At 39.1% G+C, this 138,445-nt stretch overlaps 3 protein-coding genes across 3 annotated transcripts; 1 reads left to right on the top strand and 2 right to left on the bottom strand.

Annotated features, from left to right (window-relative positions):
• Positions 1-3,390: 3,390 nt before the first annotated feature.
• On the bottom strand, positions 3,391-18,016 carry LOC139713535 (proteasome subunit beta type-7-like). Its single transcript, XM_071625259.1, has 7 exons — positions 17,943-18,016; positions 10,499-10,580; positions 8,577-8,674; positions 7,509-7,649; positions 6,226-6,400; positions 5,333-5,484; positions 3,391-4,063 (listed from the first exon to the last, which is right to left on the bottom strand). Exons 1-7 carry the CDS (start codon positions 18,002-18,004, stop codon positions 3,952-3,954), a joined length of 822 nt encoding a protein of 273 aa, XP_071481360.1. The 5' UTR covers positions 18,005-18,016; the 3' UTR covers positions 3,391-3,951.
• A 101-nt stretch (positions 18,017-18,117) lies between these two features.
• LOC139713536 (kinesin-like protein KIF14) lies at positions 18,118-84,199 on the top strand. The gene is made up of 27 exons (XM_071625260.1): positions 18,118-18,183; positions 21,663-21,909; positions 22,355-22,543; positions 24,084-24,338; positions 25,260-25,467; positions 26,005-26,057; positions 26,855-26,993; positions 27,747-27,863; positions 28,327-28,448; positions 29,020-29,192; positions 35,750-35,967; positions 37,569-37,759; positions 38,418-38,520; positions 40,686-40,828; positions 41,687-41,759; positions 42,484-42,558; positions 43,379-43,468; positions 46,076-46,286; positions 46,564-46,655; positions 48,540-48,692; positions 49,430-49,527; positions 50,607-50,849; positions 51,559-51,784; positions 55,240-55,398; positions 57,071-57,208; positions 79,164-79,401; positions 83,625-84,199. Exons 2-27 carry the CDS (start codon positions 21,680-21,682, stop codon positions 84,020-84,022), a joined length of 4,335 nt encoding a protein of 1,444 aa, XP_071481361.1. The 5' UTR covers positions 18,118-18,183; positions 21,663-21,679; the 3' UTR covers positions 84,023-84,199.
• Positions 84,200-132,601: 48,402 nt separating this feature from the next.
• On the bottom strand, positions 132,602-132,949 carry LOC139713534 (paired mesoderm homeobox protein 1-like; the record flags this gene model as incomplete). Its single annotated transcript, XM_071625258.1, has 1 exon — positions 132,602-132,949. A coding segment is annotated over one exon (348 nt), but the record flags the coding sequence as incomplete, so codon positions are not given.
• Between the last annotated feature and the right edge of the window lie 5,496 nt (positions 132,950-138,445).

Raw genomic sequence — 138,445 nt, forward strand, 5'->3', positions numbered from 1 at the left:
TGCCAACATTTCATAAACCGTGTTCACACCCTGAGGAGTGATACAATATGTTAAGTACACCGTTTTGACCGGCCAACTCACTGTGCTGAATACCAAAATATACAACTCTATATAGCTGAATGTCCTGTGGAATTTACATACCAGCCTCAAGTATGAGAAAACGTCTGCAAAACAATTATGCAAATCAGTTATGACTACACCCAATTAAATTTATAGACAGTGATATAAGAAAAAAAAAACATTACTTCGAATTTATTTGGTTTCTTGTCTCATTCCACAATGTATAGGTCTACCTTTCTCCACATCATGCACTGTGACTACCCTATTTAATGTATTCTTCATGTTTATCTTGTTCATTTTTAACATATTTGATACACACACACAAATCATAGACACAGTACATATATACATACATTATGGCAGGTGTTATTTGTATATTGTTGGTTCCTATTTGAAAGCGTGCTGTGAGCACTGCTGAATGTTTTGACATTTGTGTGTTAAATCTTTAAACAGTACTGTGCAATGTTAAGATCGTTCCAAAGTTGTGATGTTTGTGTGTGTGTTTTTTTTAGAAATCTGAAATAAAATTTGTTTTACGTAAGAGAGTTGACACTGGTGAATCTTGTGTATTCATTTCAGCGACACAACGAGATTGACTTTTTTTCTTTAATGTTTTGTTTTCTTGCTTGCTTGTGCTCATTTGTGTTTTAAAGCAGAATAGAAGTCAGGTATCGTAACCATAAAATATGCAGGACATTCGCTGTATGACAAAACACTGGCATTCAAGTTTGTGTGACATACAATCACTTGAAACAGAAAAGACAATGTACACACAATACTTGCTCTTGATGAGACAATACTAATGTTTTATTGACAGCATTTGTCTTCCAAAATCACAATGAGCAGTTGCTACGCTTTCAATTGACCTAGTAATACACAAAATCTGAACAAAGAATGAGGGTACTTGCAGCAAACAAAATGACATTAAGCTGAAACTGCCTAACAAAACAAATCTGTTGTTCCTTTAAGGGAAATTGTACAGGTAACTGCCCAAGCTAACTAGCTTGCGAATCTTTATACAGTGGACATGATTATTCTTCCCTACTGAAATGTCTGCAATTCTCCACATCACATCAGCATAGGTTTCCATGTGAAGTGCAGTATCTGGAGAGGCACAGCTGATACATGTGTATTCAGCATGTGAATTAAAATGCTGCAGTCGTATTATAATGTGAGGAATATGATTTGAGGCAGTGGACCTATCTATCCCATACAGATATGGAAATTTTTAATTTTTAATTTCTTTTAAAGTGAAAACAAAGTTCTGGTAAGGGCTTGAGAACCCGTCTGGCACCAGTTCATATTTGCTTGCAATATATCGAAAGAGTCTACAAAGAAACTTACCTGGCTGACGCGGTTTGCCGGAATGATGAGTCGTTTTGGAGTGTTTTGAGAAAAATAATAAAAGTTGGAAAACCAACTTTTATTCCAGAAGGCTCCAGACTAACTCGGTCTCAGGGAAACCTCGACCCTATTTCAGACAATTTACACCCAATTCGTGATCACCATATTCTACTGTATACTCAGTAATACCAAATGAGGCCTGCAGACAGGAAAGTGTGCGCTAATCCTGTACAAAACAAATGGACTGCACGCGGTCCTCAAGCCTATACGCACATCACCTCAGTTGCTGAGACGCGCGGGCTTTGAAGTTTTTGTTGTTTATCAATCGTCTTTGTTTTTAGAGGTGCTCGATAGGCGCACGCTAATTTTGCATGCGCGCCAAAGAGGTTTTTGATGCACGCGTTGTAACAACTTGGACCATTACTGCAAGTAGCCAGAACGCGAAGCGCTACAATGTATTTTTATACAGGCCGCTGCCATAGTATGACCAAGCGTTGTGGGACCGGACGTGTACATGGAGTCACTTTGAAGGGGAAAATCCAACGATTTAGAAGGTTAATTCTCATGTCGTTTTCAGAGTATGTTGTCTAGTATATGTCGTTACCCATCAAATATCTTGTTATTACAGCGTTATTCCGCGCATTTCCTAGGCATACGTTCACATCTGGGAGTGAAATTTGACAACTTTTGCAGGCGTACCAGAACTTTCTTTGGGCTTTAAACCCTTGAGGACAAGTCCCGAGCACACTCGGGCAAGTGTCTATGGGAAATGCATGTTGTAGCAAAATCAGCCGGTCCTCAACGGGTTAAGGGAAAACCACCACAACAGGTTGATTCTCACAAGTCCTATCAAGATATGATATAATGTACCGGGAAGGGTGGGGAACAAATCTTACAGCTGTGACTTGTGTCTTCATGAATCTAAAATTCAGTTTACACATGTAATGAGTATTCTAAAATTCTCCATTTGCCAAATGGACAGTTTCTGCAATGTATAGATGAATCCGACTTCAGAGCGCCGTAACTTATGGCGGGGATAATTGGAGGGCTTCCAAAGAAAAACAAAAGCACTTTCAATAAGTTATGCAATAAGCCAGTTGTGTTGCTATGCCTGTGGATACACTATCTTTTGTTAGGCATACTTGAAGCCCCCAGTTAGAAATTAACATAAAAAACAGTACCCAAACCGAATTGGTCTATAACAATTTACAGATGTGTCTTTCTCCCACAGCCTAGTATTAAACGAAGCATTTCATTCACCTGCTCCCTTCCATAATGTTCCATAGGCAGGAATTCACTCAGTTGTTGATGGGTAGAGCAAGCCTCCAACAAGCTTTGTGGTTGTAAAGGGCAACTTCTGTGAACAAAGCTTGCATAAAATCTGAATACATTAGAGAACTGGTCTATGAGAAAGTCATCTTTAGTCAGTCATACATGTACAGCTTTGTGAGCATTTACAACAAAATTAATGCTCATTTTGACCTTATTTGCGATCTGTGGTATCCTTGAATCAAACATTGAAGGATGCAGTCCTTAATTAATCCTGACCTTGGGCACTGCTGAAAAAAAGCAAGAAAGCCAAGTAATCTATCATTACAACCATAATACACATAGAGACTTTCATTACAAGTCCATATTAACAATGCGGCCATTAGAATAGACATTGAGGTGAGAATGCTGGGAATAGTGGAATGAAACATGTCCAAAAAAACAAAAAAAAAAAAAAACAAAATCTTATCGCAGAATATTGGGCTGAGGACTTAACACTTGCAATGCAAACTCGTAGAAATGTTGACGATATAAATTTCACTTCAGTTTTATTAATCCATTTTGAACCTGAATGGTCGCGTCATGAAACGTTATCGCAAAGAGATATTACATTTGACTATTATAACCACACATGACAGAGCCATCTGCTTTTGCTTCGCCTCAAATTACATGTTGTATTAACCCATAAGTAACTGAAACGACCGAAACTGCCACTCATATTACTCCCTAAAATGCCCTAAACCGCCTGTCTGCTTTCTTTTAGTTTTATGCTTTACTATTCTTTATTGTTTTCATATAGAATATGTAATTAATTTATTTGAAAGAGGTCAAAGGTCAACAAAAATATGTCAATTATTTCTGTGACACAAGTCTCTTGGTAAAGTCTTGATAGCCTTCCAATACACATAACTTATAAAAGACAAAAATAAACATGCAGTGATCTATTTTGCATAATTTAGAAACTTGTCAAAATGAGAGTAATATTACTGTACTTTCCAAGGAACAATAGGCCATTATGTACGGAATCTTCAGTTGCTAAAGGGTTAACATCTTCCTACACTGTCGGTAGACATGCAGACGGATTTCACTCTCTGAGGAAGTGAAACTTCATTAATGGTTAAAGTTTTTACACTAAGGTACTTGCATCATTATTTACACCGGAACAATTCTACTCTTGTGACATTAAATGTCGTCATGTCAAGATGTAAAATGATTTTTCAATACAGAAGAAAGTCCTAGAGGAGTGATTGAACTTTACAGGACATTAAGTTAGGGGGATCACGAGGTATCCATTGACTCCACCCGCGTGGTTACAACTTCGTACGGCAGGGGCGTGACGGTTTTCTTCAGTACCCCTGTTGTACCCCTCTTGTAGGTGTAGTTTCCTTGTCTGTAAGAGAGAGAGAAGAACGTGTATTACATGAGGTAGACTGTCAAAATGCATTGCATGCTGTAGATGCACAGATGCTTGTTGAGGCAATGCAGTCCCGGTTTTATGACAAGCATTTTGTACATCAATGTGAAATGCACTGGGCATACCAAGCTATCTAAGCTATGTGTTTGCACCCATGTAAATGTGTGTCTTTCTGGTAGAGTGGACTCCCGTTATAATGAAGTTCTCTTTCATTATTTCAAAATTTCATCATAACCAAGCAAATAAACAATAAAAAATCATAAAGCAGATATCGTTGTGGCCAGAATTTTTACTTTGTTGTAACCAGAATTTTGCTATAGCCATGTTCATTATAACAGGAGTGCACTGTATACTGCCTTCCCTAACTAACACAATTTCAAAGCTGTGTGTTACTAAATATATAAGACGGGTCTACTACATAAGTATTATCACTCGACTTCAAAATGTTATCCACATAGTTTTCATATGCCACATCACATATCATTATCATGTCCTTAAAAAATGGGGACAACGTCAAACAACTGCAGTTAGCTGGCACTGCACATACAAATGTGCACTGCAGCAAACTCGGTTCAACATGGCTTTCTAGAAGTCCTATGATTAATCTGTGTGCTCTAACCCATAAAGCCATGGGATTTCTTTTGTTTTTTTTTTGGTGGAAATTTTGTCATTGGAACACCTGGATTTCACTGCATGTGATATAAACCAATAGGTGAAAGAGTGGAGGAAGCCTTGTTAAAATTTTGAGATCTGCATTTTATAAACAATATAGTACACAAAAAGTTGCTAATTTTAGGGAAAAACACGAACTTAATTCCTCTAGAATGTCTTGTCAATACAAGAGTTATGAATGTAACGATCAAAAGGACTTTGTAAATTTTGCAATCAAAATAATTATATCAACAACAAAAGGTTCAAATAATTTTTTTTCTTTCATTCAATCTGTCTCATGAAACACAACAATAGAAAAATTCTAAAATCAAAGGTAATCATCATGCCACAAATATGTTCCTGAGACTTGATTGGCTAATGTGTAATGGCTAATGATTGGCATGCATTTTTAAACCTAACATTTCTCGCAACAGTTTGAGGAGCACTGCTTGTTTTAAGGCAACCTATCGTGACAAAAGTCCAAAGTTTTTGAACATTCATATGAAGATAATGCACATATTTGTCTTTGCCAATCTAACTTCCTACTGGTGCCGGCATATTCTGTGTGATATTATGACCCTGGTAATGACTTACCTTACACCCTTCTTGTTGGCCTCATCATACGGCCGCAGGAAGTCCACCTTGCCTTTCTTGATGACACAGAGATCGATGTTGGTGCCGGAGCCAAGATCGTTGAAAACTCCAGCTGCGATCGCATCTCTGACAAGTTTCTTAGCCTCTTCCTCCTGTGTCATGAATTACGAAGAGCATGAATACTTCACATTGTTCTTGAACAGCAGTTCATTCATTGCAATCTAAGTTCGTCTACATTACTATCAAAACTGCAGTTTGTACAACTATCAAAACAAAGACTTGAATGCTGTACACAGACTAGGGATGGCGGTAATACATACATGTATTTGCCAGAATACCAACACAACTGCAATGCTGGTTTGAACTTTCAAATTTTAACAAGACTGCTCAACATGACTGCATAAAAGTCATCAAATCTGAGGTCTTGAGAAATGAATGACAGCTACTTGTCATAATTATCAAGTTTTGTGATCCCATCACTTTTCCAACAATGTTTCAGAAGTATGGATTTCTGTGACTGTACACTCTGAAGCAAAGATTTACTTATAATTATGAAAGAATTTCCACTTTTTTTTTCCAACGTCGACATTAACATGACACATCCTTTTGCACTGATTTTGTTTGTTTTTGTTTTTGCTTTGCTGAAATTGTGAAATTTGTCTCTGCTGCCGTATCATCTACAGGATGCTTTCCTACCTCTGTAAATGGACAGCACTCACATTCAGTGACTGGTTACTTACCAAGGACTCCACATCCATGGTAACAACAGACTCGAAGACCTAAATCAGGATCACCACCATAATATAACCATGGACGGATTTGTGGCTGTAGCCAACATACAGTGTAGGATTTGAAAACAGGGCAAAGTTTGACGTGGCAGACTGCTTTCTCACCTCCATGTCTGGACGGTACCGGTCCTCAAAGACCGACATGGCAGCTAGGGATCCCGACCCCATGGTGCAGAAGGGGAGCTTGTTGGTGGAGCCGTGGGGGTAGATGCTGTAGAGGTGCGAGCCCGAGTAGTCCACCCCACCCAGCACCAGGGCAGCTCCAATGTGCCCCTGGTATCTGAGCATTGGAGCAGAAAAAGAAATACAGCTGTACATTGTATCATGAGCATATACCTCTCATCCCTTTCCTTCTGAATCTACAGAGCTGAAAACACAAGCATTGGTGCAAGATGAACAGACATAGGAACCTAAGTATCATATGTGACCGTGCATCACAAAACGAACAAAAAGTCGCATGCACTGATTTTGTGTGAGGACTGAAAATAGGTGAAATGGGTTCACCCAGCCAATATTGAGATTTTTATATTTTCTGAAAGAGTAAGTCTTCTTCTACATTATACTTAAGGTTGGGATCATAAGATGACAAGGAATTGCATTTTAAGCAGTTTTTTCTTGAACACTTTTTGGTAGAATAGTGTGATCAGTTGTGTCTTGTAGAATCCCCTTTTCATTTCTTAAAAACCCTGTCCATACTCTTCACTTCCAATTCTACTAACTTTGGATAGGATAATGCTAATCCCTTTAATCCCTTTATTGTTGTTGCTACAGTGGTTTACATCCTGTTTTTTTGTTCCATTCATCACACAGCTAGCACAGCTTGTTGAAGATTAAGCGCTTGAATAGACTCTGTACTTCAAAGCCTCTTTTCTCAGTTCACACTTTCCAGCATGTGTGCTTTCTTTCCAACATAAGGATAGGTTAGGAGAGTCCCTTTGAATTGAGTTATACATCATTTTAAAGCTTCAGAATCTGCTCTTAACTGAAAATCTATGTCTGGCGACTTTTTGTTGGTTTTGTGATGCAGGGTCACATATATCTCCTCATTTGGGTGTGACAACCACAAAGATAACATGTGTAGGGTTCTCGATTCCATGGTTTCCAAATATTGGTCGGAAACACAAGAACTAACATAGAGTGCACTCCCATCATAACAAACACAGTTATAACGAAATTCTGGTTACAAAGAAGTAAATATTCAGGCCGCAACATTATCCACTCTATGTATTCTATTCTTGATTTTGTTGGGGTTATAACGAACTTTCAATATAACAAAATAAAACTGCCCGTCTCGATGACTTCAATACAGCGGGAGTCCACTGTATATACACATTACTCTGCCTGCACCTTGAGACTACAGGTATTCCTGATAAAAGCTGTGGACTGACCTGAACAGGAACTGCTTGAGCATCCTGTTTGCGGTGACCACACGCCCTTCCCTCCCCGTGGAGAGACGATGAAGCTCCAGGTTGGAGGAAATCATCTGCGTCGTCATCTCTGTGTCGGCTGCAGTTCCAGCTCCACAGCAACTGTGAGGTCATAAGAAGACTCATTATTAACTTTTTGTACTTCAAATTGCTATGACACGTGACAATTGGCAACCTTCCAGAGGTTTAAAAAAAACAACAAACAAAAACAAACAACAAACAAAAAAACACACAAAAAAGGAAAAAGAGACAAAAACAAACAAACATAAAGAAGATGGTATGTGCCAGTGAACTGTTTGATATTATGACCTATTCACCTGTAACATCTATTTTTGAGTCATGGCAACAAACTTTTCTAATAAAAAGAAACAAAATCATTTAGAATACATTGCATTAACAAAATGCCAGTGTTAAATATGCCCTCCAAAGTACAATGTACATGTGGCTCTCTTGGTCATATTACTCTGATGTTGCATGCACAGTCATATGACCAGAAGTGACTCTTTGTAAACATCGCACCACAATCTGAAAATCACTCACATAACTAAAAATTAATATGGACATTAATATAATAGCTATAGGGTGATCACTACTGTGCATGCAGTATATTTGGTGGTGTTTTTGTCATCATGAACTTCTTAAGTTCCACAGATTTTCACAAAATTGACATCTTGATCTAGTGAAACAATGCCTCCTGTCACATACAACAGCTGCACATGCCTTGAATGTTATGTCCAAGGTGGGAATTTATGAATATTTCTCTCGGAGAAGTGATGAACTTTTTTCTCATTCTGTCATTTGGTTCTCAATTGTGAATAAAAACACAGAGTTATCTTACAAGTCCCAATTTGCAAACTATCATACTTACATTGCACATAACATATGATACAGACAGTAAGTCCTAGTTTCTCAAGTAAGACTTATTGATCTGATGCTCTGATTCACCTTCAAACTGTAGTTTAAATAAAGACGCCTTTGACCAAAATCATCTTAAATATTTAAAAGAGTAAGTATACAGTATAGACTTACTAAATGTTAGGGGCAATGAAGTGAATCTTGGTGCAGTTCTTGTCAGCAATAATCGTACCCTCCGTGGCTCTTGTATCTGCTCCAAGAATGACACCATCCTGAGAATAAAGCCACATAGAACACAGATAATCACACATAACTCGTACTTGCTTCGTCTTCACCATGCTGCATATATGTGTGCTAACAAGCTAAGAACCAGTATCAGAAAAAAAGTAAGTTACTTACATATTGTACATTGCAAAAATGAGACAGAACCTTGTGTGCTCAGTCACATCAAAATGATAACTTTTTTATTCACAATCTTTAAGCTTTAGGAGATTACATTGTACCATGAATATGCAGACTATCTAGATTGATATGAATTGGGTAAATGTGCAGCCATATGTACTTTCATGTACACAACATTGATACATTGTATATCAAGCACCTAATTAAAGAAACCACTAATTTCCTTTTTTCCCACTTTTTTAATACATTTTTGGCCTCCTCCCCCCCCCAAACAAAAGAAATGAACATTGGCAGAAAAGTGGCAATAGCTGAAGAAAATATGCGTGTTGATAAAAGCAGTTGCTATGCTTAAAATCTGCGTGCACTGATGATACAATATGGTAGGACTCCATATATTGGTTGAAGTTGTCTTTTCCCGACTGCAGCAACAGGTCCACCTGAAAGGTACAACAGCCTGTATGGTGGTTTTTCTTAGTTATTCTTTCTTTATCTCTCTTGTTGCATTATGTACAAATGTACTGTATGTGTATTGTGTGTGTGTGTGTGTGTGCATGTGTGTGCATGTCAGTATGTAAATACTGTATTTGACAGTGAGGTCACAATCCCTTTTGATGTAAAGAAGGTATAAAGAACTGATATAATAGCTTTCAGAGTGTAAAGAAATCTAAAGAGCTGTCCTCACAAACTACTGAGACAAAAAAAAAAGAACACAGAAATCTAAAAAGTTGATTTCTTATCACTGGCTGCCTTCAAAGTTTACATGTAAGTGAAAAGACTCCATTGAGGAGTATATACATGTCGTGAAAACCAACAAAACCAATTGTGGATGATACATTTATATTAAATACAGAACAGAGACAGAAAAAGATACAAACATCAAGAGCAATACTTCAAGGCTGTAAACTCTCCCTCTATCAATATCACTGTTGATCACATCCTAGTCTATGAAAAGCTAGTCCTACCGTATCCTCTCAGCACTGCACACAGAATGAGCATATTTTCTTTTGTTACCAGAAAGCTGAAAAATGTTACAACAGTATTGAGGTAATGTACATTATATAAGCTGTTATACAGTTGAATCATGGAATATTGAGGGAGTACAAAGGAAAGAGCATTACCACAAAATTTGCTCATATGAACATCCAACATATGTCATTAGACTAAAGATCTCATCTTTACTCTTAGAAACACAGTGTAAATTTTAAAAGTAAAAAAGAAAAAAATCACTTCTCCATCTCATCATCAAATTCAAAGCCGTAAAGGATCAAATAATTTGAAAGATCATGTTGTTATCAATGTTAAAACTGTGAGTAAATATTATCAGTGACAAATCATATGCAAGATGAGGGCCTCCATGTGATGTAATAAGAGCTCATAAATCACATCTGCAAAGTGCAGGCACCTTTATTTTTTAACTATTGTAAAGCAAGCTGCCCGGACGGGTTGGCAAGTCCAAGTCATAAAGTCCAATTGATCCAATTTCCGGGTCGTTTGAGTTTGACATGTCATTGTGATTGTCATTGCATTGCCATTGGTTGAACTTATAGATTTATTACTAGGAGTCGCTAGGACACTATGAATTAGGTTCTACAAGAAGTTTTGGAATTCCTTTCTGTAAAGTTTAACTTAAAGACAAGTCAAAAGTAGAGGGTGTAAGTCAGTGCAACTTTTTGTTAGCACTCTTTAGACTTTACCTTGTATATTAATCCCGCAATGGTAGTTCCTGTTTTCACTGCAGTGGGGGATTTCAGGCCTTTCTTCTCAAGCATCGCGTTCCTGCATGGAAAAGAGAGATGAACAAAATAGAACTATTAACAACCAATTGATAGCTAGGCCTCCCTACTTGCCTACGGCCTACTACCACGGTGTGACGTGTGGCAGACAGCCAGCTACAAGCATCGACGATATTTCCAAGACCTCTCATCCGATGCCAATAGAGATGCTCCACATCCTCCACCTACACCTACACACCACCAAGAGGGCTAAGATACTCAACCACCTTCCTCTTCCCAGCTCACAAAATGCAACATTTCGCAGTAACAACATACAAGGCACAGGGGATGACACTCTCACTTCAAGCCATGTTGACGATGCCATTCTAAAGCTCAAGACTGGAAAAGCTCCAGGCCTCAACAGCATTACCACTGAGCACCTGGTCCACTCAGGTCCGATCCTCCGCAGGCTGCGTCTCCTTCTGCTCCAGAACTCCTAAGGACATCTTCCTGTATCTCTGAAAGAGGCTCTCATCATCCCACTGCACAAAGGAGGAAACAAACCAGTTAATGACCCATCCAGCTACAGAGGAATCTCGCTGACCCCAACGCTGTCTAAGCTACTGGAAACAACTTTGAAGCCGAGGATAGAAGACTCTTTAACAGGAGCCAATATCCCAGATGAACTCCAGTTTGGATTCCAACCTACCAGATTCTGTGTGCTAACATCAATCACCCTCAAGCTGATCTTAGAACTCAACTCTGTCCAAAAAAAGCCAACATACCTAGCACTCCTAGATGCAGCCAAAGTCTTTGACTGTGTGTGGCATTCTGGCTTATTCCAGAAGCTCTCAAACCACACCAATCCCATCTGAAGCCCAAAGCACTCTTGCGGAAATGTACAAAGGAGCAGCTAGTCGGGTCCTGTGGAAAGGTGATGTCAGCTCCACTTTCCCACTACAGAGAGTACATGTAGTTCGGCAATGAGAAATCCTCTCCCCTCTTCTATACAATGTCTTCATAGATGGGCTCATAAAGGTGCAGTTTTAAATTGATATATAACTAGAAATGTCGCTATGGTGACTGGTATGCCTCCGCCATAATGCATGATTCTCCTAATAGGTCTATAGTACATGTGGACAATGTGTGATTACATTTTCACAAAATTGGCAAAATATTAAAATGACATGTTTGTCACAAATGTATCAAATGTTCACCTTCCTTGACCTATGTTTAATTGGATGAATAGGAGAGCATGTATTTGGGGATTTAAGAACTTTAACTTCGACTTTGACCCTTTCATAAGTTTACGCACTTGAGTAATTGTCAAGGTATAAAGAAAAAGTGCAATTTCTGTATTGAACAGTAAATTGTTATCATTTTCATCTGGCCTTTGATTCATAAGAGAATCAATGTCAGGCAGAACATACATAAATATGTACTAAGTTTAAAGATAACTTGAGCCACTTTCGAGATATGGAGAAAGAAGTTCAGCACTTTCACTTGATCTTTGACCTTTGACCTTCTTGGCAAACAAAAAACAAAAAACCAGAGAATCTCTAGTGGGTTATACATGCATACATCAAGTTTAAAAAAAATAATCCAGCTGGCATTGCATAAATATAAGGAAAATAGTAAAATTTTGAAGTATTGCCCTTGACCTTTGACCCCTGACCTTTGACCACATGAACCCCAAATTCCCTAGATAACCACTGCCAGTCAGTACATGCATACATACTTTGTTCCATAAAGATACCTTGAACAATTTCCAAGATACAGAGAAAAAAGTAAAATTTTAACATTTTACTTGACCTTTTGACCTTTGACCTTTTGACCTCATGACCCCAAACTTTCACCAGAGAATCTTAATTGGGTAATACATGTATACACTAAGTTTCAAGAAAATATCTTCAGGTATTGCATAGATATGGAGGAAATAGTGAAATTTTACGCATTTGACCTTGACCTTTTGACCTTTGACCTTGAGCATTTGCACCCAAAAGTTGATAGGCACAACTTCACCCCCTGATACACATACATGCCAAGTTTCATTAGGATACCTCAAAAGGTTTTGATAGTTACCCTGTCCACAAAATTCATTACGGACGGACGGAAGGACGGACGGACGGACGGACGGACGGACGGACGGACGGACAACCCGAAAACATAATGCCTCCGGCACCAATTCGTGGCGGAGGCATAAAAAGCTTACTTTGCTGCAAAGAAAAAAAAATAGAACTGAAAAGATTACAATTACATTGCCCAAGTGTGCTTGGCACACACTTTTGCTATGATCTGCTTTTATATTGGTAACATGATGATTATACTGCATATTATGCTTATTGTTTGCTTGTATGTTAATGTCTGACATTTGCCTCTCATTTTTAGAGGAAAAGCTGACAGTCATACAAAATGTGTGGTCACTATGAATGGCAACGAGGTCACAGTGTCCTCAAGCTATGGCTAGCCGACCTTCTTTTGCTACGACCATTGCTTCTGGTCAGCGAACAAGACCAGTGCCAGCTACACTAGTCAGGAGGCGGTTTAAAAGGCCATTGGATGACCAATGCTGACCAATGCCTTTAAAGGCTACAACACCTGCCTCTTTGCCTATGGACAAACAGGCTCTGGAAAATCATACACGTGAGTTTACTTTGTTGCCAGAACTTTTGATCTATAAAAAAAAAAGAAATAAAGAGCATTCAAAATGAACTAAAAAATATCCATTTTCTGTTGTGTTGGTCTCAAACATTTCAGATGAGCACATTTCATTTTGCATTTTCAACAACACTGTTATCCCTGAACTTTACTTTTAAGCAAATTGTGTATTCCACATTGCTTTTTGAATATCATCTGTTAAATCATTTTCTTATTAATTTTTGTTACTCTTATGAATAGTGCAGTAAAGGACAAGTGTAGAGGATGGAGAAAATGGATATGAACATCATAATTCTAAAGGTGCTGAGAGCTGAAGACCTGGGCTGCCACTTTCAGAATCTGTACGCTGAGGTGGTTGTCTTTAATAGCAGATGACGTTGCCCTGATTGCCTCATTAGCAGAGGAGCTGCAAAGGATGCTCAACACTACTCAAACCTATGTCACCACCTGGAAATACAGGATTAACCCAACGAAGAGTGCCATCTTAGTATTCAGCCACAAATGCAACAATACTCACATCTGGCATCTGAACAATGAACAAATTCAGGGAATCAACCAACACCCCCACCTAGGCATCACCAAGTCAACACAACCTCTAGACCCGGCTCCCAACATCATCACCAAGGGATATAATATATCTCCCATCATTGCAAAGCTCTGGTCCGCATACTGTATCCCCAGGATGTTGTATGGAATTGCCGTTGTGAAGCTCAACAAACGTTCTCGGGAAAAGCTTGACTCCGCATAGGCTCTCCTCTTCAAGAAACTCCTTGGCCTCCCCAAAAGTGTTGTGAATGAAGCTGTGTCCCTTCTGACAGGAATCCTTCCTCTCTCCCTTCATGCTGAGCTCTTCACTATCCTCTCCAGAGGACAACTAGTCACACTGCCTTCAGACAGATTCGAGCACAGGATCCTCCTTCATGCACTGGCAAACAACACCCCCTCCACCTCTACTGGAAGCAGCTTCTTGCCAAGCTCAATTTACCCCCTCTCCTCTCAGACACCTCCAACGTCGACTACCCAAGCTGGAGAAGGCTGTGTCGTCGAGCTGTCCATGATCACCACACTGCACAGATTCGTTTTGTCATGGATACAAGGCACTCCCTTGCTCTATGGAAACAATGTAGAAGCCTGCCAACCCCTACTAGTCTGTTTCCAGCTTCCCTGCCTCCACACCTCCGTAATGCCTCAAGACTCCGCTCCCAGCTCACAACTGGCACCTACACAACACAGTGCCGTCTGATGACCATAGGAAAGTCCTCCACCCCCATCTGTAGACTCTGTCAGTCTGTGGAGCGGAGGAAGAGAACACAACCCACTTTGTTGCCTCCTGTCCAACCCTTCACACCCATAGAGCTGCTTTGATCCAACACATCAGTGCACTCAGCCGTCCAGACGAGGTGACCCAGCTCCAGGATTTCACTGCAAATGACATCTCCACCTTTACCATTAACTATACACAGTCTAGTCGCTGTAAGTAGCGACAGGGCTGTACCGTCATGACCCACAACACGAAGAGAGTTCAGCGATCGCATGCGATCGCTTTGAATTTTGATACTTTAGATCATTTTTTTTGTCACCTCAAACTCATCTAATAGAAATCTTCATTAATGAGACTTCATATCTATGCTATCAATATTGAAATGCACATTTTACAACTTACCGAAAATGATGATTTTATGCAGCACGTGCGAACGGTACATCTGATAATCGGCAGTTCACTCGACTTGCATGCACTTTTAAAGGTCACGCTGTCGACCATGCGTGCTGCTAGCAAAGAGCGCACGCACCCAATAGATTGCTGCACTGCACTTCGAGCCATGCATGCGCACGCATAATTTGCTGAGTTGTCAACTCGCCATTTTGAATTCTGCAATGATGAACCCCAACGGTCGGTGACTAACTGTTCTACTGCGCTAGAAAGTGTCATTTTTTGTTCAATGGACTTATCATGAGCCTGAGGGCTCTCTATGGACTTATGAACCTTCTGTAAGAATGCACTTAACGTGAGTAAAGTATACGTTTTTTAAAAAGAAATGCTTAAATTTTCATAAGTTTTGTAGTTGTGTTGTGGTTCCCCACTTTGAAGGTGCATGCCTAGACTGTCAGACGACGACAGTTGTGTTCGCACAGCAACACTCAGTAACAGCGTCTGGTCGGGCTACTTTACCACTAGCATTTTGTTCCCCTTTCTCTCATTACCTACCTCTCTCTCTGCCGATATTACGATCCACTGCCTCCGATACAATCTTAAAATTCACCTTGTAGTTAGGACGCCTAGACCTTACATAACAGCTTGACGCGGATAACCGTTTATCTCCGAGTAATGCACTTGTCAATTGTAGTCCCGGCCCCTGGGTACCCGGGGATGGCCGGGACTTGCATCGCACTTGCAATTTGGGATGTTACACCACCCGGCCAAGTCCCGGCCAAGTCCCGGCCAAGTCTCTGACCGGTCGGGCAAAATTTTCACGGAAATCCCCCGCCAAGTCCCCGGCAGGCCAGGCAAAATTGAAGTTGAAATCCCCAGCCAATTCCTCGACAGTCCGGGCAATATTTGTGCAGAAATCCCCGGCCAAGTCCCCGACAAGCCGGGTATATTTGCATAGAAATCCCCGGCCAAGTACCGACCCTCAAGGCGCGGTCACACTGCCCAAAAGTCGCGTACTCACTAAGTTTGCATGAATCACGCAAGAAATTTGGTTGTGCGTGCTTGTCCGTTGAGAATTTTCGCTGATTTACGCGATGAAAATCACTGATGAATTGCGCAAGAACTACGGAAATATCACTCCGTGAAAATTTTGCCCGACCGGTCAGAGACTTGGCCGGGACTTGGCCGGGTGGTGTAACATCCCAAAACCACGCACTTTCAGCGCATAGGCATGCAAAGGCCCCATATAGGGCGAATTCGTGGTTGTGTGCAACGACTGAGGTCCACGGAAAATCACGCATCATTAATCTGCGCTTTATCACAATGAACTGCGTATGAATCGCGCATGATTTGCACATAAACGTGATAGTGGCAACATTTTGGCAAACGATCACTGATATTCCACACATATTTCGCGCATTTTTCGCGTAAGAACAACGCAAACTATGCAAAAATTACGTAAAACAGCACAATACTGCCTAAACTTTTACGCGAAGCCGAATTTGGAGCTGCTCAAAAACCTGGCCTTTGAGGACCTGTCACACTGCCCAAAAGTCACGTAAACGCATGAATCACGTAAGAAATTTGAGCCTTATTTACGCGATACATGCGCAATCCAGTGCGCATTTCATGAGTTTGTCTAGGGGTCTACAACATGGAACCTTCGTAGTTGTCAGCCGATGTGCGCCGGATCGGTGCTTTACGCAATTCCGGGTTTTGAGGAGCTCAAAACTCGGCTTCGCGTAAAAGTTTATGCATTATTGCACTGTTTTATGTAATTTTTGCGTAGTTTGCGTGGTTCTTACGCGAACAACGCGTGAACAATGCGTAGAATATCAGCGATTGTTCGCGAAAATGTTGCCGCTATCGCGTTCACCAACGACTCTCCACTGACGATTAGCAGACATAAATAATGATGCATGTTTCGCGCTTGTAACACCTACGTATCACTGAAAAAAAAATATTGGCGTAGGCCTATGTATCTCTAACAGAACACGCAAATAAGCACATGTAATACTTACGAAATACTGATCGATGAATCACTAATGTATCACTAACAGCTCACGTATGATTGTGGCGCTATATTTTTGCGTGATTTTTCCGTAGTTCTTGCGTGATCTTTCTGTAATTCTACTTCTTGCGCAATCCATCGGTGATTTTTCATTGCGTAAATCAGCAAAAATGGTCAAATTCTCGACGGATAAGCACGCAAAACCAAATTTCTTACGTGATTTATGCGATTACGCAACTTTTGGGCAGTGTGACCCAGCCCGCATGGAATCGCGTGAAGCAGCGCACATCCGCGGACAATACGATCGAAGGTTCCACGTCAGAAAAATTCATGAAATGCGCAATCGCGCATGTTTCGCGCTAGGCTCTATTTTCTTACGTGATAATGCATTTACGCGACTTTTGGGCAATGTTACCGAGTCCTCAATAGCCGGGAATTGCTAGTCAAGCAAAATAATTTATGGTCACATACCGTACTGGAAATGGTACAAGTCATGGTCAACTCTCAAGCAAAATCTGGCTCAATCCCGGCCAAAATTCCTGCCCCAAATGCCTGCCATTTGGTTGGAGCGAATTTCCCCCAACAAGCCCCGGTTTATTCCCCACCCACCGGGGCAAAATAAGTGACTCTCCCCCGACAAAGCCCGGCCCATTCCCGACCCACCGGGGCAAAATAAATTTAAATTTAATTGAATTTTCCCCGACAACACCCCGGTACATCCCCGGCCCACCGGGGCAAATTAGTTTTTCTTTCCCCTACAAAGCCCGGTCTATTAATTCCCGACCCATCCGGGCGAAAAAAATGCTGAAATCCCCGCCCAACTTGGTTGCAAGTCCCGGCCATCCCCGGGTACCCATGCCATATGGGCCGGGACTTTTGACAAGTGCATAAATTACCGGAGGAAGAACAACCAAGAAGAAGAAGAAGATAACACATTTTTGAATATGTGGGACTGTGCAGGATCTTTGCAACGAGAGCGAGAATGCACGTAGTGCAGAATGATAGCACCGGTTTATGACTATATGCGTTAATCAATGCAACGAAGTTAGCCGTAATACACTTTTGGAATAAATTCTATTTGCCATCTTAAGTTGACAATTACGAACCTCCGGACATTTTCGAAGACAAATCCACCAGAGTGTGGTTCAGTTATCAAAGGAGTCGACATGATTGCTGCTGTATCATGCAGATTTAGCCGAATAGTAACGTAAGTGGCGCTCTATAGCAACTCTCAGATTTGAACCAATCAAATCCCCGAGTTTTTGTAGCGTTTTCGAAAACATCGTTCTCCCGCGAGCGACGAGCCGTTGTTTGCACTTCTTACGCCAAACGAATGTCCAAGAAAATGTAAGTTATTTAATGTATATTTTGTATTTGGTATAGATGAAGCATTTGTACGTGAAGTGATATTATTCTCCAATTGCTGTGCAGCACGAAAATCTGATAAGTTTAATTTAAAAGTGAAATAGCAGGGCCAGTTGTTGCAATAGCGTTTGCAGCAGATTTACTAGTCCCATATGCTGACATTTGTGTTTGTAAAAGTGCACCCAAGTCAAACTTCAGTTCAGGCAAAGTTCAGCTGGATTTACCTACCTATGGACATGATGGATACCTATCATGCCTGTGCCATTGAAGATTCTGAACGCAGACTAAGCCTCTGTATTCAGATCCAGGTTTGATAGTCCTTGAGATGAGCTGGGTCATGACCAGGTGGCGTGGCGTCGAACTTAAATTTTATGGGTTCATTGTCCCAGAATTTATCCAAACCAACTTCAAAACTAGACTGCGCTGCCACTGGCACTGGCACTGCCACTGCACTGCCTGGGACTGGGTGCATCTATTAAATTTCTTGGTAAACTATTCCATGGCATGGTTTCCTGATATGCATGTAAAATGAGTTTCTTCTTGTAACGTTAGTGGTATGTGATCGAAAAATATATAACTTTTTACTATGTCCTCTTGTACATTTTTTTTATTAACTCTTCATGTGCCATGCACAGTCGACGGCGTGCCAACTTCGCATATTCCGCTCAAACATTTGAAACGCACTAGTCTAATCCGCTTAACCCTTAATTAAACCGATCAATAAATCGCCTTATCCTGCGGTACAATGAAAGCTTTTCTCACGCTTTTGTTCTTTTACATACAGCTTGCATGAATTGCATTCTAGATGTGATGATTGACTATCAAGCGGTGTTCCCAACTAAATTGTGTGTAAATTCGAAGTTTCTCTCATGGTTTCATCTGCTAAAGTCATGCCTTTACAGTAATGTAGTACATGTAACTGGACTGGTCGTTAAAAAAAAATAAATAGAAATAGATTTGTCATACAATTTATATCAAAGCAAAGCTTGGCATTCCTCTTCAATTTTGCTCACTATTATGTCCAGCTAAACAGAAATTTGTAGAAGTTATAGATTGGTAAAACAGAATTCTTTCTCAAAGCATGCACATGACTACCTTCGAACATCGTGTCTCAGAATAACGTATTAATACACAGGGGGTTTCCACCATGGCACATAAAGAGTTAAACCCAGCTTTCATCATATCATGTTCATTGAATTCAAATAAGCATCTCAGTTCGGGAAACCCACTTACAAGGGGGGCCCCTCCTTATAAGTAACCCGTCCCCCTTATAAGTAACCCCGTCCCCCTTATAAGTAACCCCCGGGGCACCCCTTATAAGAAGTCTCCACGCTTTTTTGCAATGCAACGCGAAAATGAAAGGACTGCGGCAATTCGCTTGATTATGTCCATAAAGCTTCACAAGTTTCCTAGTTACTCACGAAATTTGAGCAAAATCGGTTTGAGGCATCATATCTAAAATCATGGATTTAAATGCGATGTCAAACGACCCATGCGAATGCTGAAATGCGAGCGATTACTGGCGCGAGTGTCGCCAGGCGCGGCGGCGCGGCAATGCTTGAGTGCAGACGTGGCGACTGAGTATGAAAGTCTCCGTACTCAGTCGCCACGTCTGCACTCAAGCATTGCCGCGCCGCCGCGCCTGGCGACACTCGCGCCAGTAATCGCTCGCATTTCAGCATTCGCATGGGTCGTTTGACATCGCATTTAAATCCATGATTTTAGATATGATGCCTCAAACCGATTTTGCTCAAATTTCGTGAGTAACTAGGAAACTTGTGAAGCTTTATGGACATAATCAAGCGAATTGCCGCAGTCCTTTCATTTTCGCGTTGCATTGCAAAAAAGCGTGGAGACTCCTTATAAGGGGTGCCCCGGGGGTTACTTATAAGGGGGACGGGGTTACTTATAAGGGGGACGGGTTACTTATAAGGAGGGGCCCCCCTTGTGAGTGGGTTTCCCGAACTGATCTAGGCCTAAATAGATAAGAGTTCTAACGTTAGGGCGGTATACAAACTTAAAGTATAGTTCTAGAACCTCGAGTCTAATCCATACACAGTAGATCTACGTAATTTACACCTTGTTCTACTAAATGCCTGGATTGGCCTTGGAGTCCTCTTCATGACTGGTTGCCCGCGCCCGAAAGTCGGGGGAGAACTTGACTGAAACTTACATGTAGATCGACCTGTAAATTTATCTGGTCGTCAGGGAAATGTTCCACGGATACTGCGTCTGGTTTCACGGATGAGAGTGATAACGTCAAAAAAAAAAAAAATTAAAAGACTCCTCCGGACAGACAAATCTTTCTGTCTAGGAGAGAGTGGTCCTGCTTATCATGGACCCTACCACAAAATTTTGTGCTTTAAAAGGGTCCATGTTCCTAGCAACCTCCGAGATGATGCGATGTTCATTCAAGCTTAGCGCTAACTAATTGCGACCAGCAGCCCCAAACACGTAGCGTAATGGGGCTGAACTCTTCACGTTCAGGCTCTCACAGTCATGACCTTGAACCTTGAAGAAGTAATCCCTGTTGCAGCTTTTCGTGGTAAGCTATACTGGGATGGTACACGGTGACATCAACGGCTGACGGACAGAGTGTATACAGATGGCAAATAATCAATTGTACAAAATAAAAATTTTGCCATGTCTGACACTAGCAATTCTACACTTACTACAGTCTAACTTAACCCGTTACAGTATTAACGTTAGATCTAACTTTGTTTAGGAGTGCCCCCGGCCGGTGTTAGCTTAGCTCCAGCGATCTTTGCATGACCAATCAGTAACCAGGATGCCGCGCACTGACCAATAAGATCACTCCCTCGTTGCTAAAATCATGCTAATGGGCGGATTATAGTTGCGGTGTTAAATCCAAATCTTCTGACACATTTCAGTTCCGTTTGCGTTGAATATCAGAAAGTCATGGCCCAGAAAAACGCTAATTTCTTGCCTTTCCTTTTATCACTTACCTTCAAAATTTCGGCAGATGATAGATGATACATTACAGACTACAAAATTATGCCAAAAATGGAAATCCGATCATTTTGACCAATTTTGATGATCTGACGTCAAACCCAATTTTCTCAGCTCAGCCGTCAGCGACTTTTAGGATCCTTTTGTTGTGGCGGGTCACAAATAGTAGATCAACGCAATGTACTTGTTATAGGTCTAGAAAAAGGTTCTAGTTAAAAGAATCTAGTTAGGGCTGGAGTTCTAGTCTACGCTATGGAAGAGAGCCGTAAGAGAAAAAAAAAAGAATGATAAACTTGTACAACCTCCTAAAATCCTAGTCCTCCGGACAGACAATTTTTTTTTTCTGTCTGTCTGTCAGCTGGTCTTAGCAATATCTTTATCGACTAATAAGAAAAGAATTTAGTTGTGTTTTAGCCCATTAATGCAGGCAAAGACTCTGAGAGAGCTTTGCTTTTACGATCTTGTTCTGTCATATCCTTCACTATGTACAGTCTGTGACCAAATCACCATGCCTGGGCCAGGTAGACCTGCTGGTAAGCGGGTTCTCACAGACCACCAACCGAGCGAGGACCAACCCACCCCAAAACGACATGCCCCAACCTGGACTCCCACGAGGAGCAAAGAGAACAGAAGGCCATCCAGTCACCTGACCAATGCCAGTCCCAGTGTGGGAAGACGCCCCTCTGGCAAACTAGTCAGTTCCAGCCCTTTTCGTCATCAGTTCAAGACTCCAACGAGGTAATTGTTGCTTTAATTGGAAATGTTTTATGCTAGATAGATCAAATCTGCTGAAATGCAGAAGCAGCTTGAAAAGCAAAAAAGCTCGTATCATACTGACCATTGTTTGCGTATCGCAAAATAGCTTACAAAAGTATAAACAATGTCTTATCTGCCACACAACCAAATTCCCTTCATAATGCTTTCCATGTTATGTATTCTTTCAAGCTCTCATCTTTCAGACATTATGACAGTGAATAGCATGTTGGGCCAAAATGATTAGCTATCATACCTACATAAAAGTAGTACATCAATTTAGAACTGTCAGAGCAATGTCAAGAATTATGTCAAAACCTAATTTTATAGTTCTGATCCACCACAACTGCAAAGTATATTCGTGTGTGGCTGTTCTTAGTTCATGAATATCAAAGCTTATAAGATTAATGCCACATCAATATTTTGGCAGGCCTCTTAGAGGAGAAACGGCCCAAAGCACCCCTGAGTGTTTCAGCAAAGTTGAGATCGGAACACCCTTCAAGGCTGGCCGGGAGTCAAGCAGTGCAGCGAACTTCAAGTCAGATGACAGTGACGTGAGCACAGATGGGGATGGATTCAGCGTGACCGTTGGCGTGAGAGTGAGACCGCTAAATGACAGGTGAGGCAGTAGAACCTCATTACAGTGGAAAATATCATTCCTTATCCTTAACTCCGGAGCTATGGCTCATTAGACATGACTTCAGATTCTTTATCTTTATATACAAACAGTCTGTTGGCATCAGTATGTAAGTGCTCTTAGGACTGCACTATACTTACAATATATCCACAATACCCAGTCCTTTGAAGATGATTGGAAGTATGAAAGCGCCTTAGTCCTACTTCCATCATCCAGTTGTTATTTTGATGGCCAGACTTGTTGCCAATAAATGTAACTCAAAATTCAAACTCAGGTAAACTACATGTATTTTAAACCATGTCTGTACAACTGCCATCCCCAATATACAATGTATGTATTGTATAACAGCTGTGGTCCAGTGGTTTCAGCATTTTCTGTGTCGTTTGTTTTACTGTTTAATACACTAGTACAGGAATGTCTACATACAATGTAATGGTATTATATCTGTGACGCATCATCACAAAATGTCAGGAAAATATTTTTGTATAATTTTTTGGCAGCTTTCAATTGTAATTTACCTATTTCACTGGAAGGAAAAAAAGTTAGAAAACTGTTAAGATGGTAACATAAAACAAGGTATTACCAAAGTGTACTTTGCACACGCTTTACTTCCTTTTATGATCTCCTACTTGTTTAACCCTAACTTACCTGGGGGGGGGGGGGGGGGGGGGCATAATGGGCCCCCCCCCTCGACGAATTCCGCGACCATTCTGGCGCGCAAAATTTTTTGACCGCGCTGCTCGCTGACTTTTTACTTTCAAGTCTCACGCAACTTTTGAGACCAAATTTGTTGCACCCGGGCATACCGTTCCGAAGCCACGCCCCTTCAAAAAATTTTCGTCAACCCCAAAATTGCTCAAAAACGTGATTTTGTGTACAAAGTCAATACAAATTGTGTTTTTTCAATTAATTCTTATAAAGATTCATATTTTTAATTTTAATGGCTGAAATCAATTTATTTCAGTATAATTATGCTTCAAAAATGTGTATGACAAATTCTGCCTAAAAAAAAAACAAAAACAAAAGTATGAAAGAACAAAGAAATACATAAAAAATTGATAAAACAATAAAAACCATAAGAAATTAATTTTGATACTGAATTTTTTTTTACGCACAAATGTTCGGAATGTCACTAGGAATATTTACATCAAAAATCAGCATTCCATAAGCTTTTATAAGCCAATTACAGACGTTACAGACGAAAATGAGGTTTCTTGCATATATTTGCATAATTAATTAATTTAAAATAGAAAATGCAAATTTTTTGAAAATTTAACTTAACAGTCTTGTAGATTACATCCAGCTTTATCTTCATGCAAAATTTTGCGGCGATCGCGCGATAAACGGCCAAGATCTGAAGGGGGGGGGGGAGCCATAATGGCCCCCCCCCCCCCCCCCCCCAGGAATTCAAGCTCGCTATATAGCCCAGGTAAGTTAGGGTTAAGGGTAATATGATGATACATGTACATTATGTTATTGTTTGCGTGTATCATAATGTCTGACATTTGCTTCTCTTTTTCAGAGAGAAAGCCGACAGTGATACAAAATGTGTGGTCACAATGAACGGCAATGAAGTCACAGTGTCCTCGCGCTACGGCCAGCCGGCCTTCTTTTGCTATGACCATTGCTTCTGGTCAGCGAACAAGACCAGTGCCAGCTTCGCTAGTCAAGAGGCAGTTTACAAGGCCATCGGACGACCACTGCTGACCAATGCCTTTGAAGGCTACAACACCTGCCTCTTTGCCTATGGGCAAACGGGCTCTGGAAAATCATACACGTGAGTTTAGTTTGTTGCCAGAACTTTTGATATATAAAAACAGAAATAAAGAGTGTTCAAAATGAACTAAAAAATATCAATTTTCTGTTGTGTTGGTCTCAAACATTTCAGATGAGCACATTTTATTTTGCATTTTCAACAACACTGTTATCCCTGAACTTTACTCGTAAGCAGATTGTGTATTCCACATTGCTTTTTGAATATCATTAGTTAAATCAATTTCTTATTCATTTTTGTTATTGTTATGAATATTGCAGTGAAGGACAAGTGTAGAGGATGGAGAAAAATGCAAATGAACATCATGATTTTGAGACAGAACAAACAGTTTTTGTGCTTAGGACAACACTGTCAATTAGGAATAGACATGCACAACAAGGTTTGACATTTAAAACTACAATAAAGTCATACATCCTTGACTCAATCTCGGGTAAGAAAGTAACTTAAAAAACTGACAAGGCTGTAAAAGCTCTATATGCTCATAAGTTACGCTTGTTGTTGTTTATGATGCTGTTGTTTGGTTTGATGTCCTTAATTTGTTGTTGTGAGTTGTATGAAAGTGATTCAGCCCTACAAAAGCGATCCCAATTGAATCTACAGCTTCTTTGTGGGGTTTTTAGTTTAGATCACAGGGGAAAAAATAGCAATGATAGTGTAGCCTTATATACCTTAGACAGCATATTCAGTGCCAGCACTTTTTTGGAAGTTCTGCAATTGCCTTGCCAGCAGAGTCAGGTGTCTCCATTTTACCCCGAGGCCAAGAGGACCATTGTTGGGTGAAACACTTCTCCCAAGAATGCTTGCATGGAACCAAAATCCAACTCAAAATTTCCTGGTGATAGCCTTGGCCACAATACCACCATGCCCCTACAAATACCATCAAAAATTCATCCTACTGTCTGTTTCTGCCTGCTTAACCTACAGCATCATGGGCTCGCCGGAGGAGCGTGGGGTGATTCCCCGGTTCTGTAAGGACCTCTTTCGGCGCGTGGAGGACCCGCAAGAGGCCCACGTCTCCTTCAAGGTGGAGGTCAGCTTCTTTGAGATCTACAACGAGAAGATCCACGACCTGCTGGCCCAGACCACGGAGAAAACTGAAAAGTGGGATCGATCCACCCCCAAGAAAATCACGGTAGGTCCACATTTCATCCTTTAATGACAAATTTGATTTGTTTATATTGTTTAATTATCAAGTGATTAGACAACACATGATTTAATGTAAAGGCCCATTAATTTCTTATTTGGTGCCTAGCACATTCTGGACATGTAGACATCACCTTGAAATTGATGGTAGAAAGGAGAGTTGAGAAGGATAATATTACACAAACTAACCAAACATAAAGAAGAGATGCATCCACTAGGAATACCAGAACTTGAGTTATTATTAACTTGGCACCTGTATGCCTGTTTCTGTGTTGTAGAGTTACTGTACCATGTCATATGACCATATCACAGTAATATGAAGAAAACAGAACAATACTTTGTTGCGATGACAGATGTTACATTTTGTGTGCACTACGCCTGTTTTGTAGTGTCTTTTTTCATTTCATAAAGAGCAATATATCTAGAAATAATCAGGTTTTACGTTGTGAAAAAACATTTACATGACTGTGATATTTCCTTTTTATCCTTTTTTTTTTCCATTTTGTTGTCTTGTTGTCACCAACAGCTCAGAGTAAGAGAGCATCCAACTCAAGGCCCATATGTGGAGGGCCTGTCTACGTAAGTACATTGACATTTTATATGTGGCATCATCAAATCTATGTAACATATCTCCTTAGAACCAATGAAGGGTTGCTATGCACTTTGAGTCCATAGAGTTAAAACTTGAATGCTTTGAACAGTGTTCATTGCTGTACTGTCAATATGTCTTCCCCACAGTTTGACATTACATTAGTGGTGGCCCAGGGCCACTAAGAATTGATGTTGGACCACCAAACTTAAAAAAGAAAGTTAACTTTTAGTGACCTGATCTGGTAATTAAGATTCAAAGTGGACTGCTATGTTTCCATAATCAGCTGGTTGTTATGATTTTTCCTTTTCTTTTAGAGTAAATACATTGTTTGTGGAGAATTACTCTTTGGACAAATTCTGCCAATCACTTAATTACTTGTTTGAACAACAATGATTTAGGAAAACAACTAGTTTGACCAACTCCTAAATTATATAGGAGTGAAAAGGTGACAGATATTGGGGAAGAAAATGGATAGTCATTTATAGCCAAGATTTGTAAGTGTGGCTTGGTACAAAAGACTCATTCTTGTTTATTAAGAACACTAATCTGACAAAATCATGTCTGGAATGAACATAGTTTTATTGGTTAAAACAGTTTGAAATTCTTTGGACATGTGGTACTCATACTCTGTTTTGGCAAACTAGATGTTGATCGAAATTGTTTAACAAACTGTGATTGTGTACTGTGATTGTGTTGACTCCGGGATATTTACTGTAAGATAAGAGCATATTTTCTTGTGTTAATTTCATCCATCAAATAATCTGAACATTGACCTCTTGTCCAGCTTCCAAGCCAGCTCCTTTGCGGACGTCCACTCCTGGATTGAGACGGGAAACAAGCAACGGGCCACGGCAGCCACGGGAATGAACGACAAGTCCAGCCGCTCCCACTCTGTCTTCATCATCATGATGACTAAAACAAAGGTAGAAACAGGTCCAAACAGACAATCACTGTCATTTTAGCCTGCTTGAGATGCTGATGTATGATAATGCTGATGTTCTCTCAGAGTAAACAATGAAATTGCATATTTACTTATGGTTCTAAGCCATGAACATATCTGACAAACTGTTATTTCTCAGAAATATTCCCTTTTTTTTCCACAATAGAAAAAGTGTATCAAATGTGATATCCCCCAATATTCATGATCGTCTGCTTAAAGGCAAAACAAAGTTCTAGCATGCCTGCAAAATTATCAAATTTCGCTCCAAAATGGACACATATGCCTAAATACCGTGTGGAATAATGCTGTAATAACAAGATATTACTTTGGTAACGACGAAAATTTGAAATATTAACCAAAAAGATTCGCATCTCAGAACTTACCAAATAGGGGTCAGGCTAACTCGGACTCGGGGACAACTCGGCCCCGCCGTCAAAGCGAGGATTTCCCCTTTAACTTTGATATTCCCTGAGTAGATAAATCACAATACATAGGCCAGTATCATTACAGAACCAGGGTCCCGTTTCATAAAACTTGTTATCAGTGACAACTGCCACATTTCTGTGACAAATTTGCCCATAGCCAATCAGATGCAAAGATTTCAGAAGCTTATAACAACTATGACATCTTGTCACTGATAACAAGTTTTATGGAATGGGGCCCAGAACTAGATAGATATTGCAATTGTTGTTAAAAGTGAACTTTGACCCCTGTCTCATCCACCTTGACCTCACAGAAAGAGTTCATAGAAGGCGAAGAGCACTCGCACATCGTGACCTCCAAGATCAACATCATTGACCTGGCAGGAAGTGAGCGTTGCTCAGCAACCAACACCACTGGGGACCGTCTGAAGGTAAAATGAGCACTTTTTGATCAGTCTAGAGATGATGTATTGTACATCATTTTTGAGATGTAAAAACTGATGGTGTGTGAATTATTTCACCATGAGAAGTATACAGCAATGCACTACAGAAACACTCTGTGTGAGAAGGAAAAAAAATCACATCCTAAAATTCATTTCTTACAGAGAGTTCAGTAAAAACCATGTTCCTTGGCACACTAGCACATTACACTCCAAAATTTTATGTGAATCTTCAGGAATGCATGTGACGGAATGAACCACAGCAAAATATTGCTGGAATCACCTGCTATTAAAGAAGATATTGCAACAAAGATTTTGGTAGAAAACGTTTTCTTGTGACAATATAAGTTTTAGTGAAAGCAATACCCTATAGTTAGGTTTGTACAGCTGTGCTTGCGCTGAGCTGTTTGATTGATCTAATTTGATAGTGTTATGCTGCCCTCTTTGTTCACAGGAAGGAGCAAACATCAACCGTTCTCTGATGACCCTGGGAAAGGTCATCTCTGGTTTGTCCGAGAAATCCCTGAACCCAAAGAAGAAGGTCTTCATTCCGTACAGAGACAGTGTCTTGACCTGGTCAGTCCTCTTTCTTTACAAAAATCAGTGAAACAAATTACACACCTTCTTGAAAACAAATAATACATTAATCAAGCTAAGCTGTCAGTCAGTTGCAAAAAAATTACATACCTTCTTGGAAACAAATAATACATTAATGAAGCTTTCGCTTTGCTGCAGTAAAGTGTATTTGCACAAGAGTGATCAAAAGTTTGTGTGAACATTCCAAACGTTACTACCTTTTGGTACGTAAATTACTTATACTGTAAAAGTGGATATCTTTGCACGACTAATTTTCACACTCGGCCTGGTAAGAAGAGTTTCACGTGTTTTTAATTCCGCGGAATCAAGACATCAACTACTGGAACATATGGCATGCAAAAATATTTGTGTGCTGTTAGTTTCGCCCTTGTTTCTGGTTGCACGAAATGCGCAAAAAATTTTCCACTTTTACAGTATGCTATTGTGAATTTTTTTTTCTTGTAACTCCTTGTCGAAGTTGTCAAGTGAGTACCAGAAGGGTGTTGCTGTTCTATTGCCTATTGCCCTTCTGACTCTCAGCTGACAGTAACATTTTTGTCTCCTGTCGTAGGTTACTGAGGGAGAGTTTGGGGGGCAACTCCAAGACGGCCATGATCGCCACCATCAGCCCCGCGAGCACTCACAGCGAGGAGACGCTGAGCACGCTCAGATACGCCAAGCAGGCACGCTCTATCATCAATGTGGCAAAGGTCAATGAGGATTCCAACGCCCGCCTCATCAGGGGTGAGATATTCTACCGGTATTTGGTGCCTGGGGGTATCAAATAGAAATAAGTAATCAGATTGACAATTTCATAGTATACAAATAATGAGTGTTTATGAGTGCAATGGACAGAATATTTCATGAGGTGAAAGATGAAATCATCCATTCGAGGTGCAGCCGAGTTGAATGGATCAATCATTTAATCTTTCACCGAATGAATTATTCTGTCCATTGCAAGAATGAGAAACATTTATTATTTGTTTTATATAATGCCTAAAATAGATCCTTGTCATATGATACTTTATTAATCCAGAAACAAGAGAGAATCTGAGAGCACAAAAAGTCTCACTGAGGGCTTTACGTAAGCACGCTGTCACATACACACACTGCAAACGCAAGCGTGTTTAACGGGTCTAGGAACAGTACCCCCTGGAAAACCACCCTCCGGATAACTACCACCCGGATAATTACCCCCCAGGACAATTCCCCCCTAGGGCAACTACCCCCCGGACAACTACCCTCCAAGGGCAATTACCCTCCAGGGTAATTACCCCCTAGGACAACTACCCCTCGGACAACTACCCTCCTAGGGCAATCACCCCCCAGGGCAATTCCCCCTTAGGAAAACTACCCCCTGGATAACTACCCCTCGGATAACTACCCCTGGATAACTACCCCCGCGGATAACTACCCCCTGGATAATTACCCCCCGGAAAACTACCCCCTGGATAACTACCCCCCGGAAAACTACCCCCTGGGTAACTACCCCCAGGAGAACTACCCCCTGGGTAACTACCCCCAGGATAACTACCCCCCGGATAACTACCCCTCGGATAACTACCCCCCCCCCCCGGATAATTACCCCCCGGATAATTACCCTCCGGATAACTAACCCCCCCCCCCCCCCCCCCCGCCCCCCCCGATAATTACCACCAGGATAATTATCCCCAGGTTAATTACCCCCTCCTCCGATAACTAGACCCCAGATAACTTCCACCCGATAACTACCCCCTCCGATAACTCCCCATGGATGATTACCCCGGATAAGTAGGCCTACGACTCGCCCTCCCCTATAACTATCAAGAGGAAAATTACCCCCAGGACAGTGCACCACGTCAATTACTCCCTGGGTAACTACCTCCCGGGTCACTGCCCCCACCCCCCCCCCCCCCCCCACCCCCCGACTCTTACTTTTAATAAAAAGGATATCATTACTACAGAAAACGAAGTTCTTTGTATTATTTGCCAGGAATCACGGAGATGCCATACTGAGACATCATCTTATGAAAACAACATCTTAAGGATTTACGATTTGTATCGTTTGCATTTAGGACGATTTATGTACAAGCTTAATTTCTCCCTCTGTATTTTGACTCTATGTTCATAAAACACGAAGCTGTCCCTTCATATCCTACCCGGTAATCCAGTAAATGTCAATGCCTTTAACCAAAACTATTTTCGCTAAATCTGTATTTTCTTTTACTGTTCCGAAATTTCGGATTTCTCTTGATAGTATAGTATAAAAGAAGTTTTAAAGGGTGTGTACAGTTCTGGTCGAGGTGAGAATTTTGCTTTTAACGTTTTGCGAGATATTCAGAAAGCACTCTGTGAGATGTCAAAGATCATGCAATTCTAAGGGGTATCAAAAGTTTATTTGATGAAAATCGGGTTTGAAATGGCTGAGATATCCAAAAACAAGGTGAAACAAAGAGATCCTAATAAAGGTGGGGCATGTCGCCTTTTAGTATTATCACTTTTTTGGATATCTCAGCCATTTGGACACCAATTTTCATCAAATAAACGTTGAATCCTTTTAAAAATTACATGCTCTTTCATATTTCATGAGATGTTTCTCACTATCTCACCTAAGAATGTTCAAAACATGAATCCCCACCTCAACCAGTACTGTACAGTCCCTTTAAGTTTGAATGCCTTTACCATTGAATTAAAGACATTTTGAAGAAATGTTACACTTCAGAATGAGTTATACTTTTTGCAATATTTTTTTAACCACGATCGTCTATCGTTTACCACAACTCCATGTAACACTTCTTTATTTTGAGGAGCTTATATCTCATGCCTCACGTGCCCTGGTTTTGACCCATTATCTTCCTCCTCCCTCTCGCTTTTCTCTGTCCACCGTGAAGGTAGTCTATTCCTGTCATTCATTACTCACCTTTCCTCTTTCTCTCATTACAAGGGATTTATCTCGTGTGTGTTCATGTGCAATGCACTCCCGTTAAAACGAAATGCTCAGGACCGGCAGTTTTTTGTTTTTTTGTTTTTTTTTCGTTTTAACGAAATTTCATTATAACCGAACAAATATAATATGCAATGTATAAGGAAAAGAAGGAAACCACGCATAAAAAATTCTATTTGTTGAATCCTCATCATACGCTGGAAAGCTATGTGAGATGGGAGAATACCTTTTTAATTTCGTTTAAATATTACATTTTAAAAAGAGCATAAAGTTATTTGTGTTGTCACACATGTGTAGAAAATGACGGTGTAGGATTTGGTTACAGTTCGCTATTCCAAAGGTTCTTTTCTTACTAAAGTACGTTACTCCGAAGCCTCCTTACTCCGAAGTTTCGCCATTCCCGGGATTCCGATGGTTTGTTTATCTGAAGGTTTGCATTTCTGAAGAATCATTATTCCGAAAGTTCATGATTTAGATCAAAATAATATATTGTTCATTTTCCGAAGGTTCGTTGATCTGAAAATGAAATGAGGTTCGTCATTTTGAAGGTTTATAAATCAAAAAGTGAGAAAGGTTCACTATTCAGAAAGTCCGTTGTTCCGAAGGCTTTTTCATCCGAAAATGAAATAAGGTTCGTTATTCCGAAGAAATTTTGTTAATGAAAAAAAAAATGAGAAAGGTTACTTATTTCGAAGATTTATTTATCTTAAGACGATTATAAGGATTGCAGTTATTAAGTTTTGTTAGTGTACTCTCCTTTTTTCACCATGGACGATATTTTTGTAATGTTCCGATTAACGAACGTTTTGAATTCCTATCATGTTCGGACTAACGAACCGTATAAGAATGAGAATAAGGACCATATTTTATTATCGGATTAAAAAAACCTTTGTTATGGAATAACGCCAAAATGTGCTTAATATTTCATTTTCGAACTATTACGGACATTTAGTTGTATCAGAATCTATGTGTTTTGTATTGAAGGACTTCGGAACAATGAAACAAACCTTATCTGAATTCAGATTATTGTATTACAATAATGCAAGTTCCCCTCGGACTGTGCGTGATACGCGGAGTGAACATTCAATGATGTGTTCGCTCATGCAGAGACGCTTTAAAAATGCTTGTTCCGCTACGCATTTTCGAAGCGATCCGCATTTCGTTATAACGGAGCACATTTCCTTTGTTTTTCTTTGTCAGTGGTGCTCAGAAAAGACTTCGTGATAACGAAAATCTTTTTATTACCGTCTTCGTTATAAGCGAATTTTGTACCATAGACTTTAATGGCGATAATTTTGGGACCAGAAGTTTTGCTTCGTTATAACGAAATTTCGTTATAACCGTGTTCGTTGTAACGGGAGTGCACTGTATCTTTATTTGTGTTCTTCGTCTCTGTCTTAATTTGCTTTCTTTGCATTGTTTCATCAATTTTGTAACTATTTTACTGTTATACCGTTAACGCTCATTTCAGGATTGCCCTACTGCATCATTGGGCATTAACAACTAGTATATCAAGAATGTGGGAAGAGATTGTCACCTCCTTGGTATGATCACCGCAGAGCATTACCTCCCTTGACAATTACTCCTTATCAAAATTAGGCTCCAAACAGTCACCCCTCTTACAATAATTCTCCCCCAGAAAATTACGTTTCTCATTGTTATTTTCGAACATCGTTTGCTATTTGAATTGAAAAAGAAAGAAGCATTTTTTCACTACATATCGTCTGGTTTTGGTCGAGACCTAACTTCAGGTTTTAAACATCTTTTGGGTGAGAAAATTAGAAACCCGTTACGAAATGAGCATGTTATTCCAAGAAGGATTCAAGTTTTTGTGAAAAAAAAATACTCTTGAAATGGCCAGGATAAAACAGAGCAGCCCTATAATGTAAAAAGGATTCTGTCAACTACAACTCTCTATAGATCTATTAAAAAAGAGGGTGCAGGACAAAAGACTTCGTTAACAACTAGGGGTGTTTTGTAAAAAAAAAGAAATACCGTTAAACTCGTAATATTTTACTCTTTCTAATCAGACTAACTTAATTTGAACTGGATTTCCCCTTAAAGTGTCGAGGACATTTAATTTGAAAACTAGCACAATTCTACTTGTATGTAAAACAAGCTGTAATCTTACTCTTATGACAGATTAGGGCACCGTTTGATAAAAGTTGCCAGTTATGACATCTTGTTAGTCTCTAATAATTTCAATAAAACCATGGGTTCTGCTTGATTGATAAGCTCGAGTCACCGACTTGTTACCATGGACCTGCTTTGATCGACCTACAACGTCTACGATTGGTAATTGTGTGGAACTGACAGCTTGTCAGGACTGACTTCATAAAACCGTGCCCGGATCCTATCAGAAATTATGGCTTTATATCGAAGGATCCCTCGCTAATGTTAAGGAAATATGAATTGCAGTGAAATCAACTCTCCTTTTCTTATGTTTATCTTCTAATGTGTTATAACGGTAGAAAATGACAAGCCAAAAGAGTAAATGATGACAGTGTAAGTGAAAGGTGCATCTTCTGATATGGTGTTATGAACTTATGGAAAAATTACAAAGGGTGGTACTTCTTTCGGGGCGGGGAGGGAGGGTTGTCCAGTAGGTAAGTATCAGGAGGGGGTGGGGGGGGGGGGGTCGGGGTATGGTTATGGGGGGGGGTAGTAATCCGGGTGGTAGTTATCCGGGGGGTAGTTATCCGGGGGGTAGTTATCGGGGGGGGGGGGGGGGGTAGTTATCCGGGTGGTAGTTATCCTGGGGGTAGTTATCCGGGGGGTAGTTACCCAGGGGGTAGTTCTCCGGGGGGTAGTTATCCAAGGGGTAGTTATCCGGGGGGTAGTTATCCAGGGGGTAGTTATCCGGGTGGTAGTTATCTGGGGGGTAGTTATCCGGGGGTAGTCATCCAGGGGGTAGTTACCCAGGGGGTAATTATCCAGGGGGTAGATGTCCTAAGGGTAATTGCCCTTGGGGGTAGTTGCCCTAGGAGGGTAGATGACCGGGTGGTAGTTGTCCTAGGGGGTAATGGCCCTGGAGGGTGATTGCCCTAGGAGGGTAGTTGTCCGGGGGGTTGTTGCCCTAAGGGGGAATAGACCTGGGGGGTAATTATCCGGGTGGTAGTCATCCGGAGGGTAGTTGCCCAGGGGGTAAGTGCCCGGATACGGTGTTTAACACGCGTAGTGTGTCAGGCTCTTAGCCAGCATGCAATGGAGCAAATTGTATGGATCCAAAATTGCACAGTAAATGGAGCCACTTTTGCACGGATGATGACGTCGCATAATGAAATGGGCCGAATGATCAATGTCAAACAACCAATGAAATGACAGGGATCTCTTCAGGCGTTATATAAACTGAAATGATTTCATTCTGAATGACTGCTAATAGTTGGAGCAGCATGTTTGAACGAATTATAAAAAGTATTGTTTCTATCGTAATTCTACTTTAAAAAAAACAAAAATGTAAGACTGGCTGAATCATCGTTGGGATCATTATCGCTAGCTGCTAAAATTTGGCCACCTTAGTGGCAGTGTGTAACTGTACATTTTATGAACATGATGGCACTACACAATGCCGTTGACCCGGATATGATGTTACCCTAGGACATAGTGTGGTGCACTGTTATCATTTTGTCCTTTATTCATGATACTGCCTCAGAATATTTCTATAAAATCAGTCACTTTGAGAAAGCGGATGATTTTTCTTGACATTTGACTGCAGTCAACAGTGTAAGATTACTGTAAAACATGATATATTCGCGGCATGAATTTTTTGCGAATTGGAGCCGGCGGACCTTTTTGCGGCATGAAATTTTCATGAACTGCCACTGGCATTCAATGCATGTACCATAGACAGAACTTTTGCATGCATTTTAATTTCGCGAATCTTGGCGCTCGCAAAATTAGAATGCATGCGAAAATTCCTCGTTTTACAGTATCATGTTTGCTCATTCTGGCTAAACCTTGTTTAATTCACCCCTTTTGTCTTCATGATTATTATGTGGACCACTATCCATGTACATGTAGTGGATAGATGAGGTTTCCTGCTTATTTGAAATTACAGTCACAAATAATGTGTCACAGAATGATAAGCCACCCTATTTCTTCCTGGACTTTGCAATTAAGATTAATGAAAAAATAGCATGGATAGATTGACGACCATGAAAAATCCGTTAAGGATGTCATGTGAATTTCATCAAAATTTACTGGCTGCATTTGCACAATAGCAAATTAATCAAATCATTGTTCCGTTATTAAGTTTTTAGATACTGTGTTCAAGTGTTCCAGTCTTGGAGTCTAGTGCTAGCGGTGGATGAAATAAGATGGGAATTTAGGGAACTTGCGAATGAGAACAAAGTAAACCACGTGCATTCTTGTATGACAGAACTGCGTGCGGAGATTGAGTCGCTGAAATCCATGGGCATGTCGACAAGAGGAGGGCGTCACCAACAGGCGGAGAGGGCCAGAAGCGAGGACATGGAGCGACTGAAGGAGAAACTGGCGGACTCCCAGCAGAGGATGGTGGAGATGGAGGAGGCGTGGCAGGAGAAGATGAAGGAGGCGGAGAGAAGACGGAGGACCCTGGAGTCCCTGGAGAAGGAGGTGAGAGGATGAGGCTGATGATGGAAGGCTTGATGAAACTCTGCTCCAACCAAGAGCAAGGCTGTATCTGTTCTCATAGAGCACTATGCCTATTCTTTTCGTCAGTTCATTCAGTTCATATTTTTTATATTTTTCTCCATCGCAACATGATCAATAACATATGTGACCCTGCACCACAACACAAACAAAAAGTCGCCAGACATGAATTTTTTGTTAAGACCATATTCTGAAAGAGCAGACTTTAAGCTTGAAAATAATGTATAACTCAAATCAAATGAACTCTCCTAACCTATCTAAATATTGGAAAGAAAGCACAAACTCAGGAAAAGTGTGAACTGAGAAAAGAGGCTCTGAAGTACAGTGTCTTTTCAAGTGCTTAATCTTTACCAAACCGTGCTGGCTGTGCGATGAATGGGACAAAAAACATGAAGTAAACCTCTAGAGTAACACAATGAAGGGATTATCAGATTAAACTGAAATTAAGCATGCCTCATTAACACATTCTGTCCATAATTAATGCCAACTTTCAAAGCAGTAGCACTATCCTTTCAAAAGTTATTAGAGTTGGAAGTGAAGAGTGTGTACAAGGTTTTTCAGAAATGAAAAAGGGACTCTAAAGACACACCTAATCACACTATTCTACCAAACATGTTCGAAATAAATTGCAAAAAAACACACTTTCCCGCCCGTTTTATGATACCAAATTTTAGCATAATGGAAAAGAAGACCTCTTCTTTCAGAAAATATGAAAAAGTCAAGATCGGCTAGGCTGACACATTTCACTTATTTTCAGTCCTCACGCAAAATCAGTGTGTGCGACTTTATGTTCGTTTTTTGGTGCACGGTCACATATATGCACAGTGTACGTGAAAGTCAAGAATTTCAACATTAGTAGTCACTAAAAGGGGGAATATATTATACTTTAGAAGAAGCTCATATAACTGGGCATTATAATGCTGCCTTATACTGTATACAGTGCACTCCAGTTATAGCGAACACGGTTATAACGAAATTCCAGTTACAACAAAGTAAAAATTCAGGCCGCCACATAATCTACTCTATGTACTTCTATTGTTTATTTGTTCGGTTATAATGAAATTTTTGATATAACGAAAGAAAACTGCTGATCTTGAGCACTTCGTTATAATTAGTGTCCACTGTACATGATATATTTTGCAGGGTTCTTAATTTTGCAAATTTTGTGAGTCGGGTGCTATTCATGAAGTTAACAACATGCGACAATATCAAATCTGATCCTGACATAAATGACATAAACAATCTTCACGTAAACATTTCTCAGTTCACTGCCATAATCCAGGATTGCCAATTTGACCTCTTGCGAGATTGCCAGAAAGTCGCGATTTGCTATAAATGAGACTTGCTAAATATGTGGCTTATACAGTAGTTTGTAGAAATACATGGATTATACGGCATACATAAAGACTAGATTTGCATTTGTAAGGTCTTGGAGGAGTATCCACCATACAACTTCCTCCAGGATCTCTGGAAAAAAACAACCCAACAACAACAAGAACAACAAAACATTGTCGAATTTGTTTTAATTCAAAAGTTTCAATTTCAAACCATGACTGTTCCACCAGAAATTTGCTCAGAGTTTCAAGGTGGACAACACCCTGCCCAACCTGGTGAACCTCAACGAGGATCCACAGCTCTCCGAGGTCCTCCTCTACATCCTGAAGGATGGAGAGACTCACATCGGTCGCGGCAAGGAGAGTGCCGCCACCACCCACGACATACAGCTCAATAGCGCCCTCATTGCCGACAACCACTGGTAGGTCTGCGAGTGGCTCATTCCCTTGCTCCACAACTATATTGTTGCAGTTGGCGATAATGACATACAACGCAAAGAAAACATTTTGAGTTTGCTGGTAGGAATATGTCAATCCAAAATGCTTGGGATTGGGTTTAGTGATTTTGGACAAGCCGATTCTGATTAACCTTTGGGTTCCTTTGATGTTAGAATTTTACACATATTTAGGAGATAAACTTGTTCACATTTGATTTTGATCAGAGGTTGAATTTGAGCCCTAGATAAAAGTCACCGATGATGCCTTTGGGTAAGACACAAGACATGCCTCTCATTCTGCAAGGAAGAAAGAGCTAGCTCTGTTCTTCATGTGTGGAGTCGGCACACTGCGACGCTAATTAGAAGGAAAAAATAAAGATCATGTGGTCTTTGTGTTAGTGACAACAAAAGGAGAAAACTACCCGCGATGTGTCATAAGCACAGTAAGATGTCCACAAATCTTATCCTGATGCCACTGAAGTGATGAAATTTGGGGAGCTATTTAATGTTTGACTTGAAATTATCCTCGCATTTGTTTTGCTTCTTTTATCCTCGCATTTGTTTTGCTTCTTTTATCCAGAAGCACACTTTTCTCATTGACATAAAAATTGCTATGTACCGACATGTCTTATCTCATCTGCAGTTTGATCAGTAACAACGGGTCATACGTGACGGTTAGACCAGTCCAGGAGGCAGAGACCTACGTCAATGGAGACAGGATTCATCGGTCCAGAAGACTGCATCATGTAAGTTACCATGACGTTGCCATGGTTTCATCATTGGTTCCTCCTACATTCTTTCTAGGTCCTCTTGCTGAATAATCCAATTTGCTGTCAATTTTGCTTATCTTCACTTACATGTAGTATTGCACAGCACGTGGTTGCTTCTGAATCAATATCTTGACAAACATTCTTGTTTGTTGTGAGATGTCTAATATTTAGAATGGAATTTTTGTGATTCAATAAACTCATTCAGCAGAATCTAGCTATTTCTAACAAATATGGGATAGGATTGGTTGAGGTGGATTTCCCTACCCAGCTATAGAAAGAAAATCAAAATTTTGTGCTACAGTGTTAGTATCTGCAGTGCATATGTTGCTGCATGTGTCTGATAAGTTGTTAGTTTAAGAATGCTGACCACAAATGAGTATACTACATGTACTGGATTGTGTAGACAAAAACTTTTGCGAAACGTGGCTCCTCACAAAATTTGGGAAAATTTCTGGTTTTACAGTAATTCCTAGACAACGCCTCTGGGCATGAGTGTTAATATGGTTTGTGGCCTCCCTCTTTTTCCTTCTCCTTTATATTGTTTTCACTTCTATTTCTCTCTTTTTCTCTCTCTGCCCTGTACTTGTTTTTTTTTTTTCACTGTTTCTCTCCTCTTGACTTCCTCTTTTTTAGCTCACCTGAGCCGAAGGCTCAAGTGAGCTATTGCGATCGCCCTTCGTCCGGCGTGCGTCGTGCGTCGTGCGTCGTCCGTCGTGCGTAAACTTTTTACATTTTCATCTTCTTCTCAAAAACCCCAAGACCGATCTTCACCAAACTTAGCAGGTAGCATCCCTAGGGGGATAGGATCTCAATTTGTTCAAGTGGGCACCATACCCCTCCTGGGGGGCCCCAAGGGGGGCCCAAACCCCCCAAAATGAAGGAATCTTTAAAAATCTTCTTCTCTAGAACCAGAAGTGATAGAGCTAAGTTAATACTATGAATTAGTACATTAATGACTGTAGTTTCAAGTTTGTTCATGGCAGAATCAGGGGTGCCCCCCTTGGGACCCAGGGGAGGGGGGTGGGGAGGGGTCCTAATGGGGCCCAAATTTTATATTTTCATCTTTTTCTTAAAAATGGTGTTATGAATTTTCACCAAAGTTAGCAGGTAGCATCCCTAGGGGGAAAGAATCTCATTCCCATCAAATGGGCACCATGCCCCACCTGGGGGGTCCCCAGGGGGCCTAAATTTGGACCGAAATTGTAAATTTTCATCTTTTTCTTGAAAACCCTATCACAAATTTTCACCAAACTTGGCAGGTAGCATCCCTAGGGGGATAGAGTGTCAATTCCATCAAATGGGCATCATGCCCCACCTGGGGGGCCTCAGGGGGCCTAAATTTGGACCAATATTGTAAATTTTCATCTTTTTCTTGAAAACCCTATCACAAATTTTCACCAAACTTGGCAGGTAACATCCCTAGGGGGATAGAATCTCAATTCCATCAAATGGGCACCATGCCCCACCTGGGGGCCCCAGGGATCCCCCCCCTCCTGTAAGAAATCTTTACAGATTTTCTCTGGAACCAGAAGTGATTGAGCCAAGTTGATACAAAGAGTCAGTATATTGATGACTGTTGTTTCAAGTTTGTTCATGGGAAAATCAGGGGTGCCCTACCCCCACCCCCTTGGGACCCAAGGAAGCTTGATGGGATGGGGGGGGGGGGTCCAAAATCTTCCTTAAAACAACATACAATGTAATGGATTCTCACCAAACTTGGCAAGTAGCATTCCCATGGGGATAAGATTTCAAAGTGTTTGAATGGGCACCATGCTTTCCCTGGGGGCCCCAGGGCGTCCAAACCTCCTAAATTAATGAATATTCAATTATGTTTTTCTCTAGTTCTAATCAAAAGTGATAGGGCTCTAAGTCTTTTTTTTTCCCCTTAAGCTGCATAATCCAACATTCTATAAAGTACAGTGTACTTGGTAGGTATTTTTTACCAGTGTGATGGAATATGTAAATGGACACCATGCCCCCACTCTCAAAGCTACCCCCACCATAAGTTTCCAGTGTCCTCAGGTAAGAGTCTGCAAGAATGCATGGAAGGTGAACTTGGGATACTCAGGTGAGCGCGTGACCCCCGGGTCTCTTGTTTCCCTTAAATTTCTCATTTGATTTTTCTCTCCGTCTCCCCCCAGGGTGATCGTGTGGTAGTTGGTAACTATTACTTCCGCTTCAACCACCCGAGGGAGGTCCAGTCGTCGGGCCCTAGGACTAGGCACAAGGCCAAGTACAACTTTGAGTATGCAAGAAATGAGCTGGCCAGTTCTCAGGGAGCAAGGTGACTATCCATCCCACTCTGGGACACCGTCGTGACCTTGTTTTTATATTCTCGCAGATGTTGTCTTGACTAGGGTTTGTGCAAACATCTGAGAAATGCTTGAATAATCATTCGGCATTGAACAGTGAGAAAGTCATATTTTTCCTCAAAATTTTGGAAAGAATGCTTTGAAAACATTGGAGCTGTGAAATTTTGAGATGTTCCATCTTTTGGCTTCTGATGTAAACCCAAATTTTCTTCTGTTTCAAAGCATATTTCAGTGTTTCGTTTTTTTTGTTTGTTTTTTTTGTTCGATGCTCTTTTTGTATTTGAGACACATCGATGCAGAAGAGTAGAATAAAGTAAGGCCAAAATGAAAGAAAGAAAGACAACAACAATCTTTGAATGACCTATGAGAAATGTTTGATTTTCTAGTCTTGAATCTCATTCAAATTTGGAGAAATCAGTTCAGCTTCAGCTTTCACTTTCTGAAGAAAAGAGACAACAAAACAAACCATACCTTTTGTTTGGTTGAATATTTTGTGCTTCTTCTCAAGTCCACTTGCAAAGATTTTCCAGGATTTTTGAATTTCTGTCTCTCTATGTAGTAGAAGTCAGACTTCTTTGAATTTAACATGTGTTTCAATTCACTAACTGTTGACAACTTTGCAGGCATAACACAAGAAAGTGGAAAAAATGCAGCAAAAAAAGTATGCACTTTTTTTTTTCAAACTGGCATCTCATGGCCCCAAGCATACAAAAATTTGTCGGGATTTTCCATTCTTGAAAGTACACCACCTTTACAATGACGGTTATCTTTGTCAATCAACTGAGTCCTAACATCTATGTCTCTTGACTGCGTGCTCTCCATGCTGACAGGTTGGAGGCGGAGGTGGAAGAAGCCAGACTCCAGACGCAGAAAGAGATGCTGAAAGGCATTGAGGAGGCCAAGGTATGCTTGCCGCTTTCATGTCAACCATCTAATAGCACCGTTACATGTCGTATCTGCCCATGCATCTGACTGTTTCTCTTGACTACGGACTATGATGTGATTGAAGTTTTGGAAGACTAGTCCAAGAATGATGAAATGGCCCTGTATGTTTCTGCATCAAATGGGAAATATGCCTGCATTTATCAGTGTCATTTATTGAAAGTGCATTGTCATCATGAGATATGTGGGTAAATTTGGGTGGGGGGGGGGGGGGGAGTTGGAGGGGATGGTCTGGCTGTGACTCTATTATTGATTGGCAGTTTGAACTCTTCAGTGCAAACAAACTCATGCATATTAACAATATCTCTGCATGAAATCAACAAATGTCATTCCAGAGTAGAAAACGTGCAAGTAGATTTTGCCTGTACTTCAATTCAATACAGGCAGTGTTACCTCTTTTCTTAACGGGGCACCACATATTCTTTCTAGGGTATGTGTTCTCAAGGCGAGAGCATGCTTGCCTGGACTTCGCGACTGGGTAGGCCCTTTTCAGGGCAAAAGCCCTGGTCAAAGCCAAAGCAGGGTTAAGCCTTCTACCACCAAACTCTCTACTGCCATAGAAGCCTTCAAAGATTTCCTCTTTTCTCAAGTTACAAATCAACTGTTTCTGATTTGTGTAAATCTCAGTAATTTTACAGGTGCAGGTAGTCACATTCATTTACCCTTGTGTCTCTGTTGCTTACAGAAAGCTGCCCAGCAAGAGTTGGACACGCAGAGGAGAAACTTTGAGCGGAAGATCAAGGAGTTGGAGAATGAATTGGTGAGATTATGGTTGGACACACTCTGTCATGAGTCATGATAGACTTTCTGACTCTGTGCGTGTGTCTGCATACTTGGACGTAGGGAGGGGATGCTATAGTGTATTGAAAACTTATGCACATGTAGAAATGTTTTGTACGAACACAACAATGCAGTTACTTTCATATATCAATAAAATTCAAGATATGAGCTGATTAGGCAATATTGTAATTACACCTGATTATAGATTGTTATATTTATAACTGCTTGAAAATGCAATCAGCCCATAGTGAGTGATCAAGAAATATTTATGCAGTTACGAAGTCACAGGGAGATAATTGTCTTAGTTTTTAGAACCTTGATATCTTTGTAAACTACTTGCAGTAATACTTTGTCATGTACTGTAATCATGTCAGTGACTGAAGTTTTTTTTCCTTTTCCAGTATACCTATTTTATTGCAAAGCCTAATGCCAGATACGGGTATTTATTTGCAAACTTTTGACATATATCTGCTTTTTTTAGGGGGGGGGGGGGAGGGGGGAGAGGGATAGCACATTAGCAGGGCTCGACACTAACGCTGGCCCGGTGGCCCGGGGCCACCAAAAACGCACGTCGGGCCACCAAAATTTTAGAAATGATGATTTTGGTGGCCTGATCGGGCCACCAAAAAAGGTCGGATGTTTGCCTTTGGGCCACCAAAAATAAAAGTTAGTGTGGAGCCCTGACATTAGTCATGCAAAAATTGGGATTACACAATACAACAAAGATAACAAGCACCAGTCAAAGGCTTATTTGCTTATGTTGATGGCAACTTTTCAACACATCTTAACTACGACCACAGAAAAACCAGTCGATGCTTGGCCACCGGAAGGAGGACAGCTACAAACAGAAGGCTGACAGCAAAGTGGAACAACTGCAGCAAGAAAACAGGGTCAGTTTGTCCAACATTTTGTCTCACTCATTTCACTACTTCCACCAATTTGGGGTATAGCCACAATGCAACATACTATTGTAGAGTCCTGTCACAGATGCACTGTGGGATAGCTCGGTAATGTCGCTTGCTGTTGTCTAGCTCGCGTCACTGTCTGCATACCGATGCAATGCAATCAAAGTGTGCATTTTGTTCATTACTGCTCTTGTCCTATGTTTCAGTCTGGCGTAATTAAGGAATGCAAGTCATGTTTTCAATTTGACTGGTTTTTGGCCATTAACCCAGGGATGCCAGTTTTCCGGCAATAGCCGGAATTCCGGCTTTTTCATATTTTGGTGTCCAATTTCCGGCTTCGTGATATTTCCGTCTGTGGGGGAAAGCTGGAAAACACAAGAAAGAATAAAAGAAAGAAAGAAAGAAAAACGAAAAAATATGATCATCTAAACTTACGGGACATTCACTTTCACGATTTCCGTAGTATGTTTCGCATATACTTGGGCATGAGAATATCACAAAACGACTGTCATGCAAAACTAGCGCGATGTTGCTGCTGCTAGCTGGGCCATGGGACATGCAACACGTGCGATGATAGCGATCGAACAGTGTGTGGTGTTTCTATGCGATGTACTATATGTGAGGTCGCGATGCATGAATCATACTGCGCTCTCACTATAGCTACAGCGCTGAGACGGTGTGGTGAGTCGATTGAGTCAGCTGAACGAAGCAAAACTACGGATTTTACGGCACTAGGACTTCTTTATTTTTGCTACAAATTCTTTTTTTTTCTAGAATACGACCACATTATTGTCTGGAAAACGTTATACCAGCACGTGTGATCGCGATCGAACAACGTGTGGTGTTTCTAGGCGATGTACTATACTGCGGTGCATGGATCATGCTGCGCTCTCGCTGTAGCTACAGCGCTGAGAGAGTATGGTGAGTCGATCGAGTTAGCTGAACGAAGCAAAACTACGGAGTTTACGGCACTAGGACTTCTTTATTTTTGCTACAAACCCATTTCTCTGGATTAGATTTGAGGGAAGAAGAGCCCTCAGAAATGCTCAGATTGCACCAGAGAGCATCTAAGAACCCCAGAGCTTCCAGGGCCCTTGAGCGGGCCCTGGACCCCGGCCGAAGGGACTTCACACTTCGCGCTCATGATGTGCGCTTCGCGCACATCAGTTTCGTTCACAAAAAAAAATTCCGGCCCAAGAGCAATTTGCCACTGGCATCCCTGATTAACCCGTTGAGGATGGTTTGATTTAGCTACAACACGCATTTCCCATAGATACCTGCCCGAGTATACTCGGGACTCGTCCTTGATGGGTTAAAGTCGAGGGTTGTCATTGCGATGCTGCAATTTGCTGGTCACATGATGATAAGCTAAGAAATCTTCGAAAAAAAAAAACCCGTAATGAAAGACGTGACCTGGGTTTGTTGCTTGACAAACTTTAAATCACAGTGCTTCTTCCACCACTTATCCTGGTCATGAATACAAACACTCTTTGTGCGCTGGTTGGGTTTGTAGCAAGATGCAACACAGACCAGATATAACCTTGCTACCGCGACATCCAACAATGCATCTGAAACAGGACGGGCCGGGAAGCATGAGAAGATTTGCGGAAATGGTAATACAGATTAGAATTGAAACACAAAATCAGCTTTAGATGTTTTCGTAGATAAAAGTGTGGGACTTGTTAGAGGATTTATCATCATTGTAAAAATATGATTTGTCATTTGATGATTGTGCCGCAGCAGTGAGGTACCCAATTTTGCTTACAAGCAACTTTGTTCAGTACTCAGACATTGCATTATGCCTTTTTCACTTGCTGATGTTGGTGCCAATATTAGATTATCATTAAAAAATGGGTGGGGCAGAATGTCCGGACCTTCTCATACATTGTAGCTGTGTGCAGTGCAACAAAATTTATTGCATTGTATTGGGGCAACGGGACATGAAACGGTGTTGCAACTGATTGACAAACTGCCCAACAGCAACGTAAATAAATGCTGAATTGATCAGTGTTTTAGTAGTAGCCATGATAAAAAAATCATAGGCGTACTGTACATACTCGAGCAGGATTTGAACCTACGACCCCCTAATCTCCGGACAAGCGTCATCCATTAGACCACCAAGCTTCAGCCCGACAGCAAGTGTTGTTATGTACGCCCACAATTTTTTGTCATGGCTACTACTAAAGCACTGATCAATTCAGTGCTTATTTACATCGATGTAGGGCAGATCATCAATCAGTTGCAATGAAAACATCTCGACGGAAGAATTCCATGAATTTGAATAATAAAAGCAGTACCCGCTGCATGCTGTAAGGATTAGAACCAACACTTGCTGTCGGGCTAAAGCTCGATGGTCTAGTGGAGATGACGCCTGTCCGGTGATCAGTAGGTTGTGGGTTCGAATCCTGCTCAAATACGTATGCCCATGATTTTTCATCATGGCTGCCACTAAAACACTGATCAATTCAGTGCTTATTTACGTTGATATAGGGCAATTTGTCTGTCATTCAGTCGCAATGAAAATATCTCAATGGAAGAATTTCGTGAATTTGAATGAATCGGTGTTGTTTGTATTGCCATGATTTTTTGCAGATGTTGAAGCAAGAGCTGGAGTCAAGCAGGAGGCGGATGGAGCTAGAGGCTCAGGCCGCCCGCCGGGCGCTGGAGACGGGGAGCACCCACCAGATGCGGATCCTTCGGGAGCTGGAGAAGGAAAAAGGGCGGCTGATGAGGAGCGTGGAGAAGCTTCAGGCAGCCCAGAGGGAGCGGAGGCAGAGGAGGGAGAAAGGCCTGGCTAGAGTTGGTAGGTTGAGTAGTTGAGGGCATGATGCCAGGCAGGGTTGCACACTGACCCATTTATAAATGGTTATACCTTTTTGTATTGTAATTTTGGATTTTTTTTTTATGGTCATATGAAAGCCAAAGCAAGCACTTGACATTTATACTATGACAAGCTGCAATGCAATTGATTAACTTGTTTACGTGTTTGTGTGTCACACCTACTTGTTTTAAATTTTTTTGTTTATTCGTTTTTTTCTCAATCATCATGATCCTGTAGCTTTAACATGTTTCATCCGCAGATTCAGCGCTAAAGCACAGGCGAGACTTGCTGCAGCTGTCCATGTGGCTGCAAGAAGCCAACAACATCAGTGCCAAACTTGGGAGAAACATGGTGAGTCTGCATCATTGTGTCACCATGGCGATGAGAGCACAATGCCCTCCTCTCTGCCAGCATTCTTACCTCCGGGCACACTCCACCCCCTCTAAACCTTCCAAACCTCCCTGCCAAAATTTTTGCCAAGGTGATTTTTCCTCCCATAACATATGTCGTTTACACTGTGCAAATGCTGCACCGATGGTAAATTCCACCCTCGTTCAGTGCTAGATGACATGAAATGCCCCCTTGAAACTTCCACTCTAGTAACTTCATGTGAGTTTGATGTCATGACACAAACACTTCATACCCCCCACACCACACACTCACACACACGCACACACACACACACACTCACTCACTCACAATTACACTTCTCCTCTTCAACCTTAAAGGACAAGTCCACCTTCATATACATAAGGATTGAGAGAATGCGGCAATATTAGTAGAACACATCAGTGAAAGTTTGAGGAAAATTGGACAATCCGTTCAAAAGTTATGAATATTTTAAGTATCTGCGCAGTCACCGCTGGAAAAGAAGACTACTACAGTATATGATGTCACATGCGTACAACTATATAAGGAAAATAAAAAGAGAATTTCACAAAACTTTACTTTTTGAATAAAGTGCACAGTTCTTCGACTTGCTACTGACATATGTTAAGGGTAATATGATTCCCCCTGCCTTCTGAAAGAGAGAAGTCGAGTGTTGTTTTGTTATGGGAGAAAAATGGAAGTATGTTGAATTCTCTTTATTCTTTCTTTATATCGTTGTACTCATGTGACATCACAAGCTATAGTAGCCTGTTCATCCAGCTGTGACTGATCAGAAACTTCAAAAATTCATAACTTTTGAACGGATTATCCGATTTTGCTCAAACTCTCACTGTTGTGTTCTACTAATATTGCTGCGTTCACTCAACCCACATGTCTATGAAGGTGAACTTGTCCTTTAATGTCTCTACTTTGACGAGGTGGTACGACAATACAGATATTCTCACATCTTAAAGCCTGCCACAATACAGCTACTTTCACACCTTCATTTGAGAAACATCAATTTCCTCCTGCCAGCCAATGTTCAGCCAAGTAAAATCAACTATAGTATTGGCATACTGACCACTTGGCATGTCCTGATGGTGTACTTTCCACCCCCTTAACTTTTCTATAGCCCCTCAATATTGGGTTGTTATAAACTATGGTTACACTATCAGAACCCCTGAACATTTTTATAAATGTGTGCCTCCTTTCCCTTCTTCCTTGCAATATATTTTACTGGTTATGTGCTCTTTTATGACATGGTATGGCAACAGAAGTTGTGAGGATTTGAAGAAAAAGAAAAAGATGAAGATAACAAATCTATCGTCTTATGATGCGGCTCATGCAGATAATCCATCAACAAGATACCTTAAACCTCACATGTTGATTTTTCCCCCAACCCTCAGGCATGCAGTCCAAATAAGATAAGTCCATTTGAGGTGTGTGCTTAAAGGAATAGTATAGTATTGGTGAAGACAAGGATTGGGCTTTTAACATTTTGTGAGATACCAAGAAACCACGTATGAAATGATACAGAGCATAGCATTCTAAGAGGAATTCAAAGTTTGTGTGATAAAAATCGGTTTTGGAATGGCTGAAACAGCAAAAAAGTAAACATAATGATCCTTATAAAAGTTGGGTCCCACCTTTCATTAGGATTGCTCTGTTTTTGGATATCTCAGCCGTTTCAATAGCAATTTTCATCAAATAAACATGTGTCATTGAATCCCTCTTGGAATTACAGGTCCTGTCATATCTCATAAGAGGTTTCTCATGATCTCACAAAAGAATGTTAGTAACCTTAAGTTAGGTCTCGACCAGAACCAAATGATCTCTGAAAAGCTGCGCTTTCTGTCTCCATTTCAGATCTTCAGCAGACATGATGAAGAAACATCAGCAGTCAATGCCTCAGTGTCAAAGGTCACTGTCAGAGTCAATGACACAAGGCAAGGGTTGATGACCTTTTGGTCGTTGGATGTCTTTGAGGAGAAGTTACTTCAGATGAGGGAGGCCTTCCAAGTAAGCATATTCAGTTCTTTGGATTATTTGAAGAGTTTGTTCGCAAAAACCGATAAGTCCATATTTGCCAAGTAGAGATATTTGCGATTAAAGGTCAAGAAAATTAAAGAGAATAATAAGCAAATTGTTGCTTCTTTTGACCATAACTTCAAAAATGTACCTTTATATGTAGTGACCAATATATCATTCAAATGGTATTATTTTGTACTTTATGACAGAGACCGTACTTCAAAATCTTCAAAAATGGACTTATCGGTTTTTGCGAACAAACTCTTCATATATTCTTCAGTCACCTTTGATTAAAATCACATTATCTGACATCACAGTACTCTGATGAAGTTGTAATTAATTGTAATTAATTATTTGGCTGCTGAATCAGAAACATGATACTTGTCATTAAATCAAAAATTATACAACTTTACTTCTTCCTTCAAATGAATGAATTCTTGCATCAAGTTGTTTTTATTGCAACTGTTGGACAGATTGCCTTACATTGACATAAATGTAAGCACCAATTAATCAGTGTTTTAGCAGAAGCCATGACTTTAAAAAAAAACCCTTTTTGTTATCATGACTACAACTAAAACACTGATTAATTGATGCTAAATTGTTATTTCTGGCAAACTATGAATATTTACATTCTTCTGTTTGCCTGTCAATTACTGAAAGTTCTTTGTGCAGACAGAATCATCATGATACGGGTGACTTTGACCAGTCTGCTCTTTTTCTGTTACCAGGGCAACTGTAGCAGCCGGGAGATAGATCGGATTTTCTCTGCCGAGGCTGGACAGTGGGAAAAAGACTTCAAGCTGCATTCACCCATTGCGCACAGACAGTGAGTACATATATGTGACCCTGCATCACAAAACCAACAAAAAGTCGCCATAAATTAGGAATAGTGTAGAAGAAGAATAGCTCTTTTCAGAAAATATGAAAAACCCAAGATTGATTAGGTTGACCCGTTTCACCTTTTTTGAGTCCTCGCATAAGAAATCAGGGGGTGCGACTTTTTGTAGGTTTTGTGATGCACGGTCACATATATGTGACGTGTCCCCACAAAAGCCATATAATGTCAGGAATAATTTTTATTCATTTTTTATTTATTTATTTATTTATTTATTTATTTATTTATTTATTTATTTATTTATTTATTTATTTATTTATTTATTTATTTATTTATTATTATTTTTATTATTATTATTATTTTTTTGGGGGGGAGGGGGGTTCAGATATAAATTGACCAGATGGTAAGATTTAAATCGATACATTATTTGCCTGTATTGTGTCATTGTGAGGGAATATAAAAAGCCAAAATTTAGAATCAGATAAACCTATTTTACTTCCTTTCATGATTTTATTTGAGTAACGTCATCATGGGACACCTCATATAAACATAATGTAGCTATATCTATATCTACAATCTGTCTAGCTGTATATGTTATTGGTTTTATTATACTCGTTGCTGTTATTATGATGATTATTATTATTATCATTGTTGTTGTTATCATTGTCATTGTTGAGTACAGCACTCTTTAATTCTATTCAAAGTAATGGACTAACTAATGCCTTACTGGACCTGACATTTTACCTTTGCTCAACTAAACTATTGAAATATGTGTATGGGACGTTAAGGGGTATTCTAACTTTCAAATCGAGGCCTTGTGTTCAATTCCTACCAAGTACTTTCTTTTTTGGGCAAGATATTCTTACTCACGATGTCCCTATACACCCAAGGTGTACACATGGTTATAGCTTGGTGGTAGAAACAATAAAAGCAGAGTCCTCTTGGAGAGAAGTGGCAGTGCTGAAGAGGCTTCCCTGGGTATACAAGACCATTTTGTCATCATTCTTGCTGTCACTTTTGTGTCCTCCTCTTGATAGCACGAGTAGCGAGCGTTCGTTTCCATCCGGTAGCACATCTTCCACGTCGTCCTCAAGGGCGTCAACATCCGCATCATCCTGTTCCTCCTCCCAGGGGCGTCTCCCTTCCGCGTTGGGCGACGCCCTGGACTGCATCACTACCTCCTGCCTCCGCCACCTTGAGACGTCCGTGATGAGACGAGGGGCAAAGGTCGGCGGGGATGAGCCGACCCTGGCGGACAGGACCATCCACTCCATGCATCGACTGCTAGTTGCCACGACAACCATTAGGGAGTGGGCGGGGAAGCGCGATGAGGCCTTCAAAAGACCTGGTACGAAGGACAACTGATGCCAATTTTACGTTAGAATGTTATTATGATATACAGTCTGTAGTGAAGTTACATGTAATGCAATCAAATGCTATGACATCAAGCGCTGTAAAAGTGGGAATTTTAGTGGTGTTGAAGTTTTTAGTGCATTTTATGCAACATGAAACTAGTGGGAAAAAAATCATGCAAATCATTTGTTTGTTATATGTAATGCTAACTTATATTTAATTTGGCAAAATTAAAAGCATGCATGATTCATCTTACCGAGCCAAGCATGAACATTTCTGCTTGTACAGCACTGCACTGTGCTATGCTGTATTGACTTTACAAAGAACATCCAGTCTCTCCTGAGAGGCTGGATATAATATACAACTGTATATAATATAATAATATGATATGAAGAGTTTTGAATAAGAAAAGCAGGTAGTGCTATTTTAATTTTTTTTTTTTTCTAAAGTAAGGTCATCATCAAATAGAGAAATTTTAAATCTTTTCACTGTTAACGCACTGCGCATAATAAGAAATATTCTTGAAGATATCATTAAAAGTATCACATGTGTTTTGTAACTATTTTCTTTGTTTTTCAGCAGCTACAATTTCAAATATCTCAAGTTGATAAAATGGATGTATCAGATTTTTGCATTTAAACTCTTCACATTTTCGTGTACTTTTTGTGCTGCTGAACCAGGAGGCTCCATCGATGTCGAGGCCTTTGTTCTTCAGGCCGCCACGTCCGCTGACCTCCTGACCAGCTTGACCGGTGTCTGGTCATCCCTGGTCCGCAGAATGGACGCGGACAGGCAGGAGGAGCGCCCCTGCTCGCCAAACTCTGACCAGAGCTTGGCCCAGCCCCTTGAAAGTTGCGGTCAGGAGCTGACCACCCAGGTTTACGAATTACTCCAGGTACGCACCTTCTCCAAGTCAGCCTTTCCGTCTTTTTCGAGAAGAATGATTAACCCCCTGAAGAAAGACAAGAAAGGCTATTGAATTGAATTGAAGGGGATTATTTATTATCAAACTTGGCAGCCCAGTGGGTGAATAGTGTGATCTACATGGAGTTTAACTGGCCTATTAACCTTAAAAATATATCCGACCCCAATTTGTTTTACATGTGGTTGTCAAAATTGTGTATGATCATGCTGCAGTCACAATCAAATTTGCTATGCAGAAAACCTGAAAGTGTTTCAGACTGTTTCCTTTCATAAGATACGTGGTTCGTGTGGTTTCAGAGAGAGTTTGATAACCTGGAGCCGTACTTGGCCATGAAGCTCTCGCAGGAGGTCTACGGTGTCAGCTGAAAGTTGAATAAAAAAGATTCATATTCAATCTAACTGTGCGCCTCCAAAAAGTTTGTAGGAGCCAAAGTGGTCCTCGGGTTGAAAAAAGTTGAAAAGCCTGGTTCTAGAGTATCTAACCAAGTTGGAGTTTTACCTTTTTGTTTTGTTTTGTTGTGTTTTTTTGTTGGTTTTTTTCGTGAGCACGCCCAGTGCCACATGTTTGGGTGATATCAGCATCTATAATGTTGTTGCATATCTCGCTCAGTGAAACATATGCATCTTGTATGCATTTTCCATTTTAAAAAAACACACAAAATAAATAGAAAGAAAACAAGATGCCCTACCTACCCCAGTTTCAGTGGTGTTCATTGGTTCCTTACTCTAATACAGTGCATTTTTTAGACCATATTGCTACATGTACATCGAGTCTTTTTCACTTCAAATGTCCTGACTTGCCAAAAGTGACTTTTATTCTTTGTGATACTCTTCCCTCTTCCTATCTGCAATGGGATTGGAAGAAAGAATATGATGGTGAATGATGAACCTATCAAGAGTTTTGTGAAAATTATTTCATATTCACTGACAGCAGTCACAGCTCAAATTAACTCCAATTGAGTGCTATTTTGCCCAAACCCTCCCTTGCACGCTGGCCCCGTTACCATTTCTGCCGAGAACTTGTGAAAATCACATCCCTTGAATATCACATCATTTGAAACATAGAGAGAGGTATGCTCTGATATATTACGTAAGATATTAAGCTTTCATTTTTTTTTTTTCTTTTCAAAGTGAAGTGTCACATTTGTCACCCAACTGCCCTTACCTTGTACAAATTGTGTCTTTTTCGGCTCTGGGAATTGTGATTTAATCTTGGCATTGTAGTAAAGGGCGCATTGCTCTTTTAGTCACCGACGCTGATATATAGTGATTTTAAATATTAAAATAAAAGGTTTGTTCATCACACATATGGATGTTATTCTCGAATTCAGTGGATTTCTGTAGGTAATTTGACTATTGTCCAAAAATTTGTCCTAGCAAATCTTTATGTTAGCTGACTATGGAGAGGTGGTGTTAGTGTAGCTTAAGAAGTATATACCATCTAGTTTCTACCAATATTCATCTTTAGGGCTGGATACGAATGAAATGTGCATGATAGCATTGTTAGAGAATCTTAGCATTGTCTGAAAATAGGCCTGAACCAATCCTGGCTAGCGATTAGACTTGGCATAGTAATGTTAATTCGGCAAACTGTCCGATCCGTCCACGCGATGCGGTGCGTTGCAAAATTATGACAGGCTTAATGAGCCCCAAGTGATTCAATTACTTCCCTTTTAACTCGATTACTGGTCGGCGAAAATTTAATCAACTCGCTTGTTAAGGCGCTCAGGAGATGGAGTGGTGGTGCTGCACGTTGAGGGTTTTGACGAACGTGAAACAACAACGCGGTCTGGTGTAGTACTTACCTCAGTACCCGTTTAATTAAGTCACCAAGAGTGTCATCTAATTTGTTTTCTCCTTCACCTGCGTCTTGCAGTGCAGCAATACTAACACCAGCACCACCACTACTACCACCACCACATGAAGGCCTTGGGAAATGAGAATTATACTTTTCAATTTTAAATCCAACTCATTACAATGATACTCACAGATCAATGTCCAATTTTCGTTTTAGTATTTTGGACACATTTTTTGAATTTTCCCTCCTTTCATTTAGTATCAATATCCAGTAAAGCTCTTCAATCTTCTTTTCCTTTCACATGTATGTACTTTAGCGCCAGATGTGAGAAAAATACTTTGAAAAGAGTGCTTTTAATACATATATGATGTTAAAAAGATATTTGTGTCCATTGGACTAATAAGTGACACTTCATAGACCATTATTGGCCTGCACCCATAAATGTTTTCAATATCACTCGATGGGTCTTGCTGAAAACCCAAGACCTGTAAAACCAGAAACTCTTGCAAATTTCGTGAGGAACCATGATTTGCGAAGTTGAAATACGTGCAACATCTTATGTGTACACTATCCAGTGCATGTAGTATACTCATATATTTTTTTTTTCTTGGCTGGTAATTTGTGACAATTTCATGCTCCAGAAAAGGCTGTCGGCTCCAATTTGCAAAAGTTTTTATGCCAGGAATGCTTCTGGTTTGGCAGTCACTCATGCATCATGTCAACTTCCTTCGTCTGTGGAGTCAGTGGCAATGTTGGAGACTGAGTTCAATACATTTACCGTACAGTTGTCAGAAGAAGAAAACTTTTAAGGAGAGCAATGTTTCTAACTTCCTGTGATGTTGAGGTGTAAATTTTCTTCAATTTGTCTCCCTCTACAAATGAAATTTGTAAGATCGCAACTGCTGATCTGTAATTTAACAAACATGTCGGAAAAAAGGAACCACGGGACTCGAACCTGTCATCTCCTGCAGATGACTGGTTCAAGTCCAGTGGTTCTGTGGTTCCTTTTTTCCGACATGTAAGTGAGTTAAATTACAGATCAGCAGTTGCGATCTTACAAATTTCATTCATAGAGGGAGACAAATTGAAGAAAATTCACACCTCAACCTTCCCCCCTCTGATTAATATTCTCTTGCTTCCTGTGATGTTGTCAGTTTGGAGAAACATTTTGTCACCCACAAAGCAAACTATGATCAGCGAAGGAAGTACCTAACTAGTTAGTACGTCTTTAACCCTTTCACTGCCGTGAACTTTACAGTGGTATACAATACAATGGAGTTTTCTGTCCCAGTCAACAATCAAAGCACACAGGGGGTTAAGTGGCATGGATGTTGCTGATATGCCATTCTGACACCTTAAAGAGTAAATGAAAGAAGAGAAGGTAAATGCCAGCAGAACATGCTAGAAATTACCGTACATATGAGCATGGCTCTCTTATCAGGTCAAATCACTTACACTGATGCCTACCGGTCCTGATGTGGCTAGATAACTGAGGTCGGACTGTTTGTTTGTTTGTTTGTTTATTTTGTTTTAGTCACAGAGTTATAAAGCTCGGTATCAGGTGAGAGATTGTTTTTCAGAGAGGCTGTGTACATGTGATTTACTCATCAATGTTGTTGTTTGACCAGCAGAGTATGAGGAGTAACCATGGCGACGGGAGACAGGCAGCTGGTCAGGTGGAGAAGAGCCTAGCCTTCCTCAGCAGACTCCTGGGGGAGCTCTGCTTCCTGACGGACACGCCCTGCTGGGCCATCGGAGACGGGGATGAGAACGAGAAGGCAGATCAGGTGAGGGCGCGGGGGATTTATGGCAGTTACCTCCCTTGGCAATTACCCCAGATGCTTCCCCCGACCCTGACCCTAATCCTAATTCTGAGCCTAATCCTAACCCTAACCCAAACTCTAACCAGTATTTTTATTTTTATTTATTTATTTTTTTTTTTTGGGGGGGGGGGGGAGGTACATGTGTAATTGACCTTGGGGGTAGTTGTCTTGATATGGGTGCGGGAGATGGTGCACAAAGTGAAGTGACTGTGGTACAGATCCCTTGAATGATTTTCCCCTATGCAAGAAGTGGCTAACAAGAGGCAGTTTGAAATTGCCTTCCAAATAATAAAAAGATGAACGAATAGTGAAATGTGATGTAATGAACAACAAAGTTACATAAAACAAAAATAGAAACAGAACAATTTTTCATAAACAAAAATGGATTTAGTTTGCTTTTTTTTCCCTCTTGAATTTGATTTTCGGGGCTATCATTAATGTAGTGTTGCCTGGTCTCATTGATTCTGCGGGAAACTCCCCCCCCCCCAAAAAAAAAAAAAAAAAAAAAAAATAATAATAATAATAAAAAGATTAACAAATAAAAGAATAAAAACAGCCAGCAATTTTATATTCATGTCCTATTGAGATAACATAAAAGCCTTCCTAATTTGGGAATCATTTCTGCAGATTGAGATACATGTAACACACAAGTATCTCTCTGACTGCTCTTACATGGACTTTCATCTTTAAAAATTTGCAGCTCTGTGTTTGGCTCGTGATACCGGTAAAATTTAGAAATTATCCCCTCTTCCTCATGCTTTTGTAATTTGCATGGTCTTGCACTTGACATTGTAGAAGTAATCTACAATTTGGCAAGTTCTCTTCAGGAGTTTCTACAATATCGGTACATAGCTGTCTCCTTCAAAAAAAAAAAGGATATTTCAAAGTTTTTAAAAGCTAAAGCTATCATCTTGTTCTTTGATTTCACTAGGAGAAATTTACCATCTTCCATTTTGTTTGAAAACATTTACTTCAGTTCATGCGTTCATTGAAATGTTTCTTCCAAAAAGTGTTACTGCTTGAATGAAGATTGTAATGATGATTCAGATGACAATAATGCTAAATGTGAGGAGGAGGAGGAGGAGAGCAGTGATAACTATGATGATGATTGCTGTAGTAATTGCTGTCGATTGTGGTGTTTGGGGTGTTATTTTCATTAATCTACCGTATTCACCGGCGATGAGGCCACAACGACGGATAAGCGGCACCCCAACTTTGGTGATGAAAAACAGGAAAAAAAGAATTCAGAGGGATTTTGTTCTGATCAAAACTTAATTACCTTTCTATGTTATTCTTTTTTGTGAGAAACTTTGTTATTTATATGTGTTTGCACTGGTTTTCTAACTATAACAATCGGCACATTGCAAAATCTCATACATGATTATGTTTGTCCGTTAGGAAAGTGATACTCTTTAGTTGGAAAGATAATACAGTAATTTGCTTGTGCTGGCGTATGAGCCTCACCCCGAGCTTTAATTTTGCTAAAACTGGTGCGGCCTTATCGCCGGCGAGTACGGTATTCATTTTGTCAATCCAGTTGTTTTTACTCTGAGAAAGCAAGTGAGGTCAGAGTGCTGTCTAGAGATCAATTAATGGGCAAAACAAATACTGTTTTCCAATTCTGATTTTCCCAAAGGTTGACACGAGGCTGAAGCAGGGCTTTCTGGAAGGGGCCGACGTTTTTGTTGACAAGACCATCCAAGAAAGCCTCACCGCCATTGGCCAGCTTGAGATCCAGCTGCGTTCTGCCCTCCAAGATCATAATCTTAAAGGGGTAAGTCTCAATGGAGCTCCACATTTGTTCATGCCGCTTAAAGGGACTGTACAGTACTGGTTGAGGTGGGGATTCAGCTTTATAACATTCCCAAGTGAGATAAGAAGAAGCCTCTTATGAAATATGAAAGAGCATGTAATTTTAAGAAGGATTCAACATTTATTTGATGAAAATTGGTTTTCAAATGGCTGAGATATCCCAAAAAGTGATCATAATAAAAGGCGACAGGCCACGATCTCTAGGTTAGGATCTCTTTGTTTCGCCTTGTTTTTGGTTATCTCAGCCATTTCAAAACCGATTTTAATCAAATATACTTTTGATACCCTTTAGAATTGCATGCTCATTGACATCTCATAGAGTGGTTTCTGAATATCTTGCAAAACGTTAAAAACTAAATCCTCACCTCAACAAGAACTGTACACACCCTTTAAATATATTAAAGCAAGCGTTGGATGGGGAGACATAAATCTCTTGCATGTGCAGACTGACAATGCATCTTCAGTATAAACAAAAAATATGTTTTGTGATATGACAATGATTATGACATTGATTGTCGGATGATTATGTTTTCAGTGATTGTGATGAGCACGACTTTGATGATTGTGCATTTGACCATGATTATGGTGATTATAAGGATGATGACGATGATGATGGTGTTGATGGTGGCGATGACGATGGTGATGATATTGGTGATGGTATTGATGATGATGGTGACGATGATGTGTGATTACTGACATCAGAGAGAAAACAACTAAGATTTGCCCATAATTGCAAAATGTTGAGTACGCATTGCTTTTCACATTAGTACACAAAGTCAAACACAGACATACCAAGTCAGATTTATGATTGCAACATGAACACTTTATGAATGAGGAGTAAGGTAACGTAGAGTAAAATATGTGTTTATGTTGTGTATTTGATTAGCTCTATTCAATTTCTTTAATGTAATAATATCTTTTGTTTTTCATTCTCTTTTAGCTATTTTTCACAATTTTTTCTCGCCATGACACTGACTTTGGATTTAAGACTATGATGTGCTTTAAGAGTTGTGGATCCTTTTTTTTTTATACCTTGATATCACAACATAAAAAAGTACATATGTACTTTTACACTTCAGTGACAGCCCTCACCACTGCAAAAGTGGTCAGACTGTTTTTTTCGGGCAAGGGAAACGCTTTTTGGGTCAAATCCTAATAAGGGAGTTCACGGCCAAAAGGTGCCGAGTGCCGTAGAGTCGCCCGAAACAAGGGACAGCCCCTGGATTCGCTTGGCCGGGTGAATGGACCCGACACCTGATAAACCAATCGTGCCGCTGCGACACACCGCATTTGATTACACTTCTTCTTGTCTGATTTATTGGCCTATTTGTGTGGTTTCTCTATTTTGCCTGGATACTCCTCTGTCTTCTTCCAGCGAGGTCTGTGGTACAATGTAGCTAGCTAGGGATCTTTTCAGCACCCTGTTTCAGTTTGTATAGATCTCTCACTTTTCTCTTTCCATCTCTCTCCCTCTACCCTGTCTCTTTATCTTTATCTTGATCTCCTTTATCTCTCACTTTACTACTTTCTCTTTCTCTTTTTCTTGTCTGTCAGTCCCGTCCCCCTCTTCTTCTTTTTTTTTTTTTTTTTTTGTTTTTGTTGCCTGGGCATTATATCTGCAATATAACCTTATCCATCTACACTTCAATAGTATTTGTATTTGGCAAACTAGATAGATAGATGAGTAAATACATACATAGAGACAGTAGGTGAGATAAACTGTTCATCTGTGTAAGTACATAGATGGCTGAATTTGAAGCTCATTTTGGCAAGGTAGTTCACATGCTGAGGTACGTGAAACTTTGCAGATAATGAGATTGACACAGAATTTGATTTGGCGGTATCTGTGCTCATGAGTGACCGTCAAAGCAGGATGAATTATGGGATTGATTTTTTTGCGTTACATCTGGAAAAGCCTGGTCTTAGTTTGTGTTGATGTGATTCACAAGTGAGCATATTTCTTACTTCAAACCTTTTCAAATATTTGTTCACATCATATGTGACCGCCCGACTCAAGACCCACAAAAAGTCACAGATTATGATTTTCTGTAATGGACCAAAATATGTCTTTTTCGTTGGCAAACTTTTCGAGTTCGTCTTACCTGGGAGAATAACATTTTTTCTACCTACTGTCAAAATTAGATGACGTAATCAAAACAAAACTGAAATCAAGATATGAGCAGCTTTTGTGGACCATATCTTTTTGGACAGGGGTGTTGCTTTCACTATGAAATAGAACTTGTTTCCATTGACACTGCTGCACAGCATACCTGAGTGACCCTTTTCTTAGAAACAGCACCTCCTAACTCTCTCTTATTTTAATCGCTTTTTGAATGGGTTAGAATAGTTCAATTTCAACAAGTTATTCATTTTAAAGTTTACAGCTACTCTTTTACACGATGTAGAAAAGTCACTTTTGGCCTACCCATGTATTTTGTTGGTTTTGAGCTAGAAGGTCACATGTCCTTTTTTTCCATTTTTTCCAAGTCAGCACAACATAACTTATTGTCTCTGTCCAAGTATGGGATTTACTTTCACTTTTAAGAGAGAAAGAGGCAGGTGGAATATTCTTCCTATTCTCTGCAAATGTTGGCGTAGAAGTGCAGCGCGACCCCGACGTGGCCGTCCACGCCAAACGGCACAAGGTGAATGACTTCCGTGATTCTAGCATTCTATCAGCCAGATAAACAAACATTGCTTCACGTTCATTCTCCAATTCCTTTCGATGAGGATTGGTAGGGAGCGCTCAAGCTACCTACCAGATGTCCATCCATTAACCCCTCCTCCCCCCGATGTCACCGTCCATCCAACTCTAATCACTCCAAAGTTCATCTGATGAGATGGAGAGAAAAGGAGGGAAAAAGAGTAAATGGGGGGGGGGGGGGGAAAAATCTGAATATTTTAGATAGCTATCTGCCCAATCTAATTTGATGTGGGAATTGGAAGTTGGAGAGGCACTGCAGTCTTCTTTCCGAGTGTGAGTGCGAGCAGTACCCTCATGGTGTTCAAATTCTCATTTTGGTGGTTAATTTCCTCCTGTCCGTCATCACCTTCCGCCACGGTTCGAGCGCCTCTTCCCAGCTCAATCAGAGAGACCACTGTCCGCATCCTCCCTCCTTACCCGGATGGGTTTCCGCGGGGATGGTTGCTCCAATCAGCTTCCATAGCTGCAATTGCAGTGGAGAACAAAGTATGCCAGATACACTGAAACAAATTTATAAGAAAAAAAAATAAAGCTGAATCAGAGAGACCACTGTCCGTATCCTCCCTCCTTGCCGGATGGGTTTCCATGGCAATGGTTGCTCCAGTAAGTATCCAGAGCTGCAAAGGAGTGGAAAATAACCATGTCAGATACATGGAAACAAAATTGCTTCAGGTAAAAACAAAACAAAACAAAACAACAATCCCTGCCCTCACAACCCCCCCCCCCCCAAAAAAAAAAAAACCCTCTGTTTCAAGAAGCAACACAAATTACACTCGGTAACATGACTTTCCCCTAGCTGTGGTTGCGCTAAAAATGTGGACTGTGAAAATTGAGCACATCACAGACAAAACATATGGAAGAATGTACAAGTACAATAGTAGTGCCTGAAAGGGACATTTTCAAAAAGCTAACATAATGTGGACAAACCGACTATTAAACTGTTGCTCAAAAGAGCAAAATAATTAATGTATTTTCATTGATCAAGACATTACCAAGTCATAGAACCAGAGGGCATAGCAGAGCAAGATTGATTAGAAGATGGTGCCATGGTAAAAAAAAAAATAAAATGTACTTGAAAGACGCACACAATACTTGTAGATTATTATACTTTAGAGCATCTGCATTAACAAGGAAGAAATTGTGATTTTCGTATTAATATATGAAAGAGATAATAAAAAAAAGTATGTTTGGGTCAGTCTCAGTGGTCGCGCCTTTCACACCATATATTTGCTATGTATGGCAATGGATTATGTATTAGGACACATTTAGCACTACAGAGCTGCCTGCAAAACTGTATCAGGTGAGTTAAGAATCTAGTTCAAGGGCTGTCTTTGCTATGACTTTCAACTTCAAGTGTAAACATGCACCCTTAAATTATCGTGAACCTTCCCCCGCCCCCGCAAAGAAAAAGATTCAAATGCAGTAGGGGGCTAAAGGGGGGGGGGGGGAGGATGGGGAATAAGTCAGCACCACAAATAGAGAGAGTTGAAGAAGTTCTGTTGGTAACCTTGGATCTGTGGCGATGCTGCGGTGGACCACTATATTATGAGCACGCACGTAATGAGCCCTGCAAAATGAGTTCTGTACGGGGAGAAAAGAGAAAGAAGAGAGAGAGAAAGGGACAGACAGCCAATTTGAGAGGGGAGGAAGAGAGAGAGAGAGAGAGAAAGAGCAGTAAGAGATTGGAGGGGTAAAGCACCAATATGCTAGAACCATTCCTTCCAACCTTGCGAGTGTTGCTTTCATTCTGTCCCTGAGTTTTGATTGGCCCAGTATTTTTCTCTCCCTGCATCTCTGGACACTACCTGCCTCTTCAACTTTGTGTCACTGCAGCTGTGTGTTGTGGTTGTGATAAGGTGTGACCGGCCTAAAGGGAAATTCTAAGAAATAATAAATAATAGTAGTAATAATAATGATGATAATAATAATAATGATAATGATAATAATAATAATAATAATAATAATAATAATAATAATAATAATAGGAATGATAATATTAATAATAATAATAAGAAGAAGAAGAAGAAGAAGAAGAATGAGAATAATAATAATAATAATAATGATAATAATAATGATAATAATAATAATAATAATAATAATCTGGTTTTGTATAGCACATTTCACACTTGCTAAGTATCTCAATGCGCTTTACAGACTATTATTACCCCAGTCAATAGATACATTATTTCTAACCAGCACTCTCTCCACTCCCTGGGGAGTTGAGAGTGAGCACTCTGATACAGTGATTAGTATTATTATTATGTTGGTATGTCTGAAAACAGAAATATCAGAGAAGTAGGTACAAACTTGTAAGTGAAAATTTGGGATAAACTTGTAAGTGAAAATTTGGGATAAAATCACACACACTAAAAAGTTATTCAAGAGTTACAACTGGAGTAAAACAAAGAGTTTTAGAGTAAGACAAATATGAAGCTCTTTATTATATTGGTGTTGAGCAGCTCCCAGTTTGTTTTGTACAAAAAATGAATTCTAATTTGCATTGTTATCAAATATTTGGGGACAGACAGAATTTATTTGCTGAGGAGGACATGAAAAAATGTAATTAATCTTATTTTTAACTAATAACAGGTCTGAAGAAAAATTGTATCTCCAGATTAAAAAAAAAATGAAAATGTACGACTTTTCGTTGGCAAACTGAATGGAGGCCTGCTCATCACTTACAATTTATCTTTCTCTCTAACCTTTAAAGGTATTGTTTACCATTAGGAGCAATGATTTAAACAATGTTTTAGTTATCACATTTGATGCAAATATGTAGGTCAGTTTTATCGCAAAACATGCTACCAACTAAAAAATTAGCAATAAAACCTGAAATATAAGGAGATATCACAATTTTTCTCAATAAACCGTAACTGTAGATGGTTAAGTATAGAAACAATTTCATTATAATAATTGTTCACATTTTGTTTATTTAACAATTTACTTAACATTGATTATACTGGTTCGAGTTTTTACATTGGTTGTTTCTATCCCTTACTCACATTTTAAATCTATTTTGAGGCACTAAAGCTGGGTTTTTGTTTCATCTGCAAATGGTAAATAATGCCTGTAAGTTAATGACTTTTTTGCATGTCCAGTTTTTTGCTCCCAAATTGTCACTGATCTGTCTGTGATTTATCTGTTTTCATAAAGCAACATCATTTTATCTGGATGAACTTTCCTTTAAGTCTGAATAAATTATGTTCACTTTACAAGTGTATAGACTGTATGTGGTTATCTTGTCTATTCAGTCACTTCTGGAAAACTAGATACCTTGAAAACAATTTTCCAGCTACAGTTGGTCTGTTTTGTTTTTGCTATGCCAGTTCTGCTTTAGGCGGTTAGTACTATGCCTTGTAGTTTGCAATTTTCTGTTCCACTATTGTCCTCTTAATTATTCTTTCTTGGATGGAGAGTGGGGAAGCAACACTGAGACCTGAATCCATAACCATGCATGTGGCCATTCACTGAAACCTAACCACAGCATCTGCATCCATATTGTATTAACAGCTCTCCATGATTATGTTAAAGGCATATAATTTACCATTTGCAGATGAAACAAAAACCCAGCATTAGTGCTTCAAAATAGTTCTAAAATCTGAGTTAGGGATAGAAACAACCAATGTAAAAATTTGAATCAGTATAAGTGATGTTTAGTACTGTTAACTATACAAAACGTGAACAATACAGTATACAGTGTAGTTATGATAAAAATGTTTCCAGACTAAACCATCTAGAGTTATGGTTTAATGAGAAAAATTGTGATATCTCCTTATAAATATTGTAGTCCTTATTGCAAAGATTTCATAAGGTAGGATGTTTTGTGATACAACTGACCTACACATACACCTGTATATGCATCAAAACTTACTGAAAAGTGATATCTGGAACATTTTCTAAATCACTGCTCCCAAAGGTAATCTGGACCTTTAATGTGAAGCTAAAAAAAAAAGGACTTTAAGTATACCCATCTTGTTGGAGTGATCTTTGCGCATTCTGAAAATGAAGGTTACTGAAATATAATCACATAAAGATTTTAATGCTTTATTTCATGATATTGTTCCTTTGTTAAGGTAAATAAGATGATTTTCCCAGTTAAGTTTAATATGAGAAATTAATAAATCATGTGTATGAAATCCAAAGCATGAACATAATGTACATGCAGTACATATCAATGTTGTCTGTCAAAATATATCTGTAACGTGCATCTAAAATGTATGGCATGTTGAGAAAAAGATAGAGCAATAAAGTTTTTTTGGTCTTTTTTTAAAGAGAAATAAAATAGAGGTATCATGTCTGTAATATGAGGTGTGATATGTGAATAAAACTGATATACTGTAGACCAAAGTTTAGAAAAGGATCCTGCGCATTATGTATGTTAGTACCCGCAGAGTTACATACAGCTCCAGTAACCGTTCTTGATTTGATTTAATAAATGGCTGCACACAAAATTGGATACGCTTCCCCGCTCCGCCACCGTGCGAGGAGACGGAAATGAGGCATAAAATGTGTTTAGCTTCTTTCTTTTTTTTCCCCCCAAACTGACTACCAGTGGCGACCCATTTTCACAAGTGCTACCCCCTTTTTTTAGTATATGCTTTGTATTTATAGCTTTTTATTTTTAACCAGAAATACTGCAGGGAAAATGGTCATAATTTCATGCAGCAGTGCAGAAGTTATCATTTATGTGCATGTGTGATTACATGTAGTTGTTTCCTGCAAAAACCTTTGCATAGTTTTTCAATCAAAATCAAAATCAAAATCAGATCACAAAAGGAGAGCTCTGCATATTTATGTTTTTCATTTCAGTGATTATTATTAAACCCGTTGAGGAAAAATTGATTTTGATGTAAGTATAACAAACGTTTCCCAGACACCTGCGTGAGTATACTCGGGACTAGTCTTCAAGGGGTTTTAAAATTAAGAAGCAGCAACAGCTGTAAATTAGAAGAAGAAATCATTTTTTTTTTTAAATGTATGTAGACTATTGTGTATAATGTAGACCTGGATATGACAGAGTAAGGGTATCATTGGATGAAAAAAAAAATGATGATAATAATCACATATCAGTACCACATTGTTGTCTCACAATCATTGATCTGACAACATTACTTTGATCTACACCATATTCTAACGTTTGTTACTGTTAATGGAAAGTGTAGGGCTTGAGTACCATTGCAAGGTTTCATTGTCTTCACTCTGCAAAATGACACTGAAGATATGGCCTACAGTAGGTTACAGTTGCATTTCTTCCTTGGGACTTATGTTTGATAACAAAACTGCCCATGATCTTCAAGTACAAAGCCATGAATTGTAGAAATTAAATTCCCTGTTCATGATTTGGATTGCTATAGTTAGCATCTTTGAAGTTGACTTCACCTCGCTATACACACCTTGGCAGTAGAACCAAGGCGTATACATGTAGATCTAAAACCACTCAGCCCCTACTGGTATTGCCCACATGTATGAAGAAGCCTCACTGCTTCCCCCCCCCCCCCCCTCGCCCTTTGGCGCCACTATGCACCACCTTTGGCGGTGCTAGCCCACGCCACCGGCGCTGGGAAGTTGTTTTTTGCCAATTACGATGACAAATGGCTCAATTACATGGCTTGTAAGGCAGTGCTATAATTACTCTTTGTTCCCGATGATCCATGATGATCAAATTCATTAGAGATCCGCAACCAATTAGGCTGTGGTGCCACTACATTGCCCCATCTCCTCCATCATGCCCCCCTACAGCGGATGGAAAACACCCACAATGCCCTGTTCAATTAGCCTTCATTCAAGGCACACCAGAAAGTTTCTTCTTTTTCTTTTTTGTATCTAACATAGCTGTGAAGATTCAGTTAAATTGTTTCACAGATAATAAAAAGTTATATCAGCATTGTACCACATCACTTTGAAAGGCATGACTCAGAAGTTGTGATGTCACAATCGTATACAAATCATTTCTGTGACCATCACAAAGTTACTAAATATTTACAATATACTGCAGCATGTTTGATTGCTACACAAGTACTTTTTATAGTTTGGCTTTGCAATCTTACCAGACAATGTCTCATCAGAGTTTATATAGTAGTACACCAGAAAGTACTCTCTTGTGTCAGTTTTATGTTTAAATCTGTGAAGGAACCCCTAAGAAGAGTTGTGCAATGTAATACTGGTCAACAAGACTTTACTAGAATGTGAGAATGAGAAAGATGGGATCCATGGTTTTCCCTGACCAACAGTGTAACAGAATATAAATAAACATTCTCCCTCCCCCACGGCAAGCCCCCAAGTTTGCTGTGTTCTTCTTAGGTGATCTGGTACCGCTATTCATTACAAGTTCATCTCATCTCTTTTTTTGTCACTTGGCATGCTTTCTAACTTTCAACAGATGATTTCACCATCAAAACAGCTGTCCCCATATTTGATGTTATCAATGTGCTGTATTTCAAGATGAGTGACTCTGTACTGATATGTTCTCATTGTGCATAATTTTCATATGCAAAATAGCGACAAATTCTGATCAGAACAGTCCTTTTCTTGTCACCTGTCATTACAACACATTTTTTGTCACTGCAGATGCAGTTTAAGATGATTTTTACCTTCAGTGCAAGCTACAAAGTATTTAGATGTTATCATTGTTGTGTGGATTAGTAAATACTCTAATCAGGCTTCCAAGAGCCTTCTTCTCTTTATAGCCGCCCCCCCCCCCCCCCATATATATATTTTTAAAATGAGTCATTGACTGTGACCCTTGATGACCCAAGGGTAATAGCAGATGGACCTTCCCCTCCTTCCACCCCTCCTTGTTAACGGAGGCAGGTGGAAGAGTGGCCACCTGTTTAAGTAACTGAGTGGAGGAGGTGTTCGCACGCCACAGAAGCTCAGCTGGGTGCTTAAAGAGGAAATTCACTTTTATCGAGTGCCATCTCTAGCATAATGTTTGGGCCTTTAGGACAGTGGTATGATTTAAAGGTCCTGTTTACCTTTTGGAACATTGATTTAAAAAATGTTTAAGATATCACATCTGATGCATACAATGTAGGTCTGTTGTATCACAAAACATCCTACCATATGAATTTACGCACTAAAGCCTAAAATGTATATAAAGGAGGTGTATTAATCATATTTTTCTCATTAAACCATGACTGTAGACGGTTTAGTCTGGCAACATTTTTATCATAAAGTTGTTTGCATTTTGTATATTTCACAATACTTAACATTGATTATACTGGCTCAAATTTTTACATCAGTTGGTTGTTTCTATTCCTAACTCATATTTTAGAACTATTTTGAAGCACTAATGCTGAGATTTTGTTTCATCTGCAAATGGATATTATGCCTTTAATCTTTTAGCTCCAAGAGGTTTCGGGCACTGTCTATTCACACTTATGGAAACGGTAGGTCCACCTCATCATGTAGGAGATTAGAGGAAACCAAAATCCAAAGAGCAATGTGGATTGAGTGAAAGCAGCAATGTTATACGAACACATCAGTGAAAGTTTGAGGAAAATCTGACAATCGATGCAAAAGTTATCAATCTTTAAAGTTTTGGTGTTGTAATGACTGGATAATTGGAGACTACTTCTGTTTAATGCATCATGTGTGGACAACAATATAAAGAAAATATAAAGAAAATTCAACACACTTTTACTTTCCTACCTTAATGAAAGAGCACTGGACTTACCTCTTTCAGAAAGCAGGGGGAATGATATTACCCATGACATATGTGAGTAACAAGTTGATGGAGTGTGTTAATTTCATGAAAAATGAATTTTTGTGGAATTCTTCTTTTATTTTCTTTATATTGTTGTCCACACATGACGTCATAAACTCTAGTTGTCTTCTTATCCAGTCATTACAACAACAAAACACTAAAAATTCATAACGTTTGCATCGATTTAGTCTGATCTTTCTCAAACTTTCACTGATTTGTTCTGCTGATGTTGCTGCTTTCACTCAATCCACACTGCTCTTTGGGTTTTGGTTTCCTTTAAATTAGAGCAGGATGTTACTGAAATGATATGACCCAGGCAGAGAAAGATTCACAAGTTTTGAAACACTTACGTACACTGTGTGTGTTTGTGTGTGTCTGTGTGTGCATATTTCTGACATTGGGCCGGATATACTGTAAAACGAGGAATTTTCACGTGCACTTTAATTTCGCGAATTTCGCTAGCGCCAAGATTCGCGAAATTAAAATGCACGCGAAAGTCCTTGTTTACACTATTTGCATTGAACGCCAGTGGCTCTTCGCGAAAATTTCATGCCACGAAAAAGGCTGTCGGTTCCAATTCGCGAAAAATTCATGCCGCGAATATATCATGTTTTACAGTAACTGATACTGTAAGTTTAAAACCAGGAACATTTTTGGCATTTGTGAAACTTCTGCAAATTACAGCCAACAGCCTTTTTCACAGCATGAAACTTTCGCAAAATTTCGTGTGTGTGGCTACTTGCATTCAATGCATTGTATAGACAAAAAACAAACAATTCAATTCAATTCAATTTGTTTATTTCCATTTCAATCACAATAAAACAACATGAAGCATTCGGTGTTACAGATGAACATAAACAACAATGGCATGTAAAAGAAACCACAACAACAACATCAGAATTACAGTCATGAATTGTTCCAGAATACAAAAGGCAACAAGTAAAATGGAAAATGGTGTACGTCATAAAAAGCCAATAAGGCCTGTAGGCACGCATACACCGTTGTTACAAATCGTGTAGAATTGGAATCAAAGTTGTTTTCAAAAATCAGTTACTGTAGTTACTGTTTAATAGAGTGTATGTAAAAGTATAGTTTGCAGCATAAGTAGAAATCCTTAGCATGCAAATGTAGTTTGCAGAGATAAGACAAATTTGAAAGTTAATGCTTCTTTCTGATTGCTCCTGAATTTTTATGAGAAGCGTTATTTCAGCTTTAAGCGAGAGGGGTGATTAAAAAGTAAGAGCACTCCAAGCTAGTCACCCAAACCGGAGCTGGCACCTGACCTCCATCCCCGTTACTCCGCCAGTGAGAACAGCTGATAGAAGATCAGCCCCTCGTCGCCCCTCCAGGGTAACACTCCTCACCCCCTCTCCACCTGCCTTGGACATCCAGAGGAATTTCCAACTCGCCTCCTGAGATAAAAATATGTCTGAGGAACTCTGAGTAATTCGTCTTCATCCTGCATCAATCATGAAGGAGAGGAAAGAAAGAGAGACTGAAAGAATAGGAAAGGACATACCATTGTCTTGACTTCAACAAAAGATTAAAGGGATGATAAAGGTTTGGTTGAGATGGGGGATTCAGGTTTTCAAGGAATGATACAGATTTTGTGGAGATGGGGCTTCAGGTTTCCTGAGTTTTTTGATGATTATTTTTTGAGATGATGAGAATTAACCTCTTATGACATAATATTTTGAAAGAGCGTAGAATTCTGGTAGGAATTCAAAGTCCATTTGATGAAAATTTGTTTGTAAATGGTTGAGATATCCAAACCAAAGTGATCCATATAAAAAGTTAGATCCAACTTTTAACAGGACCACTTTGTTTTACTTTGTTGTAGGATATATCTTAGCCATTTCAAAACCAATTTTCATCAAATAAACTTTGAATTCCTCTTTAAGAATGGTATGCTCTTAAATAGTATTTCAAGTAAGTGGTTTCCAATTTTCTTGCAAAAAAAAAAGTTAAATCCTGAATCCCCATTTCAACCAAAACGGTACTATCCCTTTAAAGCAGAAAATGATGTTGAGATTAATCATAAACCCAGCTGATAAGAAGTGAAAGAGGGATGGAATGAGAGAGAGAGAGAGAGAGAGAGAGAGAGAGAGAGAGAGAGAGAGAGAGAGAGGATAGAAGAGAGAGATGGTTGAAGGTCTGGCTTTAAAGTCTTAATGCAATTGTCTGTTGTTGTTTTTTGAAAGAAACAGGCATAAAGGAAAGGATTATAATGCATGAGTACGTATAATGAAACATGCAAAAGAGACCTTTACAAAGAAGAGACCAGGTACATTTTGCTTGACTGGCCATACCTGTATTCTTAAGGTGTGTTTTGTTCAGCTGCGCTGTCTGTAAAACCCATTCCTCAAGGTCTAAATATAAATGAGGAAAAAATAAAAGAAAGCGACATTATTCCTTGTATGGGTTTGGTAGAGGATATGAGGTTGTATTTTATGTGGAGATGTTAGAGTTTTCCGCTAGATCAAAAAGCAGAGCTATGTACCTTAAATGAACCAAAAACCATGCAGTGAGAGGGCTGCTCACACGGATGCGAGTATGTGGTGCAGCAATTTGTGAGCGCTTTCTCCTTTAAAACTTTTGTTGTAGTGTTGGAGAAATGGGGAATGGGGGGGGGGAGCAAGGGAGGGTGGGTGTGTGTGGTAGAGGGGTCTACAATGTGTATCTCAGAGATTCTTTGGAGGAGGAGGACGAGGGGAGAATTAAGGAGACAAGACATGTGTCATCCGGTACCATTGTCACAGCCCAGCACGTTTCACCAGCTATCATGGGCTAATTTGATGAGTGGAAACTTGCCTGAGAGTTCGCTCGTGGGTCACGCCGCAGCTATCTTAAGTCCCACGGGCAATGCATATTATGATGACATCTCCAAAAACAATCCAGCGCATTGTGTAGACTGCTCCTGTCTCTTTCATTTTTGTCTTTTTTTCTCCCCCCCCCCCCCCCCCCCGATATTTTAAGTCCATCCTGTGACCGCTTGGGTGACCATTGCAACACTGCAAAGACCACTGGACAGAGAGGTCTTGTCCATGTTCGTGGCTGCACTTGACCGCTCTTTCCTTCTAGACACAGTGCATATATATGAGTTTGAGTGCATCCTTGAATACATATGTGCGGGTTTTGGTATACCTTGCTCTATATCATTCAAATGCCAAAAAATGAATTGCACACTTTGTTCTTTCTGAAACCTGCAGCAGTTTGAGATGTGTGTAACCATGATAACACCATTACCTATACTGTGCTACTGTGTGGTTATGTTGGATGGTGCATAGTGTGATTAGCCATTTAAATGGACTCATAAAATGTACATCGTATGCATATGAAACTTGTGAAATAACGCTGTGATAAAACAATTTTAGTTTGGTGATGACGAAAATGTGAACTGCGAAAAAAAAAATCCAGAAAGGTACACAGATAGTAGTATTGCAGTCTGAGAACATATCTGATCGTGGTTACTGCATACATAATGTTTTATAATCAATTTACTGATTTAAGTAGAGAAGCACTCTGAGAGTGCAGACCTCTGCCAAGTAGCTCATTTCCACCACTTTCTTGTTTTTCCATGGAGATCAGTGATTTCTACCCACTATGCATGCTGAAAGTATCCCGACTTCCAAATATACTGTAGAAGCCTATTGTTATGTCATCAATATCCAGTTGCGTGACGCACCTCACCCTAGCAGAAACTAGAGCACGCACTTTAGTGCATGTATGAAAACCTTGAAAATGCGCACTTTGAACTCCCAAGTCCATTGACCCTACCTACCAAAATATCAAAATGAAAATTCCCAGATCACTACCAAAACTTAATCATCTGTTCCTTGTGCCATTCTCAACATTACTTGTAAGTTTTATCTAAATCTGTTTAAAACTTTTTTGTTATTTATTGAGTTATTTTGCACACAAACAAACAAGCCAATGCCGATGAAAACATAACCTCCTCCCTTGGTGGAGTTAGTTATAACAAATTGGGCCATAGCAGTATCCACTGATCTTCTGTGTGAGAATGAATAGCATGCTGCTAATTGGGAAATATGGTTGCTAGAGAACAATTAATAATCACCTAGCATTCTGCCTACCCACTACTGAACAGGGACAACTCTTCAAGAGTAGATAATAATTATGTTCATTGTTGGATGCTTTCGGGACCCTTGATGTTCTTTTGTAATTTTCTTTTGTTTCTTTTTGTTTTGCCTATGCTCACCAACTTTTAAACGGTGATTGACCGCAGTTGATAGTGCCTTATACACACAGGCCTGACAATGAATAATGGTCCAACTTTCAAAATTCAAGCCCATCACAATTTTATAATCTAAAGTCTGTCGACTGAATTTACAGCCATCATACTTAATTTCTTTAAAAAAGTAAATATGATTTGTCGTTTTCATTTTGATGTTGGGTCTAGAGCAGAGCTCTAAAAGCCCCTTTCTAATCTCCTGATATCCCTATATTTTTTTCCCCTAGGTCTGCGTAGTGCAAATTGACATGAAATTCTGCTCTACAGTGTATCGAGAGCCATGCAAATTAGTATGCTTCTTTTCACCAAGGAAATGCGGAATCACAGCGCTTGAAATTGCTCTTTGGACCAGATTTTAAAAGTGCATCATGTAGTGACTCTGTCGACATCACTACAAAGTGGTTCCCTTTTTGATTGGACAATGTGTACACATTAAGCTGCAGGCTGCGCTAATTGGTCCAGCGTTTGCCAGGGGCCGGGTCTGGGTGTGACGTTTTATCGCGCCGGCAGCTGCCACGCGTGTTCCACGGAGTGACACAAAGTGATGCAAATATGTCAGCCAGCGTCGGTGGTAATGGGAAGAGAGCGGCCGCACAGATGGGAGGGCGACAGAGACTGGAAGAGAAGAGAAGAGACAGAAGGAGAGAGGAAGGGGGGGGGGGGGTCACAGGTAATCAAAGCTGAAAGGCAGGTGTGATGATGGTAAAATGGTTTAGGTCAACAGAACAGAAGGTATGCGGAAAAAAGAAAGTTTGGAACATGACAGACAAAAAAAAATCCAGCTCCCCCTCACCCCCCCCCCCAAACAAAAAGAAAGAAAAGAAAACAACTCATCAAACAGAGTGAGTAAATTGTCATGTGGAGGAATGCTACGACTGTAGGCAATACAAGAAGTATATTTGCGTCTTTGCCTGAATGAGATTTTGGGCAAGTTCCAATTCAATTTGGTTGCCCAATAGAATGATTTAGTTTCCCACGTGGCGAGTGGGTATTATGTGGGCTCACAGCCCTTTGGGTGTGCAAAAGGCGGAGAAATGAATATTGAAAAATGAACAACAGAACCATCTATAAAGAGAGATGGAATAAATCCTGTCATAGATAACATACCACAAGAAAGGCTACTGAAAAAATATACACGTGCAACATCTTAAAGGCATAATTTACCATTTGCAGATGAAAGAAAAATCCAGCATTAGTACTATAAAATAGTTCGAAAATGTGAGTTAGAGAAAGAAACAATGATTATAAACATTTGAATCCGTATATAATCGATGATAAGTATTGTTGAATACACAAAATGTGAACAATTATAAATATATGTTTCCAGACTAAACCGTATACAGTTATGGTTTATTGAGAAAAATACTGATATCTCCTTATATTTTAGGTTTTATTGCAAAAATGTGTAGGATGTTTTGTGATACAACTGACCTACACATATATGCATCAAATGTGATATCTTGAAATTTTTTTAAATCACTGCTCCCAAAGGTAAACAGGACCTTTAAAGCAGAAAATGCTGTTGAGATAAAATCATAAACCCACCTGATAAGAAATGAAAGAGGATGCGTGTACTTGACTACACAGATGAAGCTAAATGGGACATCTGCAGAGAACAATACGTAAATGGGGATGGTAGAAGATAGCAAAGAAACTCACACTCACAATATACCATCTTGAATGTCTGATTCATGTGTCTTCTTTGTAGAGATAATTAAGGCAGAGACAGAGTAGTGGCAAGAGAGGGAGTGCTTTGGAGCTTTCGTTTCGCTGTAATCTGATCTACCCAAGCTCTTGATTGCTGAGCTGCAAGAAGGTGAAACCATATTTTTTGCGTAAGTTTTATCTCTACATGAATCTCCAATCAGCCATCGTGTGGATCAACACCCAAAACTGTTGCACAGGTTCATTTTATCGCTGCAACACTAATTTTACGAGCTCACACGTGTTGCTTTGCCGAGATGGCCACAGTTTTTTCCCTTTTCTCTTTAGTTTCTTTCTTTTCTGGCAAACAAACAAACAATCCTCACCCCACTCTACACATCAAAATGCCGTTGCCGTTATCTCGTCGGACAGATGCGTGGTGCGAAATCTAGACAGTCATCGTTCACCTGTGCCGCAGACTGTCAAGACGCGGCAAACGCAGAATGGCGCAACTGAGCGCCGATCGGGCTTGGAAGGCATGGCAGATAGGTGCAGTCGCTGGCAATTATGTCCCGGGGCCAAACCGTTATCTCGGCAGGATGAGTGCACACAATTTAGATCACTTTTTCCCCCCTTCTGACTTCCTGCCATAGATCGATTTGTCATTAGGTGTTAAAGAGCTTCTTAAACCCATGCAGCGTGTTTCTCTTTGGTAGGTTTTTGAATGCTGTGATATTGGAAAAGGTTCAGCACATTAAGTGTTGCCACTAGAAGGCTTTGTGTGTTACAGGTACAAATTTACCTTCTGATTGACGCCTTTGGCATTAAGTAGTGCGTGGAGGGGGCCTTCAGTGCATTGTAATAGTTAGTGAAGCCACTAAGACGAAGTGGTCAGGATTTATGGGAAATTATGCTTTAAAATGCCAGAATGGTTTACTGAACTGAACATTAAAAGGAGCCATTGGTTTCAACGAGATATGTAGCTTCCACGATACAATTTGTACATGGTAGTGAACAATCTTGTCATAATAACTCAAACCTCATGATTACAGTGGTAATGAGAGTGTACAGTGACATGTGTACTGTTGACGTGACTGATATTTCAGATCATGATGCACTGTACATGTACGTAGATGTATGCAGCAATTAACCTTTTAATGTGTTTTTGCTCCCTTGTCGAATCAGACAGAACTTCGAATAAAATGCAAGCATTGAATGCATTTATGACCTAAATAATTGAAGGGTCCTATGAAGAATTCAATGTCAAACTTCAGTTGCATATTTCACACTTTTTTGTCCATTTCTTTTCAAGAGATACAGTTTTAATAGGTTGTGTAGTATTGGTAATTGTACATGTACAATGTATGAGAGTGTAGAATGATGTCCTTGTCAGCAATCGAATATTCAAGGTATGTCATCATTCAGAATTCCAAAAGAGAAACACACTTTAGAAAAACAGGGTTATCATACAGTATGTATGTACGCTTTTAAAAACATTGTAAACAGGTATTTTTCCTTTCTTCATGGATGTACAACATGCAATCTTAGAGAATTTAGGATGCAGTGGGTTAAATTATGAAGATGTTTACCTTTTGTGGATTTTTTTCCCCCTGTGGTCTCTCAGCTTCCCACAAGAAAGATCAAGCAGATGAAATAGCCCCTCCCTGAATAGACAGCCCTTAATCAAGCTTTCCTTAATCGAGTTATTCAAACGTGTTTAACCATTCTCTCACCGGTGTTGTGCCGTGGATCGCAAAGTTCCCTCCAAGCGGCAATTAGGCATTTTTCTCCCCCTTTTCCCGGCGCAAAACACTTTTCGACAGCCGCGGCCCCTGCTACTCTCATCAGCATTTCTGGAAAGCCCATTCTCATATGTTCCTCGCCAATCTCCCACATGACAAAATACATGGAAAAACACCATGGCAGCGTTTTTCATGGGGGGAGAGTTTCATATTTTGGGTGAAAGTTCAAGGCACCTCTGAAATTAATTTGCCAGGTTGTTAATTGGACTCTCGGGAGGGATTACTAAGAGGACTTAAGGCACGAGTCAACACCATCGCATATATTCGATATGATCGGTTTTGGCCAATCCTCCTGTAAGGATGTGGATTTAGCTTTCTAAACCCAAGGTTTAGATTTGTTGTAGAAGAACTCAGTACATAACAACAACAAAAGTTTCTCTTTCAAGCTACAGTGATTAAGGAGACGTTGCATGGCACAAATGTGGGTGTGAGAGAAAATTTAAAAAAAGAATTGGTGCAAGACGCAAACATACAAATTTTTAGTCACTTAACAGCTAAAAGGCATTGTAAACATAGACTTGTATAAAAATACATTTCTGTTGTTGTTGGTTTTTTTATTGGTGGTGGTGGTGGTGTTTTGACCTATACATGTAGCTGGTTCTTTTTATCCACACAGTATGGAAGTATAATGCCAAGTTTTTCCTCTTCTTTTTTTGTTTGAACTGAAGAAGTACAATACATTGTAGCTTGCTTCCATACATTCATCAGTCTCCAAAACTAATATTGCTATTATGTACACTGCTTGTCTGAATCAGGTTTTAAAAATATTTTGAAATTGGAAACACGGTACATACAAATAATCTCCATTTTGTGTACATCTTCAAATCTTTAGAGTAAATCATGCTTGCACACTAGAGGACTTCATTCTCTGTCTTTAGAATGGGGATTCACATGTACGTCTGATTTCTGTTGCTACCTTGTTTTAGCATTGAGACCATAAAAGGCAAAGATAGTTAAAAGATGCTCAGTTGTGTCTGCCAAACAAAGATGCCCTTCAACACAGTACAGTCAAATAATTTGAAAGAAATTTAAGGGGGGGGGGGGTGGGGTGCCATAATTGTATGTTAACATACATGTACAGTAAATCAAACTGCATCTGATAATGGCACTAAAACACGAACTAGTGTTTTAGTGCCATTTTTAGATGCAGTTTGATTTATTGTACATGTTTGACATCAAATACTCTCTGCTATCTTCACAAGCATTATGAAGAGACGAAAGGATTTTGCTACACTAATTAAGCAGAGCAGCAGTTGCAGCCTAGCTGAAATCAGCAGCTAGTATTTAAATAAAAATATTGACAGTGATAATGATTGTCACATGAGGTACACTGTATGGCAGCCACAAGTGGCACAGGTAAAGGCATGATGAGCAAGAAGTAAATACACGTATGGCATGAAAATATAGGAACATACACCATATATACAGAAACTTCAAGATTGGGCAACTCTCTCTCTCTCTCTCTGAGAGTAATTGAAACAAGTAAAACTGTTGGACATCTCCAGCGAGTAGCTCCCTCGGGAGGCCTCGTTCAACCAGGGATCCTCCACATCTGTATATATATGCATCAAGTTTCTGTTTGTTTGTGTGTTTGTTTGCTTTGTTTATATATTTCTTTAATAACTACAATGCCAACAATGCTGTATTCTACACGTATGTTCCTCTATGTTCCTCCAGGATTGGCTAGCTGGACTATTACCCTTACAATGTGCAGCCAAAAGCAGTACTCTTTTGTTCTAGATAACAAAAGTTGAGGATGTTGGTCTGGATATACACTTGTAAACCAGAACAATGTTAAGAATTTGTTTTCTATTCATACAATAATCCCAAAATGCAGTGTGGTGACTCCGGGCTGCAGGATAACACACTGTAAACCTGAACATATCACCATGAAGTTATTGCCCGATGTGAACAAACCATTGCTTCCCCTGCTGCGAAAGCTGTGTCCCATCATAGTGGTTCGCTCTCACTAGGACAGGCATTTAGAGGACCCTCAAACAAAGTGGGTCAGAGTCACACCCCTGTATCGAAAAGGCCTAGGAACCCAGCAATCTTCATTAGAGCCAGTGAAATACGGCTTGCAGAGTCATAAGACGCATTGATATGACGAGAAAACATAAATTATTTCGGACCATACTTGTCATGATGTCATGTAGTGGTTTGTGTCTAGTCGTGAGGATGTTTCAAATGTGTCAAATATGTCTCAGAGATATTGCTTTACTTGCGTGTGTGTGTGTGTGTGTGTGTGTGTGTGTGTGTGCGTGTGCATTGTGTATGACGATACCTGGTAATTGGATCTTTATACATGATGATGTGGGTGAAAGTTGGACCGGAAAAGAACCCTCAGTATCTCCCTTTCTGGCGTTGTTATTGTTGTTGTTTGCCAATATTAAAGATAGCTTTTTTTTTTCTTTTAAAGCTCACCATTCAGGAACATAACCTTATAATTCTCCAGAAAGAGGCAAAAAAATTGAAGAAATCACTTTAACAGTTTTTTTTTTTTTTTTTTTTTTTTTAACAAACAACTTCTCCATTATTCTGCTGACAACAGAAGGGGATGGGATGGGTAGATGCTCTGACACATCTGAGCGCCATTTATTAGGCAAGAGAGTATCTCTAGGACCACAATGTGAACAATATGGCTATTGACATACCGTATGTCCCTAAAAAATTACGACAGTATTCTCCACAATGAAACTTTAAAAGATACTGAATCAATCCAAATACAATTTCAGGGTATGAAACTAAGAACTTTACTACCCACATCTTACAGAAATCCCCATCCGATTTGCTTCAGTGGTCAAAGAGAAATGAGGAGTTTTGTCGAGCATGTCAGGAATCCCTTCCCTCCAAGTCCTGTCCATTGTTTTCACACATTATACAGTACTTTGCAAAAGCATCCAAGCGCTAAACTTGGAAGAATCAGGCCCATGGCATGCTTTATTTTACATTATTTGATAAGAAAGTTCTTTTCTTATGTACCTTCTGCTGTGTAATTCCTAACATATATTGTAATATATATGTATCTTTACATTTTACAAGCTGCATGTACATAATTGTACATACAACGTATGTATACTGTGTGTTATATTATCTTTACATCATCTTTGCATGCATCTTTCAGTTGAAGTTATTTACCAAGAAGGTTAAATTTATTTGTTTCTTCATCATGACTTGAAATCATTGTTATTTTATTAGAGTACTGTAATATCTACTTGAATAAATGGTTATGATTGTAAACATACATGTACATGTGCAATTCAGCCTTTTGCTGCCAGACAAGATTTGGGGGAAAATTGTATTGAATTGAATTGAATTGACTTGAATTTGTAAGCCAGTTCGGGGTTCCAGTTTGCGCACGAGCAGAAAAAGGTCATATGTACTGAGAGACAGGTTGGTTTTTAAATTCACTGAGATTTCAAACACCAGTGATGCAATTATTCATGTAATCCTTACTAATGGTGCCTGTTCAGTACATCCACCTGACAGCAAGCCTGGCATTTGGCAATGTTAACAGAAAAACATTGTTAATGCATTCAATACAGCACAATGAAAAGGATGCTTCCCAAAGTGTTAATTGACTGACCATTCTAGTCACTTGATCTACAAGTACGCAGGTTCATTCTTTGTTTGAATACGAGTTCCATAAATCGCTATGTTGGGCAAACTGATGCCTTATGTTGCTTTGAATCGAGTGATATGCCTAACCAACTGAGAAAAATGAAAGGTCATTTGTACCCATGTGCACATGAGCTAATTCCGAACTGGCTTTAAATATTGAGCTTTCCTTCTTTCTCCTCTTGTCCCCAGGAGGTCAAGAGGCCCATTGAGCTGGTCCTTTCTCTCTCCACCTCGGCCAAGATCCTCCTCCACAAGTGCCAGGAGGCCCAGCTGGAGCTGGCCGGGACCCAGGGGGGCACCCAGGGGGACAGGCCCGGCCGGTACTTTGGCCAGAGCTACGCCCGGAGCCTGGGCCTGTCGGGCGAGGTTCAGGAACTGAGGGGCCAACTCAAGGAGCTCCACCACTGTCTGGTCAGCGGATGGAAAGGTGGGGACGAGCATCTTGAAGAAATTTTAAAGGGACAATTCCAGACCTTTTATAAATTGGAGTGAAACGAAAGAGCAAATTTTGACATGCACAGTCATCAATAGTAAACATTTGATCAAAATCAAATACAAGATTAAAGCAGCCTCAAATCACTTGTAAATAATTTCGCGAATAGCACCTGACTCACAAAATTCGCGGAAATAAAAACTTCACGAAATATTCAGCGTATACAGTATACAGCAAGTTGTATACAGTATACAGCAAGTTGTGAGGCAATAACATCTTAGCTCACTCATTGGCGTATTCATATTAACTATTCGAGAACTGTTGTATGAAAATTAGTGAAGCTTCAAAACTTCATTGCTTTCCTAATTTTTATCCAATTCTGATCAAATTTTCATTGTTGCACTTATCAAATTATACCCTTTCCTTCAAATTAACTTTTAACATATTACACGTATGTCCAACTTTGCCCTTTAAGTGTTTGTATTCACGTGACTCACATTCTTACTTTCTTATTCAGTTGGTCATTATTTGTCTGTCTGTATGTGTGTGTATCTTGTATCAATCTGTCTGTCCCTCAATTTATCTGTGTGCCCATCCCTCTGTCTTTCTGATCTTTCTATCACGCTCTATTAGTTTTCTTATCAACCTGATATCATTGTGATATAACAAATCTTACTAAAGAATCTGACTTTATCTGTGCACAGATGCTAATTTGTCAGAAAGCTGCTGTAATTATTTAGGAAGGGGGAAAAGATTACATATCAATCTTTAGAAACACATGCCAACACGAGCAACAATTTTGAAACAGTAGTCAGTCATTGAAGCACAAAAACCTCTTTAATTCTGTTTTATCAGCTTTTTCTCTAGTTGTTAGAGCCAATGTGAAAATATGATATACACTGCACTTTGAGATTTCAAACTGCAGTGTATGGTGTATTGTTTCACACATGAAATTTGTCAGACATTAAAGGGACTGTACAGTACTGGTTGAGGTAGGGATTCATGTTTTGAACATTCCTAAGTGAGATAATGAAAAGCCTCTTATGAAATATGAAAGAGCATGTAATTTTAAGAAGGATTCAACGTTTATTTGATGAAAATTGGTTTTCAAATGGCTGAGATATCCAAAAAAGTGCTAATAATAAAAGGCGACATTCCACAACTTTATTAGAATCTCTTTGTTTCACCTTGTTTTTGGATATCTCAGCCATTTCAAAACCGATTTTCATCGAATTAACTTTTGATACCCCTTAGAACTGCATGCTCTTTGACATCTCATAGAGTGGCTTCTGAATATCTCGCAAAATGTTAAAAGCTAAATCTACACCTTGACCAGAACTGTACACACCCTTTAATGCACCGTGTAGATGAGATGGTTTCATTCAATATTGTTTTTCAAACCTGCCAAGCATTCCTATTGTCATTGCAAAATCACACTTTGAAATAGATACTACATGACAGTCATTGAAATGCTTGCAAATCTTTTAAAACAGAAAATTGGATGTGAAGTGGCATGCTTTTCTGCTGATTTTTCACTACAAGGCCATCACTGCACGTAGCTTGGGCAATATTAGAAGTAACTACGTGTAAACCATTGGTTACTTTACACTATTGTTATGACAGTTAGATAGGCTGTTACCAGTAGTGATAAATGCGAGTGGTGATGTGTAGTTATGAATGAGAGCAAGATATTCGTCCTATGAGCACGGTATGCCAGAGTATCACTTTTGAGCATGTACGCACGTGGGTAGCAATCATGACATGAGCCTTGTAAACATTCCTATCCCACACTCCTCGTCATGTGTTGGTTGCGCTGGCATTGTCATCTCATCTCTCCCACTCACATTTCCCGCTCTTGCGTCAACGCCAGCCTTTGCTCCTTTCGGGCCGTGCAACTCAGTAACACCGCAGTCGTCCTCTCCCCACCCTCCCCCCACCCACCCCTTTCCTCCTCAGCATCACCACATACAAACCCAGCACAGTGACGTATGGGGTGTTCCGCCCTCCTCGCCGAGACCCTTTGGTAAACCCTTTGGCGACCAGCCCTGCCGCCAGACGTCATTTTGCCCCGTGTCAATCAATGTCGGGGGTTTGAATCGCAGACGAGAGCTATTAGTGGCATTTCAGCAGCCATTCATCCCACTAAGATCAAGCTGTCTGTCACGACGAGCTCGCTAAATCCTTCAGGGAAAAAAAAGGCAGCTAGCTATACCTCGTCTTCACCTCTACTTCTCTTCCTTTCTATCTCTCTCTACAACAACTACTACTACTTCTACTACTTCTACTTCTACTACTACTAGTACTACTACTACTACTACTACTACTTCTACTACTACTACTACTACTACTACTACTACTACTACTACTTCTACTACTACTAGTACTACTACTACTACTACTACTACTACTTCTACTACTACTACTACTACTACTACTACTACTACAACTACTACTACTTCTACTACTACTACTGCTATTATCTCTCTCTAATTATGCATTATAGCAGTTGCACTACGTAAAAATGATGTGATGTAAAGCGCTATGAAACAACTATAAAATACCTTGTGAGAGTGCTATACAGGGAAAAATTTTCCAACTCAAATTTGTTTAGCAATTTCAGCTGATGAACAATATTTCACATGGTATCCTGTACATTTCTATGGAAGAAAACTGCTACACAAAAGATAGTTTGTGTAGCAGTGGTGTAAAAGTGCCTAGCAAATTGCGATGCGATACCAGGAAAATTATTCCCTGCTATAGATGCAAATGTTATTATTCTGCTGTATTGTATTTTGTATTTTATTGTATTGTATTGTATTTGTATTAAAAGATATTATATTATTTTCTCATTCTCTTACGTATCCATGAGCACTTTTCTTCCTACAAGTTGTAACTCAAGCAACTCTGTATCTGATGTATATGTATTTTTTCTGTCTTTATCTTTATCTTTATTTTATGTACATGTATACCTGTTTTACATCTCCACCACTATCTCCCATTCCTAACGTAAGCATCTCTTTCTCATGTTCTCCTCTGTTCTTTCTTTCTTTCCCTCTCTCTGTTACTTATCAGAATTGATCTGTTCAAGATTTGCCCAAATACATAATAGGGCTAGTGACACAGCAATTTTGATTGGTTCATTAACTTTGAGATATTATGAATACATGTTTGTAAATACATAATGCCATCAAAAGTGGCATTCAATGTCTGTTCTTCTTACAACTGTAATTCATACGGCTCTTCTTGTAAAATCAATCTTGATAAATAAAAATCTTAATAAATAGAAACCTTGTAGGTAGTAGCTAATGAATATCAAATTCACAGAATTCAGAATGCACAAAATATTTACGTCAGTACTAGCTGAGGAGTCAATATGAAAAAGGATTCATTAGTTTCTGTATAGTGCTAAGCAGTATGATTTGTGGTACTGTACTTACAGGAATTTTGTGAGTCCTCTGATTTTCACAAGTTAGTGTTGTTAGTATACATGTGTCTTCTCCGAGGTAAGAAATCACTAACTTTTCTCTTGAAAAGGAATAACACCTATTTCTCAAAACATCATTGTGTTTCTCGAACATGAAGTCAGCCAATCGCAAATTTGTCTGGTGTCCGAATTTGCAAAATATTACAAGCGTTTGTGAAATACAAAGTGAATAGCGTACCCAATACCAAGGGGAAGAGAATTTGTATGTAGAGATTTTATTTGGTCTTAATCATGGAAGGTAGGAGGTTGTAACAAATTTAGGACTCTGGCCAAACATTTTGATGTGTATTGATGAATGCATCCTGTTGTTGTAGTTCCACTTACACCAATGAAAAAAGTGGAATCTCACCTGCTGTGGAGAAAACACATTCGAAAACTTTTACAATAGTTATTTACAATATCAAGTTAAGTGCTACATATACATATTTTTTCATTTCATTCGATATTCATTGCACTATATGAAAATCTCTTTTTTTCAAAGTGATTTTATTTCTGTCAACATTTTAGAAAGTACCTTTTAGGAAAGGTTTTTGGATATTTGGAAATTTATTGATGACCAACAGCGGAATGCAGAGGCTGCAAATGTTGGTGTACTTAGATTTGTTTATCTCAGTCCAAAGATGTGTAGCCAGCATCAACTCCTACACAACACATCTGTCTTTCTCCATCCTAGCCCACGCTGATGATTGTACCAACGCCGCTGTTAAATCATCACTTTGTGTTTGTATCGCAGGTTCCGACTTTGATCCTCTGAGTCTCCGCCTCCCCACTGAGGCCCTCCTGGCAGTGGCCAATCGCCTACCGCGAGCTGCCTCCACCCTGGAACTGCTGGGTAGCCATGGCAACGGATCCACCCTCTCCGATCTGTCCACAGCCTCCTCCGCGGACGGCTCGTGCCGCCCGACGGACCTCGTCCGCCTGGCCAGCCGACAGCTGGTCACCCACCTGAGGGCGCTGCAGGACTACGTGCGGGTCACCGTCAGGAGGTCGAGGGTCGCGACTGACGACTCAAGCACGTTGCCACGGCGAGGCAAGCATGTACGCTTTGCTGAGCATCTCAACAAGAAAGCTTTTATCTACAAGTATTCAAGTACATCGTCAGACACAGACTCCAGCTCAGTCTCCAACTAGGCGTGGTCTACGACCACACCCTGTGACTGCACCCCTTTGTCATCAGTCTTCCAAGGAGTATCTATATCATGATGCACCAGAGACAAGGGATCCCCTGCAGGTTTGCAGACTAAGTGTATCTGCCTCAACATGATGCAATTCTAGTTGAATTTTGATTGGTCTTGAAAGTGCATTTCTGCTGCAGCAGAAGTTTGAAATCAACTTCTCATGACTTTGAGGTGTATATGACCCATTAACTTGTTTCCAAATAAGCGTAAAGGTTATCGTTTGATTGGTCTAAACCTAATTGTGCTCTAGTCTGATCTGCAAGATCAGTGATGCACAAAGTGCCTTTAATAGCAGAGGCAGCAACATTGTATGACTGCATGTTGCTAATGCCAAACACACACACACACACACACACGCACACACACGCACACTCTGCCTTGAAAGCTGCTGTCCTTTGAGCAAAATATAATGGACAGTTAACAAACACGACTTGTGATAATAGCCCTGAGCTGTAGCCTATTGTTACCTAAATTCACGACTACACTTTGACACGATGTTCACACCATACACTGTATCTGAAAGGCGACAAATAAAGGGAGAATTTGACAGAGACCAAGGTAGTTGGTCCTCCAAAAGTAATGATAGCTCACTGCCACACCATCACTGCTGTCCCACTGACAGCAAAATGTGGTGTATTTCAGATATTTGACTTCATGGATTGCCATGGCAACTGATGCAAAGCTAATGACATCATTCGTTTTCCATATCCTTCAAAGACTGATGTTATGGTTAAACTCTTTTTGGTCACAATCCAAACCAAGTATTAGACCCCAAAGACTAAATATGACACATAAAATGTATTTATGCATCTGTTTTTCTTTTATTATACAGTGTGAACATGATTATCTACAGGTAGATATGAACTTATGTAAAAACAAACAAGGTAATTAGGAGCACCTTAGCAAAGATTTAGACTTTGTGTAGGGTAATGTAATGTATTGACAATGGTTTGTAAAAAGTTAAAGCTTGCATTTTATTTGGTGTAAATATCTAGTAATGTGTACATAAATGATGCAGCAAAGGAGTTGGTGTTTGGTGTCAGGTGTAGGTTATCAGAGTTCAGAGATATAGATCGTCTTCATTATAATCATCATTACTGGTATGATTTGGTACTACAGACTCAGTTATTTTGCCACATATTAGGCCAAGTGGTGTGTCGGGACTTGGAAGAACAAATATATGCAAAGGACGGTGTCTTCGTACAAACAATAAAGTACACTTGATATATTCATTGATCTCATATGCATGTACAATATTGTAAATACTGTAAAACTCAGTGGTGCAGATTTATACCATAAGTTATCACTAGCTAGTGACTGGGAGGTTCACATAGAAAGGGATGTCATATGTACATTGCTTATATAGTTGCATATATACCAAGTTTATTTGGGTCATCCAGTGTTGCCGCTTCAGGAATGCAGAAAGTCATTGGGACTCAGTCGCTACTTAAGTTCTTTTATCATGGACGTTATAGCCACAGAAGGGCATTATTGCTGTATAATGTATCAGTTAAGAAGTTGAGACCTTTTGATCTTCCATGAATAATGAAATGTGACATTTGTGACATGCTGATATTTCATTTAGATGCATTTGCCAAATATAGAGGCAGCAAGGCTTTAAATGCATTTCAAACAAGCTTATTTAATTCTATCCCCCCCCCTTTCTCCATAGTGATCAACGTATATCGGACATCTATCATATCAGTTCTTTAAAGAAAGTTTGACCTGTTTCGTACTTTTTCTAATTCCTGCTCTACATCACTTCTCCAGTGATTACATTTATACCTTACTAGCCTTTTGTATTTTCAAAAACAGTTCTGTAGCATCAGATTAGACTCTATTGTATTCATGTGGCAGTGTAGGTATTTAACAGAAAGAAACTAAATAATGTGTAGCATAGCAAAAGTCATGGATTGAAACATCAGCTTTAATAATAAACACATCATAGTTACCATTTGTGTTTTGCTGAATGAGATGCAAAATTGCCCGTAAGCAAAGAAATCTGAAATTTTCAAGGAAAACTGACTTTACAGTAGTGGTATAAAGACCCAACAAAGGGTCAGGGGTCAAACATGGCAAGCAACCAATGGCACAGCTTAACACGATATATGATGATTAAAACAAATCTAGGACAAGTTCAGCAATATGCTGTACAATTGGTCAAGGGTTATAAAAAATGAACACAGTTTTGATGTTAGGGGTCAAAGGTCATAGTATGGGTCAGTTTGGGTCACAAAGGCAGGCTAAAGACTCACTGTGTCCATAGGGATGTGATCAGTTGACACAGGCCTGAGTGACCATTTTGAGTCCAGTAAATATTGGAATGGCAGTTGAAAAAAAAAAAGATGTAAAAGATGTGATAGATTATTGTGACTGTGGTCCTCATTCACTGGTAGTCTTGAGTACTACCCCTTTTATGTCCCATTGAAAAACCAATCACTTGGTATTGTATACTATATAGTTGATTGCATGCACAATATACAGTATAAAAGCCTTCATTGCAAGACAAGATATTGTGATTACTGAAGATATGGAACGCAAGCCCTTACTGCAGTGTGGATCAGAAAATTTGACTGTGACTTCTCTAGATTATGGTGGTATTTTGTGTTGCATACAAATTATCACATGACTTGTAAGATAGAGGAAAATAGTTAATATCAGCAATGGATATGATGTGGTAATACTCTGAAACTCAAGCTGCTTGTAATGGATAATGACTAATGAGGTATACAATGTAGACTACATCTTCAATTATAACTCTTGCCCTTCAAAACATCAGGAAAAGATGAGATTTGTGGCAAATTCTCTTTTCAATTCAACTAACAGCATTTGGGGAAAGCAAATATTTATACAACAATTTTTCTTAATTGCAGTATTATACAAAAAAAAAAAAACCTTAATACACATACATGTAGTAAACTTGATTTGTTTACCCCACAATGATTGAAAATTGATATTGAAAAGATAAGGTTCAGAGGATTATATTCCATCATTTTATGCTCACTTAACAATTCTTAGTCACCATGGACATATAAATAATGTAATTCACATTGGTCTATGACATGCATATTATCTGAGTTGTAGGTAATGCTAATGAGTAGCATGCACAAGAACTGGTTACATATGTTATTTGGTTTTCCTCCCATGCAGTTTCTCGAACTGAATTACAGGTTTGTTGTCTAGGGCAAAGAGACTAGCATGTTACAGAAACAAAACCGCATGGCCCAGTTTTCAACAAATTCTTAGAAACAGGATAACCTAGTACTGGTCTGCTACTACCTACGCTAGACAGCAGATAACCAGATGAAGCAAAATTCCCCTCCCCCCAACCCCCGAAAGAAAAAGACTCGTAGTCATCCAAAGAGCGTACACATATATTTTACGATAAGTAAGATGTGAACAGAAGTCCACATTTGAAATCTAAGAATATTACTTTTTAAAAAGATATTGTAACAAAACAAAATATTGAATTATCAAATATTATCATGTCACTCAGAGTTCTAGTCAAGTTCAACCTCTGATGTCTATTCTTCTGTTGATACTTTTTCTCTTTGTACAATTAAGACCCCTTTCTTATGAAAAGAAAAAATACGGATACTTAATTGAATTTGACAAACATTAGTTAGTCCTATTGTGTAATTGACAACTGGGTTTATATATATAGATTTAGTCGATTAGATTGAAAACCACACTGCTGAAATAAGACATCCTCATCCAGAAATATTTTTCAGTTTAAGTGGGTTAATTTGGTATGAAAGAGGGCTGCCATCTTGAATCTAAAGATAGATTTTGATCGGTATTTGACAACTCTCATATCACTGAGATGGCTGTTAACCCGTTGAGGATGGTCTGATTTTGCTACAACACGCATTTCCCATAGACAGTTGTCAGAGTATACTGGGGACTCGTCCTCAACAGGTTAAAGAGATTTCCCCCGATCGCAGCGTTCCGGTGTGTTTGTGAGAACTGGGCCATGTCCACGGCATCAGCACAGGATTAGAACTGTGGGATTGGATTGCAATCGTCCAATTACCCCGGCTTGAGATTCCCAGCCGGGGACCCGTAATGAGTCGTAGTGAATGATGGGCCGCGAGTGATTGGCCGTTGGTGAGCAACCTACCCCCCATTGGATGTAATCCACTGCTGTGGTCAGCCAACTGACCACACAGATTCAGCAATCAAATGCATTGGATACCTTATGATACAAGTCCTGTATACAGATCTAGGATATATTTCTTCTCATCTTCTTCCCAACATCAATACCTTGTTAATCAGCCCTGCCCTTTTAAAAGCAAGATTACCAACATTTATTTTTAACTGTTGCGATTTGAGAGTAGATAGATTTTTTCTTCCTTTTTTTGTTTGTTTTTTGTGTTTTTTTTTTTGGGGGGGGGCGGTGTTCAAAAGTGTGCTTATCTTTCACAGTTTAAGTGTAGTGTAGTTTGTGGCCACAGACTAATACATGTACATTAGACGTAACACCAAACATCTCATCAGGTTTACCATAATTATTATTGACTGCATTAATGTCACTGTATAGAATTCTACTCTTTGTTAGTTTGTTGAAATTCAGCAATCATCTAGTGACATAGGACTTATGTTCACATTTCGTAGCTAGCTAGACAGCCATAATGCTGTTATGGTTAATATTGCTTAGATCCCTGTACAGCGTACATGTTTCATTGACCATTCTTCTGGTGTTTTCAATTATCAAATTACAACGTATATGCCAAATCCTTCAGGAATGGATTTTTCAATGACAAACTGCGTGATATACAGTTGTAAGCGCAGGACAATGGTGTACCCAGCTGACATTTTGACATTGCACAATAACACACCAGAAATCAAAGGGCCCTGGTAGACAAGCAACTTTCCATGTTTCTGTTGAAATCACGATAGGCTCATATGTATAAAAAAGAAAAAAAATTGTATTTCCTCTGGTATTAGACATCCAACCCCTTCATTTCTTATATTTCGTGGGTTTTTCATGAATACTCTGAGAAAATGCCAGCTGCTTATGCGTGCCATAGATTAACAAATCTGTATAGCTCTTGCACAATAATTGATATACTGTATATGTTAAAGACAGATCTCCATTGATATCATAATTAGGATGCAGTAATTGTTGATGACCACCCATGAACTCCAGTGCCAGAAAACGAAAACAAAACAAAACAAAACAGAAATTTTGATGAACACTTGATGCCTTACTGTCTATGTTTGTATATATTTGTATTGTACATATGATAAAAATGTATTAAGTACCTTGATACAATATGAAGACATCATTCATGAAGTTCTTCAAGAATTATTGGTCTAGCATGCCTAACACAACTGCATTAAGATTCCATTGAAGCAGTCACAAATCTAATGATGAAGAGTTCGCAGTAAGTCATCTTTCAAATGTTTCCTTGAGTGTCCTAGAATATGATACTGTAATGCAGTGATAAGCCATGGCATGTCACAGCGAAAGTTTGTGATATGTGTGTTGATAGGGCACTGTTTCCAGTAATCATGACATCGTGTGTAATTTGGTTTGAAGGATGACTGGGGGGAATCTTCGCCCCGAATAAATGGAGGCCAGCCCGGCAAAATGTTCCATCGTGTATTTTGTCATTGTCTCAGAGGAATGCCAGGTTGAAGTAATGATCGATGGGGAACCCCCCTTCCCCTTCTACCATACGATGCTTACCCCCATGAGTCCTGGCTCCCCCTAAGATGGAGATTACGGTAAGTTGTAAACAGATTATCGGCTGGATCAGGCTGGTTTGGATGCTGTGCCACACCGTGGATTTCTCCAAGTCAGTGCAGAGGGGATTAAGGAGGTAGAATGATTACTTCCTTCAGTACTGTCCCAGAAAGAGACTTTTTTCTTTCTTCTTTTTCTTTTCGTGGAGGAATAGTGGGTGCAATAGTCTCCAAAGCTAATTTGTCGGGATCAGTTGGTCCCCCCAAAATTTTATTTCCCCGTCCGGGACTCCATTGTGCGAGCTGGCAGGCGGAGGTCCGGTGCAAGTGTTGGATGCCATCCTTCGTCACCGTGGAGATACATCATCATCAGCGGAACCAGTGGAGGGGAGGGATGGAGGTGCACGGCCAGCACCGCCTGCCAACCGGGTCCACAGCCGGTGCCACAACCTCTCAGATGTCTTCCCCAGGTTCAAGTCGGCCGTGAACCTCAGGAGCAGAGGAAAACCAACGGCATGCTGGGAATGGAATTGGGTTCTCGCTCCGTGCTGACAGCGGGGGTCTAAGTCGTCGGGCCAAGAATGGGGGTCAGGTGACAGCCAGAAACCATTGAGTGACGGGGATTAACCCACGGGTCAACCTCTCTCGCTCTCTTTCAGACCCATGGAAAACCTCCGGCGTAAGTTTCGAGTTGCAGATACGCTCATTGTCGTCCAACCGCGACTTAGTGCGAGCAGCCCGAGCTGACATGCTTTATACCCTTACAGTGCTAGTTTGTTTTGCACCGGATTGGACCCAACAAACACATGTCAGTTCGCAGAGATTCGCTCAGAAATGATACGTGGGCAATCAAATCTTGGGATTACTTGCGCGCTTGGTCTCTTCAGCCGAGCTCACTCCTAGGATGCCACACTAATGCTGAATTAACGTGCCATCAATTTTTTCCCACTACCGTTTTCTGGCTGCCATTGGCTCTGCCAGTCTTGAGTCATGAGATGTGCTCAGCAGTATGGCTGATATCAATCTTGTTGCCATCACAACCTCCTCTCCTGTGGATGAAGAGGCTTAAGACGAGTGGACACCAATCCAGTGACTTCTAGTCACACAGGGTTGCTGCAATAACTCCCTTCTTACCCTTCCTTGATCATGTATTACCTTATCTGTACCCTTCTTTACTGGTATCCCATCTTATTTGCAATAATATACCTTACTGTTCTATAATCCAAACTTCCACGTACCTCACACCATACCATTATCCTACTCTACCACTACACCCCACCAGCACCCCAAACTGCCACTTCCTTATCCTCCCATTACCCACACTGCTACCATGCCACTTGACTACCACCCCACCAGACCACCAGCACCACCTCCTACCATCACTCAATGATACCACCACCGATCCTTACTGCCATCCCACCCTCAGCTGCCACCCAACCCCATGATGACCCCACCCATCCATCATCCACCCCTCTCACAATCCCTCCCTACTGTCACCCCAGCCTATCACCACTCTACCCTGCGACCACCTCACTCTTTTCTTTTACCCTACCCACCTATTTATAGAAGTTGTGTCTCATTAACATGGTCTGTAATAACACACTAGATAATGTCTAGTGTATTATACGAGACTCCAATTTAAGTTTAAGGTTATAGGACATATAATACACTGTACATGTAAACCAAACTGGAGTGAAGGGGGATTCCTACCCCCCCCCCCCATCCTCACAAACTTCTGTGCTGTGTTGCCCTCTTCCCAATGCAATACTTGTGCAATGAGGGTTATTAGATGTAGAATTGAGGTGGGGGGGGGGGGGGGGGGAGGGGAGGAGGACAGTACATACATACTACAGTTGACATGCATTGGCCATGTCTCAGATCCATTGTTTGATAAGAACCAATCCTGGGAGCATAAGGCCCTGTTTGATACAATCACTTTCCACAAGTATAGAATGTACAGTCAAACTCGGATACCTCGAATTCGTCGGGACTGAAGAAAATGGTTCGACGTACGCGAATTTCGAGGTACGCGTACGTCGAATTTTCTTCGACTTGTCCGATGTTTATCGATGTTCAACGTTTATCGATGTTCAACATGGTGTCTGTTACAGTGCCTAGTGATTGTTTGCATGCTTGTCAATTTGAATTGAATCAACTTTTACATGAATGAATTGAGTGAAAATAGGAAATGAAATCAAAATTTCAGAAATAAAGATTTTGGTGGCCCGATCGCGCCACCCAAAAAAAAAAGTCGGATGTTTGCCTTCACTTTTCAAAATGAACAGCGGTAACAATCGGTTACGTAAGATGCTAAAATAAATGTCAGAGTTTTGCGTTTAATTGTGGAAATGAATGACGGTAATATTCGACTCGGTATGATACTAAAATAAATGTCGGATGTTTGCTCATACTTTTGGAAATGAATAACGATAAGACTCAGCTCCGTATGGTGCTAGAACTAATGTTAGATATTTGATTTTGCGTTCGGAAATGAATAAGGATAACATTCGGCTCCGGAAGACGCTGAAATAAATGTCGAATTTTTGCTATGACGTTCGGAAATGAAAAACAATAACATTCAACTCCGTACGATGGTTAAATAAATGTCGGATGTTTCCTTATACTTTTGAAAGTAAATAGCAATAGCATTCGGCTCCGGAAGATGCTAAAATAGATGTCAGATGATCGTCTTTATGTTCGGAAGAAAATAGCAGTAATATTCTGCTCCATCATGTCCATATGATGCTAAAATAACTGTCTGATGTTTGCTTTTAAATTTCGAAATGAATAACAGTAACATTCAGCTGCGTTTAATGGTAAAGTCAATGTTTGATGTTTGCTTTGACGTTCGGAAAAGAGTAACAATAATATTCAACTCCTGACAATGATGAAATAAATGCTGGATGTTTGCTTCTATGTTCGAAAGTAAATTGCAATAACATTTAGCTCCGAAAGATGCTAAAATAAATGTCGAATGTTTGCGTTGATGTTCTGAAGTGAATAACAATAACATTCAACTCCGTACGCTGATAAAATAAATGCCGGATACGTCCGAAAGTAAATGTCAATAGCATTCAGCTCCGGAAGATGCTAAAATACATGTCGAATGATTGCTTTTACGTTTGGCATGTTTGGAAGTGAACAGCAGTAACATTCTGCCCCATACGATGATAAAATATATATATATATATATATTGGATATTTGCTACGGTACATTTCAAAATAAATATCAGTAACATTCAGCTATACGTTTCATAGTCTAAAATGTCTGATGTCTGCCTTTACGTTCAAAAATGAAAAACAGTAACATTCGGCTCCGTGCGATGATAAAATAATTGTCAGATGATTCATTTCACTTTCGGAAGTGGACAGCAGTAACATTCGGCTCCGTTCGATAATGAAATAAATGTCGGATGTTTGAAATGAATAACGGTAATATTCTGCTCCGTACGATGCAAAAATAAATAACAGATTGTTGCTTTAAATTTTGGAAATGATTAATGGTATTAATCCGCTCAGTCAGATGCTAAAACAAATAGCGGATGTTTGCTTTCACGTTTGGAAATGGATTACGATAGTATTCAGCTCCGTAAGATTCTAAAATGAATGTCGGTTGTTTGCTTTTACATTTAGAAATGAATAACGGTAACTTTCGGTTTTTTACAATGCTAAAACAAATGTCGGATGCTAACAAATGTCAGCAAATGCTCCCATTTTCTCATTTCAAACGTAAGTTTTGACCTCCTCAATATATTGGCATCAACTTTTATAATAATATCTACGCCTATTAACTTGTCAAATCTTTAAACACTAAGTAAGATGATTGAATTTTCTATTCATTTGTTTTAGACATGGACATCTGTATCACTTCAATAATGCTTAATATTAATTTGTCTATGTTTAGTAGGACCGATTTAGTTTTTCTAATGTTTTTCCTGATTTTTTTTTGTCACCAGATTTTACTTTCGACCACCACAAAATAAAAATCAATGATATTGGTGGCCCGATAAAACTTAGTGCGGAGCCCTGTGTATTCTATTCTTCATTGTGATCGGCCTATACTTCCAGATTTTCATAATCGCATTGCTGGAAAAAAAAGTTTCAGTGCTTGCGTTCTCGGGGAAGTAAACTTCGTGAAAGGCAAAAAAAATAGTTTAAAAAAAGGCACTACGAGGTAGATTGATGTTTTGACAGTGGAGCGTGATTAATGGCAAAGATATAACTGTCAACGTAAGCAGGTGCGCCCCGACGGTTGAGAAATCTACGCGCACGGTATGACTGTCTCGATCAAAAATCAAAACACAGTGGTTAAAGAAAAGCAAATGATGGGGCAGCGCGTAGTGCTCTATCGTAAAGCACTCCATTGGCACGGGTGCTATGTGCATACCATGTACGTGTGGTGTTGGGGATTTTCCTTGTCAGCTATCGGGTATTTCTTCTTGGGCGCGCGATTGTTCTGGTCTCAGAATATTTACAATCGAGTGTGAAAACATGTGACACGTCTTCGCTGTCCACGCGCGCTTAATCGGAGATGCTGAGTGATGTTTACAATTTCGATTCGAGCAACATGCTGGGAAAAACAATAAGTTAATTAAGATCGGGACATTAGATTTCCCTTCGAGGTAACCGAACTTCGAGTTATCTTTTTCGAGCTACGCGAATTTTAATACACGGAAACTCCATAGGAACAATCGGGACTTTCATTTTGCCCCCGAGGTAAGTGATATTCGGCTTATCCGATGTCGAGGTATCCGAGTTTGACTGTACAATGAATGCAAACACTTGATCAACACCCTTTCAGCAAGTCATTCCTTTTTATTTCATTGAATTATCAATATATCAGTTTATTCACTTTTATATTCAATGCACTCCGGTTATATCGAACACGGTTATAACGAAATTCCGGTTACAATGAAATACAAATTTAGACCACTACATTACCGGTTTCTTTCTTTCTTTCTTTTTTGGATTTATTTGTTTGGTTATAATGAAATTTCGATATACGAAAGAAAAATGTCGGTCCCAAGGACGTTTTAACGAGAGTCCACTGTTCCCCCCCCCCCCCCCACAGTTGACATGATAAGGTACAGGTACCAAGGGCCTGTCTACCACTGCTCCCATTGGGGGGGGGGGGGGGGGGGGGGTGGGGACCAATGATTCTTACAGTTCCGGTACATAAGAGGTAGCAATTACCTTGTAGACACTTACTCCAGAGTAAATGGCAACCATGTAACATACGTAGAATGAAAGAATGGTAGTCACATATTTTGCGTAATACTGTATACATTTACATCTCTATCCACACATAAATATCTACACATGCTATGCAGTTTATAAGTTCAACTGTAGGGGACTCCCCTTTTGGAATACAACTTTATGGCGCTCTCCTCTTTTTGTTGATTTAACTCTTTCATCAAATGATGCATACATTCAATGTACAGGTATTTTACAATGGATTTCACCAAGAGTACAATGTATATTCACGCCCCATTACAGGCGCTACATAAAATACAGTGGACAATAAGTGATCTGATATATACAAAATACCTGGTATAACAAACTAATTTATCTGGTCCCAATGAATTTACTTCCTGTTTTGCATTGTTTATTTGATACAACAAAATATCTGATATATAGCTGATGCACACACATTGGCATCTAAAGGTGGGGGGATGCTGGGGCATATTTGGGGTGTAAGTAGAGAAGAAGGGCTTCATGTTCTACCAGACAAGGCAATCCCTCATCTCTCCTCTCCTATCCCCTCCCCCACTCATCCTTGCCCCATGCCTGCCTCAACCCGCCCCTTTATTAGCCAGACTCTCTGTCGGTATCCATGATGGTTGCGTCCATCACAAAAGCCCAGACCGCTCGCCCATCGGAGTCCAGCCGCTCACCCCCGAAATGCCCCGTCCCTGGCATGAGGCTCCTGTCACGAGTCTTTGGGTCCCTCTTCTATCTCGTCCTGTCAGGGGAAGGGGAAAGGGGGCGTAGCTACCCCCATAGACTTCCTCTCTGAATTCAATGTCGCCACTCCTAACAACCTCTCAACAGTTCATAGGAGCCCCCCCCCCCTTCTCCTTCTTACCCCTTCACTGCAGCTGCTAGATCAAGCAAAGAAAAAAATAAAATAAAAGAGAAAGTGGAGGGGATACTACTGTATGTCTCAAACTGTTTCGCAGTGTCCATTCCTGTCCAGTGTGCTACAACTGATACACTGTATTTTGATCTGTGACATATTGAAGGGGACATCAACCCGAAGAGAAATACACCGTTGTCGACAGATCAGTCAAATTTGAACAAAATGAGCCAAAGAAGAATGGTAAGGGTCATGACCTTTTGGATGCCAGCATAGTATAAAACACCACCACATAGGATATGATTTTGCACAGGCACCATTTAATACTCGCCCATCTTGGTCACATAAGTCTGACATCACCATCATGACTGGATCATAACTGATGAATCTTTGGTATTTTTCATTAATTTACTTTGCACTATGTAGCTATTTCGAGGACATTTCATTCCCCATTCACAGAGACAGACGACGTGGGACACAAATTCACAAACTCACACGCACTTATATGCACACACACATACACACACACACACACACTCACAACACTAGCCTGCTTGGAAATGAAGGATGTTCACCCAACACTCAAGCTTACCCATGGACAATACACATGTCCATTTACCCCAAATGCAATTGTATAACACCAGTAGTGTCTCTCACTTGTATACATTGTACAAGTGCGATAAAGAAGCCTGAAGTCTATCGACAACTGTTGTGTGCTTCAGCCCTAGAGTAATACTGTGTAGGGCTGCAGCTAAGTTGTATTTTGTCCTTCTACTCTTGTTTTGTTCCCAGCATCAGTTGACCTTCATTTTGATTATTTTTCTCTACCAACGTCATTTCAGTTTTTACATATCCATTAATCCTTACTGTACTATTTTTAGTTCTTTGCTATTTTTATTGATACTATAAGTCCAAAAAATTAGCGTATTATCATCATTTTATTTTTATTTTTGGTGAACGTATATGGCACTGATGACGCTATCGTGCACGTACACGCATTCTCTTGAGGCCACGGCACACTATACGACTATCGGTCGCACGACTGACCGACTTTGGATCTGAAATAAACAAGCTGTTTATTCTGAGGCTTGTAGGATTTATTTCGGATCCAAAGTCGGTAAGTCTTCTTGCGACCGAAAGTCGTATGGATACGGTGGCCTTGTACAGTGTACACTTGTAGGTCTACTTGTGCGTGCTTCTGCGCAGTACGCACCGCGGTGAATTACAGTTGTACCTCGTTAACCAACCACCGACAGTGACCGAGTGGACCTCATGTCGTCATGATGACGGTCTAGACTCAAGATCATCGAAAATGCCTTTCGAACTAGAACGAACTTCGAAACTACCCCACTCGGGTAGAAACAAAGGCAAATCTTACTTTGATTAGTTAATCGTAAAAGAAGTGATCTGTTGTCTTTTTGTTTTATATTTTTGATTATATAGACGCTCTGCGTACGTTAAGCCTGATACTATCTTGCGTAGATGGGAAACAACAACTTTATATGTCACCCAGACGAATACAGAGTCCTATACACTTCAGTCATTATTAGGTGGTCTGCGAAACGTCACCTATCACCTATTTCTGTACAAATTCTTCATTCCCTTCTGTTATCATTTATCTTTTACGACTGTTTGATGTCATTTCAGCATGCGGATCTGGGCTTTTGTTTGTTTTTCATTCGCCGCAGCAGTGGTTATAAGCATAGCGAAACCCAAATATAGATACTGTGTACATGTATATACAGTATGTGGATTGAGTGAAAGCACAAATACACCTGTACAGTACGACGTGTACTACACTTAATGGCGTAATATGGACAGCAATATAAATAAGGTATAAAGAACTTCTATATATTTATTTCCCCTTTTCTAGCATAACGAAAGAGCACTTGACTTATCTCTTTCAGAAAGCAGGGGGAATAAAATTATCCTTGTAACATAACACTGTCAATAAGTCGATGGAATGTGTACTTTTCGCGAGGAATGATTGCTCGTTTGTTTATTTGGGGTTTTTTCTCCGTCACAATCGTAAGGAAAAAGACAGCAAATAGAGTTTCTGACTGGTCGCTTGACTTAGTTTCAAGCGAACCTTTCTTCCCATCGTGTCCGCACCAGCATCCCCAGTCCCAAGGCCGAGGCAGGGAGAGACACGGCCGCAGCGACCAACCAATTTGCGCGCAGCTCGACTCGTTCTCACCCTGGACACGCAAATGACTTTCTCAGATGGCGCTCACACCAATTTTGATTTTTCCCTTCTCATTCATTCTATGATTGTGATCTGTCTGTCTGTCTATCTGTCTGTCTATCTCTCCGTTTTTTCTATCTCTCTCCCTCTTTCTCTCTCTCTCCATTTCATTCTGCCCATCTCATGTCTGCTCTGCGTTTTATTTTGTCGCCTTTTTCAGTTTCTTCATTTCTATTTCTACCGTAATTGGTGTCCTATCTCCCTGCTTTCCATGTGGCGTTTTAAAATTTAAGTCGACAGTATCTGGTGGTTACTGGTGCACAGTCATGTATACGGTGTGGCAGTAATAGAATAATAGAAAATTATCGTCGACATTGTGGCATCATTCTTTTTATTGACGTACCACATTCACTGCACATGACATATTTGTTTTTTGATTATGAAAATTGATTATGGAAAAAAATACAGGAATTTTTTATCACTGGCTGAAAATAGCGGATATCCCCGAACAATGCAGAACAAAACAAAACAAAACAAAACAAAACAAAACCGAACACAAATTCAAAGTAAGAATCTCCACGCAAAAACAATTAGATTTTATAGAAAAGGAAACACAAAATCTCTCACACACTCATAAACACACAAACACTTTTCAGTGAATTTCAGTAATCGTTTTTGTACCTTGTATGTGGATATCTGTAAACGCCCTTGACATCGATCATGAATCGAAAGTGTGACGTAATGGATAATAGAACAGTAAAACTTATCTCACATATTGTGGATCAATTCATTTTATTACATCAGAGGTGACGATATATACCTGGAAACCAAGTAAAAGGAACCGCTGACGATGACAGCGAAGAAAATGCTGAAAGGGATGGTGTATTGCTTGAGGTGAAAATTCAGCTTTTAACTTTTTGCGAGATGCTTAGAAACAACTTCGAAATGTTAAAATGCATACTATTCTAGAGGAATTCTAAGTTTATTCGATGAAAATTGGTTTGGTCCAATCTTTTTTAGGATCTCAGCTGCCAGTTCAAAACCGATTTTCATCAAATAAAGTGAATTCCTCTGAGAATTATAATGCTCTTTCATAATATTTCATAAGATGTTTCTCGTTATCTCAAAAAAATAATTATCAAAAAAAAACATTGGAAACCTTAAGCTCCATCTCAGCCAAAACTGTATACCATCCCTTTAATAGGCGACCATTATTAAAGATAACGACTAAAAAAAGTAAATAATGTGAATGGTGAATAATGCTAAGCGATAATGAAATGATAAATGACACAACTGCATAGCATGTGGAAGAACTAAGATTATCGAAAGCATAGTTTGCGCATGTATATAACAAAGCATGGCAAACAGGAGATGACTATAGGCCTATATTATACATGTATACACGTGCGTACTATAATGCTAGTTAATGGCCGAAGCGATATACAGTTGTTCTGTTACTCTTTTTTTATGACACACTGTGTAGGCAAGCCTCTTCCATCCGCAGCTGAGAAGGGTGAAACTTCACTGATTATCGGGTCATTTACAGTCATAAAAGTTCAATTACCTCCGTGTGTTCACCTTGAACCCAAGAGATTAATAAGCAATTTACGGGGTTTGCGTTGCGAGATTGATTCTGGCGTGCATTCACGGGACGAGTTGTGGGGTGCTACATCTTCGCTTCTTTTGATTGTTTAGTTTGTGTGTTTGTTTGTTTGTTTGTTTTTCATACAAGGTGGTTGTTGTTGGGGTTTTTAGCAACATCTTTGTTACTTTTTTCGAATTCCTTCACCATGGCAGTCAAAATCAGCAATCTCATCACTCATTGCAGGTTTTGGACACTTTCGTTTAATAGCTATTTTTCTTTTCTTTCGCGATTTTTTTTTTCCAGGGATGATTTGTGATTGAAGACGTTTAAATGATCTATGTTATCTTGTATATGTAATGGCAAGTGCGATATGACGTGTTCTGAAGTACTAATTGGAAAAACCGACCAACAATAATGGTTTCTAGTATTTTCATCAATATTGACGCCTGTAGAGAGGAAACTCTGCATGCAGTACTGTGTGGATTCTTCTTCTTCTTCTTCTTCTTCTTCTTCTTCTTCTTCTTCTTCTTTTTCATCTTCTTCTTTTTCTTTTTCTTCTTTTTCTTTTTCTTCTTTTTCTTTTTCTTCTTTTTTCTTTTTCTTCTTCTTTTTCTTTTTCTTCTTTTTCTTTTTCTTCTTCTTTTTCTTCTTTTTCTTCTTCTTTTCTGTTTCCTTCCTCTTCAGTCTGTTTGTCCTCCTGCTTCTGTAGTTTGTTTTGTTTTCAAGGAAATAATTAAATACAGTGTACTTGCCTTTTCTTATACTTTGTACAAGTCCTACTCAGTACTGTTTTACAATGACGTCAGCGCCTCCGAGTCCAAGTCCGTCGGCGTTAACTTAAGGTGATGACAACTAATGCTAACAAAGCTATTTCATGAAGTTTGATAGATAAGTTGATTGGAGAAGATGACACAATTTACTTACACTTACATAACTTAAGACATCCATTGAATCTGAAACACTCATAGATGGGATGCAAAGTGAACCCGCTCATTTGTTGGTGGGTTTTTTTTCCCTCCCGTCTTCAGAACACTAATTTGAATTGGATGCATCGTTACTGTAAAATAAAAAAGACCAACAACACACCGACTATACTGAGGAAACAAAGTTCGTCTTTGTTTTGATTTAAACCACCCTAATTGCATTGTTTTGAAGACCCCGACTCTGTAACTCCATATTCCAGCGATCTCATATTGATCTGAAAGAGGAGTAAAAATAATACAAGATGTACTTATTAGTCTTGTCCTCTTGAACTCATAACCAACAGCCTACAGAGGGCGCTCTTTCGACATTAAGGTTTTCACCGCCTTCTATCCAAAGAACATAATGCCATGCAATGTAATTCATGTCGACTTGTGTTGATGCATGGTTTCCTCAACATCACTCAATGTGGTGAAACGAATATCTATACTTTCCATATTACTCATATTATGTTCCAGTGCGTTCTATGGTAAGTATCTACTATTTTCTGTAGATTATTTGGAAGGTGTTTTGTGGGCGTGTCCAATCTGAAAAAAAAAAAAAAACTAGTAGAAAATTTAAAATGAAACATTTGGAGAGCATAATTTAGACATTCGTTTCTTCACATATGCTGGAGGTGAGGTCTTTTTAGTCACATCGTTCTTTTTTAATCAAGAAAAAAAAAAACTTTACTGAAAATTTAACATCATGGCCACCGAAAATGTTCATGCACTTTGAACAGTTATAGAATTCATCTTTGTGACTTATCGATTCGTATGTTCACCGTTAAATCATTTCAAAAAGGTTTTATTGTGTTGACGTAGAAGTGTTCATAATGTTGTTCATATCCACAGATTTCTCTTTGTCAATTTTCATTACTTAGGTGACACTCTTAGAAGAAGGTTTGAGAAGAAGAAAATTATAAAGAAAGAAAGAAGGAAAATTGATAAAATGACAATGAGACGTAGAAAAAGATAACTTAGATGAAGGAAGGACAAGAAATGAAAAAAAAAGAGGAAATGTGAATAATGACAGGAAAAGAAGAAAAAACGGCAAGGAAAAGTAACAGAAAGGGGAAATGAATGAGATAATCACCACATTCCATTCATTGCAAACTACAGTATAATGCTTCATTTTTGTCAAATACACATGTATTCCTCATCGATGGACAGGTGCATGCCAACTCTTTCTTTTTTTTTTTTTTGCGATGGACAGAATTCCTTCCATTCGTAACCGGCAACTATGACATGTCTTATTATTCAAGTTTTACTTTTTTTATTATTTTATGTTACCTAACGGCTATTCGTGAACACGGGTCTTGAGGAATTTCACAAGTTTCATTTGTTTTCATGGAACAGTCATATCAATTCCAAACTTACTCGCAACTCTGACAAGAAGACGACGTCATCATTGACGAACTTTTCGTTTGTATGAACTAAAAATCTTTTTAAAAACATCGTCCTTAGCCCAAAAATTTATTGCAAGACAACGCTAATTTGATGCGAAAGGTTAAAAAGTTTGGTCTGTATGGGATCTCTTAAAAATGAATACCGAATGATTTTTGTTCAAGCTAACGGAAAACACGTGTGCTGATAGCTTCATCTCATCTAATTTGCACACATTGTGGAGGTTTGCGGGATTACATAAATATTTTCAATGTTATGCATGAAACTACCGCGTCAATACAAAAATCATACAAGAAAATATACACTTTTTAAAAAGCCGTTTAATGTACACATGAAAGAAATAGTGCAGTTATTACTTCCGTTTCAATACAATTCAGTTCAATTCAGTTGCACTTTGTTTCCATCCAACAACAAAATGTAATTCAAACAGATTAAATACAAAGTATTATACACACTTAGTAAATCATATTTTTAATCTGTAAGAAATACAAACATAAAGTTTGATGTAAAAGTAGAAATGACGCATACTTTGCAATAGTGACAAAAAATAATAGCCACAGAAAAGAGTGGTGTACTGAAAAGCACAATCATGAGCTCGTGGAACGTGGATTCATTGTGATCGTTATAGCCGCACAGCTAGCCATTTTAACGGGCGCGCAATAACAATGCATGATGATAAATAAAATTATTACTGAAATCAGCCTACAAATTATACAGCCCGGGAGTTTAATGACCGACCGATATTTCACAAACAAAGTTTTCCTTTTCACGCTGATCGTTAATCATTCCATGTTGATCTCTAACCATTAATAGTTATACCTGCTCTGGCGTGAAAAAGGATGGGGGAAAACAACAACGACTGCAATGATGTATTGTTGCTGTCAGACACACAGTTGTGTGTGTTTCGTCAGACTTACTGTTCAAGTTCCGTGTGCGTGTGTGTGTTTGTGTGTGTGTGTTGCGTGTGTGCGTGTGAAATTGCGTGAAACAAACAAATAAACAAACAAAGCAACAACAACAGCAACAATATCAATAACGATATTAAAACAAAGCATTTCTGTGTACAGACCGGCATCTATGTGGGCGCTACCTAAGTTTTGATTTGGTGGTGTCGACTGCAAAGATGGTAGACCTACAGGCAACAGGTCATAGGCCTATAAAAATGTGCAAATCTTCACATGGTTGTATGTATGTTTCATTGTAAACCAGTCAATATAACTCAATACTGACTACAATTGTACTTCAAAAATATCATATAACACATTGTCGATGTTTATAATAAGTTGTTTGTAAAAAGTTTTAGAGCGCGTTCTTTTTCTGACTTTTGTGATTTCTTTTTCTATATAGGTTCTCCTATACAGTTCTCTCCATTCACTCGAAGCAACCGAGAACTATTTTTGTGTCACCCTGATAATAGACAACTGCAAAAAGACAAAACAAGACAGAACAAAGTGTGTATTGGGAGGAAATTCTTTGCAAACAGAGTAGGCCCTAACCAAGAGGAAAGCCAACATGGTGTAGGACTTGGGTGTGAGAGCAAAGAAATAAGCCTATATCTATTACAACGCGATATCCTAAACGGCACTTGTTTACACTGCAAATCCAAGCAAAAGTCCCTGGATATTCCCCAAAATGTTAAACCGTGATCGTTTCTCCCGTCTTTCTTTTGCGCGCTACAGAGGTCAATCGACCCCGCGTAGCCATCATTCAGACGTGGGGTCCATTACAGTGCCACTACGGTCCTTTCATCGTGGCACTGTTAGGGTTAAGGCGTAATTTTCCTTGCACGCCTTTCTGCCCACGCACGACGGGCCTGGCAAACGGGCGGAGCTCCGCGCGGCCGACTTGCTCCAACGCGCTCGGCAGCTTCATCCGTCGCCGCGGCGATCTAGTTTGACAGCTCGCCTAATCCCGCCCGCCAGTAGCCCGAAAGCGGGGACCGCTTCAGCGTGTGATGGCTGGGAGACCCTGCCCGCTGGGCGAACCCTACCCGCAACACGGTATGCGATTATTCACCAAATCTCGCTCTAAGCCAGTGCTGTCAAGACCTAGAAGACAAGCTGACTTTGATGGACAAGTCTCGATTCTTGGCCCACACCAACTTTCTAGCTACTACTTCTGCAGGCTTGTGCCGCCTTCTCCTGCTTATAGGAAAGACATGATTCGCATTGGTCATGTCATATTGTGCAGAAATACAGGCTATGATAACACAGGCAAGCTCTTTGTGCCAGATTATAATCCATTTCATTTTGCAGTACCATCATTATTCAGTGACAAAAATATGAATGAAGCGTAAGTTCTGTAGACAACTAACATTAATTATTCATCATAATTTTGTAATGTTGTTGCTTTTTTAACTTACACGGATTCAAAGAAGTTGAACCACTGGTTGAAGGGAGTGAACCGTGTGAAATGAAATAATCTCAAAATCACGACTGTACGATATCAGCGGGGCGTGTCTAAAAATATAAATAAGATTAATTTTCACTGGAAATTGTTAGCATTAAATTTCATTTCTTCGTCTTTTTGTATGTGGACATAATTTTTGTTTTCTTCTAGTGTCCTCCTCTGAATATTTTGGCATTTTGTAATAACTTTGAAATTACGTTTCCAATTATCATTTTACAAACAAGCCATCAAATTATTGATCATCATTGCATATCTTTTAAAAAAATACGTCAAAAGAGTAGAAATTCTTGTCTCCTTAACTTCATCGCTTTTATCTTATGGATAATATCAAGAATGGATTTTTATGAAACTTTTTATCTCAGGCAGATTGAAGTGAACGATTGGATTGGATATAACAAAATGCCAAAAGTCAAAATCTCAGGTTGTATGATTGTCGACTTGGTTGTTAAGCTTCTTCGTTATTTTTTTTTTGCAAAGAAATAAATAATTATGAAAAATCCACAAAAAGGGAGGAATTTATTGATTTCTAGCGCTGCTGACACTTTAACATAATTACATTATAAGGCCTACTTCTGCATTCTTTTTATTCTGAATAATTGTCTCAATTTGTCAGTTATTTTTGGTGTATGGAATATGATATCACCAAAAATAAACTAAAATCATTAACTTCTTTTTATGTAGCTTTTTCCAGTCTTTGCTTCGAGCTAATTCTTGGCAGAACCAAAACAACAGTTGAACAAAAACATAAGAATAACAACAATAATAATGGTATGTAGTTTTTTACGGTCAATCATACACACATATCAAACACAAGAACAAATACAAACCAGAATAGTTAAATGTACGAACACGCCGTTTGCTTATTGTGTGCTACTCAGTGTCATGGTCGTATAATTTCTCTCTCGCCATCTTTCCGTGACATCATCTGCGTTAAACTATATATCTCTCTATGTATATCCATCTACTTTATCTACTTCTTTCTTTTTTTCTCTCTCTCTCCCTCTCTCCCCCCTCTCTCTCTTACGTCTATTCATCTGTCCATAGAGGGCCCTGTACAACTTGTGCTTCTTTTTATCCTTTTTTTTTAACTTTCACTAAATATCTGTTTGAATGCTTATTGGTATATGTATCTGTCTTTCAAGTGAACTTGACATTGAGTTCAACTTTGTTATCCTTCCGAGAAGCCGTTGTGTCTATCCCTTTTCCCTCAAGTACTTTTCCTCAGCCTCTCTGAGGGAAGTAAGTGACTATCGATGTTTCCACAAAAATACATTTTAATGATGTCGAAAGAGTGCGTACATTCATTTCTTTGCCATTTTCACTGGTTCCGTTTACACTGCGATGCGGTTTGAAAAGCAGACGTGAACCGCCCGTGATGAATCTCTACGTTTTACGTACGTGTCTTAAAATCTGATCCAATCAACGGTAAGAATGTTTCCAATACGCCGAACTCGTGTGGAGTATCTTGCTCCACTTCCTATTCTGAGCGGGAGGAGAGGGAGACGGAGAGAGAGAGAAAAAGAAAAGCATCGGCATAGGTTAAATCATCTCAATCGAAAACCGCGCCAAATATATCGGGAAGTGGGTCAGTTGAAGCGCGTCCTTGAATCTGGTGAGCAGGCGATTTGTCATCATCGGCAATTCGAAGCGCACCACAGGAAGAAGGGGACCACTTCCAAGGCGGACTAAGGGAGAGAGAGAAGGAGCTAGTGAAGGGAGGAAAGGGAGGGAGGGAGAAATAAAACGCCGATTTCTGGTCGAATTCGAGTCTTTACCCCCTCGGATAAGATCATGCAGGAAAAAAAATACGAGAACGAAATAAAGAAAGACTTATTCTGTCTCTTTCGAACGAGTGTCCTGTTACTAATGACAACTCGTTCTTCCCTCTCGTCTGGCCGTCGTTCGTGGTGGTAGCTGCGTTTGTTCCAATTCATTCGTCTTTGTCAAGTTTCAATAGTTTAGGATCGGGCCACTGGCGGGAAGAGGTCTGGAAGCGAAACTTATGCAGACGATCAGAGTTGCCGCCTGACTTCACTTCATGCCTTCTCTTGTATCCATTTTTTCTTTCTTTCTAAATCACGTTTACGACTGTAACCTATAGTAGGTTTAAATACATGTATATACCGACATCATATACATGGGGCCTATCTTGTTTGCAGCTACAATACGGGTCGTTTTTTTTATGAATATGATTAGTGTAATGAAATGCCAACGGTATATCAACTGTTTGTTGAAGAAAACAAAAGGAAATGATATATCTCAATTTTGGCAACTTTGTGAACCCTTATGACACCGTACGATTATAATTTAGTAAAGGTTACGAAAATAGTACGATTGTCAGCCTCGCACCACTCACAGCAGCTGCATGATCCCAAGTTGAATGCCTGTCCATGTAAAATCAGAAGCCCGATAAAATCAGAATGTAATGTGCATTGGCTACGCACCATAAATTTGTGCCGTATGCCAAGACAGATGAACACGTATCATTGTCTTGAAAAAAAAAATGTGAACGTTAAAGCGAAAAATATTAGAAAAAGGACATTCAAAAATACATCTTATGTCGAATAATGTAATAAGAAGAGAATAATCGGCACTCAGGAAAATTGTCTTTGCAATCTATATGAATTATAGGAAACTTCTATGACATTCGAATACTCCTTTACATGACTGTGTGTGTGTGTTTGTGTGTGTTCGCGTGTGTGAAATTATAAATTCTGCGGTCAGTTTCACATTCTTTGCTGATTCGAATTAAGTCTGTGCATTTTGTTATACACGGTCTCTCCTTTTTTTCAACTGTGACTAATCATTGACTATGTTTTAGATATCGAGATATGGTAAATATTGTCTCATTTTCATTGTATGAAAATAACTCCAACCTCGATTGCAGAAAGCAGAAGATGAGTCTACTAGAACAAAATGCCCTTAGAACGATCTGGAATAGTCCTAACTTACTTTTGTATTTCTCTTGCAAACAAAATTGCTTATGACCTCATGTCATTTTAGCAATAGATTCCAACATAAAGTCATACCATCATCTGTTTAGTATGCACTTAAAGTCAATATGGTATTGTAAAAGCCAACCCTATACCTATCATTTATCTTGGACAGCTGACACGCTTAGTTGCCTGTATGCTCTCTATAAAACACTGTCAATAACTTTAAAAAGACAAAAAGAAAAACACCGAAGTTTTGACCCGCCATCTCAGAAAACAGATTGGAAAAGGGTCCATTAAGTTCAAAGGTGTGCGAGCACGGAGCATGCGATCTGCCCAGACTGAGTGTTTGTTACAAAGGCTTTCTTCGATACAGAAATACATGCCTTCTTGTAGAAACATCGAATTGTTTTATCTTCGTCCTTGATGACTGATATTGAAACAAAATAACAGAGACAGCACATGTCAAACGTACAAGGTATATAATATAAAAAAAAACAACCGGTAAAGCATTGACGTAAATAAGATATAGGTACGAAATGTGAAGCATCACATATCTTCTAACATATATAAGCACATTGTGGGATTGAACTAACGAGGTACTATGAATGTTGCTCCAAAGCATAGGTACAATGCCGCTATCTTTGTTGTTGTTGTTGTTGTTGTTGTTGTTGTTCTTGTTCTTGTTGTTGTTGTTGTTGAAAATGAAAACAGACAAATGAATTAAAATCAAATCTTAAGAAGGCTCGAGGTAACACGAACAGCGTAATCGGGAAGTGATTTGTGTCCCTGCAAATGTACACCACCAGAACTGTAAGACATCTTGTGAAAATTGATTCCTCACTGAGCAACTTGCTTTCCCCGTGAAATTTGTATGTTTCAAGGCCAACAGAGAAATAAGTTTATTCATATTGGCTATACTTGTATGCTTATGGTAATCTAATTTCTGGATAATTACAATAGATTTAAAAATCGCGATAGACGTAGACAACTGGTAAAGAAGACGTTTGATACTATAGACCATGACTGTTTTCCTCTTTAAAAATGTTGCGCTTGTTCATAATCATGGACAAAGTGATTTTGTTGTGGAATGGTCCGTAGTTACCGATCGTGCACAAAGCATCTTTATTACCAGTGTACAATCTAGTCCACAAACAATAACACGTGGAATTTTTCGCTGGGACGGAATCAGGCTCTTTACGTTTTGTACTTTATGTAAAGATTTGCTTTTATGTGTTAAAAACAAACAAATGAAACACAGTTTCTCAAACGATTATACCCGCCTACACTTGCTCGTGTAATGCTGCATGTGATTAGATTAGTGAAGGTCTTAATTGCAATGGAAGAGCTAGTTTACAGACACAAGTACTATAGCATTGACTCTCTATAATACAAGTATTCAGAGTAAAATTAATCATCGTAGTGGGATTTGGGGGAAATGCGAGAAAACACGCATCAATTGAATTAAGAAATTAATCGAAAGAGCACTTACAGTTATCATGAATTTGAAGTGGAGATCTGCAACATGTCCAATCTTAAGAAAAAAAATTTGATTTCACAAACAAACGCAGTTTAAACTCAGAATTATAGACATATTAGTCGTGTTAGCTGAAAGAAATGATAAACAATTATCATATGATAGTACAAAATTGACAATAAGAGCATGCCCCAGCTATGATTATGCAAATCATTTCTATATAACCAGACTGCTTACACTTTGAGACAAGCAATGTTAAAATTAGATTTACCACATCCAAGCCTATAGGGCCAACTTTAAGAAACAAAGTGTGACGTATCGCAATTCCAAACTGCAGAGCAGTCTTCCAAATGATGTAAAACAAAGCGTTTTGTTTATATAAAATGATGTAAATAGATCATATAGAAAGCTATACCGAATTGATTTGTAAGATCGAATATTTCTTTATTCTTCTTGGGATTCTGTTGAGTAAATCTAATTTATGATTTTTCTATTTCCCTTTTGGTCCCGTTATATAATTCCGCATATTTTGCTTTTGCTTTTTTTTATTTGCTTTGCTATGAACAGAATATTTCATTTTTGTAATTGAATTATCATTTTTAAACTACACTTACTCACAATGGAACAACCACCGTGGCCACAGGCTGAAGTGAGCGAACCCTGCTGGTGAAATGAAATAAACTCACACTGAAACTCAAACTCAAACTCGAACTCAAACTCAGACTAGTGGATTTTTAAGTGCGACTTCCTTTAGACCGTGCCAATCTCTCGATTTGGTTGCCGGATCATCCATCTGTAAGAAGCGAAGTCGAATCGTGCCCTTATATACTGAACGTCATCAAACAATGAATTCATAACCAAAACACAAACAAAAAAACAAAAGAAAACAAAATGAAACAAACGAACAAGCAAACACAAAACAAACACACACACACGCAAACAAACAAACAAACAAGCTCAAAAAACTCTATCACTAAGATCTTCCTATATGCATGATGCCCTGCTACAGGGTATTCATCGAGAGCAGATGGTTACGCCGCAACATCCCGACGACCCGTTCAGTTATATAGTATGCGTATTGGTTTCTGACGAAGATACAAGTGAGTACAAGTTGTATGTGGATACGCTTCGCTATTGTGCACCTGTATTCTATGCACATGCTCTTCGTATAAAAGTTCTAATTTGAAACTGAAGGAAAGTCTTTTTTTTAGTGCTTTTTCGTGATAACATGTTTCATTGATAAGATGTCAGTTTGGAGGGTTGATGATTCCGGTGGAGTCAAACTTTGATAAAAAAAAACCAATGGACATCGGTTTAATATGCCTTTTCCTACCTTGATTTTCCTTTAAATGCTAAACGGATTCTCACTTATCTTCATCGTCATAACCTATTTCAAGTGGGATGTAAGATTTAGGGTGTGGATCTTATACATTGCGTCCATCATGGCCTGTCTGAGACAACAGGTACAGCGAACGACTCATCATTACTCACAGAACGCTGAACATGTTTCTCTTACGTGATGCTCAAGTTTGTGAGTCGCTATTTTTATCTTGATCTTCGTGTCTTTCCTGTACGACATGGCCGCTCTTCTTGGCCGCTGATGTCTATCTTTTTTTTCTTCTTCTATCTCTACAAGAAAGTGTAGTATCCACGATGGAGAATGCGGAAAGATCCTCTAAAGTACGCAAGTGTCAAGTCGCTTTCCATTGACTTGCTTGATTGTCATTTAACAGTCTTTCATGCCTATCACTGCCTGTCACATTCCTTTGACGAACGCCTTAGTAAGTAATCGTGAGACTGTATAAGCAAAGTAAATAAATTACGCATTATCGAATACACACATACAGTAATAAATGGCTTACCATATAGTTTACTCATAGATAATATATTCAGTTATCTGTGTATTCATCTGCTAAATGTAATACTCATCTACTTTAAAGGACAAGTTCACCTTCATAAACATAAGGATTGAGAAAATGCAACAATATTAGTAGAACACATCAGTGAAAGTTTGAGGAAAATTGGACAATCGATGCAAAAGTTATGAATTTTTTAAATTTTTGTCTTGGAACCGCTGGATGATGAGACTACTACAGCTTGTGAGTCATATGCGTACAACGGTATAAAGAAAATGTAAAAGAAAATTCAACATATTTTCACTTTTTTCGCATAATAAAAGAGCACTTGACTTGCCTCTTTCTAAAGGCATGGGGAATAATATTACCCATAACATTTGTCGGTAACGAGTCAGGGGAATGTATACTTTTTTCAACAGATGGAATTTTGTGAAAATCTCTTTATATTTTCCTTATATTGTTGTACGCATGTGACATCTAAGTTATTCATACACTGCAGTAGTCTTCTCATCCAGCGGGTACTGCACAAAAACTTCAAAAATTCATAACTTTTGAACGGATTGTCTGATTTTCCTCAAACTTTCAATGATGTGTTCTACTAATATTGCTACATTCTCTCAATCCTTATGTTTATGAAGGTGAACTTGTCCTTTAAGATGACTCGGAGATGACCGATCGGCATGGAATATGATGATATAGAACGGAATAGAGCGATGTAAAACAAATTCTTTAAAAACAAAATATTAATTATAGGGTTACAACTATACTGTGCAAACTAAATACCAGTGCAGTGATCCATTTTTTTCCCTTTTGCATGTTGCCGATTTGTGCAGGGCCCATTAGATCTTTATTTGTTAACAACAAACCCGACAATCACTGCCAATAATGGTCTCATTCATCCATAGCAGCCTCTTCAATTTGATTCAATTCAGTTCAGATTTCCTGTGATAGATTCTTTCAAATATAACAAGTTATCTCTTCAATATACTTCAGTACATGTATTGGTCTCCCAGATATTACTACTATAGTATCGACGGTTGCCCAATCTTACCCATGGGTCGAGAGGGTCGTCTTGGGTAAAAGCGTCTTGTCCAAAAGGACGTAAGTCCTTGGTAGGACTCAAACTCGGGATCTTGGTTTGAAAGTTAAGAATCTTATCCATGGTGAGCCATCAAAAACAAACAAACAAACAAACAAGCAAACAAACAAACAAACAAACAAGCAAACAAACAAACAAACAAACAAACAAACAGACAAACAAACAAAGAAACAAACAAACAAAACCAAGCAAAACATTATCAACAATATATTACAGAGAAGGAAATATCTAGAACATTATCACAAAATAAAAAAGAGAGAAAAAAAAACCCAACAACAAGAGAACTGTAATAACACCGTATTATCTGTATGAAGATACAGTTTACAGGAAACGGCAGCAGAGTTATTATGGTATATCTCGTCTATGATGGTGATGAAATGAAATGGAAACATCATGTCAGGTGAGATACGGAATTGTGAGAGTCCATAATATTATATCGCAGACCGCACGCCGCGGCGCGCCAGTAGACCGTCTCCTGTAGTCGTAGTACAAAAACCAAGACTTTTGGGCCATCCTTCTCGATTTTGCTCTGTGTTACCGTAGACATTGACAAACAACAAAAATCTTGAATGATTATGTCGCTCTTCGGTCATGTCAGTCAGTTTCTAATCCGGTAGAAAATGTGAATGAATCGAGGAGTTTTGAAATAACGACTTTTTATTTCAGTGCAATGCGTAAGTAATCGAAGTATAAAAATAAAATAGTATGTTACTGATCAGAAAGTAATTAACAATTATGGTTTTAGTAATAATATAGTATTATACTACAAGCATTTTTCTAAGCATGAGAATAGAATAATTAGTTACTGTTGAGAGAGTAATTTATAGCTCTGTCAGCGGTTTGTACTTTCTACTTTCTACATAAGATTGGGAGCTAAAATTTTGATTATTCGTCGTGTATGGTTGCAATTAAGGTCATTTAAAGAAATGAAAATTTGCTCGCACTAATTTTCTAAAAGAAATATTTTCATCTCATCAGTTTATTGCAATGGCATATAGAAATTTCCAGTCGTGTCATCATCAAAGAAAGGCGTATTATGCTCTAATGACCGCAATGCATATACCGCCATTTCACGGTCAAGGCTGCTAGAAAACCGTGAAAAGGGGAACTCAAGTCATTTGATGCGGTCATCAGCCAAAAGAAAAAAAAATGTTCTGCTTGGTTTCTACTTCCTCAACCAAACGCTTTCATTCAACCCTCTTTTTTTTTTCTACGGCACACCCTCGCTCGAATAATGAGGATAGAAAGATGGATAGAAAGATAGATGGATATGGAAAGAGATTGAGAGAGAGAGAGAGAGAGAGAGAGGGATGAAGGAGAGGAGGGCAGAGAGAGAGAGCATATGTTTAGGGAAAGGTAGTTGTTCGGAACGGGACGGAGTAAGGTATTGGCCAGAGAAATTTTAATGCGTTTACCGTGCCTCGTAACATTAATGAGCAATGTTGTCTCAGCGGTTTAATATGGTGCGCAGAAGCGAAAACGCCACCGGCGCGCTCCGCAAAGAGAGAGTAGAGCCTCGCTCGTTGCACGGGCACAGGTCTGAGGCATTGGTTCGGTGCTTTCACCTCCGTGTTTTCTCCTTTGACGCTTTTCCAATCTCTTCATATCGAACCTGGTCTCTACCGTCTTGTTCTCTGATGCGTTTTTTTTCTTTTCCTGTTTTTTTTTTTTTTTTTTTTTTTTTTTTAACACGGCCGCCGCGGCGTATCTGATGAGTAAAACATGTCGATGAACTTGTGAGCGAGTTGATACAAAACGCAGACTACACTCGATTTTTAATTGAAGATGCGTTTGTGTTTTCTTTTCCTATACCATGTTGTAATGCCGCGGCTAAGATTGGAAATGTGAACGTACTGTTCGGTTGTGAACTTTTGCATCGCCGGAGCTGAAGGCGTCAGAGCCCCCCGGCCGTTCTTCCCTCCCACGATGCAGGAAAACGGTGGAAACACAGCTTCGCATCCGTATGTGTCGTGTTGCGGCCGTTTCTGTATTGCTATAGTTTGGTAGTTTTGTACCCAAGAAGAGTCTTTCTTGTCTGGGAACACAGTGTTCGAGCTGCCAGTAAATTATTCGAATTGTCAATCCCTAGCTGTGAGTCAAAGATGTTGACCTGCAGACTCTCTGGTTTCAAGCAAGGATCGCTGGCTGAGGCAATCATGGTACCTTACAAGCCAAACGTGATTTTTGGTAATCACTGTGGTTTTTTTAAAACCCCAAATGAGCGTAGACTATCAAAGATAGAACCATGATGTTGATATGCCAATGATTTGTAAACTATATATACACTTTCTTAAATCATAAAAGTATAGATATAACATGATTACTTTGCATATCATCAAACCAGTGATTGCTTCTTTTTCAAGTATACCTTGCCGTCAAATCTCAGGTGGAGAAACTTTGAATCTCCTTCCTCGAGAATTTGCTGAAAAGATGAAGATTCGAGTGAAGTTCTTATCATTTGAAGATCGTCCATCATCTAAAGACATTTGGCGCCTATCTAGGAAAATGTAAATCCTGTTCTTTTGCTCTTGAAAAAACAAACAAACACCGAAATTGAATCATTATTGCTTGAGGACGTGTCACTTTTGCAAGATAAGCATATTACGACAAATCGCATTTTTCATTTTTGAGATAATGAGGTTAGAATCGTCCATGTCATTAGAGGCAACAACTGTTTTTAGTTCCTTGGTGAATTATCAAAAGTGAACATGGAGCCAAACCAGTGAAAGTATATCATTCGAACTCTGCATTTTTTTCTTCTGCAATCCTTGAGAAATTCATCGCTATTTGCAAGAGAGTTATCATCTTTTGTGTATTGAGTTCAGAAAGAAAAATCGCCTGCAGGACCGAAATTTGTAGATACTAGTTACTCACCTAGGATTTGCAATGAAATACCAACTCTGTAAGCATTTGTCTTTTTTTTCTCATTGGTTTTGTTTCATTTTCGTTAGATTTGTACTTTCTCCTTAAACCAAATAGCATTCAACATTGCGTAACCGGAAGTTCCGAAGAGGACCTATCTCCCAATTCTAACAAAATCAATGTACCAAAACTGTCATAAGGCTTTTAGTTAAAACAGAAATATCTCAAGTGTTTAAGGCATCTAGTATCTAATTACAGGCATCTACTACGGTTGAAAAAGTGATCCGCCGTTCTTATTTTCCTTCAGTAACACCCATTCCGTGTCATTATCTCATTCTGTAGTTTATAAAATCTATGTCTTGCCATCACATCCTGATATCACAATGGTCTTGTTTTTTTCTTCCAATGACCATTCAATAATTTAACGTGAAAATATGAAATAACATGATTTTGCTTTAACATGATTTAACATAATTTTGCTTTTGCGTGATGATTTTGCTTTTACTCTTTGAATAAAAGTTAGAAGTTTTACCTGTAAATCAAATATGATTTCTTGTTTGCTCACTGCTTTTAAGGAATAGTTTCAGAAATTACCCTGTATTCACTTTCCTTAAAAGTAAAAAAAAAATCAACATCAACCTTGAGTTACATTTAACCATTTCTATTCTTTATCCTATCTTATTTTCATCTCTTTAACATTAATCATTTATTCCCACGTTTTCTTTCATGGGCGAGTCATACCGGGCAATTCATGCAGAAAATGTCAATTGACCTCTATATTCATGAATAACATTGGTCGCCTTTCAAAGCGCTGCGCAAAGTATAATTTCTTTCTTTTTAATCGCTTCAACATGGCGTTCGAGGTAGAGAACACAACCTCTGTTTCGAATTAAAGTCGGTATAAATAGCGACAGAACTATATAGAGCATCACGCACAGGCGCTTGTTCCTGAGTGTAACGTAACAATTGCCACTTCACTCGCCTATATGTAGCACTCATTAAAAATCAGTATCCGGCAGGAACAATCAACGTGTGGCAACCGGCATACTAACCCAAATACCCACATACCTTCAGGGTAATTTAATAAAACGACCCTAACTTCGCGGAACATCTTCATGCGACAGCGCGAGCTAAATTCATCGTCGCGGTATCAACCATGGCTATTAGCCTTCCCCGCTCTCTCGCTAAAATCGCTAAGCGCTTTTCAAGTTGCTGCTCGTTTTGTCCCACTTCGCGTACTCCGCTATTAAATGCGATCAGCATTTCTGTTCAAGCTTGTCATTTTGACTCTCTGATTTCTTTGATATGTGGTGCATGCCCCATGAAAACATAAATGGCACACTTGTATGTAGAATCAATGGTGATGCGAATGGAATACTTGTTTTGTTTGCAGGAGAAGAAGAAGGAGAAGGAGGAAAAAAACACACAAAGAAACACACATTCAAAAAGTGTTATTGCCCGAAGATATATTCGTTAGTCTGTCTGTCTGTCGCATTAATGTCACTTTTGGAACTCTCTGTTCGTACCGGAATACAGTGCTGATAGAGTTGCGTCTTGTCTACTGATTCCAACCAAATATGAGTACATACTGTACATACATACATATCTTTATAATAATATAGGTTTTCCCGTACAATTTCGCACTTTTGTCAGTCCATTTGATAGAAGGTTCATTCAATTTAGCGAAAATCCTCGTCACCGCACATTCTGTCATTCAAAATTGCAATTTGTTCGTTCAATTTAGCATTTCGATCAATGGAATTTGCACATGTGCCATTCGAATTCGTAAAACGAGCATTCAAATTGGCACGTGCTCTTCAGTCATTCAAATTCGCCAGCACTGGCCGAAAAGGGTATTTCAGTCATTCATTTTCGCGTATGGGCAGTCAAATTCCAAACATGTTCATTCAAATTAACGTCATGTTATTTCTATTTTGAAAAGGTGAGAACATTTAAACGCGTATTTCTATGTGACTTTTTGTTATATCCACGCACTGTTAAGCAGTAAAAGTATCATATTTTTGACCCTATGTAACTCGAGTTTGTTGTTCTGTAACACCCCTTTTCTTTCATACATGTCATTTTTGGCCTACATGTACCAATTCTACAGATTAACTTCATCTTCTTACATTCATGACAGCACAAGTTAGATACAGACGTATTTCTCAAGAAGACAGAAAAAGAATCATAGGAACATTGATGATCATAGCCTTGACTTCCTAGAACTGGCCGACACACTCGGAATAAAGCGCTCAACGGCCAGATAAGTTGTGGCCACATGCAGTCTTCGGACTGGAAGACTCAATAAGCACATTGAAGAGAAAAAGAACTGTTGCCAAAATATCTGAAATGAATACAAAAATATGAAATGTAATGACGCTTGCAAAACAATAACTATGTTGAAAAAAAAATGAAGAAAGAACCAAAGCATAAACATGCGTGTTAAATTGACTGCAAAAGATGTTACATTGGATGCCCAAAAAGGAATTCGAATGAACGAGTGCAGCATGTCCGTGATCACTTGACTATATCATTCTAAATTGAATGAACGAATAACGAAATGGTGCTGTTTTACGAACTTCAACTGAAAAAGTGTTAATTAGAATGAGGCTAAAGGTAATTTGAATGATCTAAATTGATTTGAATGAAGAAATCATAAAATTGAAATACCGAACATGTCATCTACACTAAATTTTGCTAAATCAAATGCAGCAATTATAGGAATTGGACTGACAAATGTGAAATTGGCCGAGAAGACCTATGATAATAATAATAATAATGATAATAACAATTATAATAATAGTAATAGTAATAGTAGTAGTAGTAATAATAATAATAACAATAATAATAAAAATAATAATGAAGTCTTATTTATCCAAAGGTTATAGCCTCTTCAGCGTTGCCACTGCTCTACCAGAGGGCCCTGCCATTATTACTACCCTAACTAGCGTTGCCAGGTACCCATTTATATACACCTGGCGCCTGGGTCGACAGGGACATAGTGGGTAAAAACATCTTGTCCAAGGACGTAAGCACTGGGCGGGATTCGAAGTCGGGTCCTCCGATCCGGAGTAGGGAGTCTTATCCACAATGTCACAGCGCCCCCAGGTATAGGTATCCTTTTTGATGGCAATTAAAGTTACCGGTATAGGGTCAACGTCATTGGAAGTCTTTCTTTCCGGACTCACCATCACGTTTCTCACATGCTCCAATTGCGTTTTCTCTATTCCTACTTCCTTGTCTATTACTCGATTCTCTCTCTCTCATGGTATTATGATGTATACTTAGTGTAATACTAAATGAAATCTCCAAATATGCTCCACAAATGTTATGTTGAAATCACGTTTAATCCATCATGTTTATTCTATTTTATTTCACATCTTATCATTCCATGTTTTGTTCAATATTTCTAGCTCAAGCATGCACCTCGGTTTATGGTTAATTCTTATCCACACTATGTTTGTGTATAGACGATAAAGCTGAAGAAGACCAAGTGTCGAAAACTTCAACTAATCCAGTTGACATCCTAAGACATCCCTTGTCATCCAATTCTTTCTCACTATTATAGGGTCTAGATTGATAGATAGATGAAAAATGAAACGGAAATGAATGAATGAATGAATGAATGAATAGATAAATGAAATATATATATATATATATATATACATTATATATATATATCATATTACATATATATATATATATATATATATATATAATATATATATATATGTGTGTGTGTGCGTGTGGGTGGGTTTGTGTGTGTGTGTGTGTGTGTGTGTGTGTGTGTGTGTGTGTGTAGTGTGTTTGTTTTTGTGTATGTGTATGTCTGTGCGTGTTTGCGTGTGTATGTATAATATGTAGCCTATCCAATAAGACACAGAAAATGCATAATACAGCTTGTATATAATACGTAAACATTATAGGCTTAAAATATTTAAAAATGCATATCATATGTTATATATATGCGTTAGTCAATGACTGGACTGGAACAAAAGCGTTCCATAATCAATGCAAGTAAATCACCGCCTTGGAAGTGCAGCGCCCTTTTACTCCACGGTCCCACTTATTGTGGCAGATGTGTGCTCGGGCTCCCAGCGAAGGACGATTCGAGACGGCCTTGGTTTTCCGCATGAGGAGCAGCTAGTTTATCATTCCATCCTTCGCTTCGTCTCTTGATTTGTCAGCGTGAAGTTCTTTCAATGGTTGAATGGTTTCCTCTCCCTGTCTCTTTACTTCTCTCTGTAATTTCATCTGATATTTCTCCTTTTCCTTTCCTAATTTCATCCCTTTCTTAATCATACGTATATATTGCTTTGTGAAATCGTGAATGTGATCTAGGCCTACAAGATGTAAATATGTGTGTCTTTAAAAAAAAATTTCCTATAATCATCCCACCTATCCTCATCCTATCAAAACACCTATTTATTTTTATTCTTTATTACACTTTTTGAGTCTTATCATTTAGGCCTAACTTTTGCTTTAAAGTATTGGAATTAAATTGAGTCCGATGACATTATATAGTCGTTGCGTAGGAAAGCATTTCGGTCCCACTGTTTAATAGGTTGGCGAAAATTTCAGTGCCATTCAAAATTCAAATCATTTTGTGTGGATAACTATCTTGTGTCACGTTGTGCTTGCTGAGTCTATTAGCTATGATTTTTTTATTTTTTTTTTTTGGTTCTCGATTGAAAGCTGCGAGATGTAGGCGCCTCTCAATATCTCCTCGAATTGCGATACCGAAGAGGTATATGATATAGCAGTGGCGGATCCAGATGGGGGGGGGGGGGGGGGGGGGGCAACCGGCGCACGCCCCCCTTTATTTTCCGTTAAAAACAAAAGAAATAAAAAGAAAAAAGAAATTAAATGAAACCTGGAAGTAGCACCAGAAATATTAGTCTCGCCCCCCCCCCCTTTACAGAATTCCTGGATCCGCCCCTGTATAGTAAGAAACAGAAAAGGAGTGAAATGTCGAAGACTGTCTGTCTCGTTTCATTTTTTTTATACGTTAATTTGAATTCAAAACGACGGAAAAAAGAATTTGCTCAGCCAATAACTGTTATTCAGCAAGTACATGCATACACTATATAACAGCAGAATAGTCCAAATATCACGTTGTCATTTCAGTATAAAAATGTCCATACTCTCTTTAAAAAATTGAGTGAAAATATTCACTCTTAAAGGAGTGAATACAAAAAGAGTGAATTAAGAGTGAAACTGGAGTGAATTTTGAGTGCCAATGTTCATTTTCACTCGTTTTAGAGTGACCTCAGGGATCCCTCCAAAATCTTCGAGTGATCCTTGAGGTCACTCCGAAATGAGTGAAACGAAAATGACATTTTCACTCAAAATTCACTCCAATTTCGCTCTAAATTCACTCTTTTTGTATTCACTCTTTTAAGAGTGAATATTTTCACTCGATTTTTCTTTAGAGAGTAGGTCTATATAGACTGTATAGCAACTGCATTTAAAAACTGATCATCAACATCATTATTTAGCTTGTTCTCACTTCTTTAATCTGGCGTAGACAATGATAGCTTGTTTTAAATCTTTGTTTACGTATCAGAGCTTGCAATTAAAACAATCTAGGCCTTGAAATACAGACAGAGACCCAGCTGACACAGACACACGCACACACACACGCACACACACACGCACAAGCACATTTAGAATAGAAGACGTAAAAATTGTGACATGTCAGTCTCCTTGCAAAGGCACTGAAGGCATTGCAAACTGGTTAAAATAGTATCTTGAGTAGATGAACGGAACTCTGATTTGATATCGCTGAGCACTGTGCTTCTGATGTGGGTTATATTTTCGTTGTTTTCGTCTTACAAGGTATCATTCATAATGAAGTAAGGAAGAAACGATTATATTTTGGGGTCATGAGGTAAAAGGTCCAAGGTCATGGGGTAATAAAGGCTATAGAATGAGCTTAATCTCCCAAAACTCGAGATCGGATGTTCAGATTTTCAGCAAACTTGGATTGTCTATTCATAATGAAGTGAAAAAAATTATTTTGGAGGTCATCGAGATCAAAGGTCAAATGTTATAAGGGTCCTAAAGTACCTAAAATAAAAATAAGCTTAATGTCCCAATAATTCAAGAACAGATGACCGTTTCACCAAACTTGCAGGGTGTACGTGTTTATAATGAAGTGAGAGAGAAACTATGAAACTTGGAGGACAGGAGATCAAAGGCTGAAGGTCATAGGGTCATAAATGGCATAAAATAAGCTTACTCTCCCAATAACTCAAAAATTGAATACAGGCTATCCAATTTTCAACTTGCAGACTGTGTTCATAATGAAGTAAGAAAGAAAACGTTAATTTGTTGGTTATGAGGTCGAAGGTCAAAGCTCTTAGGGGTCATAAAGGATGTGAAATAAGCGTAATCTCCCCCAAATTCGACAATGGATGATCACATTTTCACAAAATGTATTGTGTACAATATTGCAGATGTCCCTTTATACCTTTGTGTTTGTGTTGAAGATTCTGCATACGAAATGGCGATGTTTTATCCATGGCTGTTAGGCAGCGGTCTGCTGTTTCTCGGACTGCTGCTAATTTTTATTTATACCAATTTAAACCTAACATAGCTGTGTACAATTTCTTCTTCACAGGCCAAGCACACGGAAGTTCATGGTAAGGAGATGAATGTGTGCTTCCTTTCAAAATTCCTACTATGACAGTACAATGCTCAAACACACTGCCCGCAATTTCTGAGCCGGTCCCTTGGGGGTCTCATCAAGCCTCATGCGCGAGCCTTGTCTCTTTGGATTATAGGTAACAAGTCGGCAGCTTCTTAATCAGGGTGTGGTAATGAAGAAGAGTCGGCGAAACAATGAGCCGAGCAGACGACGGATAGCGTTGTACTCTACAACATGGAGAGGGAGAGGGTGTGAGGGGGGGGGGGGGGTGGCGATGGTTGGGGAGTTGTACTCTTATGGGCTCACTGATTGCATGGCCATTCGAGGGTCTCTGCTGGGTCACGTGACAGTACTACAACTGAATAAAGTGAAAATAAGTCACATCATGATTTTGCCTTCGTGCTACATAAAAATCAATATGCGTATGTTGGTATGTGTGTGGAGTGGGATGGGTGTGTCACATGTGTGTGGGGGTGAGTGTGTGCATGTGTGCGCTCACTTCAAAACAAATTATGGATCAAGCTGATGAAATGCTGGCTGATGTCCTGATTATAGTGTTTTCGATTCTGAGTCCTGGTGTCACGATATGAGACAGCTCCCCTCCCCCTTCCATCCTCCAACACCCCCCCCCCCCCCTCGTCATTTCAGTGAGAGGGTATCAGAAGAAAACAGAAATCTTGAAGGAAAAAACAAACAAACTTAAACGCAAACGCGCATGTAGGAGGAGAAGCAAGGTCATTTTCTGGCAGACCTTTGCCGCTAGAGACGAAAGAAAGTTCAAGTACACTTCCTATTTTCCCCGTCTCTAGCGCGCTCAATACGGGATGATGTATAGTACAAATTACCCGTAGCCCGAAGCAGCGAGTGTCGATGTGTTCGTGGGTATTTCAGCGAAACGATAAGGCTCCGCTAACAGTTCGTCTTTAAAGGACAATGTGATTCATTGGAAGAACGTTGTTGGAGTGCTCTGACATATCGAAACGAATTAACGCGTTGAAACTGATGATGTCAATTTGTGTGTGCATTACAGTCAAAGCTACTGAATACAAATGTTGTCGTAATTGTAGTTACATTTGATTATTGTTTATGATAAATAAATGAGACCGCTCGTGTTTCTGTGTATATATGCGTGTTCATATTTTGTTCTTTTCAAAAGTTTATATAATTATGAACTGCCGGTTTGAGTGTGTTGTGCTACATGAGTGTGTGTATGTGTCTTGTGTATGTGATAAGCTGTATGTATGGGTGCGTATTCTTTTATTTGCTTTTCTGGTTTTTGTTTTGTATCGTTCGATTTTGTTGTTCAATGTGTTTTGTGTATTGGTTTTGCAGGCCTTTTGTTTGTTTGTTAGGTGAGTATTATGCATATATTTGTTTATATGGTTTTTACTTTATGCTCTAGTGGATATCTTAAAACCTTAATTGGTAGCAATTTCCAGTCAGATTTCAACACAAGTCATTAATTCCATGAAGGGCTGCCTTTAGGTAAAGAAATTCATTACAACATGAAAACAAACTTTCAATCCATGACCACGACATTCCATTTGACTGACCTAGCATAACCATCAGCATCCTGAAGGAAGAAAGATCTCTGATACGTATTATAGTTTTGTATGTAGTTTTGAAGGTTCAAATCGGATGTCAGATCAATGTGTCATCTTACTCAGCTATAAACATGAGAAATGAAGGCAACCCACAAATTTCATTTTCTTTTAATGATGTTCCTTCAAAAAAGAAATTGGACACCTGAATATAAGAAAGACCCAAGTCCATTCGAGAAAATGTCGAGAAAACTAGGAAACAGCAAAGAACTTCAAAAATATTATGGATTTTTCAAATATGGGAATGTTATGTATACAAAGTGAAAGGTAAAACAATCATTGGAATTACTATCTGTATTAGCATTACTTCGCAAGGGATCTCCAAAGAAGATAGCCGAATTTGGACTTGGGCCGTTCTTACATTCAAGTATTGGAAGGTTTATGAGGTGTAAAACATTTCTAGCAGCAGACAGCTCCCTATTGAAAGTCTTTCCTTGATCATCGAGAAGGATTTTATTTATTTATTTATTTATTCAGTTTTCTTTACCCAGGGTAGCCCCATCAGTGGTTTAAACACTGTTATCCTAGGGGGCCCTGCAACAGAATGACAAAATATAACAGTTCAACAAGGATTCCACCTTTAAAAGGTCCTGGAATTATGAATGACGGTATAGCAAGCCGCCATGCGAACGGTCGCATCATCTCCCGCTGACGGACGCGTATTTGCGACTCGAGGCTTTTATCATGGCGCGGTATCAGCAAACGACCTCACTGACAGACCACGGGGAAGAAAAATTGGTCGAGTGACGGCGATGAGAAACTTTGATGGCGCTATTATAGAGAAACATCACAATTATATCTGTAACGGCCCTTCTTTCTGGAATTAGTTAGATTCTGTTCGGTCGCAATCAAGTTCTTTAAGTTTCTTGAAGTAAAATCCCACGTTTAATTATTTTGCCGTGATCACTTTAGATACAACCTCTGCGTACTTAGTCACAATGATGCCTCGCTCGGGTGATAACATTTTGTTTGATCAAATTGTTACTTTGTTTACCATTGATACCTAAGTTTAATCATGAACATTTTATAATATTCTATACATTTTCTGTCATATTTTCAACAAGTTTAATCATGATCATAGTATTTTTGTAATATTCTGTACATTTCGTAAACTTTGTTATGTTTTCTATGTATTATATTTTTGCATGTTTCGTCATTTTTCGTCATTGACATATTGTACTAAACGCTTATATTATAATATTGGACCCATCCTACAAGCCTTGCTTGTTACTAGTTTCTCATAATCGCTATTGCACATCATTTATATGTCTTCATACATTTGAGTTATTTTATCTCAAATTACGGTGTTTTTTTTTTTTTTTTTGAAATCAAATGGAATCTAAAACTTGCGCGGAAATGTAGAATATGGAACAAAAATTAAAGAAAAAAAAAACAACATTGGTAATTGACAACTATTCAATCCAACACGCTTTTTTGCGTTATCCAGGCACCGGAAGTTTGATATTTTGCATCCTTCTCTTTTTTTTTTCCATGAGGAAAACAAACCCTTAATACATAATTGGATTGAGTGAATGCGGCAGTAGTTGTACAACCCATCATTGAAGTTTGAAGAAAATCTGATTATCTGTTTAAAAATCATAGAATATGTATAATATACATAAAAATATAAAGAGAATTCAACATATTTTCATTTATAGAGCATAACGGAAGAGCATTGACTTATCTCTTTCAAAAAAAGAGAGGGCGATTATGTAATCATCACCCTTTAACCCCTAAACATAATATGTCTGTATCAGGAGCAGGGAATGTGTACTTCTCATAAAGAATGAAATATTGTGGAATTCTCTTCTTTTCTCGTAACATTATTTAAATCCCCTTTTTGGAATCAGTTATCAATTTATCAATCTCGAGGCTCTGGATGATTCTCCAATTGACATAAAGCAATGGTATTTGAAAAGGGGCTCATCTAAAAAAATATATATTTTCCTTCATGAAGTACAACCTAAAATGAATTATACTTATTGTAATGATACGAATGTACCATGGAAGTATACATGCAAATGTGTGTTTGTTTGTCGTTGTTGTTGTTAATTGATGTGTCGAACTTGACACCCATTACATGCATCTATGAAAGGGGTGTAAGGCTGAATTGCCGTGTGCATCCATTTCAACCGACTCACTCCGCCATACAGACAGGACGAATGGCATAGTATACCGCTGATGATACGTCTTCCTTTCTGGCGCCACCGTTAGCATGGTAAGTTGTGTATCCCGTGTGAAGGTGTGCTGTGCTGTTATCACGGTATAAAAAAAAAGTGTATCTGGACGTTTAGGAGTGCGTTGTGACGAGAACCATATGAGAGTACACAAAGTTAGCTTTGTTGTTGTTGTTGTTGTGGTTTTGTTGTTGTTGCTGATGCTGTTGTTGTTGTTGCTACAGTGATATTTTGACTCGGTGTGACAACTCTTGTATCTTTTTTTTGAAATTTGAATATTCAGTTATTTCACTTATATTTATTGTAATAGTAATGCCTAGAATGAATAATTTCCCAAATTGCCAGGATTTCGATCCTATGCAGTTTGTGACTGATCCTCTTTTGATCATACCCAAATTTACAAGCGAAGTGTCAATTTCATTGGAGTATAATATACGTATGGATACATGAAACGAACAAAATAACTATATATACATAGTTAAAAGTGGTAAAAAGATAAATGAGTAAGTATACAGATGAATAAAACTAATAGCCGTTTCAGCTGAAGCTTGCACAATATCAAAGTTTGTAGGTCGCAACAATATGCATGAAATCGGACGGTATATTTTCCCTGTCTGTCGCTTCGTACAGCTAATTGCGTGCTAATGAATATGTCCATCAATTCAATAGAACGCGATAGCGCAAAGCTTTAAGACGAAGAGAGACAAGATGCTTCACCACTTCTTCTTTTTCTCTTTCTTCATTTTCTTGAATATTGTGTAGTTCGAACATTATTTGTCAACAAAAGTTATTGCTTATAAGCGTTGAAATACAAACACTTTGGAAATCCTTATGGGATGCATGTTTTTTCTTTATGAATTGCAGCTTGTTTGTTCGTTTTCGTCATGAAAAGACCCCATATAATCAACATTCCATAGAAAGCTAGGTTTAACCCGTAATTCTAAAGTTTCTAGGAGATTATCTGGCTTGCAGAGCGTTACATCAATTTGTAATTCTCAGCCTTCCTTCATTAATCTGCTGACGGTGTACTCGGGTCAGTTTCTACACTGTCCGCTCCGCCGCGCCGCTTCGCCGCTGCGGTCGGGCTGCCGCGTGCTGCGACAAGTAAAGCTGATTTGGTGCGGTCACGCTAAACGAGCCACGACGCTCGAATTCGGTCAAATCTGGTTTCCCCGCCCGAGGCGCGAGTTGCGATCGAGATGTGACAGAGATTATAGGGTTCCTTTGAATACGGCGTGGTATTCTCGCTTCTGTAGCTCCGTCTTCAGAAAATAGGCTGCGAAGATTGACGGAACTCAGATTTCCTTATCAAAGTGGGTTTTGTGATTGTTGCACTTAAATCATCATTTTCATCAGTTCCTCCTGGCAGTCTCCTTTCAGCCGCTTCTTTTCATATATCACTTTTTTTCTTCACCCATTGGGGTATTTTACAACCGCCAAATGTATGATGCACATAACAGTATTATCAAATACGGACCTATTCATTTCTATTGTCTTCATAAAGGAAATACGATTCCAAATAATTCATGTAAAGCCGGTTCATTGATCGTTATAGGCTTGACGTTACTATTATTATCTTATTTTATTTTATGATAATTTTTATAACATTTTCAGTGACTTTATTTCCTTTCTCACATGCGTGAATTAAACACTTCGTCACCGAGTAGATCTGTTTATGACGCTCATTGGCTTTTCTTTAAAAGTTGTTCGCACTAAAATTAGTAAGATCAATCTACCTAATTCCACAGACACTTTAGTTTCTGTGTCTTTCACCCGCATTATTATGTCATTATGTTGAATCTTCGGCCAAACTTCTATAACTTCAGATTGCATCTACCAGGTTCTATGGGTATTTATTTACTTTGAACTGTGAAAGCTACTTGGAATTGTCTCGCTTACAACGTTCTTAAGGTGTTATGTTATTCATTGCCATTAATATTCAAAAGTAAATGTATTCAGTTTGTATAATTTCCAACTGTGACGGTACATTCGTGCATATGTTGTGTTTCATACTTTATGACTTGTCATTTTTACAATTTGTTATGCGATACTGATATTGCTGCTTTCACTAATTCCACATTTTTCTTTGGGTGTTTGTTTCCTTTAAGAGAACGGAGTAAGAGCTGTATAGAGATAAATGGCGGTAATGATAGTCTGCTACGTTACGAAAGTTACCATAATGATGATTATTGTTTAATTAGACTTAATTGTTAATAGACGAAGGGAACATGGAGGGACGTACAGTAGCTGCAGCAGGAGTATAGACAAAAATGCACCTGCCGTAAATAAAATTTTGTTTTCTTTCGAAAAAAAAAGAATTAAGATAATTTATCTATTTAGTCATTCCGTTTTCCTTTAGCAGGGTAGCCCTTTCAGTTCACTTGGAACTGCACAACGAAGGGGCCTAGCAACACATGCAAAATAAAATTTGAGTAAAAAGCACAAACTTACAGACATGTTAACAACGAGGAAACACAAACACAAAATTATGCAAACGCAAAACAGGACATCGGAAAAGAAAAGAAAAGAAAAATCAAGTCCGGGAAAGACAGAATACACATTCACTTCCACATCAGTACACACAGACCCACCAGGACCAACAAACACACACATACACACACAAACGCACACATACTCATGCACACACACGCACAGACATATACAAACAAACACATCCATGCTTACGAATAATATCTAAAGTCTATCCATAATTATTAAACAAAGCATTTTTAGTTTACTTGTCTCATCCATTATCGGCATCGTTTCATTCTCATCTTTCATAGTAAATTGTATACATTCAAGGACTAAACACCAAAACATTTTCTCTTTCATAGATAGGAACTACACGTTTATTTACACATGCTAATAATGCATTATAAGGAATATATCCTTTCCATTCACATTTGAAAAGAAAACAAAAGAGAAATCTACATGGTTAAAAAAATCTTATCTACACAACAACGTATTTGCATTCACATTTTCAAGAATCATTACAGTCAGAATCTTTAAAATACATTCATTCAACATGATATTCTTTTTTTTTCAACCAGCAGTGATTAGCCTGTACATGGAATATCTTGACCTCCTGATTTCAGCTGATTGTGACGTCATTTCCGTCAAAAGTTATCCACTTACCGCTTCAGGGTTTAAAGGTTCAGAGTCCGTTATAATACTTCATAAACCATAAATACAATTTATGACAAGCATGACATTCTCTGAATAAATAACATTTCAGTTTTTCAGACATCCACACGGAAATGATTCCTACAAAACTGTAAGCCTTTTTTTTTTATGGCGACAAGAAGTGTTGTCAAAGGAACTCTGACCAGAGCTAATTCAGCATACCCAGTGCCATGCTATCTGTGCGTTCATAATATTGTATTGTATTGTATCGTATTGTGTTGTATTGTATTGTATTGTATTTTAGTGTATAATATTGTTTTGTATTGTTGTGTATTGTATTCATTACAGTTATTGTTTACCTCTTTCTTCCACAACGGGCCTAACTCTTACCTTCATTAGTTTTTTTTGTTTTTTTTTTTTTTTTTTTTTACATCTTCATTAGCTACAAACTTTGTTAGCTGTACCCTAACCATCCCTGACGCGAGTGACATGATTATCTAATTTGCATTTTGATACTGCGATGTTAAAATGCATCCAAAGTTCTGTTAATCTTACAATAATTAAATGAAATAAGAACTGCTAAAAATTTCATTTGTGGTAATAAGATCTTATTACCTCCCTCGAACAATTTGGTTCCCTCTTTCTAAACCCATGCTGTGACGACTCTGCATATAGCTAGCCATATTGCAGCCTATACTACTAAACCTGCCGCAGCGCGTCAATTAATATGAAAAAAAAAACCAACAACATTGTTTGGGTGGCATTCCTCCCAAGAAAAATAGATGTTATTAAACAGATCCATATTCATGTTGTAATAAAGATTAGGAAAAAACAAGTGTCGGCGTAATCCGACAAACATTTATAAAGTTATTAGCAATAAGGTATTCAATATGGGGTCGACTTGGGACCTCGAAATGTGTAAGTTGTGGTGTTCGTTATGATACCTTGACGGCACTTGCGTATAATGTGGTATCTCTGTGTGTACACACGCTACCGCAGACAGGCACACATCATAATTACTCACACTCAAATGCACCCGATACTGTTTCGAAAAACTGTGAAACAACCGCCTTTCACTGTCTGGAAAGATTTAATATGATATATCACATGTATCATCATTGGTAATCTCCGGAGCACAGTCCCTGGGAAAACACATCCTTCGAGATAATATCCAGTGTGCCTTGAAAAACACATACACAAGCACATGCACACAAACTCGTATAACAATGAGGAGCATTCATGCGCAAGTGACGTCACAATCACGTGATCAAAACGACTGTCTCCATTTCAAGTGTCTAGTCTGGGCCAGGGTTGATGACTCATCAAAGTTCAAATGGTGACGATGTTCTTGCAGTCAATCACAGTCATCTTCTTCCCACATGGGTTCAAGTTATAAGGATTTCTCCCATTACTTCAATCAACAATTTCAATTTTTGTCTGCCGGAAATTGTTTGTGCGGCAGAAAAGGGTTACTTTCTCAAACTAAATCAGTCAAAACCTCATCATCGTTAGGAATTCATTCCCAACCTCTACCATCAGTAACATCTCAAGAGGTTTTCATCGTCAGTTTACCAAAATGCCTCTGCTTACGAATTTCTTAAGATCAAATTGTTTTGATAAACCGAATTAATTTTGTTGGTCGATGATTCCATGACCCATGAATCGAATGGTGTTAAATGTTACACAGAACTATCCAATATTCCATTTAGCTCAGTATATAATAATAGGGGCTTTTGGGAGCTGCATATCTGGTAATGTTGTATTAGTTAAGCAGTGAAATAATCGGAAACATAACTTATGATGACTGTAGACATATAAGTTTCTGTGTAAAAAGATAAACAGCCTGAGACTCAAATCTTTACTCTTTTGTGATGAGTAGAAAAATCCTTCTTTTTTTATAAAACAAATATACCCTCTCACAATCAAAGCTCATATTCCTTATCAACATGTTGAATACCCAGAGCTGCTGGCATAGAGAGTCTAGCATTAAATCTTACAAGATGACTGCAATGAAATGGGTACAAAAGTATCGGAGCATGCGCAATCAGCCATTTCAACATTATCATCTTTTTTTTTCTGACATTGTTTCACTAACAAATTTTCATGCATCATAACTTTGTAAACAACATTGTTGTTTTGGAGTATTTCTTTTTAAAATTGAATGGCATCAAAGTGAAAATACGGTGTGACATTATTGCACAAAAGACGTCTGGGATCGTGTAGGGCAAAGGGATTCATCAATTTCACTATTGTTTATCATCATCAGTGTTGTACATCTTTTATGTCCATTTATCTACTTGTCAATTATCACATGTACTGACTTATGCAGCTAAAAAGCAATTCATGTTGACAGACGAATGGTAACCATTACACGGAGATCAATATAGATGAGCACGCTCATTCCTTACCGAACAAATATTCATGAATTTCTAGGTTACAGATGAAATCATTTTGACAATGATAATAATCATTAGAATGATAATCAGAAGACTAGAAAAAAAAATCAGAAATTTGCCAACCAGGTTGGAAACGGGCATGACCTTCAGTCGCCTCTTTTTCCAATGGACTGAGAAACTTGTGATCTGCCTTAATGATTTTGTGTAAGAATTCCTTCGACAATAACCATTATTACCAAGTCATCAACTGCCTTGTTGGTGCGATTTCATTATTTTTTTTTCTTTTCTGTGCTCGAGCTCAAATAGACAACAATGTTTAAACACCGAATCTTGTTTCTTGTAGACATCGTCAAGATAACTATTCAGATAACAAATTTGATTTAAGAAAACGTGAAAAAAATGATTTTTGAAAGAGCGCTTATGAACAGAAGCTTTAATAGTAGGAAACATCCCAACAATGGCGATGGTTTCATGATATGATATGAATGCTATACATAAGCTACCTTTCAAATCACGAAGCATTTTCTCCGTGAAATACAACACATTACAATTGCAAAAGCTCTTAAGAAACATTTGTGCATTGGACTATAGTAGCAACATAACGAATACATTACTTTCAACAAGGAAGGGACTGTTACATTAAGTTTCAAAAAAGTCCAATAACTACCTGATTTTCAGTGAAATATCTGCAATTTTCTTTTAACGAAAATATGATTATAATTATCAACATAGCCCTGAGAGGTTAGAGAGACCTTACCCATTATGAACTATAAAATGCAACCATCTTCTAGGTGCAGTTATGGTCTGCAAAGGACTGTCACCAGATCAGATACCATAGAGAACATGTTTTTAAATATTGGGAGAACATTACCTTTCTCTCATTTGTGGTAAATATAGACATTCCATGAACTGTGAAGTTTTGATAACCACTCATATTTTCAATGCACGTCTGCGATAGATTATAGGGGTGAAGTTCGTTTGTAAGTAAAAAAAGGAAATGGCCTTCTCTTATGAATATGAGTACATGTAGTATATTGTGTGTGTTTTTATATCTTTTTGACAATGAATTGTCATTTTCCACTAACCAATTCAACTCATTAACAATTCTTGTATAAGTGGCATCTTAAGAAGGAAAAGGCCTATGATAGCTTTATCTTTTCGAGTACGCATACCTTTACTACACCGTAAAAAATGCGCTTTTGACGTTTCACAATAGAAAGATATAGCATCAAAGATATGTTTTCAAGTATGTACGCCAAAATGGGTCTCCCAATTAAAAGTGTTATACGCACGTCTCTGCGTATCACACTGCTATTTGTCATAGTAAATGTTTCCCATTCCAACTCTGCAATAACGCTGAATGCTGAATGCCAAATGCCGGAATTAGAAGTTATAATACTCATTCTTAAATTTCTGGACAAGAATGCACAACTCCATACATATCAAGATCGTACATCACCACTCCGTCACCACAGCGAGCCAGACAACGCCGAAGACATGCACGCTTTGAGGCAATGTGGTACATAATTTGTGTGTTTCTGAAATGTGTGTAAACAGTGTTGAAAAAAAAAATACACACACCTCTTGCATCAGAAATTTGATTATAACGCAACTCCGTTACATAGGCGCATTGCTTTATGTAATCAGCAGTACACGTTCGAGCTTTTGCTGCTTATATCCGAGCATTTGATGTTTATATTGCAAGCATTAGAACAGGATGTAAATTAGGATATGAAAAAAAATAACAGTTGAAGAACTCTTTCCAGTGTGGCTGTCATTGACTGAGACTTCTGATATTTTTTTTTTTGGTGTCACATTGACAAGACGAAGTCCCGAATCTTTCTGTCATGAACACAAATCTCTCCTGCTACTTCATGCTTGTCTTTATCCCCTGAATACGAAAGCTTGATTGGTCCACAAAATGCGCTGTTACTCAGATTTCCTGGGTCCTTATAGAATGACTATACGCTTTTTCAAACAAACACATGAAGGTTCTTCATTTTGCATCCAGTGTGACGTCATAAATGTTGCCATTGATACTGCTGCAGTCCTAGATGAGTGGAATTTGTTGCATGCTGTATTCTCTCGCCTTTAATCTTAGATTCGCCCAGCTCGAGCTGAGTCCGCCGGCATTTTCCAGGGCGTTCATGTTCATCATGGACATGTGACCAGCCGCGGCCTGGGACATTACCCCGGCGAGTCGGCCGTATGAGGCGGCGGCGGCTGCGGCTGAGTTCCACGAGGCGCCGAGCTCGGCGGTGGTGGTGCAAGGCCGTGGCGCCACAGGCTGTTCCACATTCACTCCGTTGTACGGACGGCGCCGGGCCGCTGCGGCCTTAGCTGCCTGAAGACTTCGCTCGTTGCGGCGGAACTTGGCTCGTCTGTTCTGGAACCAGACCTACCGAATGAAAACAGAAAAATTGCTTTGGAGAATAAAAAACACGTTTCGCAGTTGCTTTCGGTGTACACAATGTACCAAAAAAAAAAAATTAATTAATATTATTTCATGCATTGATAACTTAATAAAGATTTGATAACTTAATAAAGTTTGAAAAAAAACCCCACCTTAATAAAGATTTGTTTAAAGAGTGAAGATTTCAATTCAATTCAAGATACTGTGTGTAATAGTCTGTGTGTTTCCCCCTTTCATTTCGGAAGTGACCCTTTTGTATATCCTGTAAGACACTATCATCATGGTAATTGTTATTGTGATCGTGTAATAGATGATTTGCTCAGCCGACCTCTTATAAAGGCTCAATTGTTCATGAAAATACCTCAAATCAAAGCTGTAGGTCCCTCATTATTACTGTCAAACAGATTATGCCACTTATTATATTGTTGAAGATTGAGGTATAGAGTTAAAAAAGACGATAATGGTCTCAGTTCAGTAACTATGCAAAATATTGATATTGCCTTCATTGGTCTAAGCCATTTAGTCACACGTCCCTGGGAAATCCTAATCCCTCATCTCTCGTTACGTCGAGCACGATTACTTTTTGAAGTGGAAATTAATTAAATGTGCCACTTATTTCTGACAAAGTGCATTTCACAGCCTGACCCTCAGCTATGGAACGGATTTCATTTTGCGTGGTTATTCAGAGCGGCTAGCTTTGAGAGCTCATGTAGTATGGAATTAAGTCTGTGTGTTCTCATATAAGAGTAATCGATTATCCTTAACGACCAAAACGGTCAATTTGGCAAGACAAAATTCTGTTTTTTACTTAACACTTTTAGTAATTAAGTTTATTGTGATTAATGTAATGATTATCAATGCACAGGCAGACTGCTGAGTTAAGTGTGTGTATCCTTTTTTTCTTCAGCAGGAAACAGTGATGAAAAATTCTTTTTCCCATCTTTCTGCTTGTCGTTATTGCAGTCGCCATGGCATTAAGCCTTTCTGTTAACCACATATAGAATGTCCTAGGAAAAGCTTTGGTGTGAACGTCACACCAATTAGCTACATGTACAAGAAGAAGTGAATATGTTTCGTTCCATACACTGGGCGTGAAAGTAACCGATTTGTCTGTTCCAACAATTCAGTTAGTCACTCCTTGCGTCAATGCAAAACCGGCGACTTGTCCAATATATATATAAATGTATATATATTAAGAATAGCCCTGGTGCTAACTTCGGATGACATAAGTCTGTCTTCAAAAGGACACAATGGTATCAGAAATTCCCCGTTTCGGTGGAAAAGAATCGGAAAAAAAAATGTTCGCGGATACGACCGGGTCATCGTAAATGAAAAACGGAAGTATCGTCTGCCACACTGTATTCAGTAGAAGCTCACTGTCAAGGACGCTCGCACATTCACCCAATTGGCACTTCACGTATCGCATGTGTCAAAAGGCGTGCAGCGGGAAGAATGTGTTAGTCAGAACACCTAATAGCATCTGACATTATTTCTGCGCAAGGCGTCTTCGCTGGTAGCATAAGGAGTGAGCCAAGAGATATGATGGGAAAAGAATCGAAGGGAGAGCGCGGGGAAAAAGAAATTGATTTTTATGACGCTTTCGTCCATATGCATGTATTTTCTGAATGATGATAAAAATGTATCTTTAATAGCACCCATCTGAATGGAATGCTTTTCTTGAGAGAAATGAATGTTGTCATTGTTCCATCAAACGCGTGAACGGTTGAACGTCACACAAGCGACTTCGTCCATTTAAAATGTTGAACAATAACGAAAGCAACAGGTGACGAAGTTTTCGTCATAGTTCAAAGCGGAACGATGACAAACCATCGAGTACTGGATTTGACAGTTTAAGTCATATTCTTGGCAATGCTTAACGGCCTTTTCGCCCTGACAATCTTCTTCATTGCAGTGTTCTATAATGTTTCTCTCCCCGCCCTGTATACCTCTCTTCTCTGATTAAAGATGAAGGGGCAGTCTGTCACGACACAACATGGAAACTAATTTCGCACAAGTTGAAATGAAGACAACTGCTCTTGGCTGTTAGCTCCAGATCTACTACATAATCATCACCTGTGTACAAACAATGAGGTCCTATAAGTCTCGCCTAGTACCTCCTAGTGGTTGCCTGAATGTGTGACAATGTTCTCCTGTGTTGCTCGGCAACAGAGGGGGAAACTAAAAAATCCAGCCCTGCGACACCAGATTAATCTTACAGCAAGAGTTCCGTGAAAGAGGGGACTGTTATCAGAAGTATCAACCAACCTTTTCAGACTATTCATCCCGAAGGATTCCTGTGAGGCTTTGAAGAGTCACATCACACGCAACACTCTCCTGGGTTGCTTATGGGGTAAACACTTATTGCCAAAATACGTCATTGTCATACTGGAAAACAACAACAACAACATCAGCAACAACAATAACAACAACCTATACCATCACCAACTTTGGTAACAACAATCACTCTTTGAATTCATTATTATTGCATCTTCTAAAGAAAAACTCATTAATCTTAGGGGAGAAGTATCTGCTGGCAGATTGTACGGTACTCATTCATTTTTCCTGCGTTATTGGCACACTGATCTGTATCATGCTGTATAGAGAATATTTCCTATAGAGATCAGTGTATTAGCATTATAGATCAAGGCAAAAGCGTAGAGCTAAAGAGCCGATAGATGGCGGGATACCAGAACGGATACAGTATGAGAGGGGAAACTTGTCTGAACAGTACTGTCGATTGTTGAATTGAGGTGCTAATTGTACGACTAGTATTACAGGGAAGCACCACAGAACTTTAGTGAACTACCATTACCTATAAATACAGACGCAGATAGACATTCGAATATTCTTCAGCATATTCCTCTTCATTGCTCATGTCATAAGGACGAGTATTATTCCACAAATCTTGTTGAGATTGTGCTTCAAACCGATTTCTTGTCCTTAATCCTCTGCATGCCACGTCAATTTCCAGTCCATAGGTTTATGCGTGAAATTTATGCACATTTTGACTCCCTGGCACAGAAAGTGTTAATAGGCGTTGTCTCACCTTCCAGCGAGAGAATTGAAACTGTGTTATATTTTGCGTTGTTTTCCCAACGCTTTTGAATGTCCCTGAAGGCCGATTGTTACAGCCGATTCCCTTCAGGTATAACGATCACATTTTTTTTTTTTTTCGCTGCTCATCCTTCACCGCAAGGGAACACTCGACTTTATACTCGATTCCATCTTAAATAAACTATTCTCTTCTCGGCGGTTTTGCCACAATCAAAGGCCACGCGTCCGTGAACTATCACGGTCTTATAACCGAAAGTTACAACGACACTACGCAACGCATGCGGCGAAACTAAAAAACGCGCTGATCAGTAAATCATAGTCGCAAGAGATGCGTCATTCTCCAAATATTTGTGTTGGAGTGAACAGGTCCTAAGGTGATCTTCATGGTTCTTTTTGTGTGTGTGTGTGCACCATTTTCACGACTATACCTCGACGAGGAAAACTATTGGAGAGCTCAAGATAACCTGTAGCGTTGTAAATGCGGCGTTAAAAACAAACTTATTGTTAGGAGTTTTTCTTGTATAATAACGCGGTTACGATGCTTCATCTCGCTAGATATGAAAAAGAAGTAACCAGGATATGAAAACGTAAATTTCAATACCACCAGCACCAACAACAAACAGAAAACTTTATTGCAGACCATTATGACCACATAAAATATTTTTCGAGATATGACCACTTCGAGTGTTACAACTGTCTTAAGAAAATGTTATTTATATCAAATTTCCTCCCTAGCCTGCAACCAGGCTACTATAAGTATAACTAGCCCGGGATAGTGCTACGTGTTCAATCGGGCTGCCACAGTAAATTTAGAACCCTTCCTGGGGTCTAACGTTACTCTGAATCTAACATATTATGTTCAAGTTGATCCTGCTATTTAAGACTAGGCGTAGACTAATCTACTACGGTTTAGAATCAAGGCCTAGGTCTAAAGTTAGGCAGATCTCGGTTAATTAGACCAAGATAAAATAGATCTAGACTAAATTTAGTAGATCTAGCCTAGTAGTTAAGTACTAGATCTAGTACTAACTTGTCAGATCTAATATGTAGATAGTTAAAAGCTAGTATCACTATCACTGTCAACTTGTGAAACTGTGTTGACCTTTTCGATCCTCGTAATTCCAAAGATATGTGCTTTTTTACGGTGTGTCCGGTATTAAGACATGGTAGGTATTAGGGCAACTGACCATACATAATAATTTGATGGGTGAAATGATGCCTAAAACGCCAGTCAAAGACTATTACTTTTCACGGAAACTAGTGGTCTTTAATGAGACCTTTGCAGGCCAGGTAAAAACAGTAAAGCAACATCCTTTATTTGGCATGAAGGTGAAGTAGGTCATTGTGCATTTAATATTACCAGTACATACATGGAATTTGCCAGACATAATCGTGATGTTAACTCAATAATTCTTTATTGTGATAACTGCTCTTCACAAAATAAATGCTGGATTCTCTATTCTGCTATGCCTAGAGTTGTTAATGACACCAAAACTGCTACACAAGACATCACTTTCAATAACTTCGAGGCGGGCCATTCGTTTATGTCTGCTGATAGCATTCACGGGAGCATACAAGGAAAAATCAACATGTACTCCACCCTCGGCGACATCACAGACTACGTCAATGTCACAAAAGAGGCGAGGAAGGGGGCAACTTGTGAGCTACTAGACCATCAATCAATGAGACTCTTCTCTCAAGAGAACAAGAAGGTTCCTCTCTACCTAAAAAATGTGAAAGTAGCTCAGTTTCGAAGGGGTCTACAAGTAAGTTTGTGAAAACAAGTTACAACAGCGACTTCAAAGAATACAAGTTCTTGAGGAAGCTTCAAGAGAAAGAAATCCAATCAAAAGTTGATAGAGGAGATAGCCCTGTGGACTGTATCCCCTGCATGCAATCGCCAAGGGGTGTGCAAAAGAAGAAGAAGGATGAAGTCTTGCAACTTGTATCCAACTTTCCAGCACACAAGAAGCGTTTTTTTCGAACAGCTAGTGGTTAACGACCAGGCTGCTGACCTGGAAGTAGGTTATGATGCCAACTAAAGTAATGGCTGTAGAGCCCTTTTTGCACATCAGTAGTTTGGATTGAGGTGCATGATGGTGCTTTGGCAGTTTGTCATGCAATCTACCATGCTTCATGGCTGTATAACATGTGTTTACCCATTGTTACGACACGTTCCACACCAGAAAAAATAGCACAAATGATAAAAGTTAACTCTATTTATTATGTCTGGCTCACTTTTATTTAAGACACTTCATGTAACAGATTTCATACTTGTAAAGTATATACAAATGCACTACAGCTACACAAACAATACCTAAGTTGATGTTATAACCTTTCATAATGTTTGACTAATTTGCACGTGACAAGGGGATTATCTCTTGTTATTGTGTTGCTCCGTAATACAGTTGAACACCTCTCGTATCC

The sequence above is a fragment of the Diadema antillarum genome, unplaced genomic scaffold (genome assembly GCF_040938485.1).
Source record: "Diadema antillarum isolate AM-2024a unplaced genomic scaffold, OU_Dant_1.0 seq00001997_RagTag, whole genome shotgun sequence".
NCBI lineage: Eukaryota > Metazoa > Echinodermata > Echinoidea > Diadematoida > Diadematidae > Diadema > Diadema antillarum.

Bases quoted from the DNA above. Each gene is read 5' to 3' on its own strand.
- LOC139713535 (XM_071625259.1), bottom strand. From the start codon at position 18,004: ATGTCGACTCCTTTGATAACTGAACCACACTCTGGTGGATTTGTCTTC. The intron at 10,581-17,942 runs GTTCGTAATTGT...TTTTCCATGCAG, and splicing joins GTCTTCGAAAATGTCCGGAG to GAACGCGATGCTTGAGAAGA. The intron at 5,485-6,225 runs GTGAGAAAGCAG...TTCATGACACAG, and splicing joins GGTACCGTCCAGACATGGAG to GAGGAAGAGGCTAAGAAACT.
- LOC139713536 (XM_071625260.1), top strand. From the start codon at position 21,680: ATGCCTGGGCCAGGTAGACCTGCTGGTAAGCGGGTTCTCACAGACCAC. The intron at 24,339-25,259 runs GTGAGTTTAGTT...CTTAACCTACAG, and splicing joins GGCTCTGGAAAATCATACAC to CATCATGGGCTCGCCGGAGG. The intron at 51,785-55,239 runs GTACGCACCTTC...TTGTTTGACCAG, and splicing joins AGGTTTACGAATTACTCCAG to CAGAGTATGAGGAGTAACCA.